General features: G+C 49.7%; 3 protein-coding genes across 4 annotated transcripts in view; 2 read left to right on the top strand and 1 right to left on the bottom strand.

Annotated features, from left to right (window-relative positions):
• The window catches only part of ECHDC2 (enoyl-CoA hydratase domain containing 2), a 21,633-nt gene extending 11,296 nt beyond the window's left edge, over positions 1 to 10,337 (top strand). The window contains 7 exon segments of the mRNA XM_075321065.1: positions 3,606 to 3,658; positions 3,660 to 3,699; positions 3,777 to 3,833; positions 3,919 to 4,106; positions 6,101 to 6,151; positions 7,525 to 7,572; positions 9,635 to 10,337. Of these exon segments, the coding sequence (XP_075177180.1) occupies positions 3,606 to 3,658; positions 3,660 to 3,699; positions 3,777 to 3,833; positions 3,919 to 4,106; positions 6,101 to 6,151; positions 7,525 to 7,572; positions 9,635 to 9,712 (515 nt within the window). The 3' untranslated portion in view covers positions 9,713 to 10,337.
• A 26,446-nt stretch (positions 10,338 to 36,783) lies between these two features.
• Positions 36,784 to 104,496, bottom strand: LOC142248793 (protein zyg-11 homolog). 2 transcript variants are annotated; one of them, XM_075320094.1, is made up of 15 exons: positions 104,253 to 104,496; positions 101,038 to 101,203; positions 99,188 to 99,942; positions 81,611 to 81,751; positions 81,356 to 81,532; positions 79,526 to 79,590; positions 78,681 to 78,780; positions 64,594 to 64,644; positions 61,063 to 61,224; positions 60,762 to 60,809; positions 50,524 to 50,721; positions 49,404 to 49,456; positions 39,784 to 39,881; positions 38,855 to 38,998; positions 36,787 to 38,285 (listed from the first exon to the last, which is right to left on the bottom strand). In XM_075320094.1, the coding sequence occupies exons 1-15, from the start codon at positions 104,253 to 104,255 to the stop codon at positions 38,254 to 38,256; spliced, it is 2,193 nt and encodes a 730-aa protein (XP_075176209.1). In that variant the 5' UTR covers positions 104,256 to 104,496; the 3' UTR covers positions 36,787 to 38,253. The 2 variants fall into 2 exon arrangements, with proteins under 2 accessions (XP_075176208.1, XP_075176209.1); XM_075320093.1 differs by having other exon boundaries at positions 36,784 to 38,998.
• A 2,559-nt stretch (positions 104,497 to 107,055) lies between these two features.
• COA7 (cytochrome c oxidase assembly factor 7) lies at positions 107,056 to 124,768 on the top strand. Its single transcript, XM_075320095.1, has 3 exons — positions 107,056 to 107,915; positions 109,563 to 109,703; positions 121,164 to 124,768. Exons 1-3 carry the CDS (start codon positions 107,810 to 107,812, stop codon positions 121,607 to 121,609), a joined length of 693 nt encoding a protein of 230 aa, XP_075176210.1. The 5' UTR covers positions 107,056 to 107,809; the 3' UTR covers positions 121,610 to 124,768.
• Positions 124,769 to 144,179: the final 19,411 nt, after the last annotated feature.

Genomic DNA, 144,179 nt, shown 5'->3' with positions numbered 1-144,179 from the left:
CAGCATCAGCCTCTCTGTCCCCAGCATCAGCCTCTCTGTCCCCAGAATCAGCCTCTGTCCCCAGCATCAGCCTCCCGCAGCATCAGCCTCTCTGTCCCCAGCATCAGCCTCTCTGTCCCCAGCATCAGCCTCTCTGTCCCCAGCATCAGCTTCTCTGTCCCCAGCATCAGCCTCTCTGTCCTCAGCATCAGCTTCTCTGTCCCCAGCATCAGCCTCTCTGTCCCCAGCATCAGCCTCTCTGTCCCCAGCATCAGCCTCTCTGTCCCCAGCATCAGCCTCTCTGTCCCCAGAATCAGCCTCTCTGTCCCCAGCATCAGCCTCTCTGTCCCCAGCATCAGCTTCTCTGTCCCCAGCATCAGCTTCTCTGTCCCCAGCATCAGCTTCTCTGTCCCCAGCATCAGCTTCTCTGTCCCCAGCATCAGCCTCTCTGTCCTCAGCATCAGCTTCTCTGTCCCCAGCATCAGCCTCTCTGTCCCCAGAATCAGCCTCTGTCCCCAGCATCAGCCTCCCGCAGCATCAGCCTCTCTGTCCCCAGCATCAGCCTCTCTGTCCTCAGCATCAGCTTCTGTCCCCAGCATCAGCCTCTCTGTCCCCAGCATCAGCCTCTCTGTCCCCAGAATCAGCCTCTCTGTCCCCAGAATCAGCCTCTCTGTCCCCAGAATCAGCCTCTCTGTCCCCAGAATCAGCCTCTCTGTCCCCAGCATCAGCCTCTCTGTCCCCAGCATCAGCCTCTCTGTCCCCAGCATCAGCCTCTCTGTCCTCAGCATCAGCTTCTCTGTCCCCAGCATCAGCCTCTCTGTCGCCAGCGTCAGCCTCTGTCGCCAGCGTCAGCCTCTGTCGCCAGCGTCAGCCTCTGTCGCCAGCGTCAGCCTCTCTGTCGCCAGCGTCAGCCTCTCTGTCGCCAGCGTCAGCCTCTCTGTCGCCAGCGTCAGCCTCTCTGTCGCCAGCGTCAGCCTCTCTGTCGCCAGCGTCAGCCTCTCTGTCGCCAGCGTCAGCCTCTCTGTCGCCAGCGTCAGCCTCTCTGTCGCCAGCGTCAGCCTCTCTGTCGCCAGCGTCAGCCTCTCTGTCCCCAGCGTCAGCTTCTCTGTCCCCAGCGTCAGCCTCTCTGTCTCCAGCGTCAGCCTCTCTGTCTCCAGCGTCAGCCTCTCTGTCTCCAGCGTCAGCCTCTCTGTCTCCAGCGTCAGCCTCTCTGTCTCCAGCGTCAGCCTCTCTGTCTCCAGCGTCAGCCTCTCTGTCTCCAGCGTCAGCCTCTCTGTCTCCAGCGTCAGCCTCTCTGTCTCCAGCGTCAGCCTCTCTGTCTCCAGCGTCAGCCTCTCTGTCTCCAGCGTCAGCCTCTCTGTCTCCAGCGTCAGCCTCTCTGTCTCCAGCGTCAGCCTCTCTGTCTCCAGCGTCAGCCTCTCTGTCGCCAGCGTCAGCCTCTCTGTCGCCAGCGTCAGCCTCTCTGTCGCCAGCGTCAGCCTCTCTGTCGCCAGCGTCAGCCTCTCTGTCGCCAGCGTCAGCCTCTCTGTCGCCAGCGTCAGCCTCTCTGTCGCCAGCGTCAGCCTCTCTGTCGCCAGCGTCAGCCTCTCTGTCGCCAGCGTCAGCCTCTCTGTCGCCAGCATCAGCCTCTCTGTCGCCAGCATCAGCCTCTCTGTCGCCAGCATCAGCCTCTCTGTCGCCAGCATCAGCCTCTCTGTCGCCAGCATCAGCCTCTCTGTCGCCAGCATCAGCCTCTCTGTCGCCAGCATCAGCCTCTCTGTCGCCAGCATCAGCCTCTCTGTCGCCAGCATCAGCCTCTCTGTCGCCAGCATCAGCCTCTCTGTCGCCAGCATCAGCCTCTCTGTCGCCAGCATCAGCCTCTCTGTCGCCAGCATCAGCCTCTCTGTCCCCAGCATCAGCTTCTCTGTCCCCAGCATCAGCTTCTCTGTCCCCAGCATCAGCCTCTCTGTCCCCAGCATCAGCCTCTCTGTCCCCAGCATCAGCCTCTCTGTCCCCAGCATCAGCCTCTCTGTCCCCAGCATCAGCTTCTCTGTCCCCAGCATCAGCTTCTCTGTCCCCAGCATCAGCCTCTCTGTCCTCAGCATCAGCCTCTCTGTCCCCAGCATCAGCCTCTCTGTCCCCAGCATCAGCCTCTCTGTCCCCAGCATCAGCTTCTCTGTCCCCAGCATCAGCTTCTCTGTCCTCAGCATCAGCTTCTCTGTCCCCAGCATCAGCCTCTCTGTCCCCAGAATCAGCCTCTGTCCCCAGCATCAGCCTCCCGCAGCATCAGCCTCTCTGTCCCAGCATCAGCTTCTCTGTCCCCAGCATCAGCTTCTCTGTCCCCAGCATCAGCCTCTCTGTCCTCAGCATCAGCTTCTCTGTCTCCAGCATCAGCCTCCCCATCCCAGCCTTCCCCAGGATCAGCCTCTGTCCTCTCAGCCTCCTCCAGCACGCCGTGCTCCTCTGCCGACACTCACAGATCCGATCGCATCCACTCACACACACCCACACACACCCACCCGATCGCATCCACTCACACACACCCGATCGCATCCACTCACACACACCCGATCGCATACACTCACACACAAAGACACACACACTGACGATATTGCACATACGCGCTGATACTCACAACATCCGGGGATATCACATGCTTCTGGCCATGTGATCCCCCGGCAGGTCCTGGAAGCTCACAACTGCACAGTATCGCCGCCGAGAAGCAAGCCATATCCCAGGATGTTGTGAGTATGTGGATGCGATGTGATGTGTGAGGTGTGTGTGAGTGTGATCTGATTTGTGTGTGTGTGTGTGCTGTTATGTGTGTGTATGTTCCGCAGCTGCAGGACCTTGATGTGTGGATGTGATGTGTGTGTGTGAGAGTGAGTGTGAGCCGGTGTACACTGGTAACTATGATACACATCGGGTAACTAAGGGACCTTAGTTACCCGATGTTTATAATGGTTACCAGCTTTCACGGCCTCCGTCAAGATCCCAGCATCGCAAGGTTATGTCTGGCGCTGCCGGGATCCTGACGGAGCCGGTGTAGAAGCAAGCGATATCCCAGCATGTTGTGATGTGTGAGGTGTGTGTGAGAGTGAGTGTGAGAGTGAGTGTGATCTGATGTGTGTGTGTACTCACCTGGGAATCGGAGCTCCCTGTCAGTTGGGCCAGAGCGAGCGTGCATTGCGTGAGGGGGGCGGGGCCTGCAGAGAGCCGGGGCGAGAGGCCAATCCGTGTGGGGGGGCGGGGCCATGGCGAGCCCAGCGGCCAATCAGCTTTGTGTCACCGTAAGGACACAATTTCGGAGCATGACAGATAGACAGACAGACAGACAGAATAAGGCAATTATATATATAGATAATACATTTTTGTTTCTTTTGCCATGAAGTATACATGGAGCAACTTGAAGCTTCTGGGCTCTAATAAAGAAAAAAAAACCTGTAACAAATCCTCACCTGTCATTTCTAACACTGAAGTCCTGTTATGTGAGTGAGGAGCCTTTGTGGACCCTTCAGCAGAGTGAGGAGCCTTTGTGGACCCTTCAGCACTAAAAGAACTTCTACCTCTGTGCCCCCTTTAGCACCCCAGGCTGAGATAATAGGTGTTGCCCCCTATTGACAGTTATTTTCTTTTTACGTACCTAGCGGCTCTGCCAATGCCCACTATTGCTGCAGTGGATGGCTTTGCCCTGGGGGGCGGGCCTGGAGCTGGCCCTGGCTTGTGACCTCCGTGTAGCAGGGTATGTATGCTCAGGTATAGGATCAGTAGTGATCTATTTGCTTATTTAGACCTACTAACTGGTGCATGTCTTGTAGCGTCTTCAGCTAAACTAGGGCTCATTGAAACTACCAGAGGGCTACTTCCAGGGGCCGGTAAGAGAATACGCCCCGCGGTATATAGTATTTGTCATGGTATAAATACGTGATGGGTATTTTACCGTAATTCTTTTTAATTTAGGGGGTTCACAGCGTCTTCCGCGTCTGGTTGGTATTGGTTTAGCCAAAGAACTTATCTTTACCGGGAGACAGATCGAAGGCACACAGGCATTCCAGATCGGACTTGTAAATGAGGCCGTTCTCCAAAATGAGGAGGGGAACTCTGCCTACAAGAAAGCATTGGAGCTGGCCCATGAAATCTTGCCGCAGGTACACAGCTGCATGACGCCATTTTTTTAAAAAAATTTTATGTATTTATTTATCTTTAAAGTGGATGTTCCCGTTTCTAACATGATATGTTTTTATTGTTTCTGAACGAGAAGTTTAAAGTTCTGTGCTAATTAATTTCAGGATGGATCTTTTTAGGGGTCATGTTTCTGTTTTTCTGATACAAAGTTCCAAATTCCCTACTGATTTCCCATGGAATGCAATAATTTTGGAATTGCCACGGGGGGGGGGGGGGGGGGGGGGGGGGTTCAAAGCTGCTGCTTGGAGTCGCCACTAGGGGGCGGCTTCTGCTTGGAGTCGCCACTAGGGGGCGGCTTCTGCTTGGAGTCGCCACTAGGGGGCGGCTTCTGCTTGGAGTCGCCACTAGGGGGAGCATGATTAAAAATTTAAGATATCAACCCCTTCCCATAGGATGTGACTATATAATAAACATATATTTTAGAAAGGTAATGGTGCATAGAATGTTGGAGCAAAAGAATCCCTATAAAGCAATACAATATTTTATTACGAATTATTATTAATTTAAAATATTTATACAATTATAGCTTCGCAATATAATGCTTTTTACGTAGTTAGAATTGAAACAAACATAATCATAAACTCCATGAGTAGTCAATTTCCTTGTATTACTCCATAAGAACAATTAGTGGAATAGAAACTCCATTTATTCATTATATATGTGAGGCGTTACGATCGGCTGGTGCACATTCTGCCTCAATGGATAGATATATTTGATTTCTTGACCATAATGTGTCTGATGAGATTGCTGAACCCATGACTGGTGTAATACTCAGTCCCGTCTCTACCATAGCTGCGTTCTATCATTATCGTGTAACAGCAGCGCCACCTGCTGGTTGTTTATGGCAATTAATATGCCAGATGATAAATTTATGATCGCTTGGCTGCCTGTAATAGTGCAACCGGGGTCCCGTTTGTGAATGCAAAGTTGTGCGTATGCATCATCACCTCACCATGTACTTCTTTTCATCAGGAGTCATGCTATGAATAAGCACCACTCCATATACAGGAGACCTTAGGGATCCCCTTTGTTGGGTGACCCCAGCAGTCTTGCATTTATCATTTACTAGCTGTAGTACTGGGGCGTTGCCCGGGATAGTAACTGTCTCTTTCCACGTCTTGCCCGGGCTGTCTCTTTGCCCGGGCTGTCTCACCACCGACATCATCATATTACCACACACATAAGCTTCTTATACTAACAGTTTATTTTGTTCCTATAGCAACCACTGACAGCTGCTTTTAATAACTTTCAGCTGCCAACTCCATTCAGTTTAATGGAGGCAGGTTTTTGGAAAGTAACTGTAAAGCGCAGGGTTACATTTTCCCGTCAAAACATAGTCTGACGTTCCCTGAGTCACATGAGGCGTCTGTGCAAAATTTTGGGATTGTAAATGCGACGGTGCAGATTCCTTTAGCGGGGACACACACACACACATACACACACACACACACACACACACACACAGCTTTATATATTAGATTTTGTTGTTAATAGTTGCATGTAGTGGGAAACCCCTTTAAATATGTCCTGTCACTTGCCATAAATATGTAATGCTTTATCTGGTGTAAATGCCGTTGTTCTCCTAAACCCAGCAATGTTTTTCTTTTGTTCTTTCTCGTTTCCGTTCCTGAGATATGGACCCTCTTTTCCGTAAGTAAATCTAGCCTTTTTAGCCAATGAGGTGTGGTGCCCAATTTTTTCCCTCTGAACGTTTTCATTAGGATCATACCCACTTGGCTAAAAAAAAAAACAACAATTCACAGACAGGGAGGAAGGGGTCATATCTCAGGAACAGAGAGTCACAGAAACAAAAGGAAAAAACTCAGGAGAACTGCGGCATTGACACCAGATAAAAAAAATTACATCCCTATGGCAAGTGACAGATCCTCTCTACGTTGTTCTGCATTCTGTCATTAACCGTTCTTCTTTGTGGTTAATCCCCTGTATTCTCTCCTAGGCCCCAGTTGCTGTGAGGATGGCCAAGTTGGCTATGAATAAAGGAATTGAGGTAAATGATTCATGTCCTAATTTCCCGGTTATCAGTGCCCTGAATTCCATTATTTTAATAGATTTTTTTTTTACCCTTCTTCATTCCACCATACAACCCCCATTTCCAAAAAAAAGTTGGGACACTATGTAAAAAAATAAATAAACAAGAATGTAATGATGTGCAAATCTCAGTCATATTTTATCCAAAACAGATCAAAAGGGAACATTAGAAATTTTTTTTTTTTTTAAAATTTCATTTGAAACAATTAACTAATTTAGAAATTGACGGCAATAACAAATCTCCAATGTTGTGACAGGCTTAACAAAGGCTGAAAAATTAATTTGTATGAATGGGGAAAAAAAAAAAACTGCTGCAGGGTCAGTTTTCAACTAAGTCACATGGCTTATAAACTATAAAAAGAATGTTAGAGAGGCAGAGTCTCACAGACGTAAAGGAGGTCATGGGGTTATTCTTTCTATAGGACTGAGCTGCTACAGAATGTATGGAGCTGGAGTGTTGCAGGCCATTTAGTCAGCATGTTGTGTGTGGGGGTTCTAGGGGTTGTAAATCACCCCCACCACCCCCTATTTACCCCTCCATTCCCCCATATATAAGAACCCAGGCCGCTGTGTAGAACATACAAATGACTTTATAATACTTACCTAACGGTTGGTCCGGTGCAGACTGGTCAAGTTGGTGCCTCCGTTCTCCAGTACCAGCGCCTCTTCTCTCTGCCAACTTTGTCCTCCTTTTTCTGAAGCCGGGCTACATGACGCGTTCTTTATCATGTGCACAGGCTGGCATTGCAGTCTTGCGCAGGTGCACTTTGACCTGCCCTGAGCAGGGCAGGTCAAAGTATTGTAGTGCGCCTGCGCAGGACCTCAATACCGGCACGTGTGCATGACGACGTAAAACGCATCATGCACCCCGGCTTCAGAAGGAGGACAAAGATGGCCGAAAGAGGAGGCGCTGCATCTGGAGAACGGAAACACCCATCCGACCAGTCTGCACCGTACCACCCCCTTAGGCGAGTATTATAAAGTGATTTTTATGTTCTACACAGCGGCCTGTGCTCTTATATACAGCATGTTAGAATGCTGCATAGAGAGCCACTGGTGGTTGCTGCAGCTTATAGGCCCCAAATCTGGTGACAGATTCCCTTTTAAAGGTGCAGAAATTCTGCAACATCAAAAGCCATTGTGGGGGACGTAGCCTGAAATCTCCTGTTTATTCGTCTTTGTTTTTAGTAAGATTTTGCCAATGAATCAACTTTATATTATGTAATTTCGTAAAAAGTGATCTGAACACATCACTGTCCCTCCGCCTCACTGAATGAATTTCACTTACTGATGAAACATCGCAGCTGATCTTTCAGCATTTGTCTCTTACAGGTGGACATTGCTTCTGGAATGGCCATAGAGGGAATGTGCTACGGCCAGGTGGGTTTCTGCCATCTGTGATTTATTCTTGCAGGTCGGGCTCAGACCTTGCATTTTGAAACAGTTCGATGGAAAAATTGGAGTGCAAAACGCAGCAAAAAAAAAAAAAAAGTGTAATTGTGATATTTGTTAAATGGAAACTGACAGCAGGGCTTTTTTTGTTCATATGAAAGTAGTGGTATTTATTTTTATTACTTATATGGCGCCATTAATTTCACAGCACTTTATAAGATATCATCACTGTCACCCATCAGGTCTCACAATCTAAATTCCCTTTCAGTATGTCATTGGAGTGGCGGTATAGGCACTTGTTCCCAATTTTATTTTATTTTATTTGTGGAAGCCATATGCAAATTAGATTGAAGGTCCACTGGGGGCGTGTCAGTGTGAATTGCTTATTCTAAGTGCAATGCCACGCCCCCAGTGCACAAACAGCTTATTTTCCCTATGGTTCCTATGATAAATTTTGCATGACTGGCTAATCAGAACTCTACAAAAAAAAAGTTGATATCTGAGGATAAACTACACTTCAGCCAAGTATCGCAGGACACTGGTTCAGCCGCCATGGTCAGTAGACCAGACAAGAATCCTTCTCACCTCCTTTAATTTTTCGAGATCCTGTGTCGTACCTCCTAGTGAATGGCTGTGTAACCCCGCCCCCACCACTGATTAGCAGCTTTCTGCCCAATGCCTGTACACAAAGCTGCCAAGCAGTGGTGTGGGCCAGGTTATACGCAGCTCAGCATTCTGAGCACTGCTATGTCTGCAGCAGAGAAAACTGTGATTGTGTCAAAACGATAGCATGCAGCCCAGATAGTGACATTTCGCTGGAATCAGGGTCTCACTCCTTAAACTATGCTGCTCTCAGATGACATAGCAAAAAACCTGGTGCCAGATTTTATTTTAAATTTCAGAATTGCTGGGAAACACATTGTTCAGAATCAGACACCCAGGCTTTTCATAGTTATAAGCAGTATCCATGGTTACAACCACTAGCAATTGTCACTATATGAGTTCATATAACCATGGATACCCAAGCTGCAATACCCTGCACATGAGGTGAGACACAGCTAATCAGGAGAACTATTCTACACTTTTAATTGGAGGTATTTCCTAATATTATTATTACTCCTATTTCCTATTGGAATAGGATATTGGAGCTGGAAATAGCCCTTTTAAGTTTCAGATCTGCTGTGTGTGATACATAACTTTTGCATACTTTAAACTTGGCTTAAATGTCCTGCCCAAAGATTTGCGGGCGCCACGGAGACTCAGTGGTTAGCACTGCAGCCTTGCAGCGCTGGGGTCCTGGGTTCAAATACCACTAAGGATAACATCTGCAAGGAGTTTGTATATTCTTCCTGTGTTTTTGTGGGTTTTCCTCCCACACTCCACAGACCTACTGATAGGGGGACAGTGTTGCGTATGTACGTAAAGTGCTGTGAAATTAATAGCGCTATATAAATGAGACACAATATATATATATCTATCTATCCTGCCCAAAGATTTAGAAAATATACAAATTTTGTGGACTTTTGATTTGGCTTTAGCAGTCATGTAACATATATATTAGAAAAAAGTGGAATCTGTCCAGTTTTTGATATGTAATCCGAGAGCAGCATAATGTATTGACAGACCCGGATTCCATCAATATGTCACTGACTGGGCTATGTGATGGTATCGGTAAAATCAAATGTTTTATCAGAAGATAAGTCATTACAGAATTAGATACTGGCGCTTAGTCAAAGGCTTTGTGTGACCCTTGTAAAGCGCCATGGAATAAATGGGCTATAATAATTAATAACCCTGCCCGACTAGTATTATTAAGTGACATCGCTGGAATCAGGGTCTCTTTGCCTACTTCATGCTGTTCTCAGATTACATACAAAAACACCTGCTGATAGATTCCATTTTTATAAAGGATTGTCCAGTAGCGGATTGCCTCTTTTACTCTGCTCGGCTGTGTAGAATGTTTCTGGCAGATTGGACTAGCTGTGTAATGCGGTCTGTACTGCTCATGCACCCGTTATATGACTTGTCTAACAAATCTCATGTCCTTTAGGTCATTCCTACCAAGGATCGTATAGAAGGAATGGCAGCTTTCCAGGAGAAGCGTCTCCCTCATTACACGGGGGAGTAGCTGACTAATAAAACATTGTTTTACCACTTTACATACTGAACTCATCATTTTAAGAAGTGGCCGAGTGACATTAATCTGCCTTAACCCTGTACCACCACTTATTTTTCTTGCTTTAGTACACACCATGTGGATTGGATTGTACAATAAGGAGCGAGTACAGTCTCTTACCTACATCAAGTGCAAGTGATAATTGTGTAAAGTGAAAAATGTATAACTAAAAGGACTGAAAATTCAGCAGCAAAATGTATACTAAATGGACAAATATTGGAACAAACCTCTTATACACCCGGGAAACCTGATTTTAGTGCTTATCATTTGCCTTCCCCCCTTCCAGTGTGTAACATCCAGCCTCATTGCCGCCTGGTGCATAACCCCCAACTCCTGTCCCCCTCGGTGTTTAACCTCTGGGCCCTCTGCTTTTCCCCCGGTGTATAACATCCAGCCCCTCGCCACGCCATCTGCCTTTACTAACATGTAACAGAACGGCCGGTGGTGCGGAGCTCACCGATACCAGCGCAGTCTTGCAATAGGAGCTACCGGGGTAACAAGTTTGTTCATGACATTTCTTCCTCCTAAGTCTTCCCCCATCACCTGTGAGTGACATTACTGAGAAGTGGAAGGAACCGCAGCAACTCAGCCACATAGTGGAGACCCCATAACGTTGCGGGGAGGGGGGTGGGGGGGGTGTCGGAGGGCAACAGTCACCTCTGCTCTGCTGACCCCATAACTGCAGAGTCCAGACCTCCTCTGGTAACATCAGCACAAACACTGCCCCCACTGGGAGCTTCATAGCTGAGCAGCTGCAGCCGTACATCACCAAGCACAATGCTGAGCAGCTGCAGCCGTACATCACCAAGCACAAGGCCGAGCGGTGGCTGGAGTAGTGTAAAGCCGCAACCACTTGGCTCTGAAGCAGAGGAGATGTGTTTTGTGCAGTGATTTTTGATCTATGTATCCATTTTTACCATCAGTGTGACTTAAAAAATACATTCCTAAGCTGCTAGCCATTAAACCGTAAAAAAAGGACAGCGCTCGGACAACACATACAGCAATCCTATACTGTCCATTTTTTTCCCCACTGACCTTCACTTCAATCTTGAATTTGCGATTTTGATTATTGAATCTGATCAAAATGGAACATGTGAACAGCCCCCCAGACTGTAATTAGTATTTAATCCGACTATAAAAAGCACGGAAAGAACATATGTGAAAGACGTCTGTCTGACTGAGGCTTAAGGATGCTTTACACACAACAATATCGCTAACGATATATCGTCGGGGTCACGGTGTTCGTGACGCACATCCGGCGCCGTTAGCGACATCGTTGCGTGTGACTAAAAGGAGTGATCAACGATCGCAAAAACGTCAAAAATCATTGACACGTCGCTCCTTATAATATCGTTGGTGGTGCATGCCGCTGGTTGTTCGTTTGTCGTTCCTGCGGCATCACACATCGCTATGTGTGACACCGCAGGAACGACGAACATCTCCTTACCTGCGTCCACCGGCAATGAGGAAGGAGGGAGGTGGGCGGCATGTTCCGGCCGCTCATCTCCACCCCTCCTCTGCTATTGGGCGGCCGCTCAGTGACGCCGCATGAACCGGCCCCTTAAAAGGAGAGATTGTTCGGTGTCTCCAGAGACGTCGCTAAGCAGGTATATGCGTGTGACACTGCTGTAGCGATATTGTTCGCTACGGCAGCGATCACCCCCATAACGATACAGCGACGTGGGCGGGTGCTATCGCGCACGACATCGGTAGCGATGTTGCAGCGTGTAAAGCACCATTTAGTCACTGCAAAGTCCAGCACACACCCCTTTTTAAGATCTGACATGGCTCTCTACCTGCCCACTGCCACCACCAAGTGTTTCTTCATCGTTCCTATGGGAGACCCAGACCATGGGTGTATAGCTTCTGCCTCCGGAGGACACACAAAGTACTACACTAAAAAGTGTAGCTCCTCCCTCCTAGCATATACACCCCCTGGATAACCAAATATAGCCAGTCCAATGCTTTGTGTTCAGGCACACATCCACATTCATGCATTCTCATCTGATTTTCATTTTAAAGAGTTTGAAGAAAAGCGGGTCCAAGCCTGGACTCCCGGCATGTCCCTTCTCACCCCACTGTGTCGGCGGTGTTGTTAAGGTTGATTTCAGGGCTGGAGCCTTACATGCCGCGCTCCTTCACCATCCGGGGCTCTGGCTTGAAGTGGGAGCCAGCACGGTTCTCCCTGCCTTGCAGGAGACCGGTCTCCATCCGCAGCCCTTTCAGGATCCTGCCGGACGGAGCACTCATCCCTCAGGGACCTGGCCCTGCATCTCACAAGCTAAGTATCTGAGACGTTATTATCAGGGGGTCCCTTGTACTTTATTGTTGGGGAGAGTGTGCTGTGTATCTATTGTGACATTTCCGGCCGGTTCTCTGGTTTTTACCTGAGAACCGCGCCGATGGTGCCTGCTCGCCGGCCGCATCGTTAAATTTAGGCCCCGGCTTTGCCTGAGGCCTAGTTTCGTTTTCACTGCCCCTGCATGCCAATCATGCAGAGGGACAGTGCGGCTCCACCCAGCCAGCGACTGTTCAGCACTGGGGAGGGACACTCCTCTCTGGGGTAATATTCCCTCCCCCGTATATCTCCTTGGCCCTCCGATCCCGCTCTTAGAGTTGGCCCCGCCCCCTCTCCTCGCTCCGGCGCCATTTTATCAGCGTTCTCATGCATGTCTGCATAACCACATTGTGACAGCGATCGGCGCTGGCCATCTCTCTGGGGGTCCGGGCTGTGGGATCTGGAGGGCACAGAGATGTCTCTATGTCAAACGGTGTGGCAAGCCACAACCTCGGTTGTGGACCTGCTTATATACACTGTTTATATACTCTGCTGGGGGTCATTCTGGCCAGAGCCCCCACTTCAGCAGCATGTCTCACATCAGAGCAAGGCTGCAAGGCTGTGCTTAATATGCACTGCATGTAAGCTCGTACTGCCTGTACCGAGCACATAACCACATTGTGATGCCTGCTCTAATATAGTGGTGCCTCAGCCTGAAGGCTCATCCCCAGTGGTCCCTCCGGCTGCTCCGGCTCCGGTGGCTGAACCCCCGCTTGGGTAGAATCCCTCTCTCCAGGGGACAGCTGTCCCGGACACTGCTCAGCATGCATCAGCCCCCTTCTCAGGGCGCTTCTGCTGCTACGGCTCGCTCAGCAAAGCTCACAGAGGATTCTTCATCTGGTCTCAGACCCCGTCCTCCTAAAATGGAGACGCAGGGTCCCCTTTTCCTTCCTCGTCCCGCGGCTCTGGTTCACGAGCTGACTCGCAAGACAGGGAGGATGCCTTTACTGGGGGCTCGGACGCTACTCCATGTACCCCATTGATCTGTCCGAAAGTGACGCAGATGCTAATGATTTGATTGCGTCCATTATATTTGTACTGGACCTCAATCCGCCTGTATCAGGGGAGCACCCCTCTCTGGCAGAAAAGCATCAGTATACCTTGCCTAAGAGAACAAGGAGTGTGTTCCTTATCCACTCCAGTTTTTCAGGCCACTGTGACCAAGCCCAGAGCCTGTCCCTGACAGACGCTTCCCAAAGCGTGGTTCTGATGACCGTTTTCCGTTTCCACCAGAGGTGGTCAAGGAGTGGGCTCATTCACCAAAGGTAGACCCTCCGGTGTCTAGACTCTCAGCCCGGAAAGTTGTATCAGTGGCTGATGGCAACTCCCTTAAGGATTCCACTGTCCGCCATCTGTATATGAGGCGGCAGGGGCCTCGTTCTCCCCATCTTTTGCAGCAGTGTGGGCTTCAGAGCCATCTCTGCTTCTCTAGAGGAGATGCATTCCCTCACCAGGGACTCTATGCCCGAGATGGTTGCCTTAACTTCCAGGCTTCAGCCTTTTCATCCTGTGCCATGTCTGCCATGCTGGAGGCTCCGCACTGCGGTGACTTCGGCCAATTCTCTCGCTATCCACAGGATCCTGTGGCTTCGATAGTGGAAGGCAGACCGCTTCTTCAAAGAAGTACCTTGCTGGGCTCCCATTTGCTGGGCCCAGGCTGTTCGGTGAACAACTGATGAAATTATTCAGGAAGCTACTGGCGGGGAAGAGTACTTCCATGCCACAAGCAAAAACAGGGCAGGAACCAGTCGAGGTTTCGTTCCTTTCGTTCCTCCAACTGGTCGTCCTCTAAGCCCTCGGCCTCGTCCACTAACTCAGCCAAGGACCAAAAACCCAACTGGCGCACGAAGCCGCGTCCTCAGAAGACCGCAGGAGCTGCTGCCACTGAGGCAGCCTCCTCTTGACTATCTGGCCGCGCCAGCAACGTCCTTGGTCGGTGGTAGGCTCTCCCGCTGGGCGACATGTGGTTTCAACACCGTCTCCGATCAGCGGGTGCGGGATATCATCTCCCACAGCTACAGGATAGAATTCTATCCAGCCCGCCAAACAGATTTTTTTTCTGTCAACTCCCCCCTGCTCCAAGGCCGCCGCCTTCTCTCAGGCCGTGGCATCCTTGCAGGCCAACGGAGTAATTGTACCGATTCCCGCCTGGGAACGGTTTCAGAGGTTTCTACTCAAATCTCTACCTAGTCCCCTAAAGGGACGGTTCCTTCCGGCCCATCCTGGATCTCAGGCTTCTCAACAAGCATGTTCAGGTGCGCTTTTTTCGCATGGAGTCTCTCCGATCAGTCATTGCCTCAATGACCCAAGGAGATTCCTTGCATCCCTCGACATCAGAGATGTCTATCTGCATGTGCCAATTGCAGTTTCGCACCAGCGTTGGCAACGTTTTGCAATCAGAGAGGAACATTTCCGATTCGTGGCTCTTCCCTTCGGGTTAGCCACGGCCCCTCGAGTATTCATCAGGGGTCATGGCAGCAGTGGTTGCGGTTCTGCACCTCCAAGGGTTGGCATCCCTTTTCCTGGACGGCCTTCTAGTCAAGGCTTCATCCTGTGCAGACCGTCAGCGGAGTGCTTCGCTCACTCTCGCCACTCTAGTCCAATTCGGGTGGCTTGTCATTCTGCCCAAGTCCACACTCTGACTCCGACCCAGAAGCTCACGTACCTAGGGATGCAATTCGAGACTCTGCCGGCACTTGTCAAGCTGCCTTTAGTCGAACAGCAGTCCCTCCACTAGCGGTGCGCTCTTTGCTGAGGCCCCGCCGTCATTCCATCAGGCACCTAATGCAGGTGCTGGGTCAGATGGTGGCGTCAATGGAAGCGGTTCCCTTGCCCAGTTCCATCTGCGTCCTGCAGCTGGACATTCTCCGCTGTTGGGACAAGCGGACTTCCTTCTTGCACAGGTTAGTGGCTCTGTCGCCACATACCAGGGACTTCCTTCAGTGGTGGCTTCGGCCCCTCTCTCTTCAGGGACGCTCCTTCCTGGCCCCATCCTGGGTGATCCGCACCACGGATGCCAGTCTATCCGGCTGGGGAGCGGTATATCTCTACCACAGAGTGCAGGGCACTTGGACTCCGTCCGAATCAGCCCTCTCGATCACTGTGCTGGAAATCAGAGCTGTGCTTCTAGCTCTCTTGGCCTTTCACCACCTGTTGGCGGGCAAGAACAATCGAGTCCAGTCAGACAACGCCACAGCGGTTGCCTACATTAACACCAGGGCGTGGCACTCAGCCGCCTGGCACTGTTGGTATCCTTCAGTGGACGGAGGATTCCAGGTTCCACCACATCCGCAGTCCACAACCCAGGCGTGGAAAACTGGGAGGCAGATTGTCTCAGCCGTCAAACCGTGGACAGCGGCGAGTGGGCTCTGCATCCGGCAGTGTTTCGGTTAATCTGCCGGAAGTGGGGCACTCCGGAAGTGGATCTTCTCTCCCACGATCCTCAGGCCTTTGCAGCAGACGTGCTGGTTCAAGATTGGACAAGAGCTAGAGGGGGAAACGCGTAAGACAGACGAAACTGGGACCAGAGACCTGCGCAAGTTCAGAATGGGGGGCCATTGGGTCATTCTCATTGCCAGACTGGCCCAGGCGAGCTTGGTACCCTGACCTGCTCCATCTGTCCGTTGAGGTGCTGTGGCATCTCCCGGACCGTCCAGACCTTCTCTCACAAGGTCCATCTTTCCGCCAGAATTCTGCGGCTCTCAGATTGACGGCGTGGCTCTTGAGTCCTGGATCTTGATGACTTCTGGTATCCCTCCTGAAGTCATCTCCACTATGACTCGGGCTCGGAAGTATTCCTTGGCCAAAATCTATCACATGACCTGGAGAATTTTCCTGTCCTGGTGTCGCCCTTCCGGCCATGTTTCTTGGCCTTTTTTCCTTGCCGACCCTCCGGTCCTTTCTACAGTCCGGTCTGCAGCTAGGGCTATCCCTCAATTCCCTTAAGGGACACGTCTCTGCTCTGCCAGTGTGTTTCCAGCGGCGTATCGCCGGCTGGCTCAGGTGCGCTCCTTCATACAGGGCGCATCTCACATCATTCTGCCTTACCGGCGCCCTTTGGATCCCTGGGACCTTAATCTGGTCCTCACGGCTTCCAGAAACCCCCCTTTGAGCCTCTTAGGGAGGGTTCTTTGTCTCGTCTTTCACAGAAAGTGGTCTTTCTAGTGGCCATAACTTCCCTCGGGAGAGTCTCTGATTTGGCTGCACTCTCCTCGGAGTCACCTCTTTTGGTTTTTCATCAAAACAAGGTGGTTCTCCGTCTGACTCCGGACTTCCTCCCTAAGGTGGTTTCTCCTTCCACCTTAACCAGGACATTTCCCTGCCTTCCTTTTGTCCGGCTCCTGTTTATCGCTTTGAAAAAGCGTTGCATATCCTGGATCTGGTGCGGGCGCTCCGGATCTATGTGTCTCGCACCGCTGTTCTTAGGCGGTGCACCTCTCTGTGTGCTGACCACAGGTCGGCGTAAGGACCTCTCGGCTCTAAGCCGACCCTAGCTCGTTGGATTATGTCGGCCATTTCCGATACCTACCAGTGTACTCAAGTGCCTCCCCCGCTGGGGGATCAAGGCACACTCGACCAGAGCTGTCGGTGCCTCTTGGGTTTCAGGCACCAGGCTACGGCTCAGCAGGTCTGTCAGGCTGCCACTTAGACTAGTCTGCATGCCTTTTCGAAGCACTACAAGTGCATGCACATGCTTCGGCAGATGCGAGCTTGGGCAGACGCACCCTTCTGGCGGCTGTCGCCCATTTGCGAAGTTAGGTTTCGCCTACTTCTCAGTTTTCTGTTTATTCCCACCCATGGACTGCTTTGAGACGTCCCATGGTCTGGGTCTCCCATAGGAACGATGAAGAAAAAGAGAATTTTGTTTACTTACCGTAAATTCTTTTTCTTATAGTTCCGTAATGGGAGACCTAGCACCCTCCCTGTTGCCTGTTGGCAGTTTCTTGTTCCGCGTGTTATCACCGGCTGTTGTTGTAGACAGAGGCTCCGGTTGTTCCGGTTCTTGCTCTATCTCTACTTGTGGGTGGCTACTCTCCTTCAGCTTTTGCACTAAACTGGCTATATTTGGTTATCCAGGGGGTGTATATGCTAGGAGGGAGGAGCTACACTTTTTAGTGTAGTACTTTGTGTGTCCTCCGGAGGCAGAAGCTATACACCCATGGTCTGGGTCTCCCATTACGGAACTATAAGAAAAAGAATTTACGGTAAGTAAACAAAATTCTCTTTTTTCTGGCAGTTTCAGGTCAAAAATCACAAGTTGTCACTTTCTTTTGCCCAAATGAAAACACTAACCAAAACTGAATCACATATCTGTAACATTTAGTAAAAAATGAAGCTGCACTGGGTCAGGTAGTCAGCGCAGGTTTATTTTGTTTCATTCTAGTGCATTACACATGAGACGTTGTCTCGTACATATACAGTGTGATGTACACACACACACACGCAAGGTGGCACGCCGGATAACACTGGTGTCAGACAGAACACATCTGATGCATTAACATGAGTAGTGGCAGTTACTAGAAGAATAGAGACCGACCCATCTCCAATGTACCTCTGGTCCTGCCCAGATTTGGTGAGTGCACTGTACGGAGCCCGACGGCCCAGATCAAGGATTGTACTCCAGCAAGAACTTAACACTAGAACTACTGAGGTAGTCATTTTGACTACTTTGCACAATGTATTTCTATATAGGTGTCACGAGTCCAGTAGTCCTAGTGTTAAAGGAACACTAAACCTAGAACAAGAAAAGAAAAAAAAAAAAACAAACCTCAGGATCCCTTACAATTTCTGGTCTATTGGCAGCGGTGGAGAATGACTTCTGCTGCAGCCAGTAGCCTAACAGCCAGATAATGTTTTGGGGTTTGATTTTGGACATGTAGAAAAATATTTTATTATATATATATATATATATATATATATATATATATATATATATATATATATATATATATATATATATATATATATATATATATATATATATATATATATATATATATATATATATATATATATATATATATATATATATATATATATATATATATATATATATATATATATTCCTTTCTAACAGAAAAGGGGAAAAAAAAAATGAAAAATGCAAAAAAAAAATAAACATTTTTGCATACTTTTTTTACGTTCAGTGTTCCTTTAATGCTGGAGGTTACTGGTATCAGCATTGAAATTCTTATACAATGTAAATCACAAATCCGAGAACAGGTGATGCAAACACCATGCACTTTACAGAATCTTCTCATAGAGAAACGCTCTTGTTTTGCTCCACAAAATTATGCAAAAATTTTATATAGTACCAATTTTTATTTTTTTTCATACAGCAACAAAGCAAAATTGTTTTTTGTTGTTTTTTTATCATGTGGCAAAAATATTGGTTATGACTTTCACAGCATGATCTAAAACCATCACCCATAGAGATAAAGGTAAGGGCTTGCTTGCAGCGTTGAAGCAGAGATCCATATTCCCATCCAAAATTTTGTTGGCCAAAATTTTTGATTTGTGCTACCCTTGAAGATGTCTCAGCTAACTTCATTTTCCATAAAACCCCATAATTATGTATGAGAGAGTACTTACTGATTACTGTCCACCCCATTTCCAGCAGCGCTCCGGTCCTCTTCTTGCCCATGTGACCTGATGTCGGACCCGTCACATGGACTTGTAGTCCACGTACAAGCCCCTCTGTGACAAGGGTCACAGAGGGGCTTGTACGTGGACTACAAGTTGCTTTCTCCATGTAAGTCTATAGTCTTGTTTTGAGGGTAGGATTCCACTTGCGAGAGACTCGCGCGTATCTTGCATTGCATTACCTGGGACGGCCTGCCACTTTCCCAACTGAAGCGTCTCAGCTGCATAGAAATACATGCAGCTGACCCACTCCTGTCGGGAAAGAGGCAGGCCATCCCGGGTAATGCAATGTGAGATACGTGCGAGTGGAATCCTATCCTAAGGCCGGTGTCAAACTTGCGATTGCCTCGCGTGCATCACAGACTCTCACTCTCACTCTCTCACTCTGCTCACAGGAGCGGGTTAGTTGCATGCATCTCTATGCAGCCGACCCGCTCCTGTAAGCAGAGTGTGAATCAGTGACGGGTGATGCACCGCACTCACGCGAGGCAATCGCAAGTGGGACACCGGCCTAAATCTCAGACTTGCATTGAAAAAAAAAAGCAAAACTGCTCTGAGCTCTAGCTGCTCTAAAACCCGGAAACACTGTCGAGTGGTCACATGAGACAGAAGAAGATGGGAGAGGTGCTGGACATCACAGACGATTCAGGCACACAGTTTTTAATCGTAATTTTTTTTTTTTAGTGCATTTTCATCACAAATCTGCAAGGAAACCCTTATGCCAGCAAAGTCTATGAGAATCCTGAAGTGTTGTGCACAGGTTTAGGATTTTTTTTCCTTCCAGAAAAAAATCTGCACCATGTGAACTCTGTTTTTTCTCCATTGAAAGCAATGAGGAGAAAAAACAAACAAACCCAAAGAAACATGTTTTTGCAGCTGCATTTTTCCTGCCAAGAGATGCAGAAATGGTATAGAAATTTCTGCAACCAAATACTCAACGTGTGCACATATGTAACTTAGCTTAAAGCTAATAAAGAGGGCTTACAGGGCAAAAAAAAAAAAAAAAAAAAAAAAAGTTGAGAAACCTTTCAAAAGGGTTAAACCCATCCCCCCCAATTATCTTTGGTCATATCTTTGCAGTTTCTTGTAAAGATACATGGTAAGGTTCTCTCAATTAGGGGGTTTCGCAGACCATTTTTTTTTCTTAGGCTGCGTGCCCACGATCAGTGTTTGCAGAGTTTTGGATGCAGGGTGTTTGCGCTGCGTCCAAAACGCTACGATAAACAGTACAAGCACAGTGGATGGGATTTATAGAAATCCCTTCCCCACGGCGCGTGTATGGCCTGTAGTGAAAACTGACCTGCGGTGCGGCTTTCCGAGCTATAGCATGTCAATTCTTTGCTGCAGAGTTGCAAGCGTTCTCCATAGGGAGAACACAAGGAAGAGCCCCAAATCTAGATCGTGGGCACAAGCAGCTGCGGTCTCCTGTGGAAGACCAGGACGCAGTGGGTCCCGATCGTGGGCACGTACCCTTAGGGGTACTTTGCACACTGCGACATCGCAAGCCAATGCTGCGATGCCGAGCGCGATAGTCCCCGCCCCCGTCGCAGCTGCGATATCCTTGTGATAGCTGCCGTAGCGAACATTATCGCTATGGCAGCTTCACATGGGCTCACCCGCCTTGCGACGTCGCTGTGGCCGGCGACCCGCCTCCTTATTAAGGGGCGGGTCGTGCGGCGTCACTGAGACGTCACACGGCAGGCGGCCAGTAGGAGCGGAGATGAGCGGGATGTAAACATCCCGCCCACCTCCTTCCTTCCGCATATCCTACGGAAGCCGCGGTGACGCCGGTAGGCGATGTTCCTCGCTCCTGCGACTTCACACACAGCGATGTATGCTGCCGCAGGAGCGAGGAACAACATCGGACCGTCGCGTCAGCGTAATTATGGATTACGCCGATGATACGATGACGCTTTTGCGCTCGTTAATCGTATCATCTAGCCTTTACACACTACGATGTCGCATGCGAAGCCGGATGTGTGTTCACTTTCAATTTGACCCCACCGACATCGCACCTGCGATGTCGTAGTGTGCAAAGCCCGCTTTACAGTGTAAAATACCAATTGTTCTTCGGCTTCTATGTAATGTTTTACCCTTTTAAGATGAGATTATCTTCCTCAGCACGGCTTCAATATAGCATCTGGTTTTACCGGGACTCCAACTGCGTTTGGCTTAAAAGGGAATATCTGGTACGTTGTATAAAAAGAAAACAAAAAGTGACTAAACGCTAACATGCGGGTAGTGCCTAACTACCTGCCTGTTGGGCCCAGCGCCATTATTTCCTGGCACAGAGTGGTCACAGCTCCAGCCGGCGATTCAGCTCCTGCGGACCTATTTTCTTGAACAGCTGTGAATTCCTGCCCATCCGTGAATGAGCAACATCATTGTCATAGATGATATGGTTAGTTCAAGAGAAGCGACCACCAGGATTTTCCTTTATAAACAAAAGCCAGAGCTATACTGGCGCTATCATTCTGATTCTATACATACCTTTAGTTGTGAGATTGGATGTATAGTTTCTGAAATACAGGCAAGTAAAGTTTGTGGAACGCACTGTTGTTGTGTAGCTGCTATGAATCAAATATCTAATAGGTGGGTTGGGTTTTGCTAGCTATTCTCGCCCGTCTGCCCTTCCTACTCCCGTTCTTCCTCCTCCTGTAATAACAGACACAAGGGGAGGAAGGACAGGCAGGCAAACAGGGGAGGGAATAACTAGCAAAACTCGACCCACTTATTAATATTCCGTAGCTGCTATCAATCAAAGGACAATGCATTCCACAAACTTTACTTGCCTGTATTTCAGAAACTATACATCCGGTCTCACAACTAAAGGTATGTATAGAATCAGTATGACTGTGGTTGGTCTTTAGATTATGAGACCCAAGATTGGGTTGAGTCAGGACTGACCACAGCCATACGGTTGTGTGAATTAAATTTACGCAGGAAACTGAGCAACTAAGGGGTACTTTACACGCTGCGAAATTGCTAGCATCGGCTAGCGATGTCGAGCGTGATAGCACATGCGATATCTGGTGATACGCTACAGCAGCTTCACACGCACATACCTTGTCGGCGACGTTGCGGTGACCGCCGAACAATCCCTCCTTCAAGTGGGGAGGTGCGTTTGGCGTCACAGCGACGTCACTAAGCGGCCGGCCAATAGAAGCGGAGGGGTGGAGATGAGCTAGACATAACATCCCGCCCACCTCCTTCCTTCCGCATTGCCGCTGGATGCAGGTATGGAGATGTTTGTCGTTCCTACGGCTTCACACACAGCGATGTGTGGTGCTGCAGGAACGACAAACAACATTGTATCTCCTATTGGTGCGACATTCTCAAAATGAACGTGACACAAATCAGCGATTTGATTGTTATGCGCTCGTTCATCGTTGCTCCTAGGATTTACACGTTGCGATGTCGCTACCGGCGCCGGATGTGCGTCACAACAACCATGACCCCGACGATATATCGGTAGCGATGTCGCAACGTGTAAAGTACCCCTAACACTTTGACTATTGGGCTGGGCAGTCTCACATTGGCACAATTAATTGAGCTAGTGTCCGGCTCTCCTTCCGCCAATGCTGTGGATGCCTTATTCTCTGATTGATACAAAAAGATCCCGATAGATTTTATTGATATGTTTTTGGAATTTTGCAGCAAAACGTGTTCTATCACGTATGGCAGGGACAGGGTTGTCGCCTTTTTTTAATTTTTTTTTTGGGGTGGGTGGGAAATCGGTTTCCTTATAACAATTAAAATAAAAGAAATAACTTACACGGTTATATAGGAAGCACTTTCCATCGTCAATAACCTTAATCAGTAAAAAAACGTAAGTAGTCCACTTATATACAATTTAACACTTTTTTCTCTCTACAGTTTTACAACAAATGAAAGGAATTTTGTTTACTTACGGTAAATTCCTTTTCTTCTAGCTCCTATTGGGAGACCCAGACAATTGGGTGTATAGCTTCTGCCTCCGGAGGCCACACAAAGTATTACACTTAAAAAAGTGTAACCCCTCCCCTCTGCCAATACACCCTCCCGTGGATCACGGGCTCCTCAGTTTTGGTGCAAAAGCAGGAAGGAGAAAACTTATAAATTGGTCTAAGGTAAATTCAATCCGAAGGATGTTCGGAGAACTGAAAACCATGAACCAAAAGAACAATTCAACATGAACAACATGTGTACACAAAAGAACAACCAGCCCGAAGGGAACAGGGGCGGGTGCTGGGTCTCCGAATAGGAGCTAGAAGAAAAGGAATTTACGGTAAGTAAACAAAATTCCCTTCTTCTTTGTCGCTCCATTGGGAGACCCAGACAATTGGGACGTCCAAGAGCAGTCCCTGGGTGGGTAAAAGAATACCTCAATAAAAAGAGCCGAAACGGCCCCCTCTTACAGGTGGGCAACCGCCGCCTGAAGGACTCGCCTACCTAGACTGGCGTCTGCCGAAGCATAGGTATGCACTTGATAGTGTTTCGTGAAAGTGTGCAGACTAGACCACGTAGCTGCCTGACACACCTGCTGAGCCGTAGCCCGGTGCCGCAATGCCCAGGACGCACCCACGGCTCTGGTAGAATGGGCTTTCAGCCCTGAAGGAAGCGGAAGCCCAGAAGAACGGTAGGCTTTGAGAATCGGTTCCTTGATCCACCGAGCCAAGGTTGACTTGGAAGCCTGCGAACCCTTACGCTGGCCAGCGACAAGGACAAAGAGCGCATCTGAACGACGCAGGGGCGCCGTGCGAGACACGTAGAGTCGGAGTGCTCTCACCAGATCCAAAGAGTGCAAATCCTTTTCACATTGGTGAATTGGATTAGGGCAAAATGAAGGCAAGGAGATATCTTGATTGAGATGAAAAGGAGATACCACCTTAGGGAGAAAATCCGGGACCGGACGCAGAACCACCTTATCCTGGTGAAACACCAGGAAGGGGGCTTTGCATGACAGCGCTGCAAGCTCAGACACTCTCCGGAGTGATGTAACTGCCACTAGAAAGGCCACCTTCTGCGAAAGACGTGATAAAGAGACATCCCGCAGCGGCTCGAAAGGTGGTTTCTGAAGAGCCGTTAGCACCCTGTTAAGGTCCCAGGGTTCCAGCGGACGCTTGTAAGGTGGGACTATGTGGCAAACTCCCTGCAGGAACGTGCGGACCTGCGGAAGCCTGGCTAGGCGCTTTTGAAAAAATACGGAGAGCGCCGATACTTGGCCCTTGAGAGAGCCGAGTGACAAACCCTTGTCCATTCCGGATTGAAGGAATGAAAGAAAAGTGGGTAAGGTAAACGGCCATGGAGGAAAACCGTTATCAGAGCACCAGGATAAGATTTGCCAAGACCTGTAATAGATCTTGGCGGACGTTGGTTTCCTGGCCTGTCTCATGGTGGCAATGACATCTTGAGATAACCCTGAAGACGCTAGGAGCCAGGACTCAATGGCCACACAGTCAGGTTGAGGGCCACAGAATTCAGATGGAAAAACGGGCCTTGTGACAGCAAGTCTGGGCGGTCTGGAAGCCCCCACGGTTGACCCACCGTGAGATGCCACAGATCCGGGTACCACGACCGCCTCGGCCAGTCTGGAGCGACGAGAATGGCGCGACGGCAGTCGGACCTGATCTTGCGTAACACTCTGGGCAGCATCGCCAGAGGAGGAAACACATAAGGCAGTCGAAACTGCGACCAATCCTGAACTAACGCGTCCGCCGCCAGAGCTCTGTGATCCTGAGACCGAGCCATGAATGCCGGGACCTTGTTGTTGTGCCGTGACGCCATGAGATCGACGTCAGGCGTTCCCCAGCGGCGACAGATCTCTCGAAACACTTCTGGGTGTAGAGACCATTCCCCCGCATCCATGCCCTGACGACTGAGAAAATCTGCTTCCCAGTTTTCTACGCCCGGGATGTGAACTGCGGAGATGGTGGAGGCTGTGGCTTCCACCCACTGCAGAATCCGCCGGACTTCCTGGAAGGCTTGACGACTGCGAGTGCCGCCTTGGTGGTTGATGTATGCGACGGCAGTGGCGTTGTCCGACTGGATACGGATCTGCCTGCCCTCCAGCCACCGATGGAAAGCCAATAGGGCTAGATACACTGCCCTTATCTCCAGAACATTGATCTGAAGGGAAGACTATCAGAGTCCAGGTTCCCTGAGCCCTGTGGTGGAAAAAAACCGCTACCCACCCTGACAGGCTCGCGTCCGTGGTGACCACAGCCCAGGTTGGGGGTAGGAAGGATTTTCCCTGCGATAGAGAATTGGCCTCCTTCCACACAAAGCATAAAACTGAGGAGCCCGTGATCCACGGGAGGGTGTATAGGCAGAGGGGAGGGGTTACACTTTTTTAAGTGTAATACTTTGTGTGGCCTCCGGAGGCAGAAGCTATACACCCAATTGTCTGGGTCTCCCAATGGAGCGACAAAGAAAATTATTTTTTTTGCACTCTTGTGAATTATACAGCGACTAAACAATTCATCTGGAGAAAGGTAATGCAATATGAAAAGCAATAAATATAAAACGCGCTGCGAGATATCACTGGCTGCGGCTGGTGAGGCCACGGCGGAGGCTGTGAGATCTGCAGGCGTGGTGAGGCCACGGCGGAGGCTATGAGATCTGTAGGCGAGCTTCATGAGGACCAGCTGCATCGGCCGTGCAATAGCTCGGGGTGAAAAGAACCCGCTATACACACAGCAGAGAGCACCAGCATGGCAAGGAATTAAAAACTAGTAACACTTCTAATGGCAGAAAGATGTGACCGTATCTGAATGGAGATGGGTTGAATTAGGAATATGTCCTGTATTACGGTATTTTTTGGATTATAAGACACACTTTTCCTCCCAAGAGATTAAACGTGCACCTGGAACCAGGGTTCCTCAGTTCCATAGCCCCAGTACTGGAATCGATGAGGGCCAGAGATTGGACGCCCAGTGATCAGCGAGATATCTTTCCCCTACTCTATAAAATCTAGTGATGTTGATTCGGTTAAATAATTTGTTGCCAACATGCCAGACAACTCTGCCTGTGAAATATTACAGGGGTTGTCTAAGAGTATGTGCACACGATCAGGACCCAATGAGTCCCGGACACGGCGAGTCCTGACCTGCGGGACTGTGAGAAACCTCCTCAGGAGACCGCAGCTGCTCGTACCCGCGATTAGGGTTCGGGGCGCTGCGGTCTGTCGCGGTGTTCTCCCTATGGAGAACACTTGCAACTCCGCAGCAAAGAATTGACAGGCTGTGGCTCGGAAAGCCGCACCTCGGGTCTGTTTATGCTGCGAGCAGTACATGCACAGTAGCCACGGGATGTCTAGAAATTCTATCAACTGTGCTTGTATTGTACAACATAAGAACCAGAGAGGACAGGAGTTTTTGCAAGGCAGAATAAAGAATTTTATTGATACAAAAATCACAAGTAAACACATATGAAAAAACACGTAAAAGGTTAAAATAGTGCTATAGGGGGGAGACACCCAGAGACGTGTGGGACAGAGAAGCACTCTCATATAAATATCAGAAACATGGGTATATACATCAGGCTTAAATAAGTTATAAAGTGCAATCATATAATAAGCCTTACTTCAATTGCTTACCCATTGTTACAAGAGCGTCGCTAAAACGTCCCACAAGTCAAAAAAACCCACCCAACGCGTGTTTCGCGTCGCACATCTCAGTTTCCTCAGGGCGGGTTGACTCAGTCACTTATTTAAGCCTGATGTATATACCCATGTTTCTGATATTTATATGAGCATGCTTCTCTGTCCCACATGTCTCTGGGTGTCTTCCCCCCTATAGCACTATTTTAACCTTTATGTGTTTTTTCATATGTGTTTACTTGTGAATTTTGTATCAATAAAATTCTTTATTCTGCCTTGCAAAAACTCCTGTCCTCTCTGGTTCTTATGCTATTATGGAGTGGTCTTTTTGAGATTTAGATAAAAAATGACAGATGTGTATTCTGTTCAAATTTATAATACTCTTGTATTGTACAACGCAGCTGTGAACCCTGATCGTGGGCACGTACCCTAAGGCTATGTGCCCACGGGACGCTCGTACCTGCGGATATATTCGCAGGTACAGCCGCATGTTTCCCGCAGCTGCTCGCCGGCAGCCGCAGCTATTTTTAGCTGCGAGTTTCCAGCGGAATAGCTGCGGGAAACATGGGGAGATTCATGCGATTTACCTGCGGACATCCCGGCCTCTATCTCCATAGCGGAGGGCTGGGATCTCCGCAAGTAAATCCGCATGAATAATTGACATGCAGTTAGGTGCGGCTGAGGGATCTCCGCAGGAGATTCCGCAGCCGCACTTTCCGCAGCGTGGACACATACACTCCCCATGTCCCATAGGGTAACATGGGGAGTGCCTGTACATGCTAGAACCTGCGGATTTATCTGGAAAAAAAACAGAAAAATCCGCAGGTTTTCCGCGGCAAAATCCGTGGGTACAGAGTCCCATGGGCACATGGCCTAAGGGTTCAAGAAATTATGCCAGCTGCAGGACATGTTTAGTGATTGCTCACCTGTAATATTCTCGGCCCCTCCGGCAGTGATGCTCTAGTTGTTCTCGCTGGTCTCAGTTTACCTTCCAGGAGAAATGATGTGACATACTGACCTTGGATCACTGGCCTCAGGTGGGATGCTTCCAAGAATGGCAAATAGTTGCCAGCATGTGTTTACTGCAGACATTGTCACCTCATTGATCCAGGAAAATAAATAACGTCGGGGGACTACTAGAGCATCAGCCCTGGAATATATCAAGTCAGGGCAACAAAGCCAGCTCCTGGACACACAGTTTAATCACTTTTGCTAATTTTTTCCTTTGTAAATGGAAAAAAAACCTCGAAAAAACAGGAGGCAAACTACCTCAAGCTTAGTTCAGTAAACCATGATTTACAATAAATAACAGCTAAATGTTTGCCATTTTTTTTATACCTATGCTGTTGTGGTCTTAAATGCAAGTAGATCATGGAAGCCCAAATCCTCAGATCCCCCACTGACCGCTCCTAAACGCAAGACGACAAGAAAGCACCCCTCCCCTCCAGCTGTCAGATCGGAGTGCGGACGGATGCAGTAAAGCAGTGTCCTCAATTTGGTGTGTGCGCTGAGGCACGGATGATCTTGAGCGAATGGTAATGATCCCAGGACCCGGACCCCCACCGATCTACTTGCAATTAAAAGAACAAAATATAAAAAAAAAAAATTAGCAAAAGTTTATTCTTTCAGACATTAAATTACCTGTATAATGTTATAGATTTTGGCGATATACTGATTGATAACTTTCTCACAACAGTTTAGTATACACATTTCCAATTTGTAGACCAGGAGATCCCAATGGCTGGTGCCCTTCTCATATTGATAACTGTCCCAGTTTAGTATAAACCTTGCACCCCTTGCTTACACTACAAGTGCACTCTACCAATTACATTTCCAAATATCTATGCAATATGGAACAGATGTGTCACCAATATGTGTCACCAATACTACCGCATGTTGTTTGGCTTTACCATCAACATATCAAAATTCATTTTTAAACTTATTTTCTTCTGTATTTTTTTAATCTAAATGGATCCAAAAGCTTTTTGTGCTGATAAATTTAAAATAAAGTGACCTAAATTCCATAGAGCTGGGGGGGGGGTTATCTGGCACTTTTGATTCTTACCAGCAGGGAGTCGCTAAGGCCGGAGTCACACTTGCATGTATCTCGCGCAAGTCTCTCATCGCATCATCCGACATGGCTGCACACTCTCCGGACAGGAGCATCTCAGCTGCACAGAAATACATGCAGCCGACCCGCTCCTGTCAGGAGAGTGTGCTGCCGTGTCGGATGATGCGATGAGAGACTTGCGCGAGATACGCACAAGTGTGACTCCGGCCTAACTACCTGCTTGCTCTGCAATGATGTCTCCTGGCTCTGGCGGCGGTTTTCCGGCTACCTTTGACCTCTTGTTGACAGTGCAGCTTTTTCTTTCCATTCTGCTCTGTAGATGGTCGCAGCCGACGTCATGCTACTTGACACCGCGGTCCCCACAGTTAACTGAGTAGGACATGTTCACACATTGCCTTTTTGGTGCGTTTCTTAGCTGCAAATTTGCCTTGCTTTTATGCAAATCCATGCTAATAAAAAGCTGCTTTTTACAGTCCCAGCAAAGTCTGAGGTTTCTGAAATCTCACACACACACGTGCAGATTTTTTTCTTAACTGTTTTGGTAAACACCTGCGTTTTTGCTGCAGGTTTCAAAATATGAGCATGTCAGTTCTTTGCAGCATTTTTCCAATGTTTATTCAGTGAGGGTACTTTCACACTTGCGTTCAGCGGAGTCCGTCACTATGGAGAATAGCGCAGTCAGTTAAAGCACTGCGCTATTCTCCATAGACTTGTATGGACGACGCACTGTAACGCTAGTGTCAGCGTTGCATCCGCTGGACGACGTAGCATCGTTATTTTGACGCTGCGCCGGGCGGGAGGAACACAGCATGTAACGTTTTTTTTGAGCAGCGCAATCCGTAGGATTTCACTGCGCATGCTCTCTTTGGCTCCCTGCACCCTTAACAAAGGTAAATAATCGGGTAACCAAGCAAAGTGCTTTGCCGATATTTACCCACGCAACATGTGCAGGGAGCCCGACACTTCCTCGCTTGGCTCCGCCCCTCCTGCACTCCATTCCGCATGTACGTACACACACACACACACACACACACACACACACACACACACACACACACACACACACACACACACACACACACGTCCTCAGCGCCATGGCCCGCTCGTCTTCACCCACTCCTCACTCCGCCCCCCCCGCACACATTCCCGGCGGCCGAACGATCTGCTGAGCGCCCGGCCGCCAGCATGTGAGAGCGCTCAGCTGAGTGCCCGGCCGCCGGCATGTGAGAGCGCTCAGCTGAGCGACCGGCCGCCGGTATGTGAGAGCGCTCAGCTGATCGTTCACAATAGTCTGCTGCCGGAAAAACTGTAAAGAAGAAAAAAGAGAATTTTGTTTACTTACCGTAAATTCTTTTTCTTATAGTTCCGACATGGGAGACCCAAACCATGGGGTGTATAGCTTCTGCCTCCGGAGGACACACAAAGTACTACACTCAAACGTGTAGCTCCTCCCTCCGGGCTATATACACCCCCTGGATGACAATCTAACCAGTTCAGTGCAAAAGCTGAAGGAGGACATCCACCCATAAGTAGAGATAGAGTAAAACTCGGAAAGACCGGAACTCTGTCTACTAACAACAGCCGGTGAAACACACGGAACAAAAAACTGCCAACAGGCAACAGGGAGGGTGCTGGGTCTCCCATGTCGGAACTGTAAGAAAAAGAATTTACGGTAAGTAAACAAAATTCTCTTTTTCTTCATCGTTCCTTATGGGAGACCCAAACCATGGGACGTTCCAAAGCAGTCCATGGGTGGGAAATAAACCAAACTGAGAAGTAGGCAAAACCTAACTTCACAAATGGGCGACAGCCGCCTGAAGAATGCGTCTGCCCAAGCTCGCATCTGCCGAAGCATGAGCATGCACTTGGTAGTGCTTCGAAAAAGTGTGCAGACTGGACCACGTGGCAGCCTGACAAACCTGCTGAGCCGTAGCCTGGTGCCTGAAAGCCCAGGAGGCACCGACAGCTCTGGTCGAGTGCGCCTTAATCCCTGGCGGAGGAGGCACCTGAGAACACTGGTAGGCATCGGTGATAGCCGACCTGATCCAACGAGCTAGGGTCGGTTTAGAAGCAGCGAGACCCTTGCGCTGACCAGTGGTTAGCACAAAAAGTGAGGTGCACCACCTAAAAACGGCGGTGCGTGACACATAGATTCGGAGCGCCCGCACCAAATCTAAGGAATGCAACGCCTTCTCAAAGCGATGCACAGGGGCCGGACAAAGAGAAGGCAATGAAATGTCCTGGTTAAGGTGGAAAGAAGACACCACCTTAGGGAGAAAGTCCGGAGTCGGACGAAGAACCACCTTGTCTTGGTGAAACACCAAAAAGGGGGATTCCGAAGAGAGTGCAGCCAAATCAGAAACTCTCCTGAGAGAAGTTATGGCTACTAGAAAAACAACTTTCTGTGAAAGTCTAAACAAAGGAACCTCCCTGAGAGGCTCAAAGGGGGGTTTCTGTAAGGCCGTGAGGACCAGATTAAGGTCCCAGGGATCCAAGGGCCGCCGGTAAGGAGGAATGATGTGAGATGCGCCCTGCATGAAGGTTTTGCACCTGAGCCAGTCGGGCGATACGCCGCTGGAACAATACCGACAGAGCCGACACCTGTCCCTTGAGGGAATTGAGGGACAGTCCTAGCTGTAGACCGGACTGTAGAAAAGACAGGATGGTCGGCAAGGAGAACGGCCAAGGAGCATGGTCGGAAGAGCGACACCAGGACAGGAAAATCCTCGAAGTCCTGTGGTAAATCTTGGCCGAGGAAGACTTCCGAGCTTGAGTCATAGTGGAGATGACCTCAGAGGGAATGCCTGAAGCCGTCAGGATCCAGGACTCAAGAGCCATGCCGTCAATCTGAGAGCCGCAGAATTCTGGCGGAAGAACGGACCTTGAGAGAGAAGGTCTGGGCGGTCCGGGAGATGCCACGGCACCCCTACGGACAGACGGAGCAGGTCTGGGTACCAAGCTCGCCTGGGCCAGTCCGGAGCAATGATTATGACTCGACGGCCCTCCATTCTGATCTTGCGCAGAACCCTGGGCAAGAGAGCTAGAGGGGGGAACACATAGGCCAGACGGAACTGAGACCAATCTTGAACCAGTGCGTCCGCTGCGAAGGCTTGAGGATCGTGGGAGCGAGCCACGTAAACCGGAACCTTGTTGTTGTGCCGGGATGCCATTAGATCCACTTCCGGAGTGCCCCACTTGCGGCAGATTGATCTGAACACTGACGGATGCAGGGCCCACTCGCCGCTGTCCACGGTTTGACGGCTGAGATAATCGGCCTCCCAGTTTTCCACGCCTGGGATGTGGACTGCAGATATGGTGGACTTGGAGTCCTCCGTCCACTGGAGGATTCGTTGAACCTCCAACAATCACCAGACGGCTGCGAGTCCCGCCCTGGTGATTGATGTAGGCAACCGCTGTCGCGTTGTCCGACTGAACTCGAATGTGCCTGCCCACCAACAGGTGGTGAAAGGCTAGGAGAGCTAGAAACACAGCTCTGATCTACAGCATGTTGATCGAGAGGGCTGATTCGGACGGAGTCCAAGAGCCCTGTGCTCTGTGATGGAGAAATACTGCTCCCCAACCGGAGAGGCTGGCATCCGTGGTGAGGATCACCCAGGACGGAGTCAGGAAGGAGCGTCCCTGTGACAGAGAGAGGGGCCGAAGCCACCACTGAAGGGAGCTCCTGGTCTGTGACGACAGAGCCACCAGCCTGTGCAAGGAAGAGATCCGCTTGTCCCAACAGCGGAGAATGTCCAGCTGCAGGGGACGCAGATGGAACTGGGCAAAGGGAACCGCTTCCATTGACGCCACCATCTGACCCAGCACCTGCATGAGGTGTCTGATGGAATGACGGCGGTGCCTCAGCAGAGAGCGCACCGCCAGACGAAGGGACTGCTGTTTGACTAAGGGCAACTTGACAAGTGCCGGCAGAGTCTCGAATTGCATCCCTAGGTACATAAGTACCTGGGTCGGGGTCAGAGTGGACTTGGGCAGGTTGACAAGCCACCCGAACTGAACGAGCGTGGCGAGAGTGAGTGAGACACTCCGCTGGCAGTCTGCACTGGATGAGGCCTTGACTAGAAGGTCGTCCAGGTAAGGAATCACTGCCAACCCCTGGAGGTGCAGAACCGCAACCACTGCTGCCATGACCTTGGTGAATACTCGAGGGGCCGTGGCTAAGCCGAAGGGGAGAGCCACGAATTGGAAATGTTCCTCTCCGATTGCAAAGCGTAGCCAACGCTGGTGTGAAACCGCAATAGGCACATGCAGATAGGCATCTCTGATGTCGATGGATGCCAGAAAATCTCCTTGGGTCATTGAGGCAATGACCGATCTCAGAGATTCCATGCGAAAGTGCCGCACCTGAACATGCTTGTTGAGAAGCTTGAGATCCAGGATGGGCCGGAAGGAACCGTCCTTCTTGGGGACTAGAAAGAGGTTTGAGTAGAAACCGCTGAACCGTTCCCGGGCGGGAACCGGAACAATTACACCGTTGGCCTGCAGGGATGCCACGGCCTGAGAGAAGGCGGCGGCTTTGGAGCAGGGGGGGGTGGACAGAAAAAATCTGTTTGGCGGGCTGGAAGAAAATTCTATCCTGTAGCCGTGGGAGATGATATCCCGCACCCACTGATCGGAGACGTGTTGAAACCACACGTCGCCAAAGTGGGAGAGCCTGCCACCGACCAAGGACGTTGCTGGCGCAGCCAGATAGTCAAGAGGGGGCTGCCTTAGTGGCAGCGGCTCCTCCGGTCTTTTGAGGACGCGGCTTCGCGCGCCAGTTGGGTTTACGATCCTTGGCTGCGGTAGTGGACGAGGTCGAGGGCTTAGAGGATGACCAGTTAGAGGAACGAAAGGAACGAAACCTCGACTGGTTCCTGCCCTGGACAGGTTTCCTGGTTTTAGTTTGTGGCAAGGAAGTACTCTTCCCGCCCGTAGCTTCCTTAATTATTTCATCCAGTTGTTCACCAAACAGCCGGGACCCAGCAAAAGGGAGACTCGCAAGGTACTTCTTAGAGGAAGCGTCTGCTTTCCACTCTCGAAGCCACAAGATCCTGCGGATCGCGAGGGAGTTAGCGGAGGCCACCGCCGTGCGGTGAGAAGCCTCCAGGATGGCAGACATGGCGTAGGATGAAAAAGCCGAAGCTTGAGAAGTTAAGGCATCCATCTCAGGCATAGAGTCCCTGGTGAGGGAATGTATCTCCGCCAGAGAGGCAGAGACTGCCTTAAGAGCCCACACTGCCGCAAAAGACGGGGAGAACGAGGCTCCTGCCGCCTCATATACAGACTTGGCCAGAAGGTCAACCTGGCGGTCAGTGGGATCCTTAAGAGAAGTGCCATCAGCCACAGCTACGACTGTGCGGGCTGAGATTCTGGACACCGGAGGGTCTACCTTTGGAGACTGGGCCCATTCCTTAACCACCTCTGGTGGAAAAGGAAAACGGTCATCAGAAATACGCTTCGGAAAACGTTTGTCAGGACAGGCCCTGGGCTTGGTAACAGTGGTCTGAAAACTGGAGTGGTTAAAAAACATACTCCTAGCTCTCTTAGGTGAGGTAAACTGGTGTATCTCTACCAGAGAGGCTTGTTCCTCTGACTCTGGTGGGTTGAGGTTCAGTACGGAGTTAATGGACGCAATCAAGTCACTAACATCCGCATCACCCTCAGACAAGTCAATGGGGTACATAGAGGTAGCGTCTGAGCCCACAGTAAATGAATCCTCCTCGCCCTGCACCTCGGCTCGTGAATCAGAGCCGTGGGACGAGGAAGGAGAAGGGTCCCTGCGTCTCCGTTTAGGGGGACGGGGTCCTAGGACATGCTCTGAGAGCTCTGCAGAGCTCGGAGCAGCAGAGGCACCCTGAGAAGAGGGCTGATGCATGGTCAGCAGTGTCCGGGACAGCTGCCCCATGGAGTCGGCAAAAGACTGGGAAATAGCTTTGGAAAAGGATGCTACCCAAGCCGGGGGATCAGCCACTGGGGCTGGAGCGGCCGGAGGAACCCCTGAGGAGGCTCCAGGCTGAGACACAACCATGTTAGCACAGGCATCACAATGTGGGTATGTGCTTGGCTCTGCAGAATGAGCTTACATGCAGTGCATATAGCGTACAGGTTTGCAGCCTTGCTCCAGGTGACAGACATGTTGCGGAGGTGGAAGCTCTGCAGTAAGAATACACTCGTATAGAATGTCCTGAGAGTGTATAATAAAGCCCACAACCAGAGGTTGTGGCTTACCAGACCGCTCTCTGTGTGCCCTCCGGATTCCACAGCTCGGACCCCCAGTAACGCGTCAGCCTTCCTAGAAAGCAGCAGGTTCAGCAGCCAGCGCCGATCAGCGTGATAAACGCTGAGAAAATGGCGCTGGGAGGAGGAGGGGGGGCGGGGATTAGCCCAAGAGCGGGAAACCGGAGGGCGAAGGAGAGATGCAGGGGAGGGAAACATCTCCTCAGAGAGGAGTGTCCTCCCCTCTGCTGGATGGCCGGTGGGCGGCGCCACTCTATTCCCCTGCATGAATGACATGCAGGGGAAGATGAAACCGAAACTAGGCCCAAACAGAAGCCGGGGCCTAGATTTTAACATGCGGCCGACGAGCAGGCACCTTCGGCGCGGTTCTCAGGGGAAACCCCCAGAACCGGCCGGAATTTACAGTAAAGACAAAAAACATACTTTCCCCCTAATAAAAGTACCCGGGACCCCTGAAAAACGTCTCAATACTTAGCTTTTGAGACGCAGGGCCAGTCCCTGAGGGGGGGTTAAACACTCCTTCCAGCAGGAACCAGACAGGGCTGCGGATGGAGACCGGTCTCCTGCAAGCAGAGAGGACCGAGACGGCTCCCACTTCAAACCAGAGCCTCTCAGAGGATGTTGAAGGAGCGCGGCATGTGAAGGCTCCAGCCTTGTAAAGTCAACCTTAACAGCACCGCCGACACAGTGGGGTGAGAAGGGACATGCCGGGAGTCCAGACTGGACCCGCTTTTCTTCCAAATCTTTAAAATCAAAATAAAAATGGAAAAAAAAAAAAAAAAAATCAGAGAATGCATGTGTGTGTGTGACCTCCTGAAACACAAAGCATTGAACTGGTTAGATTGTCATCCAGGGGGTGTATATAGCCCGGAGGGAGGAGCTACACGTTTGAGTGTAGTACTTTGTGTGTCCTCCGGAGGCAGAAGCTATACACCCCATGGTTTGGGTCTCCCATAAGGAACGATGAAGAAATAAATAAATAAATAAAAAAAAAAAAAAAAAGCTTTTCGTTGTTTTGTACGATCCGTTGCATCCGTTGTGCCACTATATGCAACGCATACGTTGCATCCGTCACACAACGCAATGCTACGGCAGCCGTCCAACGCAAGTGTGAAAGTAGCCCGATACAACCCATTTTGTAGAAAAAAAATGCACCAAAAATGTACAAAAAACCCAGATGACTCAAAGGAGATTTCCTGCCACAAGATCAGGAAAAAAAACCAAACAAAACAAAAAAAAAACTTACCAAAAAAGCCCTGTGTGAACATAGCCAAAAGCAGAAGAGAAGGAGCTGCTCTGTCCCCATGCAGAGTCACTGGAAGAAGGACTCGCTGGAAGGAGGGGTCCCTGACCGCTCTGAGCCGGAAGAGAATGTCAAAGGGCAAAAAAGAAACGTAGTAATTTCTTACCACATAAATCCTTAAAGGGAACTTGTTAGATCCTGTATGACCCCAAAACCAAGAGCGGTTCTGGGTGCAAATTGCTAATCCCCGTTTCACTGTCCCAGCCTGTAGTAGCATAGCTAAAGAGATCTTTACAAAAAGTATTTCTAAAGATCCTTTATAATATGCTAATGAAGCCAGGGACTAGTCGCAAGGACATTAGTTCCTTTGGCTAGTCGGCCCCCTTAGCACACCCCTGTGGGCATACTAACATGCTAACAGGCTTTTGAATGCACAGCGTCAGAGGCATGGTCACGCTCACCTCTCTGCTGCCACAGACGCTGGTTTTCCGCTCAGTGCGCGTGATCTCCAGACTTCTGGGTCATGCACACTATGAAGTCTATGCGTGCCGGCTTCAAATTGGTATAGTGCACATGACCGGACGTCCAGGGACTTTTGATCATGTGCACGGAGTCTGTGGCAGCAGAGAGGTGAACACGGCCATGCCTCTGATGCTGCACATTCATTAGCATGTTAGCATGCCCACAGGGGCGTGCTTACTTGCTAAGGGGCCGACTAGCCAAGGGAACTAACGCCCTTGCGACTAGTCACTGGCCTCATTAGCATATAATAAAGGATCTTTAGAAATACTTTTTCAAAAGATATTTTATCTATGCTACTACAGGCTGGGACAGTTACACAGGGATTAGAAATATGCACCCAGAACTGCTCTTGGTTCTGGGTGCATATTGCACCTGACAGGTTCCCTTTAAAAATCAGACTGTCTACAGCCACCACTAGAGGGAGCTCACAGAAAACAGATGTACACTACATTACAATCTGTCTTTAATCAGCTCCCCCAAGTGGTGGCTGTAAGCAGAGGCACCCTACATTTCAGTGTGACCGCTGACATCAGTATCACTTAGATGATTGATGTGACTTCATCCTACAAGACCATGGGAGGGGGAGAGGGGATAGGGGTACTACCAGGTCGGTGGTATTTAAAAGGTACGGTCTCGCTTTTTTTAATTTTTGTATTAATACTTAAATTATAAAAAAAAAAAATTTTTACGAAATCAAGTTTTTTTTAATGCAAAATTGAATTCACTGTTTATTTAATTCTAGTTTTACTGAAGTACTGGGGGTGGCCATCTTGGATTTGCTGTATGTAACGACAGTTACTCACCTCCTTTATGGCAGCGCCCAGGGCACTGGGTCTGATAGACGGACTCCGACCCTATACTTAATACAGAGGCAGCGTCTGCTGTGAAATGGACGCGCCCCCTGGGCTGTCCAGATCACAGCAGAGGGAGGACATCAGCGCCATCTTTGTGCAGCTCACAGTGTATGCTGCATTTTCCCCCTGTCACCCGCCGAGATGGATGGGGTGAGTACCGGCACCGTAACTGATCCTGGCACGCTGCTCCCTGCTCTGCCGTTCACCCCTCCCCCTCCCCAGGTCTGAGGCGATTGCATGCAGCATTGGTAAACAGTCAGTAGGCATTGTGAGGGAATTGGGAAACAGTGTGGCGCAGGATACAGTGGAGCACTATTCAGCTGGCTTTAGTGACACTTTAGACATATTATGATCACTCTGTGGCCACAAACAAAATGGCTCCGCACTGTGATCCTAAACGTCATTCTCTGATCCTTTTGGAAACACCCAGATTGGGAGGGGGAGGTGACATCACACACAGGAGGGCAGATTCTGCCCACTTTACTGCAACTGTAATGTGAGCTAGTTCTACAGTAGGATTTCAGCAGCTGCTCCCCCTAGTGTTTAAGAGTGGAATATATCAAATTTTTTTTATATATTTTTCTCAATTAAAAACAAATAATTTTATTTAAACAAAACATTAAAACATTAATACTTTATATTTTTTCAGTTATTGAACTTTTTTTTTTTTTTTTACAACACCTTCCCTTTAAAAAGGAGAGTAATGACCTCACTTTCTTTACCATTACCTTTTAAAATCCAAGACAACCTTCTAAGCTATAAAGGGAACAGCAAACTCGGAGCTCTAGCTCAAAAAATGAAAGCTCGAACCGCAATGAAATATTGGAACGGCATTTTAGACCTAAGTGAATTATAACTTGTTGCTGTCATTTGGTTCCTTTTTTATATTGAACCTACCCTGTAGGTGTTATGCAGATGTTTTCAATGCAATTTTATAGATCATAAATTCTATTTTTTATTTACAATATAATATTTCATGTTACTTATATACACTTTTTCTTTGTCTTCTACGGTTTCATATTTTCCTTTTTTTCACCAACTAAAAAAAAAGAAAAAAAAAAAAGGTCTGAAGGTTATAGGGGGTTGCACTTGTGTACTATCGCTCCTGGGGAATATCAGACTCCTATCATAGGCGTCCCAACATTTGGACCCCCAAGGATACAGGTTGTTTATGGGACGACTCCTTTTAGGAGTACTGCGGTCACAAATAAAATATACTGTAGATTTTTTTAATCTAGCAAACTTGCTTCCATCACGACTGTAAAAAGCATGAAAGCAAAAACTACCCTGGCCAAAAGCGAGAGCACACGACAAAGAGGATAATTTGAAAAACTAATTTTTACAGGTTTTTGTTTTTTAAAACATACATGCAAAAAAAAATAATAATAAATTAATAATGAGGTGAGGCGGGTGAGTGGTAATGCAGAGTTTCATTCCTAATGTAAAAATCTCTGCCTCCTCCTGAAAAAGCAAAATCCAGTGGGGCATTTTAAGAAACAGCACCCACAAGCGCACACTTCCAAACAGCAGAGGATGGTGGGCAATTTGGGAGAAGAGGACCCTAGACTCATTTTGTAGATGTAGATGGCCTTGGGCAAAAAGTTGTACCGTGCCGTGTAAGGTGCCGATCGAGGTTGTCTAAGATGGCGACTGTAATCTGCAACACATCTGGGTTGGCGCTCGGGTGGTCTCGGATGAGGTGCAGCTTCTCCAAACCTCCTTCTTCAATCAGCATGCTGCAGTACCGGACAGCTAAAACAGGCACAGGAGGTATAAACGTTAAATCGCAACAGTCTACAATCCCCCTTACCATAGAAAATATAATTTCTCGCTCGTTTCATTGGTGGACACAGGACCGTGAGCGCCGGATGGGGGGGGGGGGGGGGGGTGTCTGGGGACGACGGCTGTCCCTGTTCCAGCAAGTCTGGCTTCCGTTGACCACAGACGCCTTGGGTCAGAGAAATCATAGTCTCAGGCTACAAAATGTTTTTCAGCTACTGCGAAGCGGAGAAATTGTTGGTCTGGCTAGGCTATTGACACGTGAAGGTAAGCGTCCTGTATGTCCAGGGATGCTAGGAATTCGCCGACCTCCATGGAGGAAATCACAGAACGTAGTGACTCCATTCGAAACTTCCAAACTCTGATGGACTTGTTGAGAAGTTTCAAGTCGAGTACTAGACGAACCGTGTTGTCCTTCTTGGGGACAACGAAGAGATTTGAATAAAAACACCTGATGCGGTCGGAGACTGGGATTAAGACTCCAGACTAGAGAAGAGAGTTGATTGAGTCAAAGAAGGTGCGGGCCCGCGTGGGTGCCTCAAGAGGGAAGAAGGGTCTCGGTGGGGGTGAAGAAAATTCTATTTTCCGTTCACGGCACTCCCACCACCTGTCCGGCGCTCGCGGTCCTGTGTCCCCCCCAATGAAGACTCAGAGAAAGAGATTTTATTGTAAGTACACAAAAATCCTTCTTTATGTGTCCTATAAAACAACTAGAACAAAACCAGGAAATTTGTAAAAAACTTTTCCAAAATACTTACGGTTTTTGCTGCAGACGTGCTGCATGGCCCAGACTGCCCAAAGTTGTACCCCAGGTGTACGGAAACAGGCAAGGAGAGGGAAGAAGGGATTAAAAGACCTGGAAAGGAGAAGAGAATATAGAGAATTTACATCAAAATGTCGGAAAGTAACCAGGACATATTTCAGACTCGTCGTCTGAAAGCCTGACTGTCCTATACACAAGAACGCTTGCTCCTTTGTGCTCTGAGAGAGCTGCTACCAGACTCCTATGGTGGTGGCTTATCTCTTGGAGATCAAGAAGATCGGAAGTCTAAAATCGGATCCTTCTCTCCTCCAAATCTTCTTTCGAACCCGATGTCAATCTAATATGATGGGGGCCTTTAGTCTGCTTCTAGTATTGGAAGATGGTGCCAACCTGGATTTGTGTTCTCAGGAGCTTTTTGTGCCAGATAGGGCATGTTGTCAATGCCAGTAATACCTCACTCTCTCCGTCGCCCCATGGGGTTGCCTATACTGTACTATAGATGATGATCTCATTGCCAGTTGGTGGGAGTACACTACCGAAGAGAAGCTAACCTTTTTTCTTTATTGCTTTATCAGTATACACAGGAGACAATGGTTTCCTGTGTCCCCCAATTAAGGCTCCAAGAAAGATTTTACAGTGAGTACCCAGAATCCTCTTTTTTTTTTTTTAAAGTTAGGTTCATTTTTATTAGTCAACACAGTTATACAAACACTAATAATAGTCTATTTCCTGGCAAGAACCGTACAGGGAAAGGAAAAAGAAAAACAAACCGTCACAAAAACAGCACCTACATTGTACAATAAACAAGTGCACCTGCAGTCCATACCCAACATCAGTGTAGGTCCTCACTTAGGTGTTCCAATGCAATATGCTACCCATGACAAATTACCCCACATCATTTTCAGCAACCATACAAATTCCAAATATGCATAGTTCCTCCCCATTTTGGCAAGCCATTAACCAGTTATGAGAAGAAGGACCTGGTCTCCCTTACTGTCCTGCAGTAGCGCCGAGGAGGGAAGACCACATCCCCCAGATCTTATAGAACTTCTTCAGTGCGTTTCTTTTCAGGTATACTCCCCTCTCCAACCGAAGTACTGTATAGTGTGTACGCTCTCCCTGAGGTCCCCGTTGGCCGGAGGGGCTGGATCCAGCCAGTGGCAGGCTAACAGTTTCCTGACATATAAGAGTTGTGTATTACCAACCATCACCGGCGAACTCAAATCCGACCCCCCCCCCTCCAGGAGACCCAGAATACATGTGACTGGTCTTGGCTGTAATCGTATGCTAAAAACTTGCTCAATCAGTGCTAATACTGCCCTTCAATATTCTTCGACATGCCCATAGGACCACATCATATGCAACAGGTCAGCATTCTCCCGCCCGCACCTAGGACAAAGGTCATCCGTCTGGATCTCCATCTTATGTAATAGACTAGGTGTCCTGTAATCTCTATGCAGTAGAAATAGCTGCGACAGTTGTTGACTTTCAGAGACAGCAAGGCTTGGAGTCTGAGACAGGACCTCATCCCATTGTTCATTGGTCATAGGGCCTAAGTCCCTCTCCTACTTCTCTCTAGCTTGCAAAGGGAATTTGTCAAGATAATTAGCATAGCATCGCAGAGAGAACACCATATGAGTGGTCAGAGGTCAGCGAGGGTGTGATTCCCACATGGCTTGTCTGGGTCTCGTAGGAGTGCCGAAGTTGTAAGTACTGATAGAAGGAACTGTGCGGTATCCCAAATTCGGCCTGAAGCTGGTCGAAACTTTTAAGGGTGTAATTCTGAAGCATCTGAGAAACCAAATGCACCCACCTAGTCACCCACATTCTCAGCTTGGAAGTTTCTACAGCTCTACTAGTCCGTGATTATGCCATAAGGACCAGTACTCTGTTACTTCTAATATTCCCAGCAACGCATTCCCTCTATCCCACACCTTGTATAGCAATGCCAATGTTGGATGTGATGGTCTGTTTTTGGGAGAGAGTGTCCTGCTTCCAAAAAGGCCACCGGGTGTCTCCATTTCGCAAGGCTCCAAAGAAGGGAATTTTGTTTACTTATCGTAAATTCCTTTTCTTCTAGTTCCAATTGGGAGACCCAGACAATTGGGTGTATAGGCTATGCCTTCGGAGGCCGCACAAAGTATTACACTAAAAGTGTAAAGCCCCTCCCCTTCTGCCTATACACCCCCCGTGCTCCCACGGGCTCCTCAGTTTTGGTGCAAAAGCAAGAAGGAGGAAACAAAATTATAAACTGGTTTAAAGTCAATTCAATCCGCAGGAATATCGGAGAACTGAAACCATTCAACATGAACAACATGTGTACACAAAAAAACAGGGGCGGGTGCTGGGTCTCCCAATTGGAGCTAGAAGAAAAGGAATTTACGGTAAGTAAACAAAATTCACTTCTTCTTTGTCGCTCCATTGGGAGACCCAGACAATTGGGACGTCCAAAAGCAGTCCCTGGGTGGGTAAAAGAATACCTCATAATAGAGCCGTAACGGCTCCGTCCTACAGGTGGGCAACCGCCGCCTGAAGGACTCGCCTACCTAGGCTGGCATCTGCCGAAGCATAGGTATGCACCTGATAGTGTTTCGTGAAAGTGTGCAGGCTCGACCAGGTAGCCGCCTGACACACCTGCTGAGCCGTAGCCTGGTGCCTCAAAGCCCAGGACGCACCCACGGCTCTGGTAGAATGGGCCTTCAGCCCTGAGGGAACCGGAAGCCCAGCAGAACGGTAAGCTTCGAGAATTGGTTCCTTGATCCACCGAGCCAGGGTTGATTTGGAAGCCTGTGACCCTTTACGCTGGCCAGCGACAAGGACAAAGAGTGCATCCGAGCGGCGCAGGGGCGCCGTACGAGAAATGTAGAGTCTGAGTGCTCTCACCAGATCTAACAAGTGCAAATCCTTTTCACATTGGTGAACTGGATGAGGACAAAAAGAGGGTAAGGAGATATCCTGATTGAGATGAAAGGGGGATACCACCTTAGGGAGAAATTCCGGAACCGGACGCAGAACCACCTTGTCCTGGTGAAACACCAGGAAGGGGGCTTTGCATGACAGAGCTGCCAGCTCAGACACTCTCCGAAGTGAAGTGACTGCTACTAGGAAAACCACTTTCTGCGAAAGGCGTGCGAGAGAAATATCCCTCATTGGCTCGAACGGTGGTTTCTGAAGAACCATCAGCACCCTGTTCAGATCCCAGGGTTCCAACGGACGTTTGTAAGGAGGAACGATGTGACAAACCCCCTGCAGGAACGTGCGTACCTGTGGAAGTCTGACCAGGCGCTTCTGAAAAAAACACAGAAAGCGCAGAGACTTGTCCCTTAAGGGAGCCGAGTGACAAACCCTTTTCCAATCCGGACTGAAGAAAGGACAGGAAAGTGGGCAAGGTAAATGGCCGGGGAGAAAAACCCCGAGCAGAGCACCATGACAGGAATATTTTCCACGTCCTGTGGTAGATCCTGGCGGACGTTGGTTTCCTAGCCTGTCTCATAGTGGCAATGACCTCCTGTGATAATCCTGAAGACGCTAAGATCCAGGACTCAATGGCCACACAGTCAGGTTGAGGGCCGCAGAATTCAGATGGAAAAACGGCCCTTGAGACAGCAAGTCTGGTCGGTCTGGTAGTGCCCACGGTTGGCCGACCGTGAGATGCCACAGATCCGGGTACCACGACCTCCTCGGCCAGTCTGAAGCGACGAGGATGGCGCGGCGGCAGTCGGCCCTAATCTTGCGTAACACTCTGGGCAACAGTGCCAGCGGAGGAAACACATAAGGGAGTTGAAACTGCGACCAATCTTGAACTAAGGCGTCTGCCGCCAGAGCTCTGTGATCGTGAGAACGTGCCATGAATGCCGTGACCTTGTTGTTGTGCCGGGACGCCATTAGGTCGACGTCCGGCATCCCCCAGCGGCAACAGATCTCCTGAAACACGTCCGGGTGAAGGGACCATTCCCCTGCGTCCATGCCCTGGCGACTGAGAAAATCTGCTTCCCAGTTTTCCACGCCTGGGATGTGAACTGCGGAGATGGTGGAGGCCGTGGCTTCCACCCACATCAAAATCCGCCGGACTTCCTGGAAGGCTTGCCGACTGCGTGTTCCTCCTTGGTGGTTGATGTAAGCCACCGCTGTGGAGTTGTCCGACTGAATTCGGATCTGCTTGCCTTCCAGCCACTGCTGGAACGCTTTCAGGGCAAGATACACTGCCCTGATCTCCAGAACATTGATCTGAAGTGAGGACTCTTGCTGGGTCCACGTACCCTGAGCCCTGTGGTGGAGAAAGACTGCTCCCCACCCTGACAGACTCGCGTCCGTCGTGACCACCGCCCAGGATGGGGGTAGGAAGGATTTCCCCTTCGATAATGAAGTGGGAAGAAGCCACCACCGAAGGGAAGCTTAGGTTGCCTGAGAGAGGGAGACGTTCCTGTCGAGGGACGTCGGCTTCCTGTCCCATTTGCGTAGGATGTCCCATTGAAGAGGACGCAGGTGAAACTGCGCGAAAGGAACTGCCTCCATTGCTGCCACCATCTTCCCCAGGAAGTGCATGAGGCGCCTCAAGGGGTGTGACTGACCTTGAAGGAGAGATTGCACCCCCGTCTGTAGTGAACGCTGCTTGTTCAGCGGAAGCTTCACTATCGCTGAGAGGGTATGAAACTCCATGCCAAGATACGTCAGCGATTGGGCTGGTGACAGATTTGACTTTGGAAAATTGATGATCCACCCGAAACTCTGGAGAGTCTCCAGAGTTGCGGTGAGGCTGTGCTGGCATGCCTCTTGAGAGGGAGCCTTGACCAGCAGATCGTCTAAGTAAGGGATCACCGAGTGACCATGAGAGTGGAGGACCGCGACTACAGTAGCCATGACCTTGGTGAAAACCCGTGGGGCTGTCGCCAGGCCGAACGGCAGTGCCACGAACTGAAGGTGTTCGTGTCCTATGGCGAAGCGCAGAAAGCACTGATGCTCTGGAGCAATCGGAACGTGGAGATAAGCATCATTGATATCGATCGATGCAAGGAAATCTCCTTGGGACATTGAGGCGATGACGGAGCGGAGGGATTCCATCCGGAACCGCCTGGTCTTTACGTGTTTGTTGAGCAGTTTTAGGTCCAGGACAGGACGGAAAAACCCGTCCTTCTTTGGAACCACAAACAGGTTGGAGTAAAAACCGTGACCCTGTTGCTGAAGAGGAACAGGGACCACCACTCCTTCTGCCTTCAGCGTGTCCAGCGCCTGCAGAAGAGCATCGGCTCGCTCGGGAGGCGGAGATGTCCTGAAGAATCGAGTCGGAGGATGAGAGCTGAACTCTATCCTGTAACCGTGAGACAGAATGTCTCTCACCCAACGGTCTTTTACCTGTGGCAGCCAGGTGTCGCAAAAGCGGGAGAGCCTGCCCCCGACCGAGGACTGTTGGGGTAAGTTTGGTTTGGCCTGGGGTAAGGATGTTTCCTTTCCCTTGGATTGCTTGATGATTTCATCCAATCTCTCACCAAACAAACGGTCGCCAGAAAATGGCAAACCGGTTAAGCACTTTTTGGAAGCCGAATCTGCCTTCCATTCCCGTAGCCACAAGGCCCTGCGTATTGCCACCGAATTGTCGGCTGCAACCGCCGTACGGCTCGCAGAGTCCAGGACAGCATTAATAGCGTAGGACGCAAATGCCGAAGTTTGAGATGTTATGGAAGCCACTTGCGGCGCAGACGTACGTGTGAGTGCGTCAATTTGCGCTTGACCCGCTGAAATAGCTTGGAGTGCCCATACGGCTGCGAATGCTGGAGCAAAAGACGCGCCGATAGCTTCAAAGATGGATTTCAACCAGAGCTCCATCTGTCTGTCAGTGGCATCTTTGAGTGAAGCCCCATCTTCCACTGCAACTATGGATCTAGCCGCCAGTCTGGAGATTGGAGGATCCACCCTGGGACACTGAGTCCAGCCCTTGACCACGTCAGGGGGGAAGGGATAACGTGTATCCTTAAGGCGCTTAGAAAAACGCTTATCTGGACAAGCCCGGTGTTTCTGGACTGCCTCTCTGAAGTCAGAGTGGTCCAGAAACATACTCATTGTACGCTTGGGGAACCTGAAACGGAATTTCTCCTGCTGAGAAGCTGACTCCTCAACTGGAGGAGCTGAGGGAGAAATATCCAACATTTGATTTATGGACGCGATAAGATCATTCACTATGGCGTCCCCATCAGGAGTATCAAGGTTGAGAGCAGCCTCAGGATCAGAATCCTGATTAGCTACCTCCGCTTCACCATACAGAGAGTCCTCTCGCTGAGACCCTGAACAATGTGATGATGTCGAGGGAATTTCCCAGCGAGCTCGCTTAGGCGGTCTGGGGCTGCGGTCCGTGTCAGAGACCTCACCCTGGGATCTATGAGACACCCCGGGAGGACATTGTTGTTCCAACTGAGGTGGACCAGGGAGCAATGATTCCACAGTGTCCATGGTCTGAGATACCGGTCTGGACTGCAAAGCTTCTAGTATCTTAGCCATAGTCTCAGAAAGCCTTTCAGTAAAAACTGTAAACTCCGTCCCTGTCACCTGGACAGTGTTAGCAGGTGGTTCCCCCTGGTCCACCCTTAGCAGAGGCTCCGGCTGAGTAAGGGCCACAGGGGCCGAGCAGTGCACACAATGAGGGTCAGTGGAACCTGCCGGTAGTGAAGCCGTACATGCGGCGCAGGCAGCATAGTAAGCCTGTGTTTTGGCACCCCTGCTTCTTGTGGGCGCCATGCTGTTGTCTCCCCTGAGCAACCCAGGAGGGTATATAGCCAAAAATCAACCGTGCACCATACAGTATAAAGTATAGCCTATAATCATATAATCTATAAGTACACTTCTGCACAAGTGGGGCCAGCACCTGAGGTGCTGCTTACCAGCCGCCCAAAGCGGTTGTGTGGCCACCAGAATCCCTGCCTGGGTTTCCCAGAGCTTGTCTCCCCTCTCCAGCGTCAGAATCTGACAGGAATGGCTGCCGGCGTCCTGGTGGGAGGAGGGGGCCGTGGGCGTGCCCTAGAAAGTGCGGGAAAACTGGTGCCCCACTGTGCACAGTGAGGGGGGAGGAGTATGCAAAGCATGCTCCAGCCCTCAGTGCTGACATTCTGTACAGCGTCCCGCCCTTCCCCTGACTGGCAGGCCTGGGGGCGGGAAGAGAATGAGACTAGGCCGCAGAAGCCGGGGACTATAGTTATAAGCGCGGCCGCCGTATAAGCGCGGTCGGCGCGGATGTCCCCGGCGTACTAACAGTCCCAGCCGCGCCGCATGTATAACAATGGCAGCGGCGGTCAGCGCGGTAGTCCCCAATACACTACACACCCAGCCACGCTGCGGCGTGTGATGGCACAAGTGCGGTCAGCGCCGCGGTCCCCGGCGCACTAACACACCCAGCAATGCTGGAGTGTTTCTGTGCGCGGTCCCCACGGGGACACAGAGTACCTTAAAGTAGCAGGGCCATGTCCCTGACGATACTCGGCTCCTTATCCAGCAGAATCCCCAGGGGCTGTGGATGGAGCACGGTCTCAGTGCCTGGAGACCGATAGGATCCCACTTCACCCAGAGCCCTAAGGGGGATGGGGAAGGAAAACAGCATGTGGGCTCCAGCCTCCGTACCCGCAATGGATACCTCAACCTTAACAAACACCGCCGACAAGAGTGGGGTGAGAAGGGAGCATGCTGGGGGCCCTGTTAAGGGCCCTCTTTTCTTCCATCCGACATAGTCAGCAGCTGCTGCTGACTAATCTGTGGAGCTATGCGTGCAAGTCTGCCTCCTTCGCACAAAGCAAAAAAACTGAGGAGCCCGTGGGAGCACGGGGGGTGTATAGGCAGAAGGGGAGGGGCTTTACACTTTTAGTGTAATACTTTGTGCGGCCTCCGGAGGCATAGCCTATACACCCAATTGTCTGGGTCTCCCAATGGAGCGACAAAGAAATCCTCTTTTTGCATAGTGTCAGCAGCATACACCCATGATCTGTGTCTCCCAAAGAAGCAAATAAAGAAATACTACCAGCTTAGGTAGGTAGTACTTGCTTACTCTGTCATTATAGTAGAAAGTCAGAGCAGATTTATTAATTTTATCTCGGCATGGGTTCTTGCAAATAATGAAAGCTGCAGTCTTTAAAAAAAATTTTTTTTATAGGACACGAGAAAACATCTTCATCAGCTGCAGTCTCTCTGTAGTTCTCAGAAGGTCTTGCACCAAAACAATCCGGACAAATGTCCCTTGTGTGCATATTATTGTAGATCAGACAATGAATGATTTATCTTATTCACAAAACAGGTATGATTGATGACAGGTCATAAATAAGCTAATGGATCGGGAGTTTCCTGCTGCCTACAATAATGGCTTTCATAAAGGTCAGGATCACAATAAGCAGCTGATGTCATGAGACTGGACAGTATCTGGATGGCGTATACGGCGAAACCTGCAGCTAGTCGCAACAATTCAAGACAGTAAACATTAAAAAAGTGATTGCTTAGTCCTATTTTAGTAAAGATAACTAAAAGGATCAGTTTTATATATGTTGGGATCAGCAATTAAACCTCCATTAAAGGGGTTGTCCACTAATTTTACTTTGATGGCCTATCCTTAGGATAGGTCATCAATGTTTTATCAGCTGGGATCTGAAACCCAGGAACCCCATCGATCAGCTGTTTTCGGTCCCGGCAGCTGGAAATTTTCAGTTTCGGTGCTGCTCCGTCTTCTGATAGAGACCGCGGCCAGTGCTGCACATCCAGCTCCCATTCTAATCAATTGTAAGCTGATATGTAGTACCCGGCCGGAGGTTCTCCACCGGTGGGGCCAGGGGCCGGGGGTTCTACATCGGTGGGCCAGAGGCTCTACACCGGTGGGCCAGGGGCCAGAGGTTCTACACCGGTGGGCCAGGGGCCAGAGGTTCTACACCGGTGGGCCAGGGGCCAGAGGTTCTACACCGGTGGGCCAGGGGCCAGAGGTTCTACACCGGTGGGCCAGGGGCCAGAGGTTCTACACCGGTGGGCCAGGGGCCAGAGGTTCTACACCGGTGGGCCAGGGGCCAGAGGTTCTACACCGGTGGGCCAGGGGCCAGAGGTTCTACACCGGTGGGCCAGAGGTTCTACACCGGTGGGCCGGGGGTTCTACACCGGTGGGCCGGGGGTTCTACACCGGTGGGCCGGGGGTTCTACACCGGTGGGCCGGGGGTTCTACACCGGTGGGCCGGGGGTTCTACACCGGTGGGCCGGGGGTTCTACACCGGTGGGCCGGGGGTTCTACACCGGTGGGCCGGGGGTTCTACACCGGTGGGCCGGGGGTTATACAACCAGGGGCAATGGGGCTGGATGAAAAGCTAGGATTCATTGAGTAAGCTGTGTGTCCCAATACTTCTTTCCATATAGTGTATATTTCTTCAATTGTGATATACTCGTATAAATTTAGAGGGCTTAATGTGTGTGTGTCTCTGGACTGTTCTCAGACAGCAGATGTCAGAGGAATCCATTATCAGGCATGTCATATCCTTTGTAGTTTCTTTAGGAGCCTGGATCAAGAATACTATGTACTGATACAAATGAAAGATGTAGGTTTACGGCAGAATTTTATCTACCGTGTATGACAACAGTAAGTCAAAGGGATGAAGCAATTCTTACCTGTACGCCACCATCTCACACTCTGGGGTTGGCCAACTGAGTATGGCAGAATGCTGCAAAACACGAATACATAAAAAAAAACATTTGGAAAAGGCCGTTATACTAATGGGTTCCATGGTCATTTGACCCTTGTCACTCCTGGTAATACATTTCTATGAGAATTCTACTATATTTACTGCAAATTGTCTCTTCAGGGAGGAAGAAGACTAATTCTGGTGCCACATATTGGGAGGTAGCAATCCTAAAAGTCAAGTGACATTTTAATGAGCCTTGCCATATGACTAAAGGCCGCTTTACACGCTTCGACATCGCTCAAGCGATCTCGTTGGGGGGTCACGGAATTTGTGACGCACATCTGGCCGCATTAGCGATGCCGTTGCGTGCCTATGAGCGATTTTGCATCATCGCAAAAACGTGCAAAATCGCTCATCGGTGACATGGGGGTCCATTCTCGAATATCGTTGTTGCTGCAGTAACTATATACTTCGTCGCTCCTGCGGCAGCACACATCACTATGTGTGACACCGCAGGAACGAGGAACCTTACCTTACCTGCCTCCCGCAATGCGGAAGGAAGAAGGTGGGCGGGATGTTTGTCCCGCTTATCTCCGCCCCTCCGCTTCCGTAGGGCGGCGGTTCAGTGACGCTGAACGAACCGCCCCCTTAGAAAGGAGGCGGTTCGCCGGTCACAGCGACGTCGCAGGGCAGGTAAGTATTGTGACAGGTCCGCACGATGTGCGCTACGGGCAGCGATTTGCCCGTATCGCACAACCGATGGGGACGGGTACCCACGCTAGCGATAATCGGTCACGATATCGCAGCGTGTAAAGCGGCCTTTAGGACTTATGCCAGATCAGAACCTCAATTTGCAGACAGTGTTCGGGGTGATTGTCCCTCGTCAGTGAAAAGTATGAGATCTGATCTAGCTGTATGAGAAGCTATAGTAGGGTCTAAAGGGGAATCTATTCTCCTTGCGGAGACTGAGACACCATTCCAGCATGCCAGTGGTGAAAAGACTTATACTGTTAATGCTTAATAAATTAATTAAAATAAATAAAAAATTCAGAATTTGAAATATCTATAGAGATCAGAAGGTTAATGATATGTTGGTTGTGACTCACAAGCTGCTCCAGCAATTTATCTCGTAAGCTTGAGCTTAAGGTCCAGGTCTCTTCTCCCCGGGACACAAGATGTGCAATAATCCCAGCAGCAAAGTAACTGACTTCTACTTCCACGCTGTGCAGGAGCTTACTGATCTGATCAATAAAATCCTTCCACATCAGTTCTGAGTGCAGCTCCTTCACCTCCGCTATATTGTTCTACAAGGAGCAGAGACAATTATAAAAGAATGAAGAAAAAGAAGGATTTTTGTGTACTCACCATAAAATCTCTCTCTGAGTCTTCATTGGGGGACACAGGACCATGGGTGTATGCTGCTGTGACTAGGAGGCTGACACTAAGTGAACATAAAAAGAGTTAGCTCCTCCCTGGCAGTGTACACCCCGAGCCGGAGGCGGTACTATGCCAGTTTTGTGCAAAAGCAGTAGTAGGAGAGACCTGAACAACCATAACTAAACAATGTAATACACGAGAAAAATGTGTGGTGAAAAACACACCGTGCCTTATGGCACGTATATATATAATAGCCGGATGGAAACAAAGGTGACCCGCAAACAACATCGGGAAACATCCGGTAAATGAAGACCTCACAATCCAAACAGGGTGGGTGCTGTGTCCCCCAATGAAGACTCAGAGAAAGAGATTTTACGGTGAGTACACAAAAATCCTTCTTTCTCTATCGCTTTCATTGGGGGGACACAAGACCATGGGACGTCCAAAAGCAGTCACTGGGTGGGTACATAAGCCGTCCTACAGATCCAAAATGAAGCACAAATTCCGTAGGAATGCTCTGTACACATGTTTACTACCTTTTTAGAGGTGTGCGACGGCCATCTGCAACACCTTTCTCCCAAGGCAGGCATCTGCTGATGCCTGGGTGTGGACCTTGTAAAACCTGGTGAAGGTATGAAGACTGGACCACGTTGCGGCTTTGCAGACTTGCTCGGCTGAAGCCTTTGTGTCTGATTGCCCAAGACGCCCCAAGTGCACGGGTGGAATGGGCTCTTACTCCTCTCGGAGGGGACTTGTCCCTGATTCGGTAGGACTCCGAAATGGCTGACCTGATCCATCTGGCAATGGTAGCCTTGGATGCCGGCATGCCCTTCTTGGGACCAGAAGGCAGGACGAACAGGTTGTCTGATTTGATTTGCGGAAAGGCGCAGTTCTTGAGACGTAAATCCTGAGCGCTCGTACTAAGTCCATAGTGTGTAGTGACCTTTCCAAGGAGCGAGTGGGTGCTGGACAAAAAGATGGAAGCACGATATCCTCATTCAGGTGAAAAGGAGACACTACCTTCGGCAGGAAATCCGGAGACGGACGCAGGACAACCTTGTCCTGGTGAAAAACAAGAAAAGGTGAACGGCACGAAAGAGCTGCCAGTTCAGACATTCTCCTGATTGAAGTGACCGCCACCAAAAAAAATCACTTTCCAGGATAAGTGTGAGACTGAAGATTCTTTGAGTGGTTCAAATGGAGCCAGTTGGAGGGATCCTAAAACCAGATTGAGATCCCATGGTTCTAGCGGAGCCCGATAGGGCGGATTCAGATGAGCGACTCCTTGGATGAACGTCATGACCTGCAGACGTGATACTAGATTTCGTTGGAAAAGAACAGACAAAGCCGAAACCTGCCCCTTGATGGTTGCCAGCGAGAGACCCGCTTGCAACGCTGCCTGAAGGAACGCTAGAAGCGTCGGTAGTGACAGAACTAGCGGGGAGAGATTTCAGTTGACCTCGCACCACTGAAAAAAGGCCTTCCAGGTGCGGTAGTAGATCTTCGAAGATGAAGGCTTTCGAGCCCTAATCATAGTCTGAATCACTCCTGGAGCAAATCCTGACTGGGCTAACAGCCAGGATTCAAGAGCCATGCCGTCAAATTAAGAACCCCTGAATTCTGATGGAAGAGCGGACCTTGAGACAGCAGGTCCGGCCGATCCGGAAGCCGCCATGGGGTGTCCGCGACGAGCTGTGCGAGTTCTGCGAACCATGCTCGCCTGGGCCATTCTGGGGCGATGAGAATCACCGGAATGCCCTCTGCCTTGATTTTCTTGAGGACTCTTGGGATCAGTGGCAGCGGCGGAAAGATGAACGGTAGTCTGAAGTGAGTCCAGGGAAGAATGAGGGCGTCGACTCCTAGCGCCTGCTTGTCGTGGGAGTGAGATATGAACTGTGGGACTTGATTGTTGAACCGCGAGGCCATCAGGTCCACATCCAGAGTCCCCCATCTGTGGCAGATCTGTCCGAAAACGTCTCTGTTGAGAGACCATTCGCCCGACGCCAGACCCTGTCTGCTGAGATAGTCGGCCGCCCAATTTTCCACGCCGGGGATATGTACCGCGGAGATCCTGGAGTTGTGCGACTCTGTCCACTGTATGATCTTCTTCACCTCTCTCATTGCCATGACGCTCCTCGTGCCGCCCTGGTGATTGATGTATGCCACCGCCGTGGCGTTGTCAGACTGTATTCTGATTGGAGACCCCTGTATAAGGCGCTGAAAAGCTTGCAGGGCTCAAAGGACCGCTCTGATCTCCAAAACGTTGATCGGGAGTCGGCTTTCCCGGGAGGACCACTGTCCGTGAGCCGTGTGATGATGGAACACCGCTCCCCAGCCCAGAAGGCTGGCATCGGTGATGACTGTCTGCCAGTATACCGGTACGAATGACATTCCTTTGGAGAGATTTAGGCTGTTGGTCCACCAGAGCAGAGAGCGGCGGACTTCCGGGGACAACTTTATCTTGCGATCCAGGGTGAATAGCGACTTGTCCCAATTGTGCAGCAGAGATAGCTGAAGGGGACGAAGATGAAAGCGGGCGAACGGGACCGCCTCTATTGCCGCCACCATCCGACCTAGGGCCCTCATACCGAATCGTATGGACACCGCTCTGGAGCGGTGGAGGGACTGGACATCTCTCTGGAGGGAGGCAATCTTTTCCTGTGGAAGGGACACACGTCCTTGGATGGTATCGAACTCCATGCCGAGGAATGTGATCCGACGGGCCGGGGTCAGAGAGGACTTCTTCCGATTGATGATCCAACCGAGCCGGGACAGAGTATCGATGGTAACCTGGACACTTAGACGGCAGTCGTTGAAAGAGGACCCCTTGATCAGCAAGTCGTCCAGGTATGGAATCACCAGAACTCCTCTGGAGTGCAGGATCGACATGGCAGCAGCCATGACTTTCGTGAATACTCGGGGCGCAGACGCAAGGCCGAAAGGTAGGGCAGTAAACTGATAATGATCGTCTGCCACGGCAAAGCGCAGGAATTTCTGGTGTTGATGTGCAATCGGGATGTGCAGATATGCATCCTGTATGTCCAGAGAGGCGAGGAATTCGCCGACCTCCATGGCAATGCGAAATTTTCTGGGTCTGACGTACCTGTTGAGGACCTTGAGGTCGAGAACGAGACGCACAGTGCCGTCCTTTTTGGGGACAACGAAGAGGTTTGAGTAGACTCCCCTGAACCGTTCCGAGTCTGGGACCGGCACCACGACCCCTGAGCGGCGAAGAGTTTCGATGGCGTGAAGAAAAGGGCGAGCTCGCGCATCTGACTCGGGAGGATGGGAAAGGAAAAACCGACTTGGGGGCATTGACGAGAACTCTATCTTGTATCCCGAGACTAAAATTTCTCTGACCCAAGCGTCTGTGATCAAGGGCAGCCAGACGTGTTGGAAAAGAGACAGGCGCCCCCCCACCTGGTCCGCGCTGACGCGCGAAGACCACGAGTCATTTGGAGGAGTATCGCTGAGATCTAGATGCTGGTTTGGCTGGCTGGCGTGATCTAGGACGCCAGGACGGATTTGTTTTGAAGGACGGGTTCTTCCTGTTTCTCTGTGGGGATCTGTTCCTCCTAGGCTGTGTAGTGGAACTGAAGCTGCGAAAAGGATGAAAACCTGAGGTCGGCTGGCGGAGCGGGATACGTCTTGGCCTCAGCTGGGGAAGGGAAGTGCTCTTTCCTCCCATAGCCTCGGCGATGATCTGATCGAGCCTGTCCCCGAACAGTTGGCCTCCTGCAAATGGGAGGGCGGTAAGAGATTTCTTTGAAGCTGCGTCTGCATTCCAGGCTCTGAGCCAGACCGCCCAGCGGATTGCCACCGTGTTGCTGGCCACTTGTGCTGCGCAGTTGGCAGACGCCAGAGATGCGTTAATGATATACTCACCCACTAGGACAATCTGCGCCGCCATGTTGACGAGCTCGGGATCGCCATCCTGTGAGCGAAGGCCTCTGCGGAGGGTGTCGGCCCATGTCACCATGGCCTTTGCTACCCAGACAGCGGCGAAAGCCGGCGACAGGGCAGCGCCTGCTGCCTCGAAAGCCGAACGGGCGAATCTCGCAATGTTTCGGTCCGTGGCGTCACGGAGCGATGTCCCCTGTGGCAGAGATAGAACCGTATGCGAGGACAGTCGGGAGACCGGGGGGAGGGGGGGGGGGGGGTCGACCACCGGTGAGCCTGCCCATTCCTTCCTAAGATCCTCGGGGAAGGGATAAAGTAAGTCAATCGACTTACCGTTGTTGAACGTCTTGTCCGGTTGCTGTCTGTGCTTGCGTAGGATCTCAGCGAATTCCGGATGATCGCAGAAAGACCTGTGGACACGCTTAACACGTTTGAAAGATACCTGTGAGCTCTGGGCGGTGGCAGAGACCGGCTGGAGCTTCAGCGTCTTATTCACTGCGTCGACCAGGCTGTCCACCATACGCCTGACATCAGCTGCCTGGTCCGAGTCCAGCAGTGAGGCTGCATCCGACTCTTCTCCGGAGAGATCGGATGGTCCCGGAGACGAGTGGAGCTCGGGTCTTGGAGGGGAGAGAGACCTCTGGGAGGAATTGGAAGACGAGACCGTGCGGGTTCGCTTCCGCGCTCCAGCAGCCAGGTCAGGGTCAGGACAACTGTCGTCCTGCGGCGGCTGCACCTGTGTGGCATGGCTGAGCGTAGGGAGCGACTGCAAAGCTTGCGCGATGGTCAGGGACGCCCTTGACAGAGAATCCACCGACTGGGAGAGAGAAGTCAGCCACTCCGGGGGAGGGAGCGCATTGGGGCCCGATGCGTCCTGCACTGCTGCAGTAGCGGCGTGGATGGGGGGGCTGGCGGCGTCTGGGGCAATCTGCGTGGGCTGCGGATCGGGAATGCAAGCTGCGCAGAGGGAGGTAGCCTGGCCTTGGGAGAATTTTTCGTTGCAGGACGAGCACGCAAAATGCATTATGAAGGGGGCCTGTTTGGATTGGGACGACTTAGAGTTAGGCATGGCTGCTCAGGGCTCCTACTAGGGAGGGGACAGGAGAAAATTGGAAGAAAAAAAACAAAAAAGTACAAAGTGTCGCTGGTCCTAATGAGGAGCAGCACTCACCCTGGCCTGTGTCCTTCCCGGGTCAGCAGGGGCCTCAGAGTAGCTGGAGGTAGCCGCAGAGAAAAGATGCTGTTGCTCACCGGCCTGCCTGTGCTGAGGTGAGCCGTTGGTAAGAGAAAAACGCGCGCTTTTGCCTCTTTTTTTTTTTTACTGCTGGAGGGGGCGTGTGGCCGATGAGGGCCAAACGGGCGGCGCAGCGCTCCAGCCCGAGTTAGGCCCGAAGCCGGGAACTAAATTAATGAGCGGCGGCCGCCGGGAGCGCAGCGCTGGGCGCGGAACAGCTCTCACCTGCGTCCACGCGCGTCGCTCGGATCCATAAGTCCCCTCCACGATTGCTGCAGCCCCTGGTAAGTGTTGAGGCATCCGAGGGGCCGTGATGGAGACTGCGCAGCGCTCCTGCGCTGCAGTGCCAGAACCTCAGCCTGGGCCCAGGGTATCAGGTGAACGCTGGGGGAGGCCTGGTGACAGAGGACCCCTTGATGTGAGCGCTCCTGCGCTGTGACAGTCTGACATCCTCAGGGAATCCTCTTCACCTCCACCAGAAACACCCCCTGGGACGGTACCATGGGGGTCGACGGGGAGTGTGTGCCCTTAAATCAAATAATCTCGGTCCCCAATCAACCCCTGGGGTGGTACCATGGGGCCGGAGGGGAATAGGGCTTGGCGTCTCGAGCCCTCAGGCAACCCTGGGGCGAGAGTTCTCTCTGAAGCAGGGTCTTTAACCCTGCAGAAGAGACAAAAAACGTAGAACGATGAGAATGCTGAGCAACGCCGTATAGCCCGAAAAAAAACCGGAAAAAAAACGCAATAGCCTAGGCTGAGGTTGGCCCACAGAGATATGGGCCCACTTCAGCCTCCTACGACACTAAGCAAAAAACTGGCATTGTACCGCCTCCGGCTCGGGGTGTACACTGCTAGGGAGGAGCTAACTCTTTATGTTCACTAAGGGGTGCTTCACACACAGCGAGCTCGCTGCCGAGATCGCTGCTGAGTCACGCTTTTTGTGACGCAGCAGTGACCTCATTAGCGATCTCGCTGTGTGTGACACTGAGCAGCGATCTGGCCCCTGCTGCGAGATCGCTGCTCGTTACACACAGCCCTGGTTCGTTTTCTTCAAAGCCGCTCTCCTGCTGTGACACACAGATCGCTGTGTGTGACAGCAAGAGAGCGACAAATGAAGCAAGCAGGGAGCAGGAGCCGGCGTCTGACAGCTGAGGTAAGCTGTATCCAAGATAAACATCGGGTAACCAAGGTGGTTACCCGATATTTACCTTAGTTACCAGCCTCTGCAGCTCTCACGCTGCCTGTGCTGCCGGCTCCGGCTCTCTGCACATGTAGCTGCTGTACACATCGGGTTAATTAACCCGATGTGTACTGTAGCTAGGAGAGCAAGGAGCCAGCGCTCAGTGTGCGCGGCTCCCTGCTCCCTGCTCACACTGGTAACTAATGTAAACATCGGGTAACCATACCCGATGTTTACCTTAGTTACCAGTCTCCGCAGCTTCCAGACGGCGGCTCCGTGCAAGCGCAGCGTCGCTTGCACGTCGCTGCTGGCTGGGGGCTGTTCACTGGTCGCTGGTGAGATCTGCCTGTTTGACAGCTCACCAGCGACCATGTAGCGATGCAGCAGCGATCCTGACCAGGTCAGATCGCTGGTCGGATCGCTGCTGCATCGCTAAGTGTGAAGGTACCCTTAGTGTCAGCCTCCTAGTCACAGCAGCATAACCCATGGTCCTGTGTCCCCCAATGGAAGCGATAGAGAAAAAAAATTAAAAAAAAGTGTAAAACACCAGAAATAAGCAAAAACTACTCAAGATTATGCTAAAGTAACATCAGACAGAGCATTTAATATTTTATACATCACCATACGCTGGATCTTAATCAGATTAATGAGCGTCAATTGGGTTTATATTTCTCCATTTACTTGCTGAAACCGGAGTTGACACTTGCAAGTCTAGCATCGCATCCCCCGGCACGGCCACACACTCTCCGGACAGGGGCCTCTTAGCTGCATAGAAATACATGCAGCCGACCCGCTCCTGTCAGGAGAGTGTGCGGCTGCCGGGTGATGCGATGCGAGACTCGCAAGTGTGACTCCGGCCTGAACAAATGTTCTGTCCCCAACTCAGGGTGATGATACTTGGATCTGTGAATCCGGCCTTAGACAGCTGGTGAATGTATACGGCTCTTTAAACTTGTAAGTGGGAAATAAGTCACCATAAAGACACTTGGAATAAACGATTGGGCATGTGAAAATCCAACATGCCCGATACTGCTTACTCCTGACATTTGCTTCTTGAGGGCACCCCCATACACATTAGATTGTCATCTGATCCTGTCAAAAACAGCAGCAGACTAGTATTTTATTATATGGCCACTTTTTGTGGATCTATATACCTTACACCAGTGGTTCCCAAACTCCAGTCCTCACGACCCCCAACAGGTCATGTTTTCAAGATTTCCTTAATATAGCACAGGTGATGCCTTGATAATGATTCCATCACCTGTTCAATAGTAAGGAAATACTGAAAACATGACCTGTTGGGAACCATGAGGACTGGAGTTTGGGAAACACTGCCTAATACCGGCGTCACACGGGACGATATATCCTGCGATCGCACAAGCGATCGTACCCGCCCCCGTCGTTTGTGCATCACGGGCAATTCATTGCCCGTGGCGCACAAAGTCGGTAACCCCCGTCACACGTACTTACCTCCCGCACGACCTCGCTGTGGGCGGCGAACATCCTCTTCCTGAAGGGGGAGGGACGTTTGGCGTCACAGCGACGTCACACAGCCGCCGGCCAATAGAAGCGGAGGGGCGGAGATGAGCGGGACATAAACATCCCGCCCACCTCCTTCCTTCCGCATTGCTGGCGGGACGCAGGTAAGCTGTGTTCATCGTTCCCGGGGCGTCACACAGAGCGATGTGTGCTGCCACAGGAACGACGAACAACCGGTGCACAGAAGGAGGAACGACATTTTGAAAATGAACGACGTGTCAACGAGCAACGATAAGGTGAGTATTTTTGCTCGTTCACAGTTGTTCGGAGGTGACATCTCTAATGATGCCGGATGTGCGTCACGAATTCCGTGACCCCGCCGACATATCGCCCAATATATCGTACCGTGTGACGCCGGCATTAGACAGAAGATAGGCAATACCTTCTGATCCCAAAACCAAGGCTGGGAAATGCCCCATTGTAATAGATTGGTGGGCGCATATCCATACCCCTTGTCAATGTATGGTCTATGGAAACAGTACTTTTCTATAGCCAGCAGTCCTATAGACAATGAACGTAGCAGTGGTGTGCATGAGCAGATAAATTGTGATGATGGGAATAACCTATTGGTTATACTGTACATGATTAGAAAAGAAAAAAAAAATGGCTCTTTCTAGGAAAAAAAAAAAAAAGCACCACTCCTGTCCACAGGTTATCTGTGATACTGCCACGCAGCCACAAACGTCAATGGAGCAGAGATAGAAGAACTCATGAACATGTGGGTTAAGGCCCAGTCACACACAACGACTTACCAGCGATCCCGAAAACGATGAGACCTGATAGGCATCGCTGGTAAGTCGCTGGGAGGTCGCAGGTGAGATGTCACACAGTCAGACCTTACCAACGATGCAGGAACGATACAGGTCGCAGTAGTGACCTGTATAACGATCTCCGCAGTCACTGTGGCCCTGTCACACAGTGTCATACACAGCGATGTGTCCTGCCCAGCAGGACATCGCCTTTGAAGAAAATGGCCTGGACCATTCTGCAACGACTAGCGATCTCACAGCAGGGGCCTGATCGCTGGTAGGCGTCACACATAACAAGATCGCTAACGGGATCGCTACTGCGTCACAGAAACCGTGACTCCACAGCGATCTCGTTATGTGTGACAGTACCTTTAAAGTTTCGTGACGAAAACAGCCACGTTTGTTTCTAATCCTGAACGACTCCTTTAAGTCTCTAAAACATGTCAGAAATAAAAGGATGACAAACGGATCCTGCTAAACTGGATAAGATTTAGCTGCTTCAATCTTGGTGCAAATCAGATTCTTTGGCGTTTGGAAAAGTGAGTCACTAATCCATCTCAGGAGAAAGAGCCCTAACGTCATTCATTCAAACCGTTTCCAGCCACAAGTAATTGTAAAGTGCTGCGGAGTTATTACTACAGTGGAACCTTGGTTTACGAGAACAATCCGTTCTGGGAGTGTGCTTGTAAACCAAGTTACTCGTCTAGCAAAGCAAAATTTCCCATAGGAAATAATGCAAGCTCAGACAATTCGTTCCACAACTTGTTTTATTGTCCCATCTTGGTCCCCTGTTGTACACACACACACACACACACACACACACGTTCCATCGCTGGCCTCCTGGTTTTTGTAGTTCGCCGGTACAGGATGTGTATCCAGATCCAGTAACCATCGCAACAATGGAGGAACGTCCGCTGTCAGACGCTTCTCAAAGGCAGTAGCCGCTTGCCTCTAATTGGTCAGCGCGCTGCCTTTGAGAAGCAGCTGACAGCGGATGTTTCTCCATCATCGCGATGGTTACCGGATACACATCCTGTACCGGAGAACTACAAGAACCATGAGGCCAGCGATGGAACGGAAGGTAAGGTGAGCATAATATGTGTGTGCGTGCGTGCTTGTGTGTGTTTGTGTGGACCGCAAGAGCGGGTCAGAGCGCGGTGAAAGTACGGAACCGGAAGTGTGTGCGGTGAGTATTTGCTCGTACAGCAAAGCTTGCTCGTAAACTGAGTTACAAATTTACAGCGAGCTTTGCTCGTATAGCGAAATACTCGCACACCAAGTTACTCGTAAACCGAGGTTCCACTGTATTTTTATTACTACTAACAAACACATATATCACGTGCAGACAAATAGTTAAAATCTTACCAGCAAACCTAAGACTTTCTGTTGAATGGAAGACTCTGATGGAAACGTCTTGGGAAAGAGAGAAGAGGGAATTGTTAATATCTGCAGAACTCTGTTCTGAGTTTTAATCTGAGAAAGGTCAATATTTGCAGGGGTTTATCTCACAATTCATGAACACATGGATTAGTTTCCTGGGTGTGCGCACAGTACAGGACCATGGAGCATTGAACGACGTAAGTGATTATAGTCTCCGTACAGAGCTGTGGAATATGTTGGTGCTATGCAAGTAACAGAAAATAAAAACAGGTCAATGCTCCTTTACCTCAAGGACCTTCATGAACAGTTCCAGGCCTTGATTTTCTATAAAATGTCGACATGTGGTCGGCGATTCATCCGTCAGGTTCCACAAAGCGCTGAGAGTGAATTTTAAGGTGGTGTCCACGAGGCTCTGGCCGGTCTTCTGTCGCACAATTTGAAGCAATTGCTATGGAAGGAAAAAAAAAAAAAAAAAAAGTTTGTCATTTCTGTACATATGCAAAAACCATCATGAAAATATACATTATTTTAACATATTGGCAGACACAGACAGAAGAGGACCCCAGTGCAAAAACAGTTTAAGGGCCCTATGCAGTCCAATAATTCATTATAATGCACAATTCCATCTGCTTTGGAGGTAGAAATGGCCCCCCATACATAGTATATATATATATATTATATATATATATTATATAATATATATATATATATATATATATATATATATATATATATATATATATATATATATATATATATATATATATATATATATATATATATATATATATATATATATATATTATATTTATTATATATACATATACACATAGTGTATGTGTCCCCGCTAACGGAATTCGCACCGTCGCATTTACAATCACAAAATTTTGCACAGACGCCTAATGTGACTCAGGGAACGTCATAACTATGTTTTCACAGGAAAGTGTAACCCCGCGCTTTACAGTTACTCTCCAAAAATCCTGTCTCCATTAAAGTCAATGGAGATAGGAGCTACAGGCTATTAATAGCAGCTGTCAGTGGTTGCTATAGGAACAACATAAACTGTTAGTATAAGAAGCTTATGTGTGAGGTAATAAGATGTCGCTGGTGAGATGGATAGAAACAGACAGAGGGGGGAAAAGAGACAGAGGGGGGGAAAAGAGACAGAGGGGGGGAAAAGAGACAGAGGGGGGGGGGGAAAGAGACAGAGGGGGGGGAAAGAGACAGAGGGGGGGGAAAGAGACAGAGGGGGGGGAAAGAGACAGAGGGGGGGGAAAGAGACAGAGGGGGGGGGAAAGAGACAGAGGGGGGGGGAAAGAGACAGAGGGGGGGGGAAAGAGACAGAGGGGGGGGAAAGAGACAGAGGGGGGGGAAAGAGACAGAGGGGGGGGAAAGAGACAGAGGGGGGGGAAAGAGACAGAGGGGGGGGAAAGAGACAGAGGGGGGGGGAAAGAGACAGAGGGGGGGGAAAGAGACAGAGGGGGGGGAAAGAGACAGAGGGGGGGGGAAAGAGACAGAGGGGGGGGAAAGAGACAGAGGGGGGGGAAAGAGACAGAGGGGGGGGGAAGAGACAGAGGGGGGGGGAAAGAGACAGAGGGGGGGAAGAGACAGAGGGGGGGGGAAGAGACAGAGGGGGGGGGAAGAGACAGAGGGGGGGGAAAGAGACAGAGGGGGGGGAAAGAGAGACAGAGGGGGGGGGAGAGAGACAGAGGGGGGGGGAGAGAGACAGAGGGGGGGGGAGAGAGACAGAGGGGGGGGGAAGAGAGACAGAGGGGGGGGGAAGAGAGACAGAGGGGGGGGGAAGAGAGACAGAGGGGGGGGAAGAGAGACAGAGGGGGGGGAAGAGAGACAGAGGGGGGGGGAAGAGAGACAGGGGGGGGGGGGAAGAGAGACAGGGGGGGGGGGAAGAGAGACAGGGGGGGGGGGGGAAGAGAGACAGAGGGGGGGGAGAGAGACAGAGGGGGGGGAAGAGAGACAGAGGGGGGGGGAAGAGAGACAGAGGGGGGGGGGGGAAGAGAGACAGAGGGGGGGGAAGACAGGGGGGGAAAGACAGAGGGGGGGGGAAAGACAGAGGGGGGGGGAAAGACAGAGGGGGGGAAAGACAGAGGGGGGGAAAGACAGAGGGGGGAAAGACAGAGGGGGGGAAAGACAGAGGGGGGAAAGACAGAGGGGGGGAAAGACAGAGGGGGGGAAAGACAGAGGGGGGGGGAAGACAGAGGGGGGGAAAGACAGAGGGGGGGAAAGACAGAGGGGGGGAAAGACAGAGGGGGGGAAAGACAGAGGGGGGGAAAGACAGAGGGGGGGAAAGACAGAGGGGGGGAAAGACAGGGGGGGGGGAAAGACAGAGGGGGGGGGAAAGACAGAGGGGGGGGAGACAGAGGGGGGGGGAAGACAGAGGGGGGGGAAAGACAGGGGGGGGAAAGACAGGGGGGGGGAAAGACAGGGGGGGGGAAAGACAGAGGGGGGAAAGAGAGGGGGGAAAGAGAGGGGGGGAAGACAGGGGGGGAAAGAGAGGGGGGGAAAGAGAGGGGGGGAAAGAGAGGGGGGGAAAGAGAGGGGGGGAAAGAGAGGGGGGGAAAGAGAGGGGGGGAAAGAGAGGGGGGGAAAGAGAGGGGGGGAAAGAGAGGGGGGGAAAGAGAGGGGGGGAAAGACAGGGGGGGGGAAGACAGGGGGGGGGAAGACAGGGGGGGGGAAGACAGAGGGGGGGAAGACAGAGGGGGGGGAAGACAGAGGGGGGGGGAAGACAGAGGGGGGGGGAAGACAGAGGGGGGGAAGACAGAGGGGGGGGGAAGACAGAGGGGGGGGAAGACAGAGGGGGGGGAGACAGAGGGGGGGAAGACAGAGGGGGGGGGGAAGACAGAGGGGGGGGAGACAGAGGGGGGGGGAAGACAGAGGGGGGGGGAAGACAGAGGGGGGGGAAAGACAGAGGGGGGGGAAAGACAGAGGGGGGGGAAAGACAGAGGGGGGAAAGACAGGGGGGGAAAGACAGGGGGGGAAAGACAGGGGGGGAAAGACAGAGGGGGAAAGACAGGGGGGGAAAGACAGAGGGGGAAAGACAGGGGGGGAAAGACAGAGGGGGGGAAAGAGACAGAGGGGGGGAAAGAGACAGAGGGGGGGAAAGAGACAGAGGGGGGGGAAAGAGACAGAGGGGGGGGAAAGAGACAGGGGGGGGGAAAGAGACAGGGGGGGGGAAAGAGACAGGGGGGGGAAAGAGACAGACATGGATGGAGACAAAACACACAGAGCCACACAGACAGAGACAGACAGAGACAGTTACAATCCCGGGCAACACCCAGGTACTACAGCTAAAAAATAAATATTTTCCCCTGTGAGAAATAAACAAAAACAGGCTGAATTTAATCTGCACAAAAGCTAAAAATTAGGCCTCCAACTTCTTACCTATGTCGGATGTAACAGTGCAACCTACATCGGATATGAGCCCACACTATACTGAGCAGATGCCGGCTGTGTTATACAGCTTACATCAGCAGCGAAAAGACCTAGCTCCGATCACTGCTGTTTAACTATTTAAACCCTGTTGTCAATCACTGACAGTGGCATTTAAATGGTAAGATTGCAAGTGTGAGCATTCACAGGGTACCATAGCCTGCCAGTGCTGCAATTGTAGGTGGTAAAACATATTGGGAGTTCAAAAGTTCTGAAAATTTAGTAGCACTGAGGTAAGCAGCGTTATATCACTCTGTATGTATAAGGGCATCGCATACCCTAGAGAAAAAAAACACGCATTTATTGGAAATCTGCAAACTGGAATGTCCACATCCATGCTGAGATGCAACAGAAGGTCTGGAAAACTCACCCGCACGATGAAGAGTTCAGCTCCTAACTGTGCTGTTTGTTCAGTTGATAGCTGCAGAATAAAAGTCACATATCCAAATGTTACTTTTTAATTCATTTTATACACAAAAACCAAAGCAGGGCTTTACATAAAAGAAGAAAAGAAGGGAATTTTGTTTACTTAACGTAAATTCCTTTTCTTCTAGCTCCTATTGGGAGACCCAGACAATTGGGTGTATAGCTTCTGCCTCCGGAGGCCACACAAAGCACTACACTTTAAAAAGTGTAACTCCTCCCCTCTGCCTATACACCCTCCCGTGGATCACGGGCTCCTCAGTTTTGGTGCAAAAGCAGGAAGGAGAAAACTTATAAATTGGTCTAGGGTAAATTCAATCCGAAGGATGTTCGGAGAACTGAAAACCATGAACCAAAGAAGGGAATTTTGTTTACTTACCGTAAATTCCTTTTCTTCTAGCTCCAATTGGGAGACCCAGACAATCGGGTGTATAGCTATGCCTCCGGAGGCCACACAAAGTATTACACCAAAAGTGTAAAGCCCCTCCCCTTCAGCCTATACACCCCCCGTGCTGCCACGGGCTCCTCAGTTTTGGTGCAAAAGCAAGAAGGAGGAAAATATTATAAACTGGTTTAAAGTAAATTCAATCCGAAGGAATATCGGAGAACTGAAACCATTCAACATGAACAACATGTGTACACAAAAACAGGGGCGGGTGCTGGGTCTCCCAATTGGAGCTAGAAGAAAAGGAATTTACGGTAAGTAAACAAAATTCCCTTCTTCTTTGTCGCTCCTTATTGGGAGACCCAGACAATTGGGACGTCCAAAAGCAGTCCCTGGGTGGGTAAATAATACCTCATAATAGAGCCGAAACGGCTCCGTCCTACAGGTGGGCAACCGCCGCCTGAAGGACTCGCCTACCTAGGCTGGCATCTGCCGAAGCATAGGTATGCACCTGATAGTGTTTCGTGAAAGTGTGCAGGCTCGACCAGGTAGCTGCCTGACACACCTGCTGAGCCATAGCCTGGTGCCGCAAGGCCCAGGACGCTCCCACGGCCCTGGTAGAATGGGCCTTCAGTCCTGAGGGAACCGGAAGCCCCGAGGAACGATAAGCCTCGAGAATTGGTTCCTTGATCCACCGAGCCAGGGTTGATTTGGAAGCTTGTGTCCCTTTACGCTGGCCAGCGACAAGGACAAAGAGTGCATCCGAGCGGCGCAGGGGCGCCGTACGAGAAATGTAGACTCTGAGTGCTCTCACCAGATCTAACAAGTGCAAATCCTTTTCACATTGGTGAACTGGATGAGGACAAAACGAGGGTAAGGAGATGTCCTGATTGAGATGAAAAGGGGATACCACCTTAGGGAGGAATTCCGGAACCGGACGCAGAACCACCTTGTCCTTGTGAAACACCAGGAAAGGAGCTTTGCATGACAACGCTGCTAGCTCAGACACTCTCCGGAGTGAGGTGACTGCTACTAGAAAAACCACTTTCTGCGAAAGGCGTGCGAGCGAAATATCCCTCATTGGCTCGAACGGTGGTTTCTGAAGAACCATCAGCACCCTGTTAAGATCCCAGGGTTCTAACGGGCGCTTGTAAGGAGGGACGATGTGACAAACCCCTTGCAGGAACGTGCGTACCTGTGGGAGTCTGGCCAGGCGCTTCTGAAAAAACACAGATAGCGCAGAGACTTGTCCCTTAAGGGAGCATAGCGACAAACCCTTTTCCAATCCGGATTGAAGAAAGGACAGAAAAGTGGGCAAGGCAAATGGCCAGGGAGAAAAACCCTGAGCAGAGCACCACGACAGGAATATTTTCCACGTCCTGTGGTAGATCTTGGCGGACGTTGGTTTCCTAGCCTGTCTCATAGTGGCAATGACCTCTTGAGATAATCCTGAAGACGCTAGGATCCAGGACTCAATGGCCACACAGTCAGGTTGAGGGCCGCAGAATTCAGATGGAAAAACGGCTCTTGAGACAGCAAGTCTGGTCTGTCTGGCAGTGCCCACGGTTGGCCGACCGTGAGATGCCACAGATCCGGGTACCACGACCTCCTTGGCCAGTCTGGAGCGACGAGGATGGCGCGGCGGCAGTCGGCCCTGATCTTGCGTAACACTCTGGGCAACAGTGCCAGAGGAGGAAACACATAAGGAAGCTGAAACTGCGACCAATCCTGAACTAAGGCGTCTGCCGCCAGAGCTCTGTGATCTTGAGATCGAGCCATGAATGTTGGGACCTTGTTGTTGTGCCGTGACGCCATTAGGTCGACGTCCGGCATCCCCCAGCGGCAACAGATCCCCTTCGATAATGAGGTGGGAAGAAGCCACCACCGAAGGGAAGCTTTGGTTGCCTGAGAGAGGGAGACGTTCCTGTCTAGGGACGTCGGCATCCTGTCCCATTTGCGTAGGATGTCCCATTGAAGAGGACGCAGGTGAAACTGCACGAAAGGGACTGCCTCCATTGCTGCCACCATCTTCCCCAGGAAGTGCATGAGGCGCCTCAAGGGGTGTGACCGACCTTGAAGGAGAGATTGCACCCCTGTCTGTAGTGAACGCTGTTTGTCCAGCGGAAGCTTCACTATCACTGGAAGAGAATGAAACTCCATGCCAAGATATGTCAGCGATTGGACCGGTGTCAGATTTGACTTTGGAAAATTGATGATCCACCCGAAACTCTGGAGAGTCTCCAGAGTAACGTTGATGCTGTGTTGGCATGCCTCTTGAGAGGGTGCCTTGACCAGCAGATCGTCTAAGTAAGGTATCACCGAGTGACCCTGAGAGTGGAGGACCGCAACTACTGTCGCCATGACCTTGGTGAAAACCCTTGGGGCTGTCGCCAGGCCGAACGGCAGTGCCGTGAACTGAAGGTGTTCGTCTCCTATGGCGAAGCGCAGGAAGCGCTGATGCTCTGGAGCAATCGGTACGTGGAGATAAGCATCCTTGATATCGATCGATGCGAGGAAATCTCCTTGGGACATTGAGGCGATGACGGAGCGGAGGGATTCCATCCGGGACCGCCTGGTCATTACGTGTTTGTTGAGCAGTTTTAGGTCCAAAACAGGACGGAAGGACTCGTCCTTCTTTGGAACCACAAACAGGTTGGAGTAGAAACCGTGACCCTGTTGCTGAAGAGGAACCGGGACCACCACTCCTTCTGCCTTCAGAATGCCCACCGCCTGCAGGAGAGCCTCGGCTCACTCGGGAGGCGGAGATGTTCTGAAGAATCGAGTCGGAGGACGCGAGCTGAACTCTATCCTGTAACCGTGAGACAAAATGTCTCTCACCCAACGGTCTTTTACTTGTGGCAGCCAGGTGTCGCAAAAGCGGGAGAGCCTGCCACCGACCGAGGATGCGGTGTGAGGAGGCCGAAAGTCATGAGGAAGCCGCCTTGGTAGCGGCACCTCCGGCGGTCTTTTTTAGGGTGTGATTTAGACCGCCATGCGTCGGAGTTCCTCTGATCCTTCTGAGGCCTTTTGGACGAGGAGAATTGGGACCTGCCCGCCCCCCGAAAGGACCGAAACCTCGATTGTCCTCTCCTCTGTTGGGGTGTTTTTGGTTTGGCCTGGGGTAAGGATGTTTCCTTTCCCTTGGATTGTTTGATGATTTCATCCAATCTCTCACCAAACAAACGGTCGCCAGAAAATGGCAAACCAGTTAAGCACTTTTTGGAAGCCGAATCTGCCTTCCATTCCCGTAGCCACAAGGCCCTGCGAATTGTCGGCTGCAACCGCCGTACGGCTCGCAGAGTCCAGGACAGCATTAATAGCGTAGGACGCAAATGCCGACGTTAGAGAGGTTATGGACGCCACCTGCGGCGCAGACGTACGTGTGAGTGCGTCAATTTGCGCCTGACCAGCTGAGATAGCTTGGAGCGCCCATACGGCTGCGAATGCTGGAGCAAAAGACGCGCCGATAGCTTCATAGATGGATTTTAACCAGAGCTCCATCTGTCTGTCAGTGGCATCCTTGAGTGAAGCTCCATCTTCCACTGCAACTATGGATCTAGCCGCCAGTCTGGAGATTGGAGGATCCACCTTGGGACACTGAGTCCAGCCCTTGACCACGTCAGGGGGGAAGGGGTAACGTGTATCCTTAAGGCGCTTGGAAAAACGCTTATCTGGACAAGCTCGGTGTTTCTGGACTGCCTCTCTGAAATCAGAGTGGTCCAGAAACATACTCTGTGTACGCTTAGGAAAACTGAAGCGGAATTTCTCCTGCTGAGAAGCTGACTCCTCCACTGGAGGAGCAGAGGGAGAAATATCCAACATTTGATTGATGGACGCAATAAGATCATTCACTATGGCGTCCCCATCAGGAGTATCAAGGTTGAGAGCGGCTTCAGGATCAGAATCCTGATCAGCTACCTCCGCTTCATCATACAGAGAGTCCTCTCGCTGAGACCCTGAACATTGTGATGATGTCGAGGGGATTTCATAGCGAGCTCGCTTAGTCGGTCTGGGGCTGCGTTCCATGTCAGAGACCTCACCCTGGGATCTATGAGACACCCCGGAAGAACATTGTTGTTCCAACTGAGGGGGGCCAGGGGGCAATGATTCCACAGTGCCCATGGCTTGAGATGCCGGCCTGGACTGCAAGGCTTCTAATATCTTAGCCATAGTCTCAGAAAGTCTTTCAGTAAAAACTGCAAACTCCGTCCCTGTCACCTGGACAGTGTTAACAGGTGGTTCTCCCTGAGCCACCCTTAGCAGAGGCTCCGGCTGAGTAAGTGCCACAGGGGCCGAGCATTGCACACAATGAGGGTCAGTGGACCCTGCCGGCAGTATAGCCGTACATGCTGCGCAGGCAGCATAGTAAGTCTGTGCTTTGGCACCCTTGCTATTTGTGGACGACATGCTGTTGTCGCCTCTGAGCAATACAGGAATAGCCAAAAAAACAACCGTGCACCATACAGTGTAACGTATAGCCTATAATCATATAATCTATAAGTACACTACTGCACTAGTGGGGCCAGCACCACAGGTGCTGCTTACAGCCCGTGCAAAGCGGTTGTGTGGGCACCAGAATTCCTGCCTGGGTCTCCCTGAGCTTGTCTCCCCTGTCCAGCGTTAGCAGAGCTGACAGTAATGGCTGCCGGCGTCCTGAGGAGAGGAGGGAGCCGTGGGCGTGACCCAGAAAGTGCGGGAACTAGTGCCCCACTGTGCACAGTGAGGGGGGTGGAGTATGCAAAGCATGCTCCAGCCCTCAGTGCTGCCGTCCTGTACAGCGTCCCGCCCTTCACCTGACTGGCAGGGCTGGGGGCGGGAAGAAAAAAAAAAAAAGAGACTAGGCCGCAAAAGCCGGGGACTCGAGTTATAAGCGTGGCCGCCGTATAAGCGCGGTCGGCGCGGAGGTCCCCGGCGCACTAACAGTCCCAGCCGCGCCACAGTGATAACAATGGTAGCGGCGGTCAGCGCGGCAGTCCCCATACACTAACACACTCAGCAACGCTGCAGTGTGTAATGGCACAAACGCAGTCAGCGCCGCGGTCCCCGGTGCACTAGCACACCCAGCAATGCTGGAGTGTTGCTGTGCGCGGTCCCCACGGGGACACAGAGTACCTCAAAATAGCAGGGCCATGTCCCTGAACGATACTCGGCTCCTATCCAGCAGAGTCCTCAGGAGCTGTGGATGGAGCACGGTCTCCTGTGCCTGGAGACCGATAGGATCCCACTTCACCCAGAGCCCTAAGGGGGATGGGGAAGGAAAACAGCATGTGGGCTCCAGCCTCCGTACCCGCAATGGATACCTCAACCTTAACAACACCGCCGACAAGAGTGGGGTGAGAAGGGAGCATGCTGGGGGCCCTGTTATGGGCCCTCTTTTCTTCCATCCGACATAGTCAGCAGCTGCTGCTGACTAAGCTGTGGAGCTATGCGTGGATGTCTGACCTCCTTCACACAAAGCATAAAAACTGAGGAGCCCGTGGCAGCACGGGGGGTGTATAGGCTGAAGGGGAGGGGCTTTACACTTTTGGTGTAATACTTTGTGTGGCCTCCGGAGGCATAGCTATACACCCGATTGTCTGGGTCTCCCAATAAGGAGCGACAAAGAAAGAACAATTCAACATGAACAACATGTGTACACAAAAGAACAACCAGCCCGAAGGGCACAGGGGCGGGTGCTGGGTCTCCCAATAGGAGCTAGAAGAAAAGGAATTTACGGTAAGTAAACAAAATTCCCTTCTTATTTGTCGCTCCATTGGGAGACCCAGACAATTGGGACGTCCAAAAGCAGTCCCTGGGTGGGTAAAAGAATACCTCAATAAAAAGAGTCGAAACGGCCCCCTGTTACAGGTGGGCAACCGCCGCCTGAAGGACTCGCCTACCTAGACTCTGCCGAAGCATAGGTATGCACCTGATAGTGTTTCGTGAAAGTGTGCAGACTAGACCAGGTAGCTGCCTGACACACCTGCTGAGCCGTAGCCCGGTGCCGCAATGCCCAGGACGCACCTACGGCTCTGGTAGAATGGGCTTTCAGCCCTTAAGGAAGCGGAAGCCCAGAAGAACGGTAGGCTTCGAGAATCGGTTCCTTGATCCACCGAGCCAAGGTTGACTTGGAAGCCTGCGAACCCTTACGCTGGCCAGCGACAAGGACAAAGAGCGCATCTGTACGACGCAGGGGCGCCGTGCGAGACACGTAGTGTCGGAGTGCTCTCACTAGATCTAAGGAGTGCAAATCCTTTTCACATTGGTGAATTGGATTAGGGCAAAATGAAGGTAAGGAGATATCCTGATTGAGATGAAAAGGAGATACCACCTTAGAGAGAAATTCCGGGACAGGACGCAGAACCACCTTATCCTGGTGAAAAACCAGGAAGGGGGCTTTGCATGACAGCGCTGCAAGCTCCGACACTCTTCGGAGTGATGTAACTGCCACTAGAAATGCCACCTTCTGCGAAAGACGTGATAAAGAGACATCCCGCAGCGGCTCGAAAGGTGGTTTCTGAAGAGCCGTTAGCACCCTGTTAAGGTCCCAGGGTTCCAGCGGACGCTTGTAAGGTGGGACTATGTGGCAAACTCCCTGCAGGAACGTGCGGACCTGCGGAAGCCTAGCTAGGCGCTTTTGAAAAAATACGGAGAGCGCCGATACTTGTCCCTTGAGAGAGCCGAGTGACAAACCCTTGTCCATTCCGGATTGAAGGAATGAAAGAAAAGTGGGTAAGGCAAACGGCCATGGAGTAAAACCATTATCAGAGCACCAGGATAAGAAGATTTGCCAAGACCTGTAATAGATCTTGGCGGACGTCGGTTTCCTGGCCTGTCTCATGGTGGCAATGACATCCTGAGATAACCCTGAAGACGCTAGGAGCCAGGACTCAATGGCCACACAGTCAGGTTGAGGGCCACAGAATTCAGATGGAAAAACGGCCCTTGTGACAGCAAGTCTGGGCGCTCTGGAAGCGCCCACGGTTGACCCACCGTGAGATGCCACAGATCCGGGTACCACGACCGCCTCGGCCAATCTGGAGCGACGAGAATGGCGCGACGGCAGTCGGACCTGATCTTGCGTAACACTCTGGGCAGCATTGCCAGAGGAGGAAACACATAAGGCAGTTGAAACTGCGACCAATCCTGAACTAATGCGTCCGCCGCCAGAGCTCTGTGACCGAGCCATGAATGCCGGGACTTTGTTGTTGTGCCGTGACGCCATGAGATCGACGTCCGGCGTTCCCCAGCGGCGACAGATCTCTCGAAACACGTCTGGGTGAAGAGACCATTCCCCCGCGTCCATGCCCTGACGACTGAGAAAATCTGCTTCCCAGTTTTCTACGCCCGGGATGTGAACTGCGGAGATGGTGGAGGCTGTGGCTTCCACCCACTGCAGAATCCGCCTGACTTCCTGGAAGGCATGACGACTGCGCGTGCCGCCCTGGTGGTTGATGTATGCGATGGGAGTGGCGTTGTCCGACTGTATACGGATCTGTCTGCCCTCCAGCCACCGATGGAAAGCCAATAGGGCTAGATACACTGCCCTTATCTCCAGAACATTGATCTGAAGGGAAGACTCTACCGGAGTCCAGGTTCCCTGAGCCCTGTGGTGGAGAAAAACCGCTCCCCACCCTGACAGGCTCGCGTCCGTGGTGACCACAGCCCAGGTTGGGGGTAGGAAGGATTTTCCTTGCGATAGAGAATTGGGAAGGAGCCACCACTGAAGAGACGTCTTGGTTGCAAGGGAAAGAGAGACGTTCCTGTCGAGGGAAGTCGACCTCCTGTCCCATTTGCGGAGAATGTCCCATTGGAGTGGCCGCAGATGGAATTGCGCGAACGGCACTGCCTCCATCGCTGCCACCATCTTCCCCAGGAAGTGCATGAGGCGCCTCAAGGGGTGTGACTGACCCCGAAGAAGAGATTGCACCCCTGTCTGCAGAGAAAGCTGTTTGTCCAGCGGTAGCTTGACTACCGCTGACTGTGTATGAAACTCCATCCCGAGGTAAGTCAGTGATTGGGTCGGTGTCAACTTGGATTTTGGGAAGTTGATGATCCACCCGAACTGCTGGAGAGTCGCCAGAGCGACGGTAAGGCTGTGTTGACACGCCACCCGAGAAGGTGCCCTGACTAGGAGATCGTCTAAGTAGGGAATCACCGAGTGGCCCTGAGAGTGTAGGACCGCCACGACGGATGCCATGACTTTGGTGAACACCCGTGGGGCTGTCGCCAGGCCGAAAGGCAATGCCACGAACTGAAGGTGTTCGTCCCCGATGGCGAAACGCAAGAAGCGTTGATGTTCGGGTGCGATCGGCACGTGGAGATAAGCATCCTTGATGTCGATCGATGCTAGGAAGTCTCCTTGTGACATCGAGGCGATGACCGAGCGGAGAGATTCCATCCGAAACCTTCTGGTGCTCACATGTCTGTTGAGTAGTTTGAGGTCCAGAACGGGACGGAATGATCCGTCCTTCTTTGGCACCACGAACAAGTTGGAGTAAAAGCCGCGACCACGTTCCTGAGGGGGAACGGGGATCACAACTCCTTCTGTCTTCAGAGCGTCCACTGCCTGAAAAAGTGCGTCGGCCCAAGCGGGGGGCGGAGAGGTTCTGAAGAAACGAGTCGGAGGACGAGAGCTGAACTCTATCCTGTAACCGTGAGACAGAATGTCTCTCAACCATCGGTCTTGAACATGTGGCCACCAGGTGTCGCAAAAGCGGGAGAGCCTGCCACCGACCGAGGATGCGGCCCGGGGATGCCGAGAGTCATGAGGAGGCCGCCTTGGAGGCAGTGCCTCCTGCGGCCTTTTTATTTTTCGTTGCTGAGGTCTCTTAGGTTTGGACTGGGGTAAGGAGGAGTCCTTTCCCTTGGATTCCTTAATAATCTCATCCAATCGTTCGCCAAACAAGCGGTCGCCAGAAAACGGCAAACCGGTTAAGGACCTCTTGGAGGCCGAGTCTGCCTTCCATTCGCACAGCCACATGGCCCTGCGGACTGCCACAGAATTAGCAGATGCCACCGCTGTACGGCTAGCAGAGTCTAGGACTGCGTTCATGGCGTAGGAAGAAAAAGCTGACGCTTGAGAAGTCAAAGACGCAACCTGCAGAGCAGAATTACATGTGACCGCATTAATCTCAGCTAGACAAGCTGAGATAGCTTGGAGTGCCCACACGGCTGCAAAGGCCGGGGCAAAAGACGCGCCCGTGGCTTCATAGATGGATTTCACCAGGAGCTCTATCTGCCTGTCAGTGGCATCTTTTAGTGATGAGCCATCTGCAACCGATACCACAGATCTAGCCGCCAGCCTAGAGACTGGAGGATCCACCTTGGGACATTGAGCCCAACCCTTAACTACGTCAGAGGGGAAGGGGTAACGTGTGTCAGTGAGGCGCTTAGTAAAGCGCTTGTCCGGGACCGCTCTGGGCTTCTGCACAGCATCTCTGAAGTTAGAGTGATCGAAAAACGCACTACGTGTACGTTTGGGGAACCTAAACTGGTGTTTCTCCTGCTGAGACGCCGACTCCTCTACAGTAGGAGGCGGGGGAGAGAGATCCAACACCTGGTTGATGGACGAGATAAGATCATTCACTAAGGCGTCCCCTTCAGGTGTATCAAGGTTAAGGGCGACGTCAGGGTCAGAGCCCTGAGCTGCGACGTCCGCCTCGTCCTCCAGAGAGTCCTCAAGTTGGGAACCCGAGCAGCGTGAAGAAGTCGGGGAAGATTCCCAGCGAGCCCGCTTAGCCTGTCTAGGACTGTGGTCCGGGCAGGAGTCCTCCACGTGAGACCTAGGGCCCAACCTGGGAGCGCGCTGCGGCGCGGACCGAGAGGGGCCTGGAGGCGACGATCCAACAGGGGCCGGGGCCTGTGTAAGGACCGGTCTGGACTGCAAAGCTTCTAGCAGCTTAGAAGACCATTTGTCCATAGACTGAGCCATGGATTGTGAAAGTGATTCAGAGAGTTTCTCAGCAAAAGAGGCGAACTCTGTCCCTGCCGCCTGGACAGGGGGAGCAGGGGGGTCTACATGAGCCGAGGGGCCCACTAGTGACCGAGGCTCCGGCTGAGCAAGCGAAACAGGGGTCGAGCATTGCTCACAGTGAGGGTAGGTGGAACCCACAGGTAACATAGCCCCACAAGAGGTACAGGCCGCAAAAAAACCCTGTGCCTTAGCACCTTTGCTCCTTGTGGACGACATGCTGTTGTCTCCTAGGAGAGTGATCACTGAGGGTATATGGGAAAGGGTATACAGCCCGACCAAACAGAATATATATATATATAAATACGTATCTATTCCGGCACCCTAGGGGGACCAGCACCGGGTGACCGGTGTGGCTTACCGACCGCTAAAAAGCGGAGTGTGTGTCCTCCAGATTCCCTGCCTTAGGTCTCCCAGAGCTGCAGAGCTCTTTCCTGATAATCCTCCACCGGCAGAATGCCAAAAAATGGCTGCCGGAGCTCTCAGGGGAGGAGTGGAGCCGTGGGCGGCGCTAGAAAAGTGCGGGAATCTGGGGTCCCCACAGTGATCAGTGAGGGGGGAGGAAACATACAGGATGCTCCGGCCCTCACATCCGACGTCAGATCGGCAGTCCCGCCCTTACCCCTGACAGGCAGGCCCGGGGCGGGATTTTTGCTACTAGGCCGCGATGAAGCCGGGGACTAAATTTAAGACCGCGGCCGACAAGCAGGCGCGGTCGGCGCGGAAGTCCGCCGGTCTTCTCAAATCAGCAGCTGCTGCATCGTCCGGGAAGAAGGCGCTCCCTGCACAGTCCCCATGGGGACACAGAGTACCTTAGAGATGCAGGGCCCGGTCCCTGAGGATGAATAGACTCCTGTCCGGCAGATTCCCACAGGGGCTGCGGAGGGAGCACGGTCCCAGTAAATGGATGACCGGTCAGGATCCCACTTCTCCCAGAGCCGCTAAGGGATAGTGAAGGAGACGGCATGAGGCTCCGGCCTTTGTACCCGCAATGGGTACCTCAACCTTAACAGCACCGCCGACGTAGTGGGGTGAGACGGGAACATGCCGGGGGCCCCGTGAGGGCCCTCTTTTCTTCCAACCGATATAACTAATATGAGAATGCATGAGTGGATGTGTGCCTCCTTCCACACAAAGCATAAAACTGAGGAGCCCGTGATCCACGGGAGGGTGTATAGGCAGAGGGGAGGGGTTACACTTTTTAAAGTGTAGTGCTTTGTGTGGCCTCCGGAGGCAGAAGCTATACACCCAATTGTCTGGGTCTCCCAATGGAGCGACAAAGAAATGCATAAATACCTATAATTAGCAAATCAGATCTAATTTGTCTAGGGAGGTAATCACTATACACTTTATTATTATTATTATAGCGCCATAAATTCAATGGCGCTTTACAAGTGAAAGAGGGTATACGTACAGCAATCAATAACAGTACAAAACAGACTGGTATAGGAGGAGAGAGAATCCGGCCCACGAGGGCTCACACGGAATGGGTGATGGTACAATAGGTAGGTAAGGACAGAGCTGGTTGCGCAGTGGTCTACTGGACTGAGGGCTATTGTAGGTTGTAGGCTTGTTGGAAGAGGTGGGTCTTCAGGTTCCTCTTGAAGCTTTCTACGGTAGGGGAGAGTCTGATGTGCTGAGGTAGAGCGTTCCAGAGTATGGGGGAGGCACGGGAGAAAATCTTGTAGGCAATTGTGGGAAGAGGAGATAAGAGAGGAGTAGAGAAGGAAATCTTGTGAGGATCTGAGGTTGCGTGCAGGTAGGTACCGGGAGACTAGGTCACAGATGTAGGGGGGAGACAGGTTGTGGATGGCTTTGTAGGTCATGGTTAATGTTTTGAACTGGAGTCGTTGGGCGATGGGAAGCCAGTGAAGGGATGGGCAGAGTGGCGAGGCTGGGGAATAGCGAGGGGAGAGGTGGATTAAGCGGGCCGCAGAGTTTAGGATAGATTGGAGGGGTGCAAGAGTGTTGGAGGGGGAGGCCAGAGAGCCTTGGTACACTGACAGAAGCCAGGCCTGCAAAGGATTTAAATAAGTGCATCTTGTCATCACTCTTAAAAAGGGAAACCGTTCTCAAGTATCTTTTCTGAATAAGCTGTCCTGTGTATACCAGAGGAATAACACTATCTATGGCCTTTATATGACTTAGATCTTGCATTTTCACCAGTCTTATAGAATCATAGAATGGCAGAGTTGGAAAGGACCTCCTGGGTCATCTAGTCCAACCCCTGCTCAAAGCAGGATTCACTAAATCATCCCAGACAATCATCTTGACCCTCTGCAGGCTCTATCTGTAGTTTGCAGTCCATTCTGAATTGATGGGAGGAGACTAGCTGTTGTCATCTCTTCCATACACCGCACAAATACAGTAGACAAGCAGCAGCATGGAAGACATTATACAGAAGGACTAAGCTGTCTGGATGCAAATCAAGCTCTGCTGTGAGGCAAAAGACTTGTTAGAAAGCTCAGCACAAGCTTTGTGTCTTCTTCTGCTTGTTTCCTCACCCTGCTCATCCTCCCCATACGATATAATGGGTAGTGTGAGGATGACTCATCCCCCCCATACGATATAATGGGTAGTGTGAGGATGACTCATCCCCCCCATACGATATAATGGGTAGTGTGAGGATGACTCATCCTCCCCATACGATATAATGGGTAGTGTGAGGATGACTCATCCTCCCCATACGACATAATGGGTAGTGTGAGGATGACTCATCCTCCCCATACGACATAATGGGTAGTGTGAGGATGACTCATCCTCCCCATACGACATAATGGGTAGTGTGAGGATGACTCATCCTCCCCATACGACATAATGGGTAGTGTGAGGATGACTCATCCTCCCCATACGACATAATGGGTAGTGTGAGGATGACTCATCCTCCCCATACGACATAATGGGTAGTGTGAGGATGACTCATCCTCCCCATACGACATAATGGGTAGTGTGAGGATGACTCATCCTCCCCATACGACATAATGGGTAGTGTGAGGATGACTCATCCTCCCCATACGACATAATGGGTAGTGTGAGGATGACTCATCCTCCCCATACGACATAATGGGTAGTGTGAGGATGACTCATCCTCCCCATACGACATAATGGGTAGTGTGAGGATGACTCATCCTCCCCATACGACATAATGGGTAGTGTGAGGATGACTCATCCTCCCCATACGACATAATGGGTAGTGTGAGGATGACTCATCCTCCCCATACGATATAATGGGTAGTGTGAGGTTGACATCACAGTGAGTCTCTAGTCCCAGGCATCCATAAGATAGATTTGAGCATTTTTTTTTTGTTTCCAGTGTGGATGTAAGTTCTCGGGGCAGGGGAAGCTCCAGTCACAGGTCTGTGATAAAAAAAAAAAAATATATATATATATATATATATATATATATATATATATATATATATATATATATATATATATATATATATATATATATATATAAGCGTTTGGCCAAATTGAATCTGAATGCGGCCTCAGTGGAGAAAGAAATTAATTTTTTCGATAACATATATTACAATTTCTCATCTGTGTTATTGTTTTATGCAAAGTATGTTGACAGTACAGTTACATTTTGACTTTTTGGTGGGAGCCTTATTGGCTGCATGTATTACTGGAAACATGCGAGCTGTAGATCTGTATATACACACAGCTGTATACTGTACATCGCACACATACAAACCTTTGCAGCAAGTATAGAAATTATAGCAACCGCCATCCTCTGCATGTTCTGATCTTCATGGTTGCACAGCCACTGCATCACCAGCTTTGCGGCATCAAACCTAGAAAACAAGTGCACAATGTTGCTATTAAAGGGGTTGTCTGGGCAAGTTCACCGGTTGCTGGAACTTGTAAAAAAAAAAATAAGCTGAAATCAGAATTCCCCAACTCCAGTCCTCAGGAGCCACCAACACTTCATGTTTTCAGGATTACCTTGGAATGATCTAGGCAATACTAAGGAAATCCTGAAAACATGAAGTGTTGGTGGCTCTTGAGGGCTAGAGTTGGGAAACACTGAGCTAAGTGATACTCGCCTGCTGGCAACCCCATGGATCCTGCTCCGTGATCTGCACTGACACGGGAAGAGGAGACTTGACCATACCACTGCAGCTGTGATTGGCTGCAGCGGTAAGGTGACTTCAACAGCAAATCATTGGCCTAAGTGCTACTCTAGTCGCCTGACTGCTGCAGAAAATCACAATCACTGCTGGTGGAACAGTGACGTCTCCTCTGTCAGTATAAGTGCAAATCACCGAGCTGCATCCCCAGTGGGTGCATGTAGGCGAGTGCCACTTAGTTATTTTTCACAGCTGCAGGCCACCGGCAAATCTTATTTCGCTCAGACACACCCCTTTAAATGGCGGTGGTACTGTGGTGGATGATCAGTATACCATGTACATTGTGTTCGAGTCAGCACAGACATGAACAGACAACATGAGCTTCTGTCTAGACAAAATGTATCCTTGCAAATGATGCAACATGTTTGTTATACATTCCCTGGTTACATTGAGTGGCCTGTGATAATACCTGTTGAAAGGGACGTCTTGTAATATTCTATCACTGCAGAGGGACAGTAGACAGTTCTTCTGCAACTAAACCATGGAAACAAAATACCAAAAGTTAAAAATTACCTGTCATGTTCAAGAAACCTTAAATCCCATAATTACTTAAAGGGGTTGTCCTCTACTTGGACAATCCCTACTCCTTCCCCTTGTGACATAGTTTTGACCACGACCAATCACCCTGCCTTCGGACATCTAAGCAGGAAGTCAGCGCGGCGCTAACATCCTGCTCAAAATGTCCAAAGGCAGGGAAAAGGAAGTCAGCACTGATTGGTTGCGGGGCCGGAGTGTCATAACTGTTACGTGGGCAGCAAGAACGTAGCTTTAGACAGGAACCGTGGCCGAACCGGAAACGAGTATAGGCTTATTTATTTTTACGGGGGATGAACAAGGGGAATAACTAGGAGTTGTCCAAGTAGTGAACATCCCCTTTAATGGTTGAGAAAAAGCTGTAAATAATTTTCTATCCATAGGTCATAAGCCACATTGACGTCGTAGATGCTCGAAACCCACAACGGAGGAGTCATTTTGTGAGCGGCGCTTTGGTCCATCCATGCAGTACATGGGACCCATGTAAGGCTATGTCTGCACGTTGCCATTTTTTTTTTTCTACCACAAAGATGCAGCGCTTTTGGCTGCAAAAAACTCACAAAAACGCACCGCTTTTTACCGCGTTTTTCCAATGCATTGCATGGGTGGAAAAACGCAGAAAAGAATTGACATGTTCATTTTTTTTTTAGTTCAAAAACACAGCCAAAAAAAAAAAAAGCACTGCGGACAACAAAAATGAAATCTCATAGGCTTTGCTGGGGAAGCAAAGTCATGCAGTTTTGAGCCCAAAAAACGGACTGCAAAAACATGGTAAAAAACGCAACATGCGCACATAGCCTAAAGGCTGCTTTACACGCTGCTACATCGCTAGCATTCGCACCCGCCCCCGCAAATCGCTGCCCGTGGCGCACAATATCGCTAGTACCCGTCACACCAACTTACCCGCCTAACAATGTCGCTGTGGCCGGTGAACAGCCTCCTTTCTAAGGGGGCGGTTCATGCGGCGTCACATGGCAGGCGTCCAATTGAAGCGGAGGGCGGAGAGCAGCCGCAGGAAAGTCACGCCCACCTCGTTGCCAGAGGACGCAGGTACAGTGTTGTTCGTCGCTCCTGGGGTGTCACAAGTAGCAATGTGTGCTGCCTCAAGAACGACGAACAACCTGCGTCCTGCACCATCAACGATATTTGGAATTTGAAAGACGTGTCAACAATCAGCAATTAGGTGAGTATTTTTGATCGTTGGCGGTCGTTCGTACGTGTCACACACAACAACGTCGCTAATGAGGCCGGATGTGCGTCACGAATTTCGTGACCCCAAGGACATCTCGTTAGCGATGTCGTTGCGTGTAAAGCGGCCTTAAGAGTAGATTTCTGATTGCAATCTGCAATAATCAGCTGATTGCCAAATCAAGTTTTAATTTGGACCTTTGTGGTACATTTGTGATTTTTTTTTTTCAATATATTGTCTCTCAGACAAGAGCTAGAATAAATCACACATATACAACAATATAATAAAACAGTGAGAAAATGCACTGCTGATCACTGGATCAATAAGAACCTATACCACTCTCCATATTGAGATGAACATAAACGGTCAGCAGAGCCGAATGTTCAGGATTATGGTAGAGGGCGGGGGGGTGTGAAGCCGTCTGAGCCCCAGAGGTGACCACAGAAGCTATGCGCTGATGAGTGACAATGTCTTCAGTATACGTTGCATGCTGCCACAAGTCGGTATCCAAAATACCTGTTGGTGGTTTGGGAAATTCTTCATGGCTTCCAGTAGCAAATGCGTTACATCAGCAAGAAGCTTCACAGGCATCCCGGCCGCTAGATCCTGCTTGGTCAAGTTGAAAACACAGGCGCTGGCGGCCAACTGTACGGGGAGATTAGTCGGGTGGTTTCTCATACCTATGACTACTAACTGGAGAGAGAAATCACAAAGGTCAGTTACACATATGGCAATGCTGCCCGTAGGTTCTCCCCTTAAACGACTCCTTACCTTCAGCATCTCCGGACTGGCCTTTTCCATGGCATGTGTTAGACTAAACAGGTGAAATAGGGCCTCTCGCACAAAGAAGGAGCGCTCACTGTATCGGCGCAGCGCTTCCGCAATCTGGATCTGATTCGCTTCTCCGGAAACCTTTTAAAACATACAATGATTTCAATCAGATCAGAATGGAAAATTTTCATGATAAAAAAGAAACAAAAGCTTATAAAAGGTTTCTGCCTCTGTTCACGTCCCCTTTTGAGTCTGCAAGAGGCATGTGCACTAGGATATGCTACAACATTTTGATGGTAAGGGCCTATTTTCTAGGACTCTCCCTGATCCTACAAATCCAATTCAATATAGGTTTACGTAAATATCCCATCCGTAATCTATAGTTGCATAGCCTTGGACCAGTAATTAGTGAGGACCATGAGACTTTCTTTAGCCTGACTATAGTCTCAAAAAAAAAAAAAAAAAAAAAAAAAAAGGTTCCAGAGGCCAAGTAGCCAAAAGAGTATGCCTAATATAAAGGCCTCAAAAAAAGAGAATTTTGTTTACTTACCGTAAATTCTTTTTCTTATAGTTCCGACATGGGAGACCCAGACCATGGGTGTATAGCTTCTGCCTCCGGAGGACACACAAAGTACTACACTAAAAGTGTAGCTCCTCCCTCCGAGCATATACACCCCCTGGAAGACCATATCCAGCCAGTTTAGTGCAAAAGCTGAAGGAGGACATCCACCCACAAGTAGAGATAGAGTAAAACCCGGAACAACCGGAACCTCTGTCTACAACAACAGCCGGTGAAAACACACGGAACAAGAACTGCCAACAGGCAACAGGGAGGGTGCTGGGTCTCCCATGTCGGAACTATAAGAAAAAGAATTTACGGTAAGTAAACAAAATTCTCTTTTTCTTCATCGTTCCTTATGGGAGACCCAGACCATGGGACGTCTCAAAGCAGTCCATGGGTGGGTAATAAACAGAACTACGAAGTAGGCAAAACCTAACTTCACAAATGGGCAACAGCCGCCTGAAGGATGCGTCTGCCCAAGCTCGCATCTGCCGAAGCATGAGCATGCACTTGATAGTGCTTCGAAAAGGTATGCAGACTAGACCAAGTGGCAGCCTGACAGACTTGCTGAGCCGTAGCCTGGTGCCTGAAAGCCCAAGAGGCACCGACAGCTCTGGTCGAGTGCGCCTTAATCCCCGGCGGGGGAGGCACCTGAGTACATTGGTAGGCATCGGAGATGGCCGACCTAATCCAACGAGCTAGGGTTGGTTTTGAAGCCGAAAGACCCTTGCGCTGACCTGTGGTCAGCACAAAAAGAGAGGTGCACCGCCTAAGAGCAGCGGTGCGTGACACATAGATCCGGAGCGCCCGCACCAAATTTAAAGTATGCAACGCTTTCTCAAAGCGATGCACAGGGGCCGGACAAAGGGAAGGCAATGAAATGTCCTGGTTAAGGTGGAAAGGAGACACCACCTTAGGGAGAAAGTCCGGAGTCGGACGGAGGACCACCTTGTCTTGGTGAAAAACCAAAAAGCGTGACTCCGAAGAGAGCGCAGCCAAATCAGAAACTCTCCTGAGAGAAGTTATGGCCACCAGAAAGACCACTTTCTGTGAGAGGCGAAACAAAGGAACCTCCCTAAGAGGCTCAAAGGGGGGTTTCTGTAAGGCCGTGAGGACCAGATTAAGGTCCCAGGGATCCAAAGGCCGCCGGTATGGAGGAATGATGTGAGATGCGCCCTGCATGAAGGTGCGCACCTGGGCCAGTCGGGCGATACGCCGCTGGAACAACACTGACAGAGCCGAGACCTGTCCCTTGAGGGAATTGAGGGATAGTCCCAGCTGCAGACCGGACTGTAGAAAAGACAGGATGGTCGGCAAGGAAAAAGGCCAAGGAGCATGGCCGGAAGAGCGACACCAGGACAGGAAAATCCTCCAAGTCCTGTGGTAAATCTTGGCCGAGGAAGACTTCCGAGCCTGAGTCATAGTGGAGATGACTTCAGAAGGAATGCCGGAAGCCGTCAGGATCCAGGACTCAAGAGCCACGCCTTCAATCTGAGAGCCGCAGAATTTTGGCGGAAAAACGGACCTTGAGAGAGAAGGTCTGGGCGGTCCGGGAGATGCCACGGTACCTCTACGGACAGACGGAGCAGGTCTGGGTACCAAGCTCGCCTGGGCCAGTCTGGAGCAATGATTATGACCCGACGGCCCTCCATCCTGATCTTGCGCAGGACTCTGGGCAAGAGAGCTAGAGGGGGAAACACGTAAGCCAGACGGAACTGGGACCAGTCTTGAACCAGCAAGTCCGCTGCCAAGGCCTGAGGATCGTGGGAGCGAGCCATGTAAACCGGGACCTTGTTGTTGTGCTGGGATGCCATTAGGTCCACTTCCGGAGTGCCCCACTTGCGGCAGATAGACCGGAACACTGCCGGATGCAGGGCCCACTCGCCGCTGTCCACGGTTTGACGGCTGAGATAATCTGCCTCCCAGTTTTCTACGCCTGGGATGTGGACTGCGGATATGGTGGACTTGGAGTCCTCTATCCACTGAAGGATGCGTTGAACCTCCAACATTGCCAGGCGGCTGCGAGTCCCGCCCTGGTGATTGATGTAGGCAACTGCTGTCGCGTTGTCTGACTGGACTCGAATGTGCTTGCCCGCCAACAGGTGGTGAAAGGCTACGAGAGCTAGGAGCACAGCTCTGATTTCCAGCACATTGATCGAGAGGGCTGATTCGGACGGAGTCCAAGTGCCCTGTGCTCGGTGGTGGAGAAATACTGCTCCCCAGCCGGATAGGCTGGCATCCATGGTGAGAATCACCCAGGACGGGATCAGGAAGGAGCGTCCCTGAGACAGAGAGAGGGGCCGAAGCCACCACTGAAGAGAGCTCCTGGTCTGCGGCGACAGAGCCACTAGCCTGTGCAAGGAAGAGGTCCGCTTGTCCCAACAGCGGAGAATGTCCAGCTGCAGGGGACGCAGATGGAACTGGGCAAAGGGAACCGCTTCCATTGACGCCACCATCTGACCCAGCACCTGCATGAGGTGCCTGATGGAATGACGGCGGGGCCTCAACAGAGAGCGCACCGCCAGACGGAGGGACTGCTGTTTGACTAAGGGCAGCTTCACAAGTGCCGGCAGAGTCTCGAATTGCATCCCTAGGTACGTAAGTTTCTGTGTCGGGGTCAGAGTGGACTTGGGCAGATTGACAAGCCACCCGAATTGAACAAGCGTGGCGAGAGTGATCGAGACACTCCGCTGACAGTCTGCACTGGATGAAGCCTTGACTAGAAGGTCGTCCAGGTAAGGAATCACTGCCAACCCCTGTAGGTGCAGAACCGCAATCACTGCTGCCATGACCTTGGTGAATACTCGAGGGGCCGTGGCTAACCCGAAGGGGAGAGCCACGAATTGGAAATGTTCCTCTCCGATTGCAAAACGTAGCCAACGCTGGTGTGAAACCGCAATTGGCACATGCAAATAGGCATCTCTGATGTCGATGGATGCTAGAAAATCTCCTTGGGTCATTGAGGCAATGACTGATCGCAGATATTCCATGCGAAAGTGCCGCACCTGAACATGCTTGTTGAGAAGCTTGAGATCCAGGATGGGCCGGAAGGAACCGTCCTTTTTGGGGACTAGGAAGAGATTTGAGTAGAAACCTCTGAACCGTTCCCGGGCGGGAACCGGTACAATTACCCCGTTGGCCTGCAAGGATGCCACGGCCTGAGAGAAGGCGGCGGCCTTGGAGCAGGGGGGAGTGGACAGAAAAAAATCTGTTTGGCGGGCTGGAAGAGAATTCTATCCTGTAGCCGTGGGAGATGATATCCCGCACCCACTGATCGGAGACGTGTTGAAACCACACGTCGCCAAAGTGGGAGAGCCTGCCACCGACTAAGGACGTTGCTGGCGCGGCCAGATAGTCAAGAGGAGGCTGCCTTAGTGGCAGCGGCTCCTCCGTTCTTCTGGGGACGCGGCTTCGTGCGCCAGCTGGGTTTTCGATCCTTGGCTGAGTTAGTGGACGAGGCTGAGGGCTTAGAGGATGACCAGTTAGAGGAACGAAAGGAACGAAACCTCGACTGGTTCCTGCCCTGGACAGGTTTCCTGGTTTTAGTCTGTGGCAAGGAAGTACTCTTCCCGCCAGTAGCTTCCTTAATAATTTCATCCAGTTGTTCACCGAACAGCCGGGACCCAGCAAAAGGGAGCCCAGCAAGGTACTTCTTGGAAGAAGCGTCTGCTTTCCACTCTCGAAGCCACAAGATCCTGCGGATCGCGAGGGAATTAGCGGAAGCCACCGCCGTGCGGTGAGAGGCCTCCAGAATGGCAGACATGGCATAGGATGAAAAGGCCGAAGCCTGGGAAGTTAAAGCAACCATTTCGGGCAGAGAGTCCCTGGTGAGGGAATGCATCTCCGCCAGAGAAGCAGAGACAGCCTTAAGAGCCCACACTGCTGCAAAAGACGGGGGGGAACGAGGCCCCTGCCGCTTCATATACAGATTTGGCCAGCAGGTCAACCTGGCGGTCAGTGGAATCCTTAAGTGAGGTGCCATCCGCCACAGATACAACTGTCCGGGCTGAGATTCTAGACACCGGAGGATCCACCTTAGGTGAATGAGCCCATTCCTTGACCACTTCTGGTGGAAAGGGAAAACGGTCATCAGAACTACGCTTTGGAAAGCGTTTGTCAGGACAGGCCCTGGGTTTGGTCACAGCGGTCTGAAAACTGGAGTGGTTAAAAAACATACTCCTTGCTCTCTTAGGTGAGGTAAACTGGTGTTTTTCTACCAGAGAGGGTTGTTCCTCTGACACTGGTGGATTGAGGTTCAGTACGGAATTAATGGACGCAATTAACTCACTAACATCCGCATCACCTTCGGTTAGATCAATGGGGTACATAGAGGTAGCGTCCGAGCCCACAGTAAAGGCATCCTCCTCGCCCTGTGATTCAGCTCGTGAATCAGAGCCGTGGTACGAGGAAGGAGAAGAGTCCCTACGTCTCCGTTTAGGAGGACGGGGTCTGGGAACAGAAGAAAAATCCTCTGTGAGCTCTGCAGAGCGAGTCGGAGCAGCAGAGGCGCCCTGAGAAGGGGGCTGATGCATGGTCAGCAGAGTCCGGGATAGCTGTCCCATAGAGTCGGCAAAGGACTGGGAGATAGCATTAGAAAACGATGCTACCCAAGCCGGGGGTTCAGCCACCGGGGCCGGAGCAGCCGGAGGGACCACTGGGGAGACTCTAGGCTGAGGCACCACCATGTTAGAGCAGGCATCACAATGTGGATATGTGCTCGGTTCAGGCAGTATGAGCTTACATGCAGTGCATATTGCGTACAGCCTTGCTCCTAGTGACAGACATGCTGCTGAGGTGGAGGCTCTGTAGTAAAGAACACACTCCTTCAGAATGACCCCCAGAGAGTGTATAAGAAAGTCCACAACCAGAGGTTGTGGCTTACCAGGCCGTTTTGTGTGCCCTCCGGTTCCACAGCTTGGACCCCCAGAATATTTGCAGAGCTGCTGCAGCCAGCGCCGATCAGCATGAGAACGCTGAGAAAATGGCGCCGGAGAGAGGAGGGGGGGTGGGGCTAGGTCCAAGAGCGGGAACCGGAGGGCCAAGGAGAGATACAGGGGAGGGAAACATCTCCTCAGAGAGGAGTGTCCTCCCCTGTGCTGAACGGCCGGTGGGCGGCGCCGCACTGATCCCCTGCATGACTGACATGCAGGGGCAGTGAAACCGAAAGTAGGCCGCAGCCGAAGCCGGGGCCTAAATTTTTACATGCGGCCGACAAGCAGGCACCCTCGGCGCGGTTCTCAGGAAAAAAACAGAGAACCGGCCTGAAATCACAGCAAAGTTAAAAAACACACTCTACCCCCAATAAATGTACAAGGGACCCCTGAATAACGTCTCAATACTTAGCTTATGAGACGCAGGGCCAGGTCCCTGAGGGATGAGCGCTCCGTCCAGGCAGGGACCTAAAAGGGCTGCGGATGGAGACTGGTCTCCTGCAAAGCAGTGAGAACCGTGATGGCTCCCACTTCAAGCCAGAGCCCAGAGGGATGGTGAAGGAGCGCGGCATGTAAGGCTCCAGCCTTGTAAAATCAACCTTAACAGCACCGCCGACACAGTGGGGTGAGAAGGGACATGCCGGGAGTCCAGCTTGGACCCGCTTTTCTTCCAATTCTTTAAAATGAAAAATCAAAAATCAGATGAGAATGCATGTGTGTGTGACCTCCTGAAACACAAAGCATTAAACTGGCTGGATATGGTCTTCCAGGGGGTGTATATGCTCGGAGGGAGGAGCTACACTTTTTAGTGTAGTACTTTGTGTGTCCTCCGGAGGCAGAAGCTATACACCCATGGTCTGGGTCTCCCATAAGGAACGATGAAGAAAAAATAGTTACCAAGGCTATAATGCTAGTCCAGGAGTCCAAGTGTAACAGCTTTATAGCCTTGGTAATTATTTTTTTTTGAGGCCTTTATATTAGGCATACTCTTTTGGCTACTAAAGGGTGCTTTACACGCTGCGATATCGGTAACGATATATCGTCGGCGTCACGTCGTTAGTGACGCACATCCGGCGCTTTTACCGACATCGCAGCGTGTGACACAAATGAGAGACGATCAACGAGCACAAAAACGTGAAAAATCGTTGCCCGTTGACACGTCGCTCACTTCCTTATTATCGCTGCAGCGACAGGTATGATGTTGTTCATCGTTCCTGCGGCAGCACTCATCGCTATGTGTGACATCGCAGGAACGAGGAACCTCTCCTTACCTGCCTCCACCGGCAATGCGGAAGTAAAGAGGTGGGCGGGATGTTACGTCCCACTCATCTCCGCTTCTTTTGGATGGCCGCCGTGACACCGCACGACCCGCCCCTTAGAAAGGAGGCGGATCGACGGCCACAGCGACGTCGCAGGGCAGGTAAGTCCATGTGACGGGGGTTAGCGATGTTGTGCGCCACAGGCAGCGATTTGCCCGTGTCACACAACAGACGGGGCGGGTACCGACATCGCAGCGTGTAAAGCAGCCTTTAGCCTCTGGAACCTTTTTTTTTTTTTTTGAGACTATAGTCGGGCTAAAGAAAGTCTCATGGTCCTCACTAATTACCTATATTGAGTTCCCTATAAGGGGTTAGGATGAATATTGTCAGTACTGTTTTCTATATGATATCCCACAGTACTCTTGATTTGATCTATGGAGGAGACCGTGTATATTGTTCATGTCTGTTTTTAAATGGTTTTAACTATGTATGTGTTTTTTTCCACCCTATTTAAATAAATATCATGTAATGTTTGCACAATTCAAGGTCCGTCCCAGTTATTATTTGTTACTTGTAAGCCTGGTGCCTGATATGTATTTTGTTTGCTGTTCACATTAGGAGGCCAGTCATTCCATAAGGTACAGGTCACACTTAGCGACGCTCCAGCGATCCAACCAGCGATCTGACCTGGCAGGGATCGCTGGAGCGTCGCTACATGGTCATTGGTGAGCTGTCAATCAGGCAGATCTCCACAGCGATCAGAGATCAGCCACCCGTGTAACGACGCTGTGCTTGGTAACCATAGCACACATCGGGTTACTAAGCAAAGCCCTTTGCTTAGTAACCCGATGTGTACCTTGGCTATGTGTGCAGGGAGCCGGCTTCTAGAAGCTGCAGACGCTGGTAACCAAGGTAAATATCGGGTAACCAAGCAAAGCCTTTGCTTGGTTACCTGATGTGTACCTTGGTTACCAGCGTCTGCAGAAGCCGGCTCCCTGCACATTCAGTTGTTGCTCTCTCGCTGTCACACACAGCGATGTGTGCTTCACAGCGGGAGAGCAATGACTAAAAAATGGTCCAGGACATTCAGCAATGACCAGCGACCTCACAGCAGGGGCCAGGTTGTTGCTGGATGTCACACACAGCGACAGCGCTAGCAAGATCGCTGTTGCGTCACAAAAACCGTGACTCAGCAGCGATGTCGCTTAGTGAGACGTGGCCTATAGATTTGCATCTGATTACATGCGGAAATGGCCCATCTGATAACATCACCTTCATGTCAGATACAGATGACTGTAAAATGTATACTGTGTACTTTTGCTTAAGGCCCCCATACACATTGGGCTAAAGTTGGCTAAACCTGCAGCTATAGACAGATTCGGCCGACTGTCTAATGTGTATGGCTGAAGGTCGGGAGATGTTGATTGGGTAGGTCTGATTTTGGACTACCAGTTGCATTGTTCTTCCTGAGATAAGCGCCGGCCGACATGTCACATGTCAGCTTTTTCATAGAGAATACAGGAGCCTTTGTCTGAGCGAGCGCACCTATGTATCGGACAGCCAACTGAGATGGCTCTCGGTCAGGAGCAACATATGTGTATGCCCGTCCTTACTATATGAAGATGGGTCGAATTAGGTTCTGTAGAGAAAAACTTACCCTTATGCCAGAAATCCACAAAAGCTTCTGCCACATATAGGCTATAGGGTGCTTTACACGCTGCGACATCGCTACCGATATATCGTCGGGGTCACGTCCTGCGCCGGTAGCGACATCGCAGCGTGTGACACCAAGGAGCGACAATCAACGATCGCAAAATCTTTCAAAAACGGTGATCGTTGATACGTCGCTCTTTTCCTTAATATCGCTGCTGCCACAGGTGGAATGTTGTTACTCTTTCCTGTGGCAGCACACATCGCTATGTGTGACAATGCAGGAGCGACAAACATCTCCTTACCTGCGTCCACCGGCAATGAGGAAGGAAGGAGGTGGGCGGGATGTTATGAGGGATTGTTCGGCGGTCACAGCGACGTCGCTGACAAGGTATGTGCGTGTGACACTGCCATAGCGATAACATTCGCTACGACAGCGACCACCAAATGTCGCACGGACGGGAGCGGGTGCTATCGCGCTCGACATCGCTAGCTATCGCTACTGATGTCGCAGCGTGTAAAGTACCCTTATGTGCGCACGTTGCGTTCTGCCGTTACAAATATTCTGCATTTCAAAACGCAGCCAAAACGCTGCGTTTCGGATGTATTTTGAATGCAGAATGGATGCTTGCTCTGCCATAGATAGAGTGGGAAAAGTCTCCAAAATGCACAAAAGAAGTGACATGTTGCTTTTTAGAACGCATCGATTTTGTCAAAAATTTGGCATCCAAAACGCTACGTTTAAAAACACAACATGCGCATGGAATTTGCTAAATTCTCAGACTTTGCTGGGGACGCAGAACGTATGCGTTTACGCTGCAGTTTAAAATGCTGTGTAAACGCATGAACAAACGCAACGTGCGCACACAGCCTTATTGTTCCGTCAGGGTTTCTGTCTATAGCCCTGAAAAATGGCCTTGGGATAAAACCAATTATTAACCATTTACTTAGTCCTCCATCTGGCCCATTCTAGCAGGGGTCCATCTTTTTTTAGGTGGGTTCAAAAGCGTGGCAGATGACAATGCTGGAAAGGAGGCCAAACTGAGAATAAAGTGACCTTATCTGCCCCATTATAGTGAACTAGAAGGAAAGGTGGACACCAAGTGCAATAGGGTCTTACCAGATGGATACATTTATCAAGGTGAGGGGTATAAGAGTTTCTCCCTTTAAGGGGAGAAGTGAAGGATTAACCCCTCCCCCCCCCCAACCCCTCCCCCCCCAACCCCTCCTACCCCCGCCCCCACCCCCCCCCCATCAGGTGGATTTCCTGAAGAAGAACTTGGTTCAGCTTCTCTACTTGTTTCGCATAGAGTCAAATCCTAAGCAACATCTTCTGGATTTATTGAATCTAACATTAGCGGCGCCGACTACCACTCCTATCCTCCTACTACTCATTATAGTGAAGAGCTCCGTCAGGGGTGTTGTCCAATGCCCTTTTTTAGGGGAGTCAGATGAAATCCTTGACAGAGCCACGCAAACATGTGTAAGAAATAGTGTTGAGCGGACCCGGACTTGAAAAATCCGGATCTGCGCGGTTTCAGTGGTAGATCCGGGTTTTGTTGTTTGTGATTGTTTTGGGGTTTTTTTCCTCTCTCTCTCTCGGATTCCGCTCATCATTGACATATATTGGGTCGGATCCAGACTTCCTTGTCAACCCGCCACTGATCCACCAGACCCGGATTATTACCAATCCACTCAACTCTACTAAGAAACAAAAAGTGAACGTCCTATCAAAATACAGTATGTATTAGGCTAAGTGTTTGGCCGATCACTGTCTACCCAACACCTCTATAAAGAAGCATCACTGGATGGATTGTGGATGTGTTTACTGCCGTAGGATATAAGGAGCTGCCGTGTGGAACAAAGGATTAGGTGTTGGCCGAGCCTTATTATTAGATCATCAGCAGATTCATGGGGTCTTCCAACAAAAATATGTCTACAGGCAACTTACTTATAACTATATGTATTGGGATTGGCAAAGCATATGATTCCTTGTACAGGGTGGGGGCAATAATGTGCTCTTGGGATCCTCTGGAAAGACTTAAAGGGGTTTTCTCATCTCAAAATTATAGCAAATCCACATTTCATCTCATGAATGGGAGTTCCCCTATGGCTTTAAAGGGAATCTGTCACCATATTTGGAGCCTATAAACTGTGGCTACCACCAGTGGGCTCTTATATACAGCATTATAGCATGCTGTATATAAGAGCCCAGGCCGCTGTGTAGAACATAAAAAAGGGAATTTTGTTTACTTACCGTAAATTCCTTTTCTTCTAGCTCCTATTGGGAGACCCAGACAATTGGGTGTATAGCTTCTGCCTCCGGAGGCCACACAAAGTATTACACTTTTAAAAAAGTGTAACCCCTCCCCTTTGCCTATACACCCTCCCGTGGATCACGGGCTCCTCAGTTTTGGTGCAAAAGCAGGAAGGAGAAAACTTATAAATTGGTCTGGGGTAAATTCAATCCGAAGGATGTTCGGAGAACTGAAACCATGAACCAAAAGAACAATTCAACATGAACAACATGTGTACACAAAAGAACAACCAGCCCGAAGGGAACAGGGGCGGGTGCTGGGTCTCCCAATAGGAGCTAGAAGAAAAGGAATTTACGGTAAGTAAACAAAATTCCCTTCTTCTTTGTCGCTCCATTGAGAGACCCAGACAATTGGGACGTCCAAAAGCAGTCCCTGGGTGGGTAAAAGAATACCTCAATAAAAAGAGCCGCAACGGCCCCCTCTTACAGGTGGGCAACCGCCGCCTGAAGGACTCGCCTACCTAAACTGGCGTCTGCCGAAGCATAGGTATGCAATTGATAGTGTTTCGTGAAAGTGTGCAGACTAGACCACGTAGCTGCCTGACACACCTGCTGAGCCGTAGCCCGGTGCCGCAATGCCCAGGACGTACCCACGGCTCTGGTAGAATGGGCTCTCAGGCCTGAAGGAAGTGGAAGCCCAGAAGAACGGTAGGCTTCGAGATTCGGTTCCTTGATCCACCAAGCCAAGGTTGACTTAGAAGCCTGCGAACCCTTACGCTGGCCAGCGACAAGGACAAAGAGCGCATCTGAACGACGCAGGGGCGCCGTGCGAGACACGTAGAACCGGAGTGCTCTCACTAGATCCAAAGAGTGCAAATCCTTTTCACATTGGTGAATTGGATTAGGGCAAAATGAAGGCAAGGAGATATCTTGATTGAGATGAAAAGGAAATACCACATTAGGGAGAAAATCCGGGACCGGACGTAGAACCACCTTATCCTGGTGAAACACCAGGAAGGGGGCTTTGCATGACAGCGCTGCAAGCTCAGACACTCTCCGGAGTGATGTAACTGCCACTAGAAAGGCCACCTTCTGCGAAAGACGTGATAAAGAGACATCCCGCAGCGGCTTGAAAGGTGGTTTCTGAAGAGCCGTTAGCACCCTGTTAAGATCCCAGGGTTCCAGTGGACGTTTGTAAGGTGGGACAATGTAGCAAACTCCCTGCAGGAACGTGCGGACCTGCGGAAGCCTGGCTAGGCGCTTTTGAAAAAATACGGAGAGCGCCGATACTTGGCCCTTGAGAGAGCAGAGTGACAAACCCTTGTCCATTCCGGATTGAAGGAATGAAAGAAAAGTGGGTAAGGCAAACGGCCATGGAGGAAAAGCGTTATCAGAGCACCAGGATAAGAAGATTTGGCAAGACCTGTAATAGATCTTGGCGGACGTTGGCTTCCTGGCCTGTCTCATGGTGGCAATGACATCCTGAGATAACCCTGAAGACGCTAGGAGCCAGGACTCAATGGCCACACAGTCAGGTTGAGGGCCACAGAATTCAGATGGAAAAACGGGCCTTGTGACAGCAAGTCTGGGCGGTCTGGAAGCATCCACGGTTGTCCCACCGTGAGATGCCACAGATCCGGGTACCACGACCGCCTCGGCCAATCTGGAGCGACGAGAATGGCGCGACGGCAGTCGGATCTGATCTTGCGTAACACTCTGGGCAGCATCGCCAGAGGAGGAAACACGTAAGGCAGTCGAAACTGCGACCAATCCTGAACTAACGCATCCGCCGCCAAAGCTCTGTGATCCAGAGACCGAGTCATGAATGCCGGGACTTTGTTGTTGTGCCGTGATGCCATGAGATCGACGTCCGGCGTTCCCCAGCGGCGACAGATCTCTCGAAACACTTCTGGGTGTAGAGACCATTCCCCCACATCCATGCCCTGACGACTGAGAAAATCTGCTTCCCAGTTTTCTACGCCCGGGATGTGAACTGCGGAGATGGTGGAGGCTGTGGCTTCCACCCACTGCAGAATCTGCCGGACTTCCTGGAAGGCTTGACGACTGTGAGTGCCGCCTTGGTGGTTGATGTATGCGACGGCAGTGGCGTTGTCCGACTGGATACGGATCTGCCTGCCCTCCAGCCACCGATGGAAAGCCAATAGGGCTAGATACACTGCCCTTATCTCCAGAACATTGATCTGAAGGGAAGACTCTATAGGAGTCCAGGTTCCCTGAGCCCTGTGGTGGAGAAAAACCGCTCCCCACCCTGACAGGCTCACGTCCGTGGTGACCACAGCCCAGGTTGGGGGTAGGAAGGATTTTCCCTGCGATAGAGAATTGGGAAGGAGCCACCACTGAAGAGACGTCTTGGTTGCAAGGGAAAGAGAGACGTTCCTGTCGAGGGAAGCCGACCTCCTGTCCCATTTGCGGAGAATGTCCCATTGGAGTGGCCGCAGATGGAATTGCGCGAACGGCACTGCCTCCATCGCTGCCACTATCTTCCCCAGGAAGTGAATGAGGCGCCTTAAGGGGTGTGACTGACCCCGAAGAAGAGATTGCACCCCTGCCTGCAGAGAAAGCTGTTTGTCCCGCGGTAGCTTGACTACCGCTGACAGTGTATGAAACTCCATCCCGAGGTAAGTCAGTGATTGGGTCGGTGTCAACTTGGATTTCGGGAAGTTGATGATCCACCCGAACTGCTAGAGAGTCGCCAGAGCGACGGTAAGGCTGTGTTGACACGCCACCCGAGAAGGGGCCCTGACTAGGAGATCGTCTAAGTAGGGAATCACCGAGTGGCCCTGAGAGTGTAGGACCGCCACAACGGATGCCATGACTTTGGTGAAAACCCGTGGGGCTGTCGCCAGGCCGAAAGGCAATGCCACGAACTGAAGGTGTTCGTCCCCGATGGCGAAACGCAAGAAGCGTTGATGCTCGGGTGCGATCGGCACGTGGAGATAAGCATCCTTGATGTCGATCGATGCTAGGAAGTCTCCTTGTGACATCGAGGCGATGACCGAGCGGAGAGATTCCATCCGAAACTGTCTGGTGCTCACATGTCTGTTGAGCAGTTTGAGGTCCAGAACGGGGCGGAAAGATCCGTCCTTCTTTGGCACCACGAACAAGTTGGAGTAAAAACCGCGACCACGTTCCTGAAGGGGAACGGGGATCACAACTCCTTCTGTCTTCAGAACGTCCACTGCCTGAAAAAGTGCGTCGGCCTGAGCGGGGGGCGGAGAGGTTCTGAAGAAACGAGCCGCAGGACGAGAGCTGAACTCTATCCTGTAACCGTGAGACAGAATGTCTCTCACCCATCGGTCTTGAACATGTGGCCACCAGGCGTCGCCAAAGCGGGAGAGCCTGTCACCGACTGAGGATGCGGCTAGGGGATGCCGAGAGTCATGAGGAGGCCGCCTTGGAGGCAGTGCCTCCTGCGGCCTTTTGGGGGCGTGACTTGGACCGCCACGCATAGGAGTTCCTCTGGCCTTTCTCCGGCCTGCTGGACGAAGAGGATTGGGGCTTGGCGGAGGGACGAAAGGACCGAAACCTCGATTGGATTTTTCGTTGCTGAGGTCTCTTAGGTTTGGATTGGGGTAAGGAGGAGTCCTTTCCCTTGGATTCCTTAATAATCTCATCCAATCGTTCGCCAAACAAGCGGTCGCCAGAAAACGGCAAACCGGTTAAGAAACTCTTGGAGGCCGAGTCTGCCTTCCATTCGCGCAGCCACATGGCCCTGCGGACTGCCACAGAGTTAGCGGATGCCACAGCTGTACGGCTAGCAGAGTCTAGGACTGCGTTCATGGCGTAGGAAGAAAAAGCTGACGCTTGAGAAGTCAAAGACGCAACTTGCGGAGCAGAATTACGTGTGACAGCATTAATCTCAGCCAGACAAGCTGAGATAGCTTGGAGTGCCCACACGGCTGCAAAGGCCGGGGCAAAAGACGCGCCCGTGGCCTCATAGATGGACTTCACCAGAAGCTCTATCTGCCTGTCAGTGGCATCCTTTAGCGATGAGCCGTCTGCAACCGATACCACAGATCTAGCCGCCAATCTAGAGACTGGAGGATCCACCTTGGGACACTGAGCCCAACCCTTAACGACCTCGGAGGGGAAGGGGTAACGCGTGTCAGTGAGGCGCTTAGTAAAGCGCTTGTCCGGAACCGCTCTGGGCTTCTGGACAGCATCCCTGAAGTTAGAGTGATCGAAAAACGCACTACGTGTACGTTTGGGGAACCTAAACTGGTGTTTCTCCTGCTGAGACGCCGACTCCTCTACAGTAGGAGGCGGGGGAGAGAGATCCAACACCTGGTTGATGGACGAGATAATATCATTCACTAAGGCGTCCCCTTCAGGTGTATCAAGGTTAAGGGCGACGTCAGGGTCAGAGCCCTGAGCTGCGACGTCCGCCTCGTCCTCCAGAGAGTCCTCAAGCTGGGAGCCCGAGCAGCGTGAAGAAGTCGGGGAAGATTCCCAGCGAGCCCGCTTAGCCTGTCTAGGACTGTGGTCCGGGCAGGAGTCCTCCACGTGAGACCTAGGGCCCAACCTGGGAGCGCGCTGCGGCGCGGACCGAGAGGGGCCTGGAGGCGACGATCCAACAGGGGCCGGGGCCTGTGTAAGGACCGGTCTGGACTGCAAAGCTTCTAGCAGCTTGGCAGACCATTTGTCCATAGACTGAGCCATGGATTGTGAAAGTGACTCAGAGAGTTTCTCAGCAAAAGAGGCGAACTCTGTCCCTGCCGCCTGGACAGGGGGAGCAGGGGGGTCTACATGAGCCGAGGGGCCCACTAGTGACCGAGGCTCCGGCTGAGCAAGCGAAGCAGGGGTCGAGCATTGCTCACAGTGAGGGTAGGTGGAACCCGCAGGTAACATAGCCCCACAAGAGGTACAGGCCGCAAAAAAACCCTGTGCCTTAACAGCTTTGCTCCTTGTGGACGACATGCTGTTGTCTCCTAGGAGAATGATCACTGAGGGTATATGGGCAAAAAAAGGGTATACAGCCCGACCGAACAGAAATATATATATATATATATATATATAAATACGTATCTATTCCGGCACCCTAGGGGGACCAGCACCGGGTGACCGGTGTGGCTTACCGACCGCTAAAAAGCGGAGTGTGTGTCCTCCAGATTCCCTGCCTTAGGTCCCCCGGAGCTGCAGAGCTCTTCACTGAGAATCCTCCACCGGCAGAATGCCAAAAAATGGCTGCCGGAGCTCTCAGGGGAGGAGTGGAGCCGTGGGCGGCGCCAGGAAAGTGCGGGAATCTGGGGTCCCCACAGTGATCAGTGAGGGGGGAGGAAACATGCAGGATGGTCCGGCCCTCACATCCGACGTCAGGTCGGCAGTCCCGCCCTTACCCCTGACAGGCAGGCCCGTGGGCGGGATTTTTGCGACTAGGCCGCGATGAAGCCGGGGACTAAATTTGAGACCGCGCCCGACAAGCAGGCACGGTCGGCGTGGAAGTCCGCCGGCCTTCTCAATTCAGCAGCTGCCGCAGCGTCCGGGGGGAAGGTGCGCTCCCTGCACAGTCCCCTATGGGGACACAGAGTACCTTAGAGTTGCAGGGCCCGGTCCCTGAGGTTGAATAGACTCCGGTCCGGCAGATTCCCACAGGGGCTGCGGAGGGAGCACGGTCCCAGTAAATGGATGACCGCTCAGGATCCCACTTCTCCCAGAGCCGCTAAGGGATGGTGAAGGAGACGGCATGAGGCTCCGGCCTTTGTACCCACAATGGGTACCTCAACCTTAACAACACTGCCGACGTAGTGGGGTGAGAAGGGAACATGCCGGGGGCCCCGTGGGGGCCCTCTTTTCTTCCAACCGACATAACTAATATGAGAATGCATGAGTGGATGTGTGCCTCCTTCCACACAAAGCATAAAACTGAGGAGCCCGTGATCCACGGGAGGGTGTATAGGCAGAGGGGAGGGGTTACACTTTTTAAAGTGTAATACTTTGTGTGGCCTCCGGAGGCAGAAGCTATACACCCAATTGTCTGGGTCTCCCAATGGAGCGACAAAGAAAATATGTCTACAGGCAACTTACTTATAACTATATGTATTGGGATTGGCAAAGCGTATGATTCCTTGTACAGGGTGGGGGCAATAATGTGCTCTTGGGATCCTCTGGAAAGACTTAAAGGGGTTTTCTCATCTCAAAATTATAGCAAATCCACATTTCATCTCATGAATGGGAGGTCCCCTATGGCTTTAAAGGGAATCTGTCACCATATTTGGGGCCTATAAACTGTGGCCACCACCAGTGGGCTCTTATATACAGCATGCTAGAATGCTGTATATAAGAGCACAGGCCGCTGTGTAGAACATAAAAATCACTTTATAATACTCACCTAAACGGTCGGTGTAGTGCAGACTGGTCAGATGGGTATCTCCGTTACCGCCTCTTTCGGCCATCTTTGTCCTCCTTCTTCTGAAGAATGGGTGCGTCCTACATCATCCACACTCGCCGGCATTGAGGTCCTACGCAGGCGCACTACAATACTTTGATCCAGCCTGCGCAGGATCTCAATGCCGGCGAGTGTGGATGACGTAGGATGCATCATGCACCCCGGCTTCAGAAGAAGGAGGACAAAGATGGCCGAAAGAGGAGGCACCGGAGAACAGACACCCATCTGACCAGTCTGCACCGCCCCTTAGGTGAGTATTTTAAAGTGATTTTTATCTTCTACACAGCGGCCTGGGCTCTTATATACAACATGTTAGAATCCTGTATATAAGAGCCCACTGGTGGTGGCCGCAGCTTATAGGCCCCAAATCTGGTGACAGGTTCCCTTTATCTTCTATGGGAGTTCTGAAGACACCTGACAAAAGCTTACCATAGAAGTTAATAATGATATAAGGAAGGGACCCCACCCCAATTAGACATTGATGGCAGAAGCAGTGTACATTACTGTCACACCTTCACGTTGCCTTCTCCAGACAGCAGCTCTGAATACCCAGCCTCGGTGGCCAGAAGACCAACAAACTGGATTTGAGGACGCTGCAAGATGAAGCTCTCCACTGCTTTATCAGTCACGTGTTTCCTCCCGGAGATGTCCAGCGAGACCAGGCTGAGCAGGATATCTTTTTGCTCTAGCAGGCGACAGGCTATATCCGATGTGAACTGCTTGTCGTCGGATATATCCAGATGGGTGAGGTGCTTCAGATCTGTGATCACTTCCAATATTTGCGTCGTTGTCATTTTCAGACACTTCAGGTGGTGTATGGTGAGGGATTTTAGTCTGTCCTTACAGTCCAGTAAAGCCGAGATGTCGGTCACTGATGTATTGGAGATATCTAAGCTTTCCAACCTGGGAAGGGAAGAAACATCGGCAAGATCCTCATTGTAAAACAACACATTGGTGATGCTCAGGGCACGAAGTCCGGACAACTGACTGAAGCATCGCTCGTAAGGATCCTCCAGGGAGAGAGTCAGGGAGTTCAGGATCAGGCATTGGAGGTTGTCCCGGATCCATTTACTACTACTGAGCCCACTTATAATGTCAGTGATGGTTATATCAGCATTCACCCCCGTTGCGTCCAATTCAACTAGTTTGTGATGGCAGAACGCCTTACGGAAGGCTACGGCGGAGATCTTCGCCTTGCGGATACATGCACGCTTTAGTCGCAACTGGCTTCCGCGGAAAATCCCGACAGTCACCTCATTGAGCTGTCCTAAAAAAGGGGAGAAACAGACAAAATCAGCCAAAAACATGCAAAATATAATGTACTGTAACAAACGAGTTTCCAGGGACTGTGATATAGATGACCTATCTTTAAAGGGAACCTGTCAGGTGTAATATGCACCCAGAGCCACGAGCAGTCCTGGATGCATAATGCTAATCCCGGCCTAGCTGTCCCTGTATACAGTAGCATAGATAAAGGGATCTTTAGAAAAAGTATTTCTAAAGATACTTTGTGATATGCTAATGAGGCAAGGGCCTAGTCACAAGGGCGTTACTTCTCAAACTAGTCCACCCTCTTAGCATGTTAGTACGCCCCTGTGGGAGTGCTAACATGCTATTCAATGCCCAGTGTGATCAGCGGTGGTGCGCGTACCTGTGTCCGCTGTCACCGCCTCACACGCTGGCTTTATGGTCAGTGTGCATGATCTGAAGACCCAGCACTTCCGGTCAAGCGCACTATGAAGCCAGGTGTATGCGTCCTGGCTTCAGACAGATCTAGTGCGCATGACCGGAAGGGTCGGACATTCTGATCCTGCGCACTGACCCTAAACCCGGCGTCTGAGGCAGTGACCATGAACACAGGTACGTGCGTCTCTGCCGATGACGCTGGGCAATGAATAGCATTTTAGCACGTCCCTGTGGGCGGATTAACATGCTAAGAGGGACACAACGCCCTTGGGACTAGTCCCCGAGCTCATTAGCATATTATAAAGGATCTTTAGAAATACTTTTTCTACAGATCTCTTTATCTATGCTACTAGATACAGTGATAGTTAGGCAGGGATTAGCAATATGCACCCAGAACTGCTCGTGGTCCTGAGTGCATATTGGACCTGACAGGTGCACTTTAAGAAAAGTCACCAATATTAGATTGGTGGGGGTCTGACACTGATCAGGCAGCTGGAAGTGCACAATGTACAGAGCCGGAGTGGCGCAGCGCCATACACTGTGTACTAGCTGTTTCAGGGTACTGCAGCTCAGCTTCCAGTCACTTTAATAGGAGCCGAAACAGCTAATAGGTGGCAGATGTAGGACCCCACTTATATATTGATGAGCAGTCCTAAACATTACAGGCGTGAATTACTTTGCATAGCCATAGTGCGCAGCAGTTGATCGGCCACCTCCTGAGGGAACACGGCGGCGTCATGCAGACAATACGTCCCGTCCGATCTCTTCCAGCAAAACTTTTCAAGGTGAGCGCTCAAGTAATGTAGGGCGGTATCGATCAGCGACTTTGGTGTAGCTTCCTCCTGAAACATAAAAGGTAATGTAACATTATTATCCTTAACCCCATAATGATGCAATTTTTTTCATTTTTATACTTTTGTTTTTTTCCCTCCCCTTTTTGGGGGTAGATGTACGCGGAGTTATTTCTGTGTGTGTTACGCTGCAGGTTTTTTTTCCCCATTATACCATTTTGGTTACATACAACTTTTTGATCTCTTTGTGGTGCATTTTGAGGAGGAGGGGGAGGTGCGATGGCAAAAAATGACAATCCTGGTGTTTCAGTTTTTTTCTTCTTTACCTCATGGGTTAAATTATTCTAAATTTGGAAACGTTGGACTTTTACGAACATGACACTGAATATGATTTTTAAAAAAAAAAAAAAAAAAATCATTTTATTTCCTTTTAGATTTTTTAAACCTTTATTAACTTTCCTTTTTAGTGCCCTTGGGGGTCTGGAACCAGTGATAACTCAAATAATAATAATATTTATTAATTGATAAAGCGTTATTAATTCTACAGCGGTTTACATTCATTGGCAACACTGTCCCCATTGGGGCTCACATTCTTTTCCCTATCAGTATGTCTTTGGATTGTGGGAGGAAACCAGAGACCCCGGAGGAAACCCACGCAAACACGGGGAGAACATACAAAATCCTTGCAGATGGTGTCCTTGGTGGGATTTAAACCCAGGACCCCAGCGCTGCAAGACTGCAATGCTAACCACTGAGCCGCCCTATATATAGTACAGTGCTAACCACTAAGCTGCCCTATATATAGTACAGTGCTAACCACTGAGCTGCCCTATATATAGTACAGTGCTAACCACTAAGCTGCCCTATATATAGTACAGTGCTAACCACTAAGCTGCCCTATATATAGTACAGTGCTAACCACTGAGCCACTGTGCTGCCCTATATATAGTACAGTGCTAACCACAGCCACTGCGCTGCCCTATATATAGTACAGTGCTAACCACTAAGCTGCCCTATATATAGTACAGTGCTAACCACTGAGCTGCCCTATATATAGTACAGTGCTAACCACTGAGCCATTGTGCTGCCCTATATATAGTACAGTGCTAACCACTGAGCTGCCCTATATATAGTACAGTGCTAACCACTAAGCCACTGAGCTGCCCTATATATAGTAGTGCTAACCACTGAGCCACCGTGCCTAAGATACTGCTATAATTATTATATATAGAATACTGAAGTAACAAATCTCCTATGAAAGTTTGTAACAGGAGGGCAAAACTGGCAGCCATGGGGAGTTTCAGGAGGCCACCATCTGCCATGGCTACTCCCCCAGCACCCCTTGATTGCAAGTATTTCTCTACAGAAACGCTCGGCTTCTGGACCCCAGCTTCCTGCTTTGCAGGGGGCAGCACGCTCCAGAACACTTACAGTTTAGACTAGTGGCATGCTTGTACTGCTGGTCCAAAACTGGGCGATTTCCCATCCAGCTTTATCTTCATCGCATGGGAGGAGTGCAGGGACAACAGGGATGTGGTCAGATCCAGCACACCAGCGAGCTTCACAGCAGCGCTTACCGCATCGCAAGCAGACTCAGGTTCCTGCTGCCTGTGGTTTGGACAGTTGGCCCCAAGCATAGCCCGACAGGTTCCCTTTAAATGTACCGGTCACTTATAATCCCTGCGCTTCCCTAGTTCTGCCGTCCTTTTGTGTTTTGTTCCATTGCAGAGATATTCACATTTGTTGCTTTTGGAGAGCAATATGTGAAATCTCTGCTTGAAGCCAAACGGGGAATTTTTTAAGATCTGATAGATCAGTTGCTGAGCTGTCATTGGCAGCGCTTGATAGGGAGCGTTGAAAGCGCACGCTCGAAGAGTCCCCCCCCCCCCCAATAAAAAAAATTCGTCTGGCTGGTCTTTGAGCAGAGATTTCACATACTGCGCTCCAAAAACAACAAATGTGATTATCTCTGCCATGGAGCGACAATGCACAACATGGCTAAGGCCGAGGCCACACGGGGATTACTGCGATCCCCTCGCATGACAATCAACTCACGCTGGCAGCACAGCGGTAGCCGAGTGTCATGTGGTCTGATCGTGCGATCAGACCGCAGCTGCAGAGGGGGTGGGGAGGCGGCGCTGAGGAAGAGAGGGTGGGATTTATCTCCCTCTCTCCTCCGTTGTCAGCTATTGTGATTATTGCCCTGCACTCGTGTTACACCGGTGTTGTGCGTGTGCAATGCGATGTTTCTCTCGCCCCATAGACTTGAATGGGTGCGAGAGAATCTAGGATCGCATTACACTCGCTGCATGCTGCGACTATTTTCTCGGTCCGATTGGGGCTGAGAAAATAATCGCTCATAGGAGCTGGAACACAGGCTAATATTGGTCCGAGTGGAATGCGATGTTTTATCGCATTCCACTCACACTGTTTTTCTGGCCGTGTGTCCTAGGCCTAAGAAAGGCAGAATCAGGGGAGCAACGGGATTTTTTTTACAAGTATTTGACACGTGAGGAGGATGTGATGACCGCTGCGTTGTGCCGCTGACTCCCAATCTGACCCCAACTGCACCAGTGTAACCACTTAGATGCCGCAGTCAACCCGGATAGCGGCATTTAGGAGGTTGGAAACGGAGGCGCTGTCCTTTCAATGTCCAGGGTCCCATCCTCCACAACATGATATGGGGGAGCTGAAGGTGTTGGGGGAGCCGGGGGTCTGGACTTCGAGTAGTTGAGTAATACATACACAATACACAGCAGATTTCAGGGAAAAAAAAATAAAATATGAAATAATTCACATTTTTTTGTACGGCCATGAGCAGACATGCAAAGGTTATAGGTCAGGGGGGCGAGGAAGTGCAGACTGAGGAGCAGCGGGGTCCGGCTGGGACCCCCAGACCTGCTCCTGTGCAGTTATGGCCCAGATGCAATTTTGGGGGAGTCTGAGTTGCCCAGGCCCCCTCTATAGCCCGGTCCCAGCTCCTCTCCTGGCCCCGTCCCCCATGTAGCAGGCTATGGGAGAAGTTGTCAGCTGTGATACAGATAGGGGGGGAGCCACCGGGACCCCCACCAGGGACCCCCGGCCGTACAGCAGCACCCACCATGTTCACTCCTGGATCCGCCGCCGCGGCCTGTGCCAGGGGGAGGCCCCGCTCCTCGGGCTGTGGTGTCGGCTGTGCCCGGCTCTGTCCTCGGCCTGAGGAAGTCACAACCTCCGGCCCGGAGAGGCGCTGGTGGGAGGCCCGGGCGGCGCAGGCCGGGAAATGAACGCGTTGCTACGCAACCTTTCTTAAAGGGACCGCAGATATTAGCTGGTGCCGGGTCACTCAGGGCAGGGAGAGAATCACTACCGGAGCCGCTTACATAACGATCACGGACCAGGCACCGGGAGGGCGGCGAGAGAGGTGATAGCACGCACAGCACATAGTATGGGGCAATGCTATCCTCAGCGGTGTCAGAGCACCCCCATAAACAGTGTCAGGACCCTATAATTAGTGTCACCCAGAGCACCCCCTATAATGAGTGTCAAAAGCGCGCCCCCATAAACAGTGTCACCCAGCGCATCCCTCATAATCAGTGTTTGAAGAGTGCGCCCCCCATAATCAGTGTCAGTAACCTCCATAATCAGTGTCAAGTGAGTGCACCCCCCATAATCAGTGTTAAAGTGCACTCCCCATAGTGCACTCTCCTCAGTGTCAGGAGAGCGCCCCCCATAAAGTGTCAGAGAGTGCACCCCCATAATCAGTGTCAGCGACCTCCATAATCAGTGTCAGAAGGTGCACCCCCCATAATCAGTGTCAGAGACCTCCATAATCAGTGTCAGAGAGTGCACCCCCCATCAGTGTCAGCGACCTCCATAATCAGTGTCAGAGAGTGCACCCCCCCATAATCAGTGTCAGAGACCTCCATAACCAGTGTCAGAAACCTCCATAATCTGTGTCAGAGAGTGCACCACCCCATAATCAGTGTCAGTGCACTCCCCATAATCAGTGTCAGAGAGCACCCCCCATAAAGTGTCAGAAGAGTGCGCCCCCCATAATCAGTGTCAGAAGAGAGCGCCCCCCCATAAAGTGTCAGAAGAGTGCGCCCCCCATAATCAGTGTCAGCGACCTCCATAATCAGTGTCAGAGAGTGCACCCCCCATAATCAGTGTCAGCGACCTCCATAATCAGTGTCAGAAAGTGCACCCCCCATAATCAGTGTCAGCGACCTCCATAATCAGTGTCAGAAGGTGCACCCCCATAATCAGTGTCAGCGACCTCTATAATCAGTGTCAGAGAGTGCACCCCCCATAATCAGTGTCAGTGACCTCCATAATCAGTGTCAGAGAGTGCACCCCCCATAATCAGTGTCAGTGACCTCCATAATCAGTGTCAGAAACCTCCATAATCCGTGTCAGAGAGTGCACCACCCCATAATCAGTGTCAGTGCACTCCCCATAATCAGTGTCAGAGAGTGCACCCCCCATAAAGTGTCAGAAGAGTGCGCCCCCCATAATCAGTGTCAGAAAAGAGCGCCCCCCCATAAAGTGTCAGAAGAGTGCGCCCCCCATAATCAGTGTCAGCGACCTCCATAATCAGTGTCAATGAGTGCACCCCCCATAATCAGTGTCAGCGACCTCCATAATCAGTGTCAGAAAGTGCACCCCCCATAATCAGTGTCAGCGACCTCCATAATCAGTGTCAGGAGGTGCACCCCCCATCAGTGTCAGCGACCTCCATAATCAGTGTCAGAGAGTGCACCCCCCATAATCAGTGTCAGAGACCTCCATAACCAGTGTCAGAAACCTCCATAATCTGTGTCAGAGAGTGCACCACCCCATAATCAGTGTCAGTGCACTCCCCATAATCAGTGTCAGAGAGCACCCCCCATAAAGTGTCAGAAGAGTGCGCCCCCCATAATCAGTGTCAGAAGAGAGCGCCCCCCCATAAAGTGTCAGAAGAGTGCGCCCCCCATAATCAGTGTCAGTGACCTCCATAATCAGTGTCAGAGAGTGCACCCCCCATAATCAGTGTCAGCGACCTCCATAATCAGTGTCAGAAAGTGCACCCCCCATAATCAGTGTCAGCGACCTCCATAATCAGTGTCAGAAGGTGCACCCCCATAATCAGTGTCAGCGACCTCCATAATCAGTGTCAGAGAGTGCACCCCCCATAATCAGTGTCAGTGACCTCCATAATCAGTGTCAGAGAGTGCACCCCTCATAATCAGTGTCAGGGACCTCCATAATCAGTGTCAGAAACCTCAATAATCCGTGTCAAAGAGTGCACCACCCCATAATCAGTGTCAGTGCACTCCCCATAATCAGTGTCAGAGAGCACCCCCCATAAAGTGTCAGAAGAGTGCGCCCCCCATAATCAGTGTCAGAAACCTCCATAATCCGTGTCAGAGAGTGCACCACCCCATAATCAGTGTCAGTGCACTCCCCATAATCAGTGTCAGAGAGCACCCCCCATAAAGTGTCAGAAGAGTGCGCCCCCCATAATCAGTGTCAGAAAAGAGCGCCCCCCCATAAAGTGTCAGAAGAGTGCGCCCCCCATAATCAGTGTCAGCGACCTCCATAATCAGTGTCAGAGAGTGCACCCCCCATAATCAGTGTCAGCGACCTCCATAATCAGTGTCAGAAAGTGCACCCCCCATAATCAGTGTCAGCGACCTCCATAATCAGTGTCAGGAGGTGCACCCCCCATAATCAGTGTCAGCGACCTCCATAATCAGTGTCAGCGACCTCCATAATCAGTGTCAAAAGTGAAGAGTGTGCCCCCCATAATCAGTGTTAGAAGAGTGCAGAAAAGTGCGCCCTCCATAATCAGTGTCAGGGAGAGCGCCCCCCATAATCAGTGTCAGGGAGTGCAGAAGAGTGTGCCCCCCATAATCAGTGTCAGGGAGAGCGCCCCCCATAATCAGTGTCAGGGAGTGCAGAAGAGTGTGCCCCCCATAATCAGTGTCAGGGAGAGCGCCCCCCATAATCAGTGTCAGGGAGTGCAGAAGAGTGCGCCCCCCATAATCAGTGTCAGAAGAGTGCGCCCCCAATAATCAGTGTTAGGAGTGCAGAAGAGTGCACCCCCCATAATGTGTCAGGAGTGCGCCCCCCCCCATAAACAGTGTTAAAGGAATGTGCACCCCATTAACAGTGTCAGTACACATAATCAGGGTCCCCATAAACTGTATTAATATACTCACACACAGTGCCAAAGTGCCCCCAAAATCTGTGCCACAGAGTCCCCATAATTAGTGCCAAATGTCCCCAGTAACTCTACCAATGTACCCCACACAGTGCCACAGTGTCCCTATAAACCTTGTGAGGGTGTCCTATAACCAGTATTTCCTTATAATTAGTGTCATTCCCTATATATAACCAGTGTCTATATTCCTATAACCAGTGTCACCACCCATAAACTTCCCTAATAATGTTTCCACACACAGTGCCACCATAGGGGCTGAGTGCACGGTATGATCTGCGTACACTGCGGTTGCGACTTTTATAATGTACGGTATCTAGTTCTCGTTATGCGGCTGCGCATTATTCTCACACTCTCCTTCTGACGTCATCAATTTGCGCCGGCTTGGTTGGCTGTGTTATCATGGGAACGCTTACTTCCGGTTGGGTGTAGTGGGCGGGGCCTGGAGGTGACTGTGACCGCTACATGTGGTCGCTATGGCCGGGCTGGTGGATTTTAAGAATGAGGAGGAAGTGAAAGAATTTCTGGACAACCTGGGCACGGAGTATTATTATCAGTGCCACCGGGAGAAGGAGGCGGACGGTGAGAGCAGTGTGTGACATACACCGGAGATGGCAGCCTGTATGGTCATCATCAGAAGACTGTCACCTCTATATGACCGGCAATCAGTGCACTACAAGTCTCAGCATGCAGTGGTAGTGTCACGGCCAGAGGACTGATACTGTATATATGCCATCTTTCTAATTTGTTACAATGTATCGTGTAAGAAATGATCATTAGCTCTGTCCTGATAGTTTGTTACAATGTGTCAGCGACCAAAGACCTGTTTTTGGCCTCTTTTGGGTTAATGGACCCATATAAATATTCTAAGTTTGCACTTTTCGATCTTTTTTTGGGGCACACACAGTTCAGAGGCCACCGACATAATCTGAACACGGCCCATAATGAATCAGAATGATTTTCAGGCTGCACAAGATTGTAGACAATTACATGGGTCTGATAGATGAGCTTAGATTAACCCTTCGTATGTGTATAATAGAGACGGGGGTGTGTGGGGGGGGGGGGGGCAGGGGACATTTTCCTTAACTAGGTGTTCTAATATTGGACAACCACCTGTTAAATGGACTAAGAATGCTGGATAAAAAAAATACTTGCCTCTCATGAGCTTACATAATGGCTGCAGTCAATCAGCAGCTGCAGCATTCAGTGGAAAAAAACACTGATTTTCTGCAAAAACAAAACTTAAGGCTGCATCTGATTAGTGGCAAATGATTGGCTGCAGCGGTCATGTGGTCTCATAGGAGGTAAGTATAAGTACGTTTTTGTTTCTAATCGGATCTTTTTTATTAAACAACTAGGAATCAATACAGAGAAAATATATTGCATCTTATATAATAAGTACGTTTTTATGATTAAGTTTTACTTTATTCAGCACCCTATGGCCATTGATAAAGGACTGTGGAAATCCCCTTTAAAGGGAACCTGTCACCAGTTTTTTGCACTAATAAACTGCGGCCACCACCACTGGGCTCTTATATACAGTATTCTAACATGCTGTATATAAGAGCCCAGGCCGCTGTGTAGAACATAATAATCACTTTATAATACTCACCTAGAAGGTCGCTCCGGTGCACAACAGTCGGATGGGTGGCGCCATTCTCTGGTGTCGGCGCCTCCCCTTTTGCCCATTTTTGTTTTCCTTATTCTGAAGCCGAGGTGCATGACGCGTCTACGTCATACACATGCACCGACATTGAGGTCCTGCGCAAGCGCACTTTGATCTGCCCTGAGCAGGGCAGATGAAAGTATTGTAGTGCGCCTGTGCAGGACCTCAATGCCGGCGAGTGTGGATGACGTAGACGCATCATGCACCGCGGCTTCAGAAGGAGGACGACAAAGATGGGTGAAAGAGGAGGCACCAATCCCAGAGAACGAAGACATCCATTTGACCAGTCTGCACCACCCCGCGCATTAGGTGAGTATTATAAAGTGATTTTTACGTTCTACACAGCGGCCTGGGCTCTTATATACAGCATGTTAGAATGCTGTATATAAGACCTCACTGGTGGTGGCCGCAGCTTATAGGCCCCAAATCTGGTGATGGGTTCCCTTTAAACACATCCACACATACCGGTATCTACATGGGGCTGCCGTTCTTTGTTTCATACTGTCTTGAAACCGATGACCAATGTTCTCCATATAGTCATGTGTTTCCTTTCTCTTTTCCAGGATGTCATCGGTTAGCTGAGTATTTAGAGAATATAAAAAGAAACTTTGAGGCTACAGCAAAAGTCCTGACCTTTAACTGCGAACAGAACAATCACAGCGAGAGCTGCTACAAGCTGGGGGCTTATCACATAACGGGGAAAGGTACGTACTGTGACCCGAGAACCGGTTTGGTTTTTATTGTAACCCCTTCTCATGTACAGCACCATGGAATTAATGGTGCTCTATAAATAAATAAGAATATTCAGAACTACAAGTTTGTTCCTCATATGGCTGCAAGAAAAAAGTGAACCGAGAACAAGAAGAAGAACATAAACATAACTTTTAATGGAATATGTTGCGAAAGGGATAAAAACATCATTTAGCCCAAGATACGTATGGACAAAAATGAATTAGGTCCTCGTATGTGTAATGACACCGAGGAAATGAGCGACTGCATTGTAATGTTACAAAGTATAGTGAGAGGCAGCACAACACATACAGTGCAGACCAAAGGTTTGGACACACCTCATCTCTAGAACAACTGTTAAGAGTAGATTTTGTGCGGCAGGCCTTCATGGTAAAATAGCTGCTAGGGAACCACTGCTAAGGACAGGCAACAAGCAGAAGAGACTTGTTTGGGCTAAAGAACACAAGGAATGGACATTAGACCAGTGGAAATCTGTGCTTTGGTCTGATGAGTCCAAATATGAGATCTTTGGATCCAACCATCGTGTCTTTGAAGAAAAGGTGAACGGATGGACTCTCCATGGCTGGTTCCCACCGTGAAGCATGGAGGAGGAGGTGTGATGGTGCTTTGCTGGTGACACTGTTGGGGATTTATTCAAAATTGAAGGCATAGAGAACCAGCATGGCTACCACAGCATCTTGCAGCGGCGTGCTATTCCATCCGGTTTGTGTTTAGTTGGACCATCATTTATTTCTTTTTCGCTCCTAATTGGGAGACCCAGACAGTGGGTGTATAGCTACTGCCTCTGGAGGTCGCACAAAGAACTACACTTAAAAGTGTAAGGCCCCTCCCCTTCTGGCTATACACCCTCCCGTAGGAGTACGGATTCCTCAGTTTTAGCTTTGTGCGAAGGAGGTCAGACACGCACGCATAGCTCCATTGTTTTTAGTCAGCAGCAGCTGCTGACTATGTCGGATGGAAGAAAAGAGGGCCCATACAGGGCTCCCAGCATGCTCCCTTCTCACCCCACTGTATGTCGGAGGTGTTTGTAAGGTTGAGGTACCCATTGCGGGTACGGTGGCTGGCGCCCACATGCTGATTCCTTCCCCATCCCTTTTTACAGGGCTCTGGGTGAAGTGGGATTTACTGGTCTCCAGGCACTGAGACCGTGCTCCATCTACAGCCCCTGGAGAAGATGCTGGATGGAGCGGAGTACATCAGGGACATGGCCCTGCTTCCTCAAGGTACTCTGTGTCCCCGTGCATTTGGCGCTCACACCGCAGCATGCTGGGTGTTGTAGTGCGCCGGGGACATCAGCGCTGCGGCGCTTGTGCCATGGCCTCATTCAGCTCGCTGAAGCAGGCACACTCTTGGGGAACGGTCGCGCCGGCCGCTGGGACTGCGGCGCGGCTGGCACTTGTGGTGCGCCGGGGACTTCAGCGCGTTCAGCGCGGGCCGCGCTTTTACGGCGGCCGCGCTGATAACTCGAGTCCCCGGCTTTTGCGGCCTGGTTCCGTTCGTTCCCGCCCCCAGACCTGCCAGTCAGGAGAGGGGCGGGACGCTGGTCAGTGCATCAGCGCTGAGGGCTGGAGTCGTTTTTTACATACTCCAGCCCTCACAATAGGCACAGAGGGGACACTGTTTCCCGCACTTTTGTTTGGGAACTCCCACGGGCCGCCCCTCTCCACAGACGCCGGCAGCCATTCCTGCTGACACGCTGAGCTGCAGAGGGGAGCCGGGGAGACCCAGACAAGGAATTCTGCGCCTCTTACCCGCTATTCAGCGGGCGGTAAGCAGCCCTCTGGGCTCACCCCCTCTTGTGCCAGTAGTAATCTTAGTATTTTGTTCCTGCAAATACTTTGTACTGCATAGCGCTGGTCGCCCTTTGGCTATAGACTCTCTCACATTACAGAGAGCCAACAGCATGTCGTCCACAAAACGCAAGGGTGCCAAGGCACAGACATTATATGCTTCTTGTACCGCATGTGGGACTTTTCTACCGGCAGGCTCCACTGACCCCCATTGTGTGCAGTGCTCGGCCCCTGCGGCGCTTGCACAGTCGGGACCTCTGCTGGACGTGACCCAGGGTGTACCACCTGTGAATGCTGTCCAGGTGACAGGAACTGAGTTTACGGCTTTTGCTGACAGAATGACTCTCACTATGTCACAAATTCTTGACACATTGCGAGCTAGGCCTGTGCTTCAGGCCACGGACACTGTGCAATCATTGCCCCCTGGTCCCCCTCAGCTGAATTACTTCCAAGCTCCGGGACGGGCACATACACCTCAGGGTGAAGACTCTGACTCGGACGATGGCCCCAGGCAACCTAAGCGGGCTCGCTATGAGGGGCCTTCACATTCATCTCAATGGTCAGGATCCCAGCGAGATGAATCTATGGGTGATGAGGCGGACGTAACTGATCAGGATTCTGATCCTGGGACCGCTCTCAATCTAGATACACCAGATGGTGACGCCATAGTTAATGATCTTATAGCGTCCATCAATAAGATGTTAAATATTTCCCCACCAGCTCCTCTTGTAGAGGAGTCAGCTTCGCAGCACGAGAGAATCCATTTCAGATATCCTAAGCGTGCATTAAGCACTTTTCTGGACCACGCTGACTTTAGAGATGCAATCCAGAAACCCCACGCTTATCCGGAAAGGCGTTTTTCTAAACGGCTTAAAGATACACGCTATCCTTTTCCCCCTGAGGTGGTCAAGGGTTGGACCCAGTGTCCAAAAGTGGATCCTCCAATTTCCAGGCTTGCAGCTAGATCCTTGGTTGCAGTTGAAGATGGAGCGACACTTAAAGATGCCACTGACAGGCAGATGGAGCTCTGGCTGAAATCCATCTATGAAGCTATTGGAGCGTCGTTAGCGCCATCTTTTGCTGCCGTATAGGCACTCCAAGCTATCTCAGCCGGGCTTGTGCAAGTCGACTCAGTCACACGTGCATTTGCCCCGCAGGTAGCACCATTGACCTCGCAAATGGCGGCATTCGCGTCGTACGCGATTAATGCTGTTCTTGACGCTACAAGCCGCACGGCAGTGGCGTCAGCCAACTCCGTTGTTTTGCGTAGGGCCCTGTGGTTGAGACACTGGAAGGCAGATTCTCATTCCAAGAAGTGCTTAACCAATTTGCCTTTTTCTCGTGACCGGTTGTTTGGAGAGCGTTTGGATGAAATCATCAAACACTCCAAGGGTAAGGACTCATCCTTACCGCAACACAGACAAAACAAACCCCAACAGAGGAGGGGTCAGTCTGGTTATCGGTCCTTTCGAGGACCGGGCAGGTCCCAATTCTCCTCGTCAAAAAAGACTCAAAAAGATCAGAGACGCTCAGATTCTTGGAGGTCTCAGTCACGCCCAAAAAAGACAGCCGGAGGAACCGTTGCCAAGACGGCGTCCTCATGACTTGCAGTCTCCGATTCCCACACCCTCGGTCGGTGGGAGGCTTTCCCACTTTGGCGACATTTGGCTGTCACGCGTCAAAGACCGTTGGGTGAGGGATATTCTGTCTCACGGGTACAGGATAGAGTTCAGTTCTCGTCCGCCAACTCGTTTCTTCAGAACTTCTCCACCACCAGACCGAGCCGATGCTCTGTTGCAGGCGGTGGCCGCTCTAAAGGCGGAAGGAGTGGTGACCTCCGTCCCTCTTCAGGAACAAGGTCACGGTTTTTACTCCAATCTGTTTGTGGTCCCAAAAAAGGACGGATCGTATCGACCCATCCTGGATCTAAAGTTGCTCAACAGACACGTAAAAGTCAGGAGGTTCCGGATGGAATCCCTACGCTCCGTCATAGCCTCAATGTCTCAAGGAGATTTTCTAGCATCAATAGATATCAAAGATGCGTATCTCCACGTGCCGATTGCGCCAGAGCATCAGCGTTTCCTACGCTTCGTCATACACGACGAACACCTGCAGTTCGTAGCGTTACCTTTCGGTCTGGCAACAGCCCCCCGGGTCTTCACCAAGGTCATGGCAGCAGTAGTAGCTGTTCTGCACTCGCAAGGTCACTCGGTCATCCCGTATCTAGACGACCTGCTTATAAAGGCACCCTCTCAAGAGGCATGCCAACACAGTCTGAAGGTGGCACTAGACACTCTCCAGAGTTTCGGGTGGATTATCAACTTTCCAAAGTCTCATCTCACCCCGACCCAATCTCTGACTTATCTTGGCATGGAGTTTCATACTCTCTCAGCGATAGTGAAGCTTCCACTGGACAAGCAGTGTTCGCTACGGACAGGAGTGCAATCTCTCCTTCAGAGTCAGTCGCACTCACTGAGGCGCCTCATGCATTTCCTAGGAAAGATGGTAGCAGCGATGGAGGCGGTCCCGTTCGCGCAGTTTCATCTGCGCCCTCTACAATGGGACATTCTACGCCAATGGGATGGGAAATCGACGTCCCTCGACAGGACTGTCTCCCTCTCTCAGACTGCCAAGGACTCTCTGCGTTGGTGGCTTCTCCCCACCTCATTGTCACAGGGAAAGTCGTTCCTACCCCCATCCTGGGCAGTGGTCACGACGGATGCGAGCCTATCAGGGTGGGGAGCGGTGTTTCTCCACCACAGGGCTCAGGGGACGTGGACTCAGGAAGAGTCCACCCTGCAGATCAATGTTCTGGAAATCAGAGCAGTCTATCTTGCTCTGCTAGCCTTCCAACAATGGCTGGAAGGCAAGCAGATTCGGATTCAGTCGGACAATTCCACGGCGGTGGCGTACATCAACCACCAAGGGGGAACACGCAGTCGCCAAGCCTTTCAAGAAGTCCGGCGGATTTTGACGTGGGTGGAAAGCAAAGCGTCCACCATATCCGCAGTTCACATCCCAGGCGTGGAAAACTGGGAAGCAGACTTTCTCAGTCGCCAGGGCATGGACGCAGGGGAATGGTCCCTTCACCCGGACGTGTTTCAGCAGATCTGCTGCCGCTGGGGGACGCCGGACGTCGATCTGATGGCGTCACGGCACAACAACAAGGTCCCAGTTTTCATGGCACGGTCTCACGATCACCGAGCGCTGGCGGCAGACGCCTTGGTTCAGGATTGGTCGCAATTCCGACTACCCTATGTGTTCCCACCTCTAGCATTGTTGCCCAGAGTTCTCCGGAAAATCAGGTCCGACTGCCATCGAGCCATTCTCGTCGCTCCAGACTGGCCAAGAAGGTCGTGGTACCCGGATCTGTGGCATCTCACGGTAGGCCAACCATGGGCACTACCAGACCGTCCAGATTTGCTGTCTCAAGGGCCGTTTTTCCATCTGAATTCTGCGGCCCTGAACCTGACTGTGTGGCCATTGAGTCCTGGATCCTAGCGGCCTCAGGTTTATCTCATGAAGTTGTTGCCACAATGAGACAGGCTAGAAAACCATCCTCAGCTAAGATCTATCACAGGACGTGGAAGATATTCTTAGCTTGGTGCTTGGCTCAGGGAGTTTCTCCCTGGCCATTTGCATTGCCAATTTTTCTTTCCTTCCTGCAGTCTGGGTTGGAAAAAGGTTTGTCGCTTAGCTCTCTTAAGGGTCAAGTCTCCGCGCTATCCGTATTCTTTCAGAAGCGCCTGGCACGGCTTTCTAAAGTACGCACGTTTCTCCAAGGAGTTTGTCATATCGTTCCTCCTTACAGACGGCCATTGGAACCCTGGGATCTAAACAAGGTTCTCATTGCTCTCCAGAAGCCGCCTTTCGAGCCTTTGAAAAAGGTTTCCCTTTCTCGGCTTTCACAAAAAGTAGTTTTTCTTGTGGCGGTCACGTCTCTTCGAAGAGTGTCCGAGCTAGCGGCGTTATCTTGCAAATCTCCCTTCCTGGTGTTTCACCAAGACAAGGTAGTACTGCGTCCAATTCCAGAGTTTTCTCCCAAGGTGGTTTCTTCCTTTCATCTCAATCAGGAGATCACTTTGCCATCTTTGTGTCCGCATCCAGTTCACCAATTTGAAAAAGGTTTACATCTGTTGGACCTGGTGAGAGCACTCAGGATTTACATTTCTCGCACGGCGTCTCTGCGCCGTTCTGATGCGCTCTTTGTCCTAGTCGCTGGTCAGCATAAGGGATCGCAAGCTTCCAAATCCACCCTGGCGCGGTGGATCAAGGAACCAATTCTTCACACATACCGTTCTGCTGGGCTTCCGATTCCATCTGGACTGAAGGCCCATTCTACCAGAGCCGTGGGTGCATCCTGGGCATTGCGGCATCAGGCTACGGCTCAGCAGGTGTGCCAGGCGGCTACCTGGTCGAGTCTGCACACGTTTACCAAACACTATCAAGTGCATACCTACGCTTCGGCAGATGCCAGCCTAGGTAGACAGGTCCTTCAGGCGGCGGTGGCCCACCTGTAGGAAAGGGCTGTCTGACAGCCCGTTCATGTGGTATCTTTTTACCCACCCAGGGACTGCTTTTGGACGTCCCACTGTCAGGGTCTCCCAATTAGGAACGAAAAAGAAGAAGGGAATTTTGTTTACTTACCGTAAATTCCTTTTCTTCTAGCTCCAATTGGGAGACCCAGCACCCGCCCTATTTGTTCTTAGGGTTTCGTTTTTTGGGTGCACATGTTGTTCATGTTGTTTCTTAAGTTCTCCGATCTTGTTATCGGATTGAATTTGTTTTTGAAACTGTTATTGGCTTTCCTCCTTCTTGCTTTGGTACTAAAACTGAGGAATCCGTACTCCTACGGGAGGGTGTATAGCCAGAAGGGGAGGGGCCTTACACTTTTAAGTGTAGTTCTTTGTGCGACCTCCAGAGGCAGTAGCTATACACCCACTGTCTGGGTCTCCCAATTGGAGCTAGAAGAAAAGGAATTTACGGTAAGTAAACAAAATTCCCTTCTTTTCAACAGGACAATGACCCCAAACACCCCTCCAGGCTGTGTAAGGGCTATTTGACTAAGAAGGAGAGTGATGGGGTGCTACGCCAGATGGCCTGGCCTCCACAGTCACCAGACCTGAACCCAATCGAGATGGTTTGGGGTGAGCTGGACCGCAGAGTGAAGGCAAAAGGGCCAACAAGTGCTAAGCATCTCTGGGAACTCCTTCAAGACTGTTGGAAAACCATTTCCGGTGACTACCTCTTGAAGCTCATCAAGAGAATGCCAAGAGTGTGCAAAGTAGTAATGAAAGCAAAAGGTGGCTACTTTGAAGAACCTAGAATATAAGACATATTTTCAGTTGTTTCACACTAAGTATTTGATTCCTCATGTTTTAATTCATAGTTTCGATGTCTTCAATGTGAATCTACAATTTTCAGAGTCCTGAAAATAAAGAAAACTCTTTGAATTAGGTGTGTCCAAACTTATGGTCTGTACTGTAGATAAGAAATATATGGGGGTGTTTTTGTTTTTTTTTTCCCCTATAGTTTCCTTTTTCCTCGGTTATCCGGGGCTTCCTAGACTTCTACTTACATCACATGGCGACAATCTTACTGAATCTGCCAGTAGGGAAGATAACTATACAGATAGTCTGATTCCTATGACTGAATGATTTATGAACATTCCAGAAATCCCCATAGAATGGTACCCAGGAACAGACGTGGCCATGTTGTTATAAAGTTATATACCGTATCTTTCGCTTTATATGACGCACTTTTGTTTGTGTATGTGTGTGTGTGTATATATATATATATATATATATATTACACTGCAGGGTCCGCTCTGGAGCGGTGCTGGGGGCAGGTGACAGCTCCGGGTGGCAGCGTTAGATCTGCCGCTCATATAATATGCACAGCCACTGTCCATCAGCAGCGTGGTGCTGAAACTGCATCACGCTGATGGGCTGAGGCATATTAGATCTGCCTGCGCCCTCCTTTGATCTTGATCGCACATGATTCCCCCCCCCCCCCGTGTTAGATATGGCCCCCGTGCTGCTGCCCATAGTAAAATAAAAAAAAGCTTTACTTACCTCCAGTGCTGATCTCCAGTCTCCTGCTGCTGTTGTCTGTGATAAGGCACGCAGAGATGATATCCCTCTGCCATGCCGATCACATGACCGGCAGCAAGAACCAGGAAGTAGAGGAGGGAGGACTCGGAGCTCAACTGCGAGGAGGGAGACACGAGGAGGGACAGCGCTGAGAAGGTAAGGAAAGAGTGTTTTATTTTATTATGGGCAGCAGTATGGAGGGCATATCTAACACAGGGGAGATGTGCCATCTATAGTGGCCTTGGGCAGCACACATGGGGGCCATATCTAACACAGGGGAGATGTGCCATCTACAGGGGCCATGGGCAGCACACATGGGGGCCATATCTAACACTGGAGATGTGCCATCTATAGTGGCCATGGGCAGCACACATGGGGGGGGGGGCATATCTAACACAGGGGAGATGTGCCATCTATAGTAGCCGAGGGCAGCACACATGGGGGCCATATCTAACACAGGGGAGGTGTGCCATTTATAGTAGCCATGGGCAGCACACATGGGGGCCATATCTAACACAGGGGAGGTGTGCCATCTATAGGGGCCATGGGCGGCACACATGGGGGCCATATCTAACACAGGGGAGATGTGCCATCTATAGTGGCCATGGGCAGCACACATGGGGGGCATATCTAACACAGGGGAGATGTGCCATCTATAGTGGCCATGGGCAGCACACATGGGGGGCATATCTAACACAGGGGAGGTGTGCCATCTATAGTGGCCATGGGCAGCAGTATGGGGGCCATATCAAACACAGGGGAGGTGTACCATCTATAGGGCCATGGGCAGCACAGGGGGACGTGTCCCAGCACAAGAGGGCTATATTCAATATAAGGGGGCCATATCCAGATTAAGGGGGGCTAATTGTAGGATGGAAGGCTATGAGGGACATATACCCTATATGATTTGTTAGACGGACACTGGCATTATAAGATGGACCCCATTTAACATTAAAAAAAAACCTCTTTTCCTTCACCAAATTTGGGGGTGCGTCTTATAATCAGGTGCGTCTTATAAAGCGAAAAATACGGTATATATCTCTGTATGTCTGGGATTGGCATCTGCACCGTCGCAGCTACAGCCACAAATTTTGCACACTCACACTTCTGGACCCTGAGAGTGTCATAGGCTATGTTTTGAGGGGAAATTTTAACCCCGCACTTTACAGTTATTCGCCAAAAAACCTGCCTCCATTAAAGCGAATGGAGCTGGGAGCCACAGTGCAGCCAGAACTTCAGAAGAATGCGCAGCCACGCCCTTATATGGAATGTTGGCGTGTCACAATGCAGCCAGGGAAAGAAACAGACACAAAGAGACACACAGACAAAGAGAGACTGACAGGGAAAGAGACTGACAGGGAAAGAGAGAGACAGGTTAAGAGACACACAGACAAAGAGACAGAGACAGACACAGGGAAAGAGACAGACAGGGAAAGAGGAAAAGAGACAGACAGGGTAAGAAACAGACAGAGGCAGACACTGGGGGAAGAGGCAGACACTGGGGGAAGAGGCAGACACTGGGGGAAGAGGCAGACACTGGGGGAAGAGGCAGACACTGGGGGAAGAGGCAGACACTGGGGGAAGAGGCAGACACTGGGGGAAGAGGCAGACACTGGGGGAAGAGGCAGACACTGGGGGAAGAGGCAGACACTGGGGGAAGAGGCAGACACTGGGGGAAGAGGCAGACACTGGGGGAAGAGGCAGAGAGACATAGAGATATATACAGAGGGGGAGACAGACAGAGAATGGGAGAGAAACAGAGACAGTTACTATCCCAGGCAGCGGATATTGTGTGCAGAATAAATTTTTGTTGATACATTCTATTTTGTTAACAACAGTTATTAACTCGGGCGAAGCCGTGTAGTACAGCTAGTATATAAATATAAATTTGTTATATAAAGATCGCACCTTAGTTGTGGATTTTTCTGTTCCCCCACCTTGAAGTTAAGCATTGTATCATTATGGTTTTACCAAATCTGACTTAAAGGGGTTGTCCACTACTAGGACAACCCCTTGTAATTCCATATGTTTCCCCCCCAGGTAAAATAAAAAAAAAAGCCTATACTCCCCTCCATGGCCGTCGCGGTTCCATTGGTGCCAGGGCTTAAATAAGGCCTCTTTCAGACATAGGTGTTTAATTGGGCACAAGTCACACGCATCGGTGTGTGACATCCATGTTTGCATGCATGTGACATGTACTGGAGAAAACACGTGTCTTTGAAATAAAAATATTTTCTATATTCACTTGTATCCAGCTCTGCTGTCTCCTGCTTCTGACCCCCACTCATTATACTCATTGATTATTCACTGCACCTCGGGCCTGGAAGCTGCAGCATTGACGAGGACAGCATCGGGGACTGCTTCGTCGGTGACAGGCGAGTATCCAGCAAACACTGTGTGTGCAGAGACGTCCAGGAGGTCCTCAGATTGCCCAATGACCTCCTTGTGACACCCCCGCGACACCCGCACTACAGCGGGTGTCACGACGATGACTTCACAGGTTCATCAGAGTTTATTGGTAACTCTGATGACCTCCTGGATGTCACTGTACACACAGTATTCGCTGGATACTCGCCTCTCGCCGACAATGCGGTCCCTGATGCTGTCTCTGGTGATGCTTCAGCTTCCAGGCCCGAGGTGCAGTGAATAATCAATGAGCGGGGGTCAGAAGCAGGAGTGTTATGAATGTCATCCACGTGGGTGCTGGCTTGCAGCTCCCTCTGGTGGCCAGGAATGGTATTGAAGCTGAGTCAGAATCTGTGACTCAAACAGGTGTTAGTATTAATTGGGAACCCAGGAAATCCTGTTGCTGACCAGCATGGTGTATACTGCAGAGACGAAGAAAATTGTGCTGGATACAGGTGAATATAGAAAATCTTTTTATTACAAAGACACGTGTTTTCTCCGGTACGTCACATCAGTGTGCGATCCGTGTGACACCCGTGCTGCTGGAAAAAAAACTGACATGTCTCCGCGTGTTAATGCAGGACCAAGCAGGGTCACTCGGTCTGTGGGAAAACACGGACGTGTGGGTAACACCATAGAATAACATGGGTATGTGTGAAATCCGTGTTAACAATGGATGTCACACGGACCTGAAACACTGACGTCTGAAAGGGACCTAATGTTATGACGTCACGCGAGCCCCGCATCTAATCAGCATCAGCTTCTGTCTCCCCACCTTTGGACAAACAAGTTAATCAACAGGAAGTGTGCACTGCGGCTGCCTCCCTTCCTGTTGATTGTTTCTGTGTCCAAAGACGGGGAGACAGAAGCCGGCGGTGATTGGCGTGGGGCTCGTGTGACGTCACAACCTCACGTGAGACTCAAGAATGCGAACACTGACACCCCTGGAACCGTGCCAGCCGTGGAAGTGAGTATAAGCTTTTTTCTATTTTACCTGGGGGGAAACATGTGGATCCAGAAGGGGTTGTCCTAGTAGTGGACAGCCCCTTTAAATAATGTGCTATTGATTCAAATCACTTACTTTAGTCTTCCATTGTAACGTGTGCCTTGTTTTTGGGTTTTGCAGGAGGACTTCCAGCCGATCTAAAAACTGCCTATACCTGCTTTCTAAAATCCTGTCTTAAGGGAGGGAAGAAATCTGCCGATTCCTGCCATAACGTGGGGCTCCTGGCACAAGATGGCCGCATATATGATGAGAAACCCGATCTTCAAGCAGCCAGGGATTATTATACAAAGGCTTGTGACAGCAAATTTGCACCAAGTTGTTTCAACCTAAGCACAATGTACCTGGAGGGATCGCCCGGCTTTGCCAAGGATATGGCGCGGGCCCTGCACTTTTCTGAGAGGGCCTGTGAGCTGGGACATATGTGGGCTTGTGCGAACGCCAGCCGAATGTACAAACTTGGAGACGGGGTCAAAAGAGACGATGCCAAGGCAGAAACGTTAAAAAATCGAGCTAAGGACCTTCACCAAAAGCAAAGGGAAGCCCAGGAAATTACCTTCGGGGTGTAAAGGACAGCGGGAAAGAAGAATGATTTTTAGCGATAGTGGGGCTTTCCACCAAATCTAGATACTAATATGTAATATAATAAAAAAAAAAAATGTATCAAAGCTCCCAATGATGTCTCATTCTTATATGTACTTCACATAGACAAGTGTTAACCCCTTAACGACCCATGACGTACTGGGTACGTCATGGATCGTGTGCAGTTAATCCCCGCCCCCTGCCGTGGGCAGGCGGTGATGATCCGCGCACATATCAGCTGTTTTCAACAGCTGACATGTGTGCCTGCTAGTCGCGGGTGGAATCGCTTCCACCCGCGGCCATTAACCCCTTACATCTCGCTGCCAAAATCTGGCAGCGAGATGTATATGTGCGCCGCCATGACACTTACCCCGCCCCCACCGGAAGTCACGTGACATGATTACGTGACTTTCGGTGGTTGCCATGGGTAGCACAGGGTCATGTGACGACGCCTGTAGCTAACATGACTCACTTCCTCTCAATGCCGGAATACAGCCGGCATTGAAAGTAAAGCACCAAATCTGCAGTTCTCAGCTGTGTAGCTGTGATCAGCACATAGGGCAGAGTGATCGGATTGCTGATCGCTATAGCCCCCTAGGGGGACTAGTAAAATAAAAAAAAAAAAAGTTTTAAAAATTAAAAAACAAAAAAATAAAAAACTTAAAAGTTCAAATTACCACCCCCCCCTTTCGCCCCATTGAAAATGAAAGTGTTAAAAAAAATAAAAAATATACACATATTTGGTATCGCCGAGTTCAGAAATGCCCGATCTATCAAAATATAAAATCAATTAATCTGATCAGTAAATGGCGTAGCGGCAAAAAAATTCCAAACGCCAAAATTACGTTTTTTTGGTCGCCGCAAATTTTGCGCAAAATGCAATAACAGGCGATCAAAACGTAGCATCTGTACAAAAATGGTACAGTTTAAAACGTCGGCTCAAGACGCAAAAAATAAGCCGTCACTGAGCCATAGATCCCGAAAAATCAGAACGCTACGGGTTTTGGAAAATAGCGCAAAACGTGCGCCACTTTTTTTTTTGGACAAGCTTGTGACTTTTTTTAACCCCTTAAATACAAGTAAAGCTATACATGTTTAGTGTCTACAAACTCGCACTGACCTGAGGCATCACATAGATACATCAGTTTTACCCGTTAGTGAACACTGTGAATAAAATATCCCAAAAACTATTGTACGATCACACTTTTTTTGCAATTTTTTTTGCACTTGGAATTTTTTTGCCGTTTTCCAGTACACTATATGTTAAAACTCATGGGTTAATTTAAAAGTATAACTCATCCCGCAAAAAACAAGCCCTCATATGGCAAGAATGACAGAAAAATAAAAAAAGTTACGGCTCTCGGAAGAAGGGGAGCAAAAAACAAAAACTCAAAAAACGGAAAGTGCCCGGGGGCTGAAGGGGTTAAAGGGAACCTGTCACCAGAATTTTCGCTATTAAACTAAAAGAATCCCCTTCTGCAGCTCCTGGGCTGCATTCTATAAAGGTGCATCTTGCTACTGGCCCCCCTTTCAGACCTAAATAACAACCTTATAAAATCTTACCTTTTGCTATGGTAATGGGGTTTGCTGGCCCCGGGGGTGGGCTGTATTTCGTCTGTTATCCCCCCTCCTGCTGCTGTTTGCCGTCCCTAGTGTTCATTTACATAGATGAGGCCGCCGCCCACATCTTCTGCAGTGCTCCAGGAGTCTCGCGCATGCGCAGTGGCACTATAGCGGGACTGAGCACTGTTTTCAAAAAAAGGTAAACGGGGATGATAAAAATAAGCAATGGCCAGCGCAAGCACATAACGGTAGAGGCAGAGGTAAAAGTGCGGGCATGAGATTATGGACGGGTACTTGGATGACGCTGGTGATGACATTCACAGCGCCGCTCATAATCTTGCGCCTGCGCAAGTTCATAGGTTTGTTCACCCCCCCCCCCTCCTCCCATCCTCCATTACTGTATACTCAGGCTAAGCATTTACAGAGTACAAATCATTAAGGGGAGTCTGTTCTCAGGTTTTTGCTCCCCCATCTGAAAGCAGCATAATGTAGAGACAGAGACCCTATTTCCAGCGATGTGTCACTTACTGAGCGGTTTGCTGTCATTTTGATAAAATCATTGTTTTCTCTGCTGCAGATCTAGCAGTTATACAGAGCTCATGAATATGCTGGACTACCTGCAGCATGCCAAGTAGTCCTGTAATCATAATCTACTGCTGATTAATCAGTGATTTAATCAAAACAACACTAAGCAGCCCAGTAAGTGACACATCGCTGGAATCGGGGTCTCTGTCTCTAGGTTATGGTGCTCTCAGATTAGGGGGCAAAGACCTGGTGACAGATTCCCTTTAACGCTGCATTGACAAGATACATGACTACTAGATGACTGACTGCTGATGGACGAGGGGACCACAGCCGTGGTGGTGGGGTATATACTGTAAATGCTATTGATGAGGACATGCAAGATGTTTTCTGACCAGGGCTGTGGAGTCGGAGTCGGTATAAAATGCACCGACTCAGACTCCTAAAATATATAATAAATTGGGGACAGGAGTGCAATGCAGAATGTGCTGAATATTTTTTCATAGGAATTTGGGAAAGTTATGAAATGTCCTATAAATGTCTGTTCTATTCCTGATCTAAGGCTACAGTCACACACAGCGTTTTTTTTGAGGATACGTTTTTCAGCTCCAAAAGCAGATCAGCTTTTTAAAAAAACCGCATCACCTGAAAGGTTGATAAATAATGCTCATAATGCTAAATAATGATAAATAATGCTTTCAATAGCAAAAGCAGATTAGAAAAATGCCACAAACTGACTGCTCATTCTGTGTGAGGATCCTCACAAAACGCTGTGTCTGAATGCCCTATCTTTTCACCCATTGCCTTTGCTGGGATGCCCGGAGTCACTGCATTTGGCCGGCTTCATACTTGCGATTAACTCGCATTAGTGCAATGCAAAAAAATCTCGCATTGCACTCGGACCCATGTTAATCAATGAGGCGGCTCCCATCTGCTATTTTTTTTTCTCAGTCCAAAACGGACTGAGAAAAAAATCGGAGCATGCTGCGTTTTGGTGAGTTTCTCGCACGAGTCACTGCAATGCAAGTCTATGGGTGACCTATTTACAATTTAATACAGTTTTTTGTGTTCTGAAGTTGTATTCCAATAAATAGAACATAAAATATATCTAAATATCTTGATTATTGTATCATAAAAATTATTAAATGTCTGATGTTCACATTGTATTACAATACATTTTTCACTTAACTATAAGCAATATATGTGAGAGTCTGAGTCGGTGCAAGGGAAATTGAGGAGCCGGAGTCGGAGTGGAAGGTTTGGCTTACCGACTCCACAGCCCTGATTCTGAATGTGGATTCTAATGGATTTCCAGTAAAAAGTCTGATTTTACTGTGATCGATGGCCCTAATTGTGATTTCGATTGGTCACATCACAGAGACTGTTCTCTCTGCTGCTGGATATTATAATCAGCTTCACTTTTATATTATTGGCTCTCTAAGGCTACTTTCACACATCCGGTTTGAGCACTGCGGCTCAATCCGGCTGTGAAAACTATGCAACGGATGCGGCGAAAACACCGCATCCTTTGCATAAGTTTTTACATGCGGCCCGTCCGTTTTTTTCCGGTTGCGGCATGCTACTGCGCATGCGCAGTGGAAAAAAACGCATGCGGCGAGCGGATGTGGTTTTTTCCGCATCGCGCCGCATCCGGCCTCCATAGGTATGCATTGGAAAATGCAGCGCAGCGGCCGGATGCGGCGCGATGCGGTGTTTTTTGCCGGAGCAAAAAATGTTGCAGAGAACGTTCGATCCGGCCGCGGCATCGGCTAAATCTGCCGCTTGCGGCAAAAACCGGACCGAACGCAAGCCCCTGCGGCACAATACGGCACTAATGTAAGTCTATGCAAAAAAAAACGCAACCGGCGTTACAAAAGCCGGTTGCGGTTTTTCTGCAGAACGCCGTATTGTGCCGCAGAGCAAAAATCCGGATGTGTGAAAGCAGCCTAAGCCATGATTCCACATAGAATATAAGCTGCTTTTTCTCCCTCTGCAGTTTTTGGGGGAGGCATAAAATCTGCTACGTTTTAATGGGTAAAATAAAATAAGGCTACATGCGCACGCTGCAGTTATTTCTGCACACAAACTGCAACCAAAACTGCACCTTGTCAGAGCCTGGAAATGTCAAAAAAACGCTTGTAATGTTGTTGTGTTTTTGATACCTTTTTTGATGTGTTTTTTTATGTGACAAAAATGCACCAAAAACGCATGAAAAACTCACCAAAACTGCATGAAAAAATGCACCAAAAACGCACCAAATTGACAGCATGCGATTTTGATGCGTTTTTTGTGACAAATGTTGACAAAAACGCTAGAAGAATGAACATGCTGCATCTTTTTGTGTCACAAACTTTTGACAAAAAAAAACCCGCTGACAAACTGCAATGTGCGCACAGCAAATCTGACTTCTCATAGACTTTGCTGGGAAGTCAAATGTCAGAAAGTTCTGACAACAAAGCTGCACCAAAAAACGCGGCAAAAACGCAGCGTGCGCATGCAGCCTAAATGTGACCATAAAAACTCATTCCCAACTGTGCGGAATTGGAAAGTTTTGCACTAAAAAGAAAAATATGAAATAAAAACTGTCAAATCCATAAAAAAAACAAACAATTATCAATGCAATAAGCGGAGCACATAGATATTGTGTATTTTGATGGGCATAAAGCGCAGCGTTTCAAAGCTGGACTTTTTTATTTTTTTTATTTTAATTTTTTTTGTATTTCAATTCCTTGGCCAGACCACTAGGGGGCACCCATGCACAATATAATATGAGCCACCTTTATTAGAAAAATACGGAAATGCAAAAAACTGGTTCATTATGCTCCAATTTAGAGCTGATGATTGGCAGAAAGGCTTCTTTTAAATTTGTATTCTGCACTAATATGAACCTGTCATCAGAAATTTAGCTATAAAGCTAAAAGTTCCCCCCTCTGCAGCTCCTGGGCTGCATTTTAGGAAGCTTCCTATAGTTCTTGTGGCTGCTTTTATACCAAAATAAACACTTTGTAAACTTGTACCTTTTTCTTATGCAAATTTCGTAAATCTTCCATGGGGGCGGGCTGCCTGGGGTCCGTTGCTGTTCCTCCAGCAGATTTATGCCACCCCCGAACGCTGAATTTCAAAGCTCAGGACGCCGCCCCTGGGTGCCCGTGGTCCCGCGCATGCGCTGTTCCACTGTAGCGGTGCCGTGCACTGTGTGCACGTGTGACCGCTGGTGACGCTTTGCGCGGGCACGAGGTTATGGGCGGCGCTGTGAGTGTCATCAGCAAGTGCCGCCCATAACCTCGTGACCGCACTTTCCCCTATTTCTCCAGCGTTATGCACAAGCGATCGCTGGCCAGATGACCGGACGTCACCTCTTTCCCATCCTGCTCAGCAGCAGGTGACGTCCGGTCATCTGGCCAGCGAGCGCTTGCGCATAACGCTGGAGAAATAGGGGAAAGTGCGCTCACGAGGTTATGGGCGGCACTTGCTGATGACACTCACAGCGCCGCCCATAACCTCGTGCCCGTGCAAAGCGTCACCAGCGGTCACACGTGCATACAGTGCACGGCACCGCTACAGTGGAACAGCGCATGCGCGGGACCACGGGCGCCCAGGAACGGCGTCCTGAGCTTTGAAATTCAGCGTTCGGGGGCGGCGTAAATCGGCAGGACGACAGCAACGGACCCCAGGCAGCCCGCCCACATGGAAGATTTACGAAATTTGCATAAGAAAAGGTACAAGTTTACAAAGTGTTTATTTTGGTATAAAAGCGGCCACAAGAACTATTGGAAGCTTCCTAGAATGCAGCCCAGGAGCTGCAGAGGGGGGAACTTTTAGCTTTATAGCTAAATTTCTGATGACAGGTTCCCAAAGTGGAAAAAACCTCCAAAGAATGAAGGAAAGACCCTGTATATATTATATTATCGATCCTGTATATATTATATATGAAGATTAGAGTTCATTATAGCTAAAATGATTGTTATGTGATTATTACGAAATACTAGTCACAAAACAAAACTGCTGTATGGATTTGTCCCCAGGAGGCGGCCGTCGCTCGTCCCCGGCGATCCAGCAGGAATTGCCAGGTAGCAGAGTGTTTGATATGCCTGTGTGACAGGGGTAAGAGAGAGCTCTTTTTGTCAGACTCTGTTCACATTGCCTTTGGCAATTCCATCACATTTGACAGCAAGAAAATGCAGCAGACATAAAAATATTTGCAATCAAGATAAAAGAAGACACTGACGAACCCCTAATGAACCCAATCTTATGACAGATCTGACCCCGACTTTGAGCCTGTTTTGTCCCCAATAATTTTTGAGCTAACACTATTTTGATGACATCTTATTAGATATTTTTTTTTTTTTTTTTTTTGTGAAGCAAAATGAAGAAAAAATTGCCATCCTGGCATTCTTCATATTTTTTTTCAGTGTGTTGGTTAAATATTTTCATAGTATAGGTTGCTAAAACAATACCAACTTTTTCCAAGAATCAAACTATTTCTTGTATTGGGGAAAACTGGGATTTTAGGACTTTTTTTTTTTTTTAATTTTTTATTAAAACACTTAAAGGGAACCAATTACCAGGATTTTCATATATAAGCTAAAGCCAGTGCTATATACTGGCACCATCAGGCTGATTCTATACATACCTTTAGTGGTCAGCTCGGATGTTTAGGTTTTGAAACCCAAGAAAGTAAAGTTTATAAAATCGGCAGCTGCTTGAGTGACCGCAGCTGAGGATCAGATAATATCTGGGGGGGTGTTCACAGTTATCCCCTCCCCCTGTTAGAATTAGCATATGTATTATACAATCAATTAAATTTTTCTCTTGCAGAATCTGTGTGAGGTCATACCCATGTGACTAGAAGGGGCGGGGCCTCAATCAACAAAGCTGATACCACTTAGCAACGTTTTTCTGTTGGCTGAGGGCCCCCTGTTGTGCATACATTTTCCAGTTTGGCGCTCCCTCTTGTGGTCAGTGCTGGCGGTGCAGTTGATTTGTGGAATGAAAGCCACACACCTGTGGAGGTCTCTCAGATTGGGCTATATAGCTGAGTAGTTTTCTCCTGTTACTTGCCGTTGCTCAATGGATATCCTGTGTGTTAAGGACATTCTGAAACCAGCCCTGCTCTCTACCAGATCACTTCTCAGATAAGTTGGTCTTGTATCTCTGCTTATTGTTCCCACTTTCTTGTTGTTTTTTCTGTTTTGATACTAATGCTTGATTCCTATTTTGCCTGTGTGGAGTTCCTGGTGGAATTTGATCATTCCCTGCTGTGAGTGTCTGTATACCCAGCTCCATGATTCTGCAATGTATTGTGATTTGTCATGCTTGGTATTAATTCAGTCCCTCATCTATATTAGTGTTTTTGGATACCAGTAACATCAGAGTGCTGATTAGTGGGGGATAGCATCTTATTCATTGAATCTACTTGGTAAGCTGGCATTTTTTCTTCTTTTTTTCATTAGTGGGGCCGCTTGGTCGCAGGGTTTTTCCATATCAGATGTGCTGGTATTTATTAGGGTTTTTACGGCTGCAGCAGCACTCCTTCCTACCCTTTCCTATAAAGATAGTTTAGGCCTCACCTTTGCTGAACCTGTTTTTCTAGCTTTGTATTGTGTTTTCCTATATTACCGTAGTCTTTACTTGTGGGAGGCTATCTATATCTTTGGGGATTGTTCTGAGGCAGATTAGCTTTTCTTATATTTCTATCTGTAAGAATATTTAGTTCTTTGGCTGTGTCGAGACGACTAGGTCATCGTAGGCTCATCCCACGGCTACTTCTAGTTGTGTGTCAGGATTAGGTCTGCAGTCCGTTAAGGTTCCAGGCACTCTGGTTACTTTTTGGGTTTCTGCATTTTTTAGATCCTCCTCGATCCCTGAATCATAACACCCCCCCTTCTGGTCACATGGGTATGATATCACACAGGTCCTGGAAGAGAAAAAGTGAATTGTTTGTATAATACTTATCCCCACCCTCTGTTAGAATCAGCATAAGTATTATGCAAACGATACCCCAATGAAAGTCACTAATTGGGCAGTTCGGGTCTCTGCCCACATGCACCCAGCCATAATGGTTTTTCATTTTTTATTTTTTTTTTTGTTTGGTGACACTACATCTAATCACACTGTTGTTACCCCCAGTGCGAACCGATCAAACACTGAAAGCGGTTCTCACTGGGCTGAGCAATGTGCGTACCTGAGCACAGCAATGCTCGCACATGTGGCTTGCATACGTACAGCACCCAAACTCAAACACTGTTTTTTTGCAAAGTCTGTGTTTGGTACAAACACCGAATCTCGAGTTCACTCCTCTCTACTGGTGATCTCTCTTGATGAACTGATTAACACCTGGTCCTGGCAGCCAAAGCAATCAGCAGTATGTTGCCTGCAAAAGTATTTCGCCCAATTCTACACACCCAGCCAGGACCCTCAATTTCATGTAGCGTCAGGAGCAGACATATCATTTGTGCAGCCTGTGCAATGGCACAGTGGCCCAAGAGGTCAGGGGGCCCATTCCCACCCCTAAAGTAGGTGGAATTGTGTATTTTTGATGAGGTTTGGGGTTACAAAGGGCCGATATATTGTTCTTGCTTCTGTCTGTGTCCGCCAGTGTGTAGCGTGCCAGGGAACGACAGATGACTACCTTGCCCATGGCTACCGCCACACTACACCTCCACCAATGTATTCACTGCTATCTACATAATCAGGATTCAGAGAGCAGAGACATCGGGATGTGGGCGGGATAGGGCATGGTGTGGCCCATGGGTCACTGTTTTCAGCCCTTTGGCTGTTTCAGTCCACAAGCCGGACTGGAACAGCCAGAGGGCCGGATGAGGCCTTCAGGCCGCACTTTGTCCAGTTGTCCCCCACAACATGTTCCTGGCATACTGATAATTTCCCATGGCATCTAGAGTCCTGTTAAAGCCTCCATAAGTGTTATGATGGTGCTTTTTGCTCACTATTACTTACAACTTCCAAATGCAGTTTGGCAATCCAATTAAAATTCCATTACCCTGAAGACTGTTGGGTATTCCAGTAATTGACTGAGGGCCCCCTGACTGCTGTGCCCCGTGATAAGGGGTTAATCCAGTCGTCCCATGTAATTTCTCCCTCCTCCCTTTTTTGTTGCAGCCAATGGTTCTCCTTCTCCTCCTCCTGCTTCCTTCCTTTATAAACCTCTTCCCGGCCTCTTCCGGTCTCTCCCCACTTTGTGGGACCCGGAGGCAGCTGTCCCACCCTCTTTCCCTTTGTCAGCGTTGATGGTTTTGGTGCAAAAGCTTACCCGCGCCAGGAGCCCGGCTCCAGCACAATGATTTAGGCTATGTGCGCACTTACCGGATTTTGCCGCGGATTTTCCGCGGATTTGCTGCATGTTTCGCTGCAGAAAATGTTCATAACATCTCTGCAGTGAATCACCAGCAAATCCTATGGAGAAAAAAAATCCTGTGCGCACTGGGCAGAATTTGACAGCTGCATGTTTTGCTGCGGGAATCCCGCAGCAAAAACAAGTGCATGTCACTTCTTTTCCGCACGTCGCTGTGGGATTTCACTACATTGACTCCAATGTTAATCATGAAATCCCGCAGGGAATAACGCAGGCAGCAAATTCTGTGCGGTTCACTGCGTTTTCCTGCGTTATTCCCTGCGGTATTTCGCGGTTTACCTCCGGTAATGTACATCGCTTGTCTGCGGTTTGCAGGGAAGTGATGTCATTACAGGAAGAGGAAGCAAAGCAGAGAGTAAACACACACACAGATCACACACACAGATCACAGACAGACACAGACATCACAGACACAGAACACATAGACACAGACACAGAAGACATCACAGACACAGACACATCACAGACACATAGAACACACATAGAAAGCAAACGGAAATATAGGAAACAAAGTACGTGGGCTCCGCTGTATATTTACCTTCCAGCCGAGGTAAGCACACAGCGGCGGCCCGGTATTCTCAGGCTGGGGAGGGAGAGGAGCAGGGGTAATGTCCCCCGCCTCACTCCCCCTCCGGCAGCCGAGAATATCAGCCGCAGCTGCCCTGGCACTGTCGCATGCGTTATGCGGCACTACCGGAGTGTCCCCGGCTCTTCTTGCCGCCGTGTAGCAGTGGCAGCAAGGTAATACAAGGGGTTAATGATGGTGGGGGATCACCGCCATTAACTCCAGGCTTGATCATGGCAGCGTCTATGTGACAGCTGACATGATCAACCCGTAAGTAAAGTGAAAAAAACACAGACACCGAAAAATCCTTTATTTTAAATAAAACAAACAAGCCTCGTTCACCATTTTATTAACCCCTCCCGCACCAAAGCTCCGGCGTAATCCACCGCTCCGGCGTAATCCACAGGTCCTGCGCTGCTTACATCCAGCCACGACTGTCACAGACACAGCGCTGAATGAAAGCAGCAGACAGCAGAGGTAATTACCGGTCATTTCCCACGGCCGGTAATGTGAACTCACTGCCGACCGTGGGAAATGCAGCGATCTGTCCTCTATCTATCTATCCCTCTGTCTGTCTATCTATCTATCCCTCTAGCTATTCTTCTGTCTATCTACTATCTCAGAATTAAATGACTTTTTTTTATTTATTTTTTTTCAATGTGCTTTATTGCATTGAATGCAATAAAGCACATCCCAACCCACACGCAGCAAAACCGCGGCAATACCGCGAATAATACCGCGGTAAAACCGCGGCAAACCGCATGCGGTTTTCGGGTGCGGTTTCCCGCGGTTTTTTACCGCGGGTGCGGTAATCTTTGAGAACATGCAGAATTTTCTCAAGAAAATTCCATTTCCCAGTGCGCACATAGCCTTATACTGGTTTTGGCTTTCCTGCGACGGGAGTCCGGCTGCCACACAATGATTTGTATGGGTTTTGGCTTTCATAATATCGTATTAAGTCACAGCAGCGGTCAATTCAGCAACGTTGGTGATTTTTTTGGTACAAAAGCTACCCACGCCGGGAGTCCGGCTGCGGCGCAACACTTTGTACTGGCTTACTGTGATTTATTGCGGTGGTTTTATTTTGATATTTTGGCCTGTGACCGACCACCATCCACTAAAAGATGAGATTTGGTTATTAAATTTCCAAATAAAGAGAATTCTGATGTATATACCTGAGCCTGATTCTTCATTACATGGGACGAACAGTTATGGGTTTGTTGGGGTCTCAGCAGTCTTATATTGCCAGGACATTTTTACTGTGAAACAATGACATTTTTTCTTCTTTTTTCCTCACCATTGGTTGGGGTCGGAAGGGGTTAATCTACAAGATATTTTGCAGGTTGCATACATTTTGAAAGATAGGTGAGATCTATTGAGGTCCTGTACTCTAAAGGGTACTTTACACGCTGCGATATCGGTACCGATTTCGCTAGGGAGCGTACCCGCCCTTGTCGGTTGTGCGTCACGGGCAAATCGCTGCCCGTGGCGCACAACATCGCTTACATCCGTCACACGGACTTACCTTCCTAGCGACGGCGCTGTAGGCGGCGAACAACCTCTTTAAGGGGGAGGTTCGTGCGCCGTCACAGCGACTTCACACAGCGGCCGACCAATAGAAGCAGAGGGGTGGAGACCAGCCAGATTAACGACACACCCACCTCGTTGCCGGAGGACTCGGGTAAGCTGTTGTTTGTCGTTCCCGGGGTGTCACACGTAGCGATGTGTGCTGCCTCAGAAACGACGAACAGCCTACGTCCACAACGATTAACGAGATTTTGAAAATAAACGACGTATCAACGATTAGGTGAGTATTTTTGATCGTTAACACTTGCTCGGAGCTGTTACACGCAACAACGTCGCTAACGAGGCCGGATGTGCGTCACAAATTCAGTGACCCCCAACGATATTCCGTTAGCGATGTCGTTGCGTGTAAAGTGTCCTTAAGACTTGGATAATCAGGATTCTTTATAGTTGGGCCCACACACTTTTGAAAAATGCCTCCTTACGTTTTGTCTGGAAAACAAACTTCCTCTGGTTGTAGAAAAGTGCAGCAAGACCAGTGGGAAGCCCGAAGAGACGTGTTGTGTACGGGACAGATAGGCCCGCTGGGGCTCTGTTTGTTCTCGTGTACAATGTACTGAGCGTCTGGTGACAGCTTCTCTGTAGCCGGGACTTCAGAGAAGGAGGCAGACGGTTTTCATCTTCCCACACCTGCTCCATTCGATCTGCTCCGCGGCACAACCAGGCTTCCATAAATTAGAAGGTTCTGTACTCCTGGCTGAGTTATTGGGATTCTGCTGTAGTTTTGATGTTCCAAATGTAAAAATTCCTTCCGCGTCGATATGTTCTGTGTGTGCTCTCGTCTGTGAAATCCTCAATTACTTTTCATGTATTTTTCATAGATCAGGTGTTTTCGCTTGCACAGAGTGATATTTCATGGAGGTCAATTAGATTCAGTTCACACAGGTGAGCAAAAAAAATTAAATAAGCAGCTTAGTTTGGTCCATGCTCGCTATTTCCATGCGATATTCCAGTCTGGGCTTCATATCAGAGAAATTAATGTTTTTCACTCTGGAAAATGGGGCTAAAAGGAATCTGTCAGCAGGTATTTGATGTGGACTCTGAGCGCAACATAATATAGAGCCTGAAAGCTTGAATCCAATGATGTGTCACTTACTGGACTCCTTGGTGCAGTTTTGATAGAATCCCTATTTTGTCTGATGTACAGCAGAGCTAAGACTTCTGGGCTGTGTATAACCCCGCCCACAACCCTGACAGGCAGCTTCCTGTTCACATTGTGCAATGTCAGCTAGCTGCCAATCACTGGTGGAGGTGGTGTTACACAGAATATCTGGACTGGTCTGCACAAGAGACCTAAGCTAGGGTCACACGTAGTGACGCAGCAGCGATCACGACGACGACCTGACCTTATCAGGATTGCTGCTGCGTCGTTACATGGTCGCTGGTGAGCTGTCAGATCTCACCAGCGACAAGTGACCAGCCCCCAGCCAGCAGCGACGCGTGGAAGAGATGCTGCGCTTGGTAACTAAGGTAAATATCGGGTAACCAAGCAAAGCTCTTCGCTGGTTACCCGATATTTACCTTGGTTACCAGCGGACACCGCTTAGCGCTGGCTCCCTGCACTCCTAGCCAGAGTACACATCGGGTTAATAAGCAAACCTTTGCTTATTTACCCGTTGTGTACTCTGGCTACGCGTGCAGGGAGCTGGCACTGGCAGCCTGAGAGCGGCGGACGCTAGTAACTAAGGTAAATATCGGGTAACCAGCGAAGCACTTTGCTTGGTTACTCGATGTTTACCTTGGTTACAGCTTACCGCAGGCTGCCAGAAGCCGTCTCCCTGCTCGCTTCAGTTCGTCGCTCTCTCGCTGTCACACACAGCGATGTGTGCTTCACAGCGGGAGAGCAACGTCCAAAAAATGAAGCAGGGCATTCAGCAACAACCGGCAACCTCACAGCAGGGGCCAGGTCGTTGCTGGTTGTCACACACAGCGACAGTGACGGGACGTCGCTGCTATGTCACAGAAAATGGTGACTTAGCAGCAACGTCGTTGTCGCCGTCGCTGTGTGTGACACCACCTCTAGTCCTCTAGTGATAATCTACTGCTGATAAAACACTGATTGTATTGAAACTGAATAACACAGCCTGATAAGTGACACCTCCCTGGAATCAAGGTCTCTGCTGTCACAATTCCTCCGCTCAGAGCATCTAGGACACAATGAGTGACTGTCTGCTGTAACTATGGGATCAGTTTGGTGAATGACAGCTCAGTCATCCAATCTGTTACTGTGGCGTGCTGAGCTGTTGGTGTGTTGAGTTACAGCTCAGTCATCCAATTAGATTCTGGGAGATCGCTGAGTTTGTTCCAGTGTTCCCTGTTTCTGGTGATTGCCCAGCTATTTAGCTGAGCAGTTTCTCCCAGAACTTTGCCAGTTGTAGCATTCTGTTCTGTGGTGATTGTTGGACTGTAATGTGCTCCCTTTGATTTATCTATTGCTGCTTGATTTTGAACCTTGTTCTGATCATATTTGATTGGGTTGAACCTCGGGACCTTAAAATATTGTAACGTTTTATAGAGTTCGCCAATTACTACAGAAAATGTATTAAGGGTTTCTCTCAGATCATCAAACTTCTTACTGATCTCATGCGTACTGAGGTAGATCTGAGAGTTTCATTGTCGATGCTGTTGGGGCTTTTAATAAATTGAAAAACTGCTTTATGTCCACTCCAGTTCTTATCCAACCCAATCTCCAGAAGCCAATCATTGTGGAGGTGGATGCTTCTGAAATTGAGGAAGGGGCTGTATTGTCTCAAGGTCCCAAAACGTTGACCAACTTATGACCATGTGCCTTTTTATCTAAGAATTTACCGTCTGCTGAGAGAAATGATGAAGTTTGGATTCGTGAGGCTTGCTATCAAATTAGCTGTTTAAGAATGGAGACTTTTTTGTAGGGAGGTGTTCATCAAGTCATGATTGTGAGGGATCATAAAAATATAGCTTATATTGAATCAAACGGTTGACACCAAGACAGGGCAGATGGTCCTTATTTATCTTTGGATTACATTTTTCTATCACATTCATCGTGGGGTCTAAGAACTTGAGGGCTGATGCTTTGTCATGTAGCCTTGATTCAATTTCTCCTCCAGAACCTTCATTCTCCATTTTCTTCCTCAGGGTATTGTAGTTTTCACGGTATCCATGAAGTTGGATGCAGAGATTCATGAAGCCTAGTCGTTGGTTTCTTCCACTACTCCAGGGTTCAAATTGTTTGTTCCTGCGTACCTGAGATTGTCTGTTGCTGGAATTTCATGATTCTGTGTTGAGTGGTCACTCGAGGGTCACGGCTACCCAGAAACCTGTTTCTAGACTCATTTGGTCAGGAGAATATAGCTGTGGAGAATAGCGCAATAGGGTCTTACCAGATAAACAACAAGCAATGAAGATTAGGTAAACTCACCTATGGGGGTTGTGGCAGTCACGGCTTCTATACTCGTGTAGGTACACAGGTGAAACAGCTGCAGCCCCGAGGGATTAAATTGGATATACGTGGGAAGAAACCGGGTATCTTGCCGCGCTATCACCAATCAAACGAAGTTGGATAAAATTATTCCATGTCTTTTAGATTGCAGGGTCAGGTCAACGCGTTTCGGAAGTCGCAGTCTCCTTTCTAGGGACATCAAGCAATGACACAATGATTATTTGTGTCATTGCTTGATGTCCTGAGGAAAGAGGCTGCGTCCTCAAACGTGTTGATCTGACCCTGCAATCTAATAAAGACAAGGAATAATTTTATCCAACTTCATTTGACTGGTGATATCGCAGTGAGATACCCGGTTTCTTCCCACATGTATCCTAGACTCTTTTGGTGGTCATCCATGCATAAGGATATTAGCTATTTTGTATTTGCTTGTGAAATGTGCGCTCGCTCTAAAGTCTGTAATAGCTGGCCGGGGAATTGTCTCCATTACCAATGCCAGAAAAAACGTGATCTCATTTGACCATGGACGTCATTACTGATTTGCCTTTGTCTGGTGGCAAAACTGTGATTTGGGTGGTAGTCATCCGATTCAGTAAACAAGCTCACTTTGCTCTGTTATCCTTGTTACCTAATGCCGAAACGCTTTCTAAGTTGTTTATCAATCATGTGGTGCCATTGCATGAAATCCCTTTGGACAGTGTATCAGCTTCCAGCTCCAGCCAATGGGAAGGCACCACACCCTTCTTAGACCTTCAGTGGTCTTCTGGACTGTGCCAGATATAGTTTTAGTATACTTGATCTGCTGCGACTCTTGTTCACACCTTGCTTTTCTTGTACCATTGTTCCGTTTTTTTGTTTTTTTTTTTACCTTGGCCTGTTTACTGACAATTCTCCTGCCTGCCATGTTGTTCCGTGCTGACATCTCCGTTTTGACCTTAGCCTGATTTCCTGACTATTCTCTTGCCTACTATTTTTGCCACTTCTTGTACCTTCTGTTTTGACTCTGCCTGGTAACTTTTCCTCTCTGGATTGCAGCCTTCCATAGCCAGCGATCTCCTGGACCTTGTGTAATCCCAGACCCCTGTACAGGGGGTAAAGGGTTTCGGGGTTCTCGGGATCCTGCTTAATGTGCTTGCACCTAGTCTGTCTATGACTGTGGCCCTGGACAGCCGTCACAATAGTTAGCAGAGTACCGTGTTACAGGTGTGTGACGATGGACATCGTCAGATAGTAAGTTCCGAGGACTGAGAAACCATGTTAGGAAACATGAAAGACTGCAGTATTTGACCATAAAATTCAACAGACCGTAACCAGGCCAGGGAGGCCGAGTTAATTATATGGAGAGATCCAGTTGAAAGAGGAACCATGCAAAGTGGAAACCATATGGAGAAAAGACTTGTATTAGCTGACACTAGTGAACAGTGGACTTCGGTGATAGGTACGCCAGTCATCAGTACTGGAAGCAAGCTATGGTCACCATACTGGGACAGAAGTTCTTCTACAGGGAGGGTGCCGCACAGCCAGGAATTTGTGACTGTCCAAGAATGAACTTTGTTGGTAGCAATTATGAGTCGTATTGATGTGACCCTTCTAGGGGAGGCCTCACATGTTAATTGGGAACTGAGATTCGCTAAGAGGACTGAAGCGTTACCTCTCAACCTGTGCAACCCTCACAAGGAACGACGAGGTCCCCCAGGATTGTTGATTTGACTGTTGCCAACCATTTGGTCCTGGCTTGCAGTACCTAATGGCAACAGGGAGTCTGCTGAGGTGACCACCACAAAAGCACATACATGTAGCCAGAACCCTCATTTTCATGTAGCATGGCGGGTATAGGAGACGAGTACCTTGCCCTCGGCTTCCAACTCCAGCCACGTTACATATATACCAGTATGAGGGACATAATGAAGGGCAGCAACACGTATATCTTTATAGCATCTAGAACACTACAAGGGCCCATACATCTTCCCAATATGCAATGGGGGCTCAGGTCCAAATTATGCACTAGGGCCTATCTGAACTGTAGTTACACCACTGCTCGTAACCTGAAATGGAAGGGTTCTGCTGCTAACATCTTGGTACCCAATACCATCTGACATTTCCAGAGATCTTGTGGAGTCCAACAGGTCAGAGTTGTTTATTAGCAAGAGTGGGGTCAGGAAGGTTGGATTAAAGGGAATCTGTCAGCAGGTTTTTGATATGTAATATGAGGACATCATTCTGTAGGGGTTTAAAAAACAAAAAAGTCAACTATGCCTCTTTTATCAGACTCCCTGCTGTTGTTTACTTAAACTAAAGGCTTTATCACTTGGTGATTATCATTGCTGTGCCTTGCTGGCTCCTGCCATGTTATCCGACACACCCCCTTCCAGTGATTGACATCTCACTGTCAATGTACAATCTTTATGGAGAGCCTGGTGTGTGCAATGGCAGATCTTTCAGCTCTGCTACATGACTTTGCACATTGCGACATCGCAAGCCGATGCTGCGATGTCGCACGCGATAGTCCCCGCCCCTGTCGCAGGTACGATATCTTGTGACATACAGATAGGGACTCTAGATTGTGAGCCCCAATGGGGACAGTGTTGCCAATGTATGTAAAGCGCTGTGGAACTAATAGCGCTATATAAATGAATAAAATTATTATTATTATTATTATTGTGATAGGTGGCGTAGCGATAATTATCGCTACGCCAGCTTCACATGCACTCACCTGCCCTGCGACCGTCGCTCTGGCCGGCGTCCCGCCTGCTTCCTAAGGGGGCGGGTCGTGCGGCGTCACAGCGACGTCACACGGCAGGGGCAGGCGGTCAATGGCGGCGGAGGGGCGGAGATGAGCAGGATGTAAACATCCCGCCCACCTCCTTCCTTCCGTATAGCCGTCGGCGGCAGGTAAGGAGATGTTCCTCGTTCCTGCGGCTTCACACACAGCGATGTGTGCTGCCACAGGAACGAGGAACTACATCGTACCTGTCGCGGCACCGGCATTATGGAAATGTCGGACCCTGCACCGATGATACGATAACGACGCTTTTGTGCTCGTTCATCGTATCATCTAGGATTTACACACTACGACATCGCAAGTGACGCCGGATGTGCGTCACTTTCGATTTGACCCCACCGACATCGCACCTGTGTTGTCGTAGTGTGCAAAGCCGCCCTAAATCTAAAACCCCTGATTATATCAGAACTGCTGCACCCAGTAATTTAAGTGATACATCATTGGATTCAGGCTCTCTACCTACATCATGCTGCTCTCAGATGAGGTAGCAAAAACCTGCTGACAGATCCCCTTTAATGTTATGGCTGTTACAAACACAGAAGCATAAATACATCAAGCAAGAATTAATTTACTTTGTGACAGCACGAGGAAGTACATTCTATAAATAGAAAATTGACTACGGGTGATTACACTTTTTCATCACTGAGATTGATTTACTATTTAAAAAAAGAACAAAAAAGCAAAAAAATTCCTTTTAAATTACTTAGATTCACATTAGATGTCATAATGGTACCACTGGAGAAATTCGAGGAGGGAAGGAAGCGCTGCTGAAAAACCCCGGGGACACACGGAGCCGCATTTACCATGTGTGAGCTGTCACTTATGGAGAGTCCGGAGTATTCATCATCACATCATGTATCTATTAGCAGCACGGGACGGCGAAACCAAAATAAGTGTTCCACATTGGTGAATTAAAAGCTACAGTATGTATGTATATTGGGACACTGAGTACAGGTCATTGTGTTAACATCCTGGTATTATTAGAATGAGGATAAAGCTTTGCAAAAAGACTAAATAAGGTAAGCCAATTTTAATTTTTGTATTTCAAATTTTTTTTTATAAAATTGTATTTTTTTTTATTTTTCTATTGACATAGCTGCACGAGGGCTTGTCTTGTGCAGGATGAGCTGTAAGTTTGAATGACATCATGACACGATTCATTTTACCATATAAAGTATTGAAAAATGTGAAAAAAGTGAGATGAAATTGTGAAAACAAATAAAAATTAATTCCACCACTGCCTTTTAGATTTAATTTCTACAGCTTTGATCATCTGGTAAACACAATCTGGTAGTAAGATTCTTTAGGTCATCACGATTATGGCGATACCAAATGTACAGGGGTTTTTGGGGGGGGAATTTTTTGCAATTTTGCTAGAAATATGAGAAATTGTTGCTAAACTTTTAACTCTTCTAACTTCCTAATTTTTTGTTATGTTTAAAAAAAATGATGCAGATGTAAAGTAGATTTGTGCTAAATACTATTTTGTGTGATAGAATGATCTGGTTGAAGGGCATAAAAATAAAATGCAAATTTTAAATTTTCAACATTTTAGCCAATATTCCGATATTTTCACATACAGTATAAAAGCAAAAAATAGTGACCCAAATTTACTACTAACATGAAGCCCTATATGTAACGAAAAAGCATTCTTACAAACACCGGAATCCGTTGAAGCGTTCCAGAGTTATTACCCGTATAAATGCACCTGCTCTGTGATAGTCTCAGTGTTCTGTTTAAAGCACAGAGAGCATCGTGAAGACCAAGGAACACAACAGGCAGGTCCGTGATACTGTTGTGGAGAGGTTTAAAGCCGGATTTGGTTACAAAAAGATTTCCACAACTTTAAACATCCCAAGAAGCACTGTGCAAGCGATCATATTGAAATGGAAGGAGTATTATACCACTGCAAATCTACCAAGACCCGGCCGTCCATCTAAACTTTCATCTCAAACAAGGAGAAGACTGATCAGAGATGCAGCCAAGAGGCCCATGATCACTCTGGATGAACTGCAGAGATCTACAGCTGAGGTGGGAGAGTGTGTCCATAGGACAACAATCAGTCTTACACTGCACAAATCTGGCCTTTATGGAAGAGTGGGAAGAAGAAAGCCATTTCTCAAAGATATCCATAAAAAGTGTCATTTAAAGTTTGCCACAAGCCAACTGGGAGACACACCAAACATGTGGAAGAAGGTGCTCTGGTCAGATAAAACCAAAATCAAACTATTTGGGCACAATGCCAAGTGATATGTTTGGCGTAAAAGCAACACAGCTCATCACCCTGAACACACCATCCCCACTGTCAAACATGGTGGTGGCAGCATCATGGTTTGGGCCTGCTTTTCTTCAACAGGGACAGGGAAGATGGTTAAAATTGATGGGAAGATGGAGGGAGCCAAATACAGGACCACTCTTGAAGAAAACCTGTTGGAGTCTGCTAAAGACCTGAGACTGGGACGGAGATTTGTCTTTCAACTTGATCCAAAACATAAAGCAAAATCTACAATGAAATGGTTCACAAATAAACGTATCCAGGTGTTAGAATGGCCAAGTCACAGTCCAGACCTGAACCCAATATGTCATATACAGTATTACATGTCAGACATGTGGTTTACAATACATAGGTTGCACAAGTAATTCATTAAAAACTAGAATTAGAAGACATCTTTCAGATGCTAGGAATAAAATGTTAGTCAAATGTTCTGCTGCTTCACGTCATTTTACAGTATGTAGGTGACATATCCAGTTGTAAAATTACAGGGATTGAAAAAGTGAGTATGCCCCCTAGAGGAGGAGACCGTAAATGTAAGCTTCTTAACCGAGAAGCTTGGTGGATTTTTGTACTTAATACTTGAGCCCCAGCAGGGATGAATATTAGACAGCATGTAACATATCACTATATCTAAGGAATGATTAATCTCTAAAAAATAATCAAAATAGCTCCTTAAAAATAAAAACTTTGAAAAGGGTTTTTATTTTTTTTTTGGTTAAGGAATAGTTAACATTTTGCGCAGCCCCATTAGTGCATAAGATACGACATATAATGCCATGTTGAATACACTTCCCACACACATTGAAAAAGGAGGTTGATCCGAAACATGTCTGTGTCTGGCCCCTTATGATATTGCGTCGGAAAAAAATTTCCTTGCGTTTTTATGCACCTATTGTAATGGATTTTTTTTAATGGAATAATTAAAGTCCTGGATTTTAGAAGATTTTCTCGCTGGAATTTTTCATTTCTTCAGTGTACCCCCCGGTTACTCACCAAGATCCGTGCTGAAGACAATTTTCCAGATGGGGTGAGCTGATCCTAAGTTTGTTTAAAGTGACAGTGGTCAGAATTGAAAAAATTGGTTTGATCAGAAGATAAAAACAGGTTTTTGGGTGAAGAAGTGTAACACCCATACCGGAGTTCCCACACTGTCCTGCCCCCCTCCTCCAGCGGGGATGTCGGTTGTCTCACCTGCCCGAACGGTGCGAGCGCACTATGCCCCCTTTCTTAGAGGTCCAGCGCACCATAACCCGGAAATGACTGTCAGGTCAGCTGAGAGGCTGCAGGTACTTAAGGCACCTTTTCACTATTCGAGGTGCCTGGGTAACGAGTTACATTACTAGTTCTCAGGTTCCCAGTGCTGCTGCTGATATACTGTACTATATTCTGCTGCTGATTTGTGTCTGTGTTGCAGTGTGATGCCGATCCATTGCTGCTGTGATCTCTAGTCCGATACCGCTACTATCCACGCCGACCCGCCACTGCAAGTAACCACGCCAGTCGCTGCTGCTGCATCTATCCATCCATCCCGGATGGATCCACGACTCTGCCTGCCGCTGCTGCCGCTACCACCAATGACTGTATCGTGTCCGTGACGCCAGTGGCCGGGGTACCACAGATCCCCTGGGGCTGCCCTCTGCTAGCTGCTTACCAGTGTGTGTACCTGCTTCCACCACCAGTGGCAGTAGTGGAGACTCGGCGGCCAGTCCAGCTCACTCCCCAGGCAAGTGAATGACACCTTTGGTCCAATGGACCCACTAATACAGTGCACGCCCCGCGAGTATAACAAGAGGTTTATACAGAAACTCCTTGTTTTCTCCAACCTTTATATAATGAAATCCAAGTTGATCTATAATTTTCTGTAAGTTCATATTTATTTTTTTTTTCAAGACTTTTAATTAAACAAGGATTGATGTCAAACCCATATAACCTTGATTCAAGGAACCAAGTTTCCAAGTCCATTGTGCTTTTTTTCTCTCTACAATAATATTTCTTTTCTTTAAGATGTAGAAATGTCAAGGCTGCACTCAAAGGTCACAATAAAGAAAACAAAAGGCAGAAAATATTCCATCTAGCAGAAGGCAAATGCATCTTGTCAAAGGTAAAAACGCTAAGTAAAAGGTTTATTGTGGGCACGTTTTAGATTTTTCCATTGTCATATTCCAAGAGACATAGCATTCTTTTTATTCCTCTGTCAACATAGCCGTATGATCATGGTCGCTTTTGCCAACTGGCGAAATGAGGATTTGGCCTCAGGAGGTGGTGTCTGAACCATCTTTCAAGAGGAGACATTTTGAGATCCCCACCTAAAAACTTAAAGGGTTTTTCTTCATAAGCTGCGGCCACCACCACTAATCCCTTATATACAGCATTCCAGAATACTGTATATAAGAGCCCAGGCCACTATGTATAATGTAAAAAACAACTTTATATACAGTTAGGTCCAGAAATATTTGGACAGTGACACAATTCTCGC

This window comes from Anomaloglossus baeobatrachus, chromosome 8 (assembly GCF_048569485.1).
Source record: "Anomaloglossus baeobatrachus isolate aAnoBae1 chromosome 8, aAnoBae1.hap1, whole genome shotgun sequence".
NCBI classification, from domain to species: Eukaryota; Metazoa; Chordata; class Amphibia; order Anura; family Aromobatidae; genus Anomaloglossus; species Anomaloglossus baeobatrachus.
Note: the sequence above shows the minus strand (reverse complement) of the source record. Positions and strands in the feature narration are given on the sequence as shown.

Excerpts from the sequence above, each read along its gene's own strand:
- LOC142248793 (XM_075320093.1), bottom strand. Across the intron at positions 81,533-81,610 it reads CCAGTCCGGAGATGCTGAAG|TTAGTAGTCATAGGTATGAG; the intron begins GTAAGGAGTCGT and ends TTCTCTCTCCAG. Across the intron at positions 49,457-50,523 it reads ATAAATTGCTGGAGCAGCTT|CATTCTGCCATACTCAGTTG; the intron begins GTGAGTCACAAC and ends CGTGTTTTGCAG.
- COA7 (XM_075320095.1), top strand. The coding sequence starts at position 107,810 with ATGGCCGGGCTGGTGGATTTTAAGAATGAGGAGGAAGTGAAAGAATTT. Across the intron at positions 107,916-109,562 it reads CCGGGAGAAGGAGGCGGACG|GATGTCATCGGTTAGCTGAG; the intron begins GTGAGAGCAGTG and ends TCTCTTTTCCAG. Across the intron at positions 109,704-121,163 it reads TTATCACATAACGGGGAAAG|GAGGACTTCCAGCCGATCTA; the intron begins GTACGTACTGTG and ends TGGGTTTTGCAG.